General features: G+C 37.6%; 1 long non-coding RNA gene across 1 annotated transcript; it reads right to left on the reverse strand.

Moving 5' to 3' along the window:
• Window positions 1-11663: 11663 nt before the first annotated feature.
• LOC110295082 (uncharacterized) lies at window positions 11664-110303 on the reverse strand. Its single transcript, XR_002378004.3, has 3 exons — window positions 110166-110303; window positions 21718-21798; window positions 11664-12745 (listed from the first exon to the last, which is right to left on the reverse strand). It is a non-coding gene; the product is annotated as an uncharacterized LOC110295082 (long non-coding RNA).
• Between the last annotated feature and the right edge of the window lie 33876 nt (window positions 110304-144179).

A 144179-nucleotide genomic window follows, 5' to 3' on the forward strand; every position in this document is an offset into this window, starting at 1 on the left:
AATACCACCTCCATAGTGACACATTCCTCCAACAAGGCCACACCTACTATAATAGGGCCATACTTACTAATAGTGCCACTCCCTATGGGCCTAGTATTCAAATACATTAACCTATAGGGGTCATTCCTATTCAAACAACCATCGAACCTATACTTGACACTTCTTGAGTTATCAAGAATCCAACTATACAACCCAGGTAAAACTCAATACTACTTTTCTACTAAAAGAACACATCAATAAAAGTATTCCTAATGACATTATGCGATACTAAAGGATAGTATCTTGTTCAGCCATTATCAATGAAGTTTCCTCTTGCAGTAGATAGGAACAAATACAGAGCTCCACAACTAGACATTATATAGTTAAAGACCTTGGCAAAACAAAGACCTAAGCAAGATGCCTCCATCAAATACCTCCCATCAGAACTCGGGTAACATTGATGAAGAAGAGGAAGAAAGAGAATTAAAGCCACAGGAGATGGTAGACACCAGCAAGACCCTCTAAATGAACATGATTCCTTACTATAATAACTCTCAGAGACGTAGGCAGCATGCACAGGGCCTGCACTAGATGGAGTATTAGAGCTAAGAGAAGGGATCTCATTATCCCATCCCCAATGCAGAAGCAATCTCGAACTGAGAAACACTTGCAAATAAAAATCCAGTTTCCTATAAAGGAGTCTCACTAGGGAAACAGCTACTCCTAAGAGTAGGCTGCATGCCCAGCAGTAGACAGACAACAGAAAACAAACCCAAGGGCGTTGTTGGAGGTTCCTTCCCCCTAATATAGTGTCAGAGATTTTCCCTTCTTTTTTAATCATCTTATTACTTTTATTTTAATTTAATAATATATGTTTATAAACACACACACACACACAAACACAAACACACGTTCTTTATTTTTACCCTATATGCTCTTTGTGTCTATCTTAGTGATTCCTCTTTAGTGCTTTTACAGAATTCCTGAGTGTGGGGGTGAGTGGGACTCTGTTTCTTGTGCCTTTTCTTTGTCTCCTTTGCTTCTGTTTGTTTGTTTTAGTCATGCTAATCTGCCAGCTTTGGTTTTGTTCTTCTATTTTATTAGTATTCCTTGGAAGCCTGTGAATTTTCTAATGAGAGACAGCAAAGGGGTGGATCCAGATGAGAAGGGAGATGAGGAGGAACTGGGAGGAGCACAGGAAGGAAAAATTGAAATTATGATATTTTACATAGAAAAAAGATTTAAAAAATGTGAAAGTATTTTTAGAAATCGAACAAATGGAAGATAAAGTATAATTAAAGTATACTATATTTAAGGACAAAGAAGAAAATAAATAAATTAGAAAGTTTATTTCTATTAATTCTTGGCAAATATGTTTGGGCCCCAGGATTCACATGGTGTAAAGAGAGAACAAACTTCCAAAAAGTTTTGCTGTGGTCTTTATATATATGCTGAGTCAAGTGCATGTGTGTATGCACACACACAAATTAAAAAAAAAAAAACTAGGCTTTAAATAAGTCATCACTGGAAAATGGAATGTTACTGTAGAATACTGAACTTGATGTTATTCTATCTTAGACTAGTATTGTGCACTGGTTATGAAATTGTGAGAAAGAAATTGAATTTGTCTCTACTAACTCTGTACTGAGCAGACAGTACAAGAAAGGACCAAGAAAGGACTAGTTTCTCCTAAGCCCTGCATATGCTCTTTCAAACTCATAGTTAATGCCTGGAGAGGTTCAAATTCCTTTGGAAGCAATATTTCTAGGTTTGAAATGGTTCTAAAGTTCATCTGGAACTTCTTAGTGGTGATATAAGACTGATAACACCCTACCAAAATCATTTAAATAGGGGTTATTATGTCAGAATTTAACTAATAGCTTAACGGAGTTTTGTTTATACATTTTAGAGTGAAAACTTTGGGAGCTCCTAATACATTCCAAAACCCAACATTTAGCCTTATTGATACAAATGAGTTAGGATAACCATAGGCAACTCTACATCCCCTACTTGATGTATAAATCTGATTATTACTATTTACTTACCACTCCAAATTCTTGCTCATCTAACCCTTGGCCACTATATAATCATGATAGATGGTGACACAGAGTTGCTTGTGGTGAAGGCAATGATCTCCTTTGATTTCTCTGAAAAATTATTATGATGAATCACACTTGTCAATGGTTTTAGAATAAGACAAATCCAAAACTAATTTAGTATCTGCAATCCAGATGTAATTGGCTATGTACCATAAATCTTCCATGAAAATATTCTCCAGTTCTGTTTCTGTCAATAAACAAAAGCGTTCTTCATAGTTCACTCCCCAAGAAAAACAATGAGATATAATTAGAAGAGAACAGAAAGCACATTGCTGATGTGAATCTAAAAACACCAGAAAATTCCTGGATCAAATTGGCTGCACAAATGAATCTTTGCTACCTTAAGATGTGTAAATTGCAAGTCTTTGCTTTTGATTTAGGGGCTCAATACTTTAGGATAGCCATAAAATATTTTACCTTCACGCTCAATTTGGCAATTAAACAATGCAGTGAAGTGCTGTAGAAACTGAAAATTACTTACATCTTATTTGTTTCAAAGTTTCTGGAAATTCACTCAGAAAATATTGAAGGGGAGAGTGATAATCGTTATCACTGTGCAATAAATATATGATTTTGATGTCTTTTGTTTTATTGACTGCTGAGATATTTGGCCATGCATAAGCTACAGTGCAAATAAAATGCAGACATTGGTTTAAAATCATATGTGAAGTAGATAGCTTTTCCCTAGAATAAACTAATTTCAACTCTGATACTAGAGAGGATATGTGAAAATACATAAGAAGTGTGTGTGTGTGTGTGTGTGTGTGTGTGTGTGTGTGTGTGTGTGTGTGTGATGTCTGTAAAATGAGTTTCCTTTTTTGAAAATGACAGTTAGCTAAGGAATTCTACTACTTCTATTTGGAATTATGTTTCTTTTGTCTGTGGTGTATCAGTGATATTTTCTTTTACATACAAATACAGCACTATCCATCATGTGAAATTTCTGCATATTCATAGTATATCCTAAGTACAAATTAAGACACCTAGGCCAATTAAATTACAGGAAGCATGATATGCCTCTTCTCAGAAGAAAAGCATACATGTCTGGAATGAAATGTGTCAAGTCAAAAATCTTACTCCGTTCTCCCATAGTAATTAGCTTGTGCTGTTCTTCATCTACTCCATGACTCTAAATGAAGCGCACACAAAAACATCATTAATAACGCTTAGCACTTATATAGTGAATTTCATCTTCATGGTTCTGCAAAAGCATGTTAAATAATTAATGCATATTTAAAGAAGCCAGCAGATGTATATAGCTCAAATCTATATGAGGATCAAATATTTTATTATTATATTTTTGATGATGCAGTTTAATTTGTTCCTAAAGAATATTTTTTTACCTTGTCATATAAGAGAAATAATGTTCATGGCGGGCAAGTATATGAGGCTATAACTTGTTTTTACAGATGATTAAATGCTCGGTTGAAGCTGAGGCTTTGATGACTGTTGGAGCCATTTATGACCTCATATACTAGTCTGCTGAGGGACATTAGACCTTAAATAACACCAACCATGTGGTTTTACTCAAAGGAGAAGAAAGAAAATAAAATGTCCTTTCAGATGTAAAACACACATATAACAAACCCTATGGAAATGTTATAAATACACACGGATGAAATTATATTTAGTAAAGTTCTGCAATAGATTTGGGAGATAGGTTATCTCTTGACGGCTGTCTGGGTAGCCCTTGGACAGAAATGTTATGAAGAAATTCTTTTATCTATAGTCATAAAGGGAGAATAGATTTTGTAACAGGCCCTGGCATCAGTCACTGCTGTATGGAGCACTCAAGATTCATACACAGAGACTGTGTGTTTACATTGCTTATCTGAGTACACTGAACATGAACATAGATTCTTTAGCTTGACAACCTGACAAAACATATCTTAAGAATGCCATTGGATGGCCAGTTTTGTGCAAGGATCTAAACAAAGGGTGGTAAAATGTGGCCAGGGAGCTCTGCAGAAACCAAAGGAAACTGCACACATCACATTCCAATGCATCTCACAGAACACATATATTATTGATTCTCAGGTTGTCATTTAAACATATTGCATAGGACTCTCTTTTATTCTATGATATTACTGACTTTTATGTATACACCTGAATTCAAATTTCTCTGATAAAAAACGAAGAGGAGATGGCTAGGGGGAACGGATTTTGCAAAAGAATGTGAAAGATGAACTTAAAATAATAGGTGTAGGGAAAAGTATAAGAAATAAATGAAAAGGCTGTATTGGCTAAAGTATATTCTGTGCATATAATGGAATGCCATGGTGAAAAATTCTGGCTTCATGAAATAATATATGATGATAAAATCATCATAAATAACAATACATTTTGGGATTAAGTATCTTTATAATAAGAAGATAGTGAATTATATGCCGTGCCTTATATGTTCATAGCAGTCCTATCAAGGACATTTGATTATTATTAATTTATAGATTAAGAAACTGAGATGTTAAATTTCTGGTTTGGATAGGAAAATTCCTCACAGGTGTTAGTTGGTTCTCTTTTGGGAGGCTCTGTAGACCTTAGAACCTGAGTCACGCTGGAAGAAGAAACCCATTGCTGTGTACCTTTGAAAGTTATAGATGGGCAGTTATCTCCTTCTTGCTCTCTGTTTCCTGGTCACTGTGATGCCAGTTGCTTTCTTCTGCCACACCCTTTGCTATGATGGACAGAAGCCTCTGGAAGTTTGACTTAATAAAACTTGTCCACTTTGTTTCTGTCAGGTATTTGGTGATGGAGGAGAGGGGTTCTCCATGTAAACACACTAGGTCTAATTCCTGTGACTTGGCTGTTAATAAAATGATAAGTTACATAAATTAGAGTCTGGTTGTCTGTCTTTTACTAAGTCGAGGATACTTTACATGGACCAGTCATTATGAAATATTTTGTGTGAGAAGAAGCAGAGTACTGGAGAAAAAAAGATTGAACCAAGACTCCACACTCATATTTCTCTGATTAGAGTTGCTGTAAGCAGTTTGATCATTTTGTCTTCCGGAGAGATTCCTGAAGTTACTGATGTGGACCTTTGTGCATTGAAGAGATTTAAATATCCTGCCAATAGCCCTATAGTGAGGTGTCAGAAATTAGATGTGAATACCTTTATTTTGCAATTTAATGGCACTCTATGGCAGTCTAGTGAGAGAAGGTGACACTTCTCAATCCCCTGCATCAGAACAAGGTTCCTAAAGAGAAGTCAATAACTGAACCAATGGTCCTATTACTAATTGCTACCCCAGTAAGACCCATTTGAGTGACTAGCATTGCTTCTATCGGTATTTACTAGCCGCACAGGAAAGCCTGGTCATCTGCATGATTCAGTTAACAGTGGGGTAACTCATTTAACCTTCATGACAACCGTGTCACACAGATATAGCTACTTACTTATGAGAAAAGGAAGGACCAGAGCTTACAGACTTCATTCAAGGTTATTCCCCAAGTTATTATGGAGATCCACTAATTTTTCACATCCAATTCAGAGCTCACTCAAATATCAATGTGTCAGATACTGTTTCTTTAGTGCATTACTAGTGATTTTAAATAATAATGTTTAATGTTAATTGATATTTTCTGGTCCCGGTAGTATATGTACATTTTAAAGCACACACGGTATAAGAATGGCCTCAAAACACTTTAGATGTAATGTCATAGTTAACTCCTTATGCCTAATTTCATTGGAATTATTTGAAATGACTGAATGCTTTATTAACTAAAAATAATGTGCCTGCGTTAAATAATACTGATTTATTCCATTAGTTCTTTGTATAGAAGAATAAACACCTGGGAAATGATTTTCCCCTTATTCAATTTTTTCTGATACCATAAAGGACACTAATTTGGCTTCTGTAATGTATCTATTATAAGGGACAATTTTGGATCATTATTAGTTATTAACATATACATAGGCATTTTAGAGACTTATATAGCCAAACTTACATATAAAATTGACACCATGTAGAGCAAGTATGTTAGCAATCATTTTTATTTATATAGATCCTTTTATCAGTGTTTCATTGGCCTTTTTTTCCTGTAATTATTATTATCTTTTGGTTATCATATAAAGGGTTGGGCTTCTTCTCTGTGATGTTTTCCATATCCATATTATTATCCTTTGACCTTATTTAATGCGTTCCTACTGTTCCTCCCATTTCTCTAGTTTCCATGTTTCCCACAGCGTCTCTTGTTCTCAAAAAGGGCATCCAGGCAGCAAAATGTTAAAGATGCAAATTTGACTCCACAGACAGATGTGTAAACCCCACTGGCATTCCAGTTAACATTAACTGCACTCTACAGATAATTTGTTGCGTGGCTCTGCTTAGCAGTGCAAATGGAAGTCTCATACATATGTTCGTTACTTTTCTTTGGCTCAATAGGAGGGGTGAGTGTGTGTGTGTGTGTGGTGTGTTTTATGTGCATATCTAAGTATTTCACTAAGAATAAAACTTGAAGCTCCTTTCAAACAGGTGCTCAATGAATACAGTGTAAATTCAGCATAATTTAAGGGAAAAGTTTAATTAACCCTTGATATACATCACTAACACAATAGTAGAAGTTGCACTTTGAGGAACTCAAACCTACTGGGTATAAACTTGTATACACTGACAGTAGTGATCACCTTGGTTATTGATTTACTTTGTAGAGGTCTTGTGCAGGTGTCTTAGCTTGGGTTTTACTGCTGTGAAGAGACACTGTGACCAAAGCAACTCTTGTAAAGGACAACATCTACTTGGGGCTGGCTTACAGGTTCAGAAGTTCAGTCCATTATGATCAAGGCAGGAGGATGGCAGCTTGCAGGCAGGCATGGTGCAGAAGAAGTTGACAGTTCTACATCTTTTTCTAGTGGCAAACAGAAGACTGGCTTCCAGGAAGCTAGGATGAGGATCTTAAACCTACACCCACAGTGACAAACTTCCCCCAACAAAGCCATAACTCCTAATAGTGCCACTCCCTGGGCCAACTATATTCAAATCATCACAGCAAGTAATAACAGAAACATAAATTCACTGGTCAGGTCATGTCAAGGAGACAACCATCTTTCTTAAATAAAATGTTTTTTCATGTGTAATATGTGGGTATTGGTTTATTTATTTATTTTTACAAGTTCTTATAATAAGGAACACAGAGTCCCTTAAGCAATAAACTGGGTGTTTTTTTTTTAATTAGGTATTTTCTTCATTTACATTTCCAGTGCTATCCCAAAAGTCCCTCATACGCCCCCCAACTCCCCTACCCACCCACTCCCACTTCTTGGCCCTGGTGTTCCCCTGTACTGAGGCATATAAAGTTTGCAAGACCAAGGGGCCTCTCTTCCCAGCTATTGGATGGAACCCAGGGCCCCCAATGGAGGAGCTAGAGAAAGCACCCAAGGAGCTAAAGGGGTCATGAACTAACCTAAACCTTTTAAAACTTACAGTTCTGAGATAGTGACTGGTAGTCACACTCCTTTTCTTGGCTTGATTCCATTATTAGATTATAGTCTGTTAGATAAGTTCCTAGGGCTTCCCTGGGGCAGATTATGTTTTCTTCAGACATTTTGTATCTCCTTTATGGCTATGTTGGTCATGTGGTACTCATAGTGGTGGTACCGAGTGGTACTAAGTGTCAACAAATTTGCATTAGATTCTTTTAAGTGTCTGTAGTTGTTCTGATGAAGCCTAACCAAGGCGTTATGAAGAGCTATGCTGTACTACTATATCGAAGGAATATTCTTGAAATGCCAACAGATGTCTTAGGGAAAAATCCATCAAACCATCAGTTTCAAGTTCTCTAGAAAGCTCAACTTACAGACATGATGGTATAGAGGGAAGCACAGTCACTTTTCTCAGTCCAAATAACTCAAAATCTATGAACATAGTAAATTTTTGTTTTTATGCTACTGATTCAAGAAGAGAATCAGCTTTTTCAAAGTTTGAATGAGGAAAATAGGAGGCAGGCAATCACTAGGGTTTAATAATACTGAAAATGTTATAAAAAGAAAAGGTTGCCAAATACCCATTTTCTGGAATGACTTATTAACTTAGGTTTGGTTTTGTATGTGGGAAATGGCAAAACCAAATAAGGCTATGCCTTTTCTACTTTCTAACTGTCACTATTTAGTTTTGCTTTTGTTTTATTCTTTTCTATATATTTTAATGTTTCTCTTTTTGTAAACAACTCCTGGGTTTTCTGTGAATTAGGTTTAAGTTCATTACACATACATTCTCAAAACAACTTCTTAGTTGTTTAGAAGACATGCTTACCTCTCAGATTAATTACTATATATATATTACTATTGATATTAATAATATATTAATTAATAATATATTAGTATAATATCAACATTACTATTATATATGTATATATATATATATATATGTATATATGTTACAAATTAGAAAGTAGCTTGCTTTCAGCAAAACTCAGGTTTAACATGTCTTTTATTCAGCTAAAGACACCATTGAATTCTTCTATATGCCTTCTAGAAGTACTCAGAAGCTCAGTCCTGAATAAATGTATCAATATGAGATTCATCAATAAGTGAAAACTTGGGAATATTCGCTGTTGTGAAGGTATTTTTTTTTTCTCATTTGTCAGGTTACTCCAGTCACATCCCTTTTAGATGACAGCTAAAGACATGTATGGGAATAAGTCCAATGTCTAGACCCATTTTAGCCTTTCGTAGTGTCACACCTCTTAGTATCTCTGTGGGCAAAGCAATACATGATTATAATGAGGAGGAATTTGTGCTCACTACCCTCAGAAATGCAATTGCTAAAGTTGTGAGATAAAGCACACAGATACAAAGACAGAACCAGGTCCTATAGTTTACCAAGCTTAGATCTTCTGTGTAAACATTTCACTTTAGAGTCTGATGTGCTTGTAACTTATCTTATACACTTAAATACTGATTAAATAAAAACTTCATTTTTATTTTCCTTGTCAATAGACCAGCAAAGGTCAAGACATCACTGAAGACATATGCTAAGTTCCCTGTTTGCAGAAACAGTTACCTATCTTCAGACTGGTTCCATTTGCCAATTGAAATATTGCTTAGTAAAAAAGTTTGGTTTAGTATATTAAAAGATTTCATTATCTTTAACGAGCATAAACTCTTTTCTTATCCTATATGTGCTTGAATGAGATATTCCTGATCAGAACAAATCACAAAGATATTTTCAAACCCATAAAATGTTAAGCACATCTCCTTATAAAGAAGGGATGAGTACATCTCATCAATAAAGATTTTCCTTAAAAATCAACTCAAGGTCATAGATAATTTGTAGAGATAATAAAAATAGACTGGAGTATATTTCTTAGATGTTTCTGAAGATGTCATATGGAAAAACATACCCTTGACATAAAACTCTTCTTTATTTCTTTTAAATACACAATAGTTGAAATTTATGAGACCCTCTTCAGTCTCTGTGGTTTTTTATTTCCCCAAGTGGTCACTAAAGATAAATTAATTAATATTAAAGGACAGAAATATAATACATTCTGTGACTTTCAACCCTGAGAGCAAACCCATTAGTAGCTATAGATTTTTCTTTGTGGCAATGAGCTAGTGTATAATCAATTTGTGTTAGTCTAATAATATATATTAAGATAGTCACCCTCTCTGCGTCTATGTTCCTTTTTCCAATCAGGGTTTCTATCAGACTGCACATTAAGAGATGGAGCATAAACTGAGTTGCAAGTGTTATAAATCAATGCCTTGTGTCTGACCCTTATCACATCACATTCTTAGTAACCTTTAAGCCATAAGCATTTGTTTTAATCAATAGCTTTATTCTAGGTGTAATAATTTGATCATTAAAGCTTTTCCTACTTTAAATGAATTAATATTAATAATGGACAAAAAAATTGCTTACCATTTTTAGTTTTCTATTCTTTTCCCTTGTTATTTTTCTGTGTATATGTTTACATATACTACACATGTGTATTGTGTTGTGTTATGTGTGAATCATAGTGAATGTTCTAACATTCATGTGTAGAAGTCAGAAGAAACTTGGTTGTTAGTAATTGCCTCACATCATGTTTTAACCAGTCTTTTGTTGATTGCCACTGCAAAACCCAAGCTAGCTTGACATGAACTTACAGGAATTTGCCTGCCTCAGTCTCTTATCTTGGTATAGGATTACAGTGATATCTACAACCACATCTTGCTTTTATAAAGTTTCCGGGGATTTCACCTCAACTCCTTATGCTCTCATGACAACCCTTTTCCCCTGAAACCATTTCCACAGTTCTCTTTGGCTCTCTTGATTGCACTTTTATTGGGTGGTAGCTATTGTATTTTCTCCTTTTGTATTGTCAACAATTATTTTTCTTTGTCGTTTTGCATATTGAACAATGTCTAACATAATCTTAACCAAGTGAAATTGTTCTAGTATTTATACAAGATGAAATGCAAGGCACCAAACAGAAATTCCAAGCCTATACCTGCATACTGTGTTCACTGATCAATGTTTTTCTCAGTTTTCCCCCAAAGAGTTCTTATAATAGAGTTTGGGTGGTTACTAATCTAAAATCTTTTTGCTATTATGCAACAAGTCAATTGTCTGTGGTAATAATTTCTATTTCTGGAACCTCTGTGACCTTGAGTTTAGTCCCAAATTCATTATGTCTTAGGATTCAACAACAATAACATTTGGTTTCCCTGATACAAAAAAAGGTTTATGAAGATAAAGTAAATCACTAATCTGGACTATCTTCTGTGCACTCTTTTACAGGTGCTCACACTTCAGCTGTAGAAAACAGGAAATATTTTTCTTTACATATTTTATCTTTTATTGTTTCCTTGGGTTTTTGATTTTTCTTTTTATTTATTCTTCAATCTTTTTTACAGTCCAGACTTTATTCCCCCCTCTGACTGTTGCACATCCCATACCTCCTGCCCCTCCCCAGTCTCTAGGAGGATGTCAACACCCCACTACCCCCACCCCACCAGACCTTCCCACACCCTGGGGCTTCAAGTCTCTTGAGGGTTAGGTGCATCTTCTCTAAGTCCAGACATGACAGTCCTCTGCTGTACATGTGTTGGGGGCCTCATATCAGTTGGTGTATGTTATCTGGTTGGTGGCTCAGTGTCTGAGACATCTTGGGGGTCTAGGTTAGTTGAGACTGCTGGCTTTCCTATAAGGTTGCTCTCCTCCTAGCTTCTTCCAGCTTTTCCCTAGTTCAACCACAGGGATCACCAGCTTCTGTCTTATGCTAATATCTTAGGATTTAGAAATCACTCAGCCTCTCTGATTAGCTGGTGTGTTAATCAGTTTTCTCTTTCTTTATCTGTCCTTGAAGCATCTGGATTTTGTTCATGTATGTGTTCTAATTTCTTTAACCATCATTTATGTAGAAACAGATTCCATTCTTATTATGTCATTTTAACCTATTTATTTAAAAGTTTCATCTTCAAGTATGACATTCTGAGGCAATAGGAGTTAACATTTCATCAAAGAAATCCATTGGTGAGAGGATAGAATGCATTCTCTGAGTGTGTATCTGTGTGTTTGTGTGTGTGTGTGTGTGTGTGAGAGAGAGAGAGAAAGAGAGAGAGAGAGAGAGAGAGAGAGAGAGAGAGAGAGAGAGAGAGAGAGAGAGAGAGAGAGAGAGAGAGAGAGAAGTATGGCATATCCAGACTACACCATGATATTTATTGCTAAATAAATAAGCAATCAATCTATGAGAAGGTAAGCAAGAATTGAAATAGTTTTCTGTAAGTTAACAAAACTATTCTGAAAAACTGTATCATTACAAATACATAACATTCTCGGAAAAGGATAACTAAATGACATGAACCACAACATCCACATCCTGATTGCCAAGGTGGTGGGAAGAAAACGATACTTAGATGGAACAGCTGGGATAGAAGAAAATGCAGGCACGATCTGGCAGTCAGCCTACCTGCACACTGCATTTCTCAGAATAAGCATGGCACACTATGTTCCTGAGTATTCTCAGAAGTCCGTATTCTGAAGTAATGTGAATAGCCTGCAGCTGGCCTACTGATGTGTGGGCATTTTTCAAGTGTCCTTTTTTTTCTGTATTTTTTCCTGAAGAGTTCCTGGTGGTATGAGTACTCACTCTCCAATAGAGGGTATTGTGCTATTCACTCACAATAGGACATGAATAGGCTTCCACTATAATAAGTAGTTGCTCATGTACAATCAAACCGATGCTGTACCCTGAAACCATCTAAGGAGTGGCTTATCTCTGCACTCTTTACTGGCCAATGGCAGTGTAATCTTGTTGAGCAACCCTGGTAATGGATGCAATGCCAAGGCAATTGTTAGAGTAGCAAACCAACTTTGTAAGAGGCTATAATGATGCTACTGTGCATTTGTTAAAATCTGTATAGCCAACTGTGTTGTATATTGCTGGATTTGGGATATAGTTCTTTGTGTAGATTTTAGGCCACATGGAAATATACATTATTATTGTCCTTGTGCAGCTCACAATTATTTTTGTCAGACTTCATGAGTAGAGATTCTGAGATTCTTAGGAGGCACAAAATCAAAGCATAAGAGCTTGCTCCTCTGGCTTTCACCATTCTTCCTTCCCATCTTCCACAGTATTCCCTGAGCCTTCATCCTGGGGATGTTTTGGAAATGGATCCATTGATTCCAGACTCTAAACTTTTCATTTTGATTGGTGTGCTTCTATGTAGTGGTCTCCATCTGTACAAAGAGAAGTCTCATCAATAAAGGGTAAAGACTATACTTATCAGTGTCTACAAGGACAGATATGTAGAATGTAGTTAGGGATGATACTTATTTATTAAAGTGGTGGTTGTAGGTTCTTCAAGATATATGACTTCACTAGCACTGTATTGTTTTCTGTGTTTCCTGTACTTGGCATGATTTTCCTCTTGTTGAATAGGTTTTAAGTCCAATTAGGAAGCTATTGTTTACTGTCAAGGTACAAGTGCCAGTAGGGCATCCCTAGGGTTATTGTGACATCCCTAGGGTTATTGTGACACTCTGGCTATTGTTTGGGTTCATAGGAAATAGAGTTGGGTGAGACTATTGACCGCTTCCCTCCTTCTGAAGCTTGCTTGGTTTGTTGTTTTTGTGGCTGTTTTTTTTTTTTAATAGAAATGTATATATGCATAATAAATTACATACATTATTTTCACAAGTTGTATTAGTTGGAAAAAGATAAGATAATAGAGAAGTTATCAGTTCCAGTTCCTTAGTTTTTCTAATTTTTATTCCTTCTTATAATAAAAAGGAAGCAAACAATTGTTTTGATATCACATGGGGATTGTTACAGCCCATTTTATCAATACTAAATGAACACTCACAAATGATTAAAAAAAGTCTTTGCTTAGTACTATGGCAATCATCTGAACTTAAGGATGCATATTAATTTTAATCATTTGTTCAAGCCTTTCTAAAGCACATGAGAAAATGTTGTAAATTACATTTTTAGTCTTCTAAAGTAACAACCTTGTTTCTTTTACACATTTTCTAAATGTTTTATGTATTTTTTCATAAGAGTTGTGCTTCAAAAAAACCTAAAAGTTAAATTTTAATGTTAAAGGGTGGCCACTTTTAATCTTTTTTGGCAGCAGAGATCATCATAGCATGCTTGACTTGCTCAGTAGTTCCTTTTACATCACTGTGAGCAAAGACTTGGTGTGGTTTATGATGATTCCACAAAGAAACAGAATTTATAGAACATGTTTATGAGTGTGTTTACTATAAGGATTGGTTTAGAAAGTCCAGACCTAGAAAAGAAGATCTGGGGGCTGGTTTGAATATTGATTTTTTTAATTGGATATTTTATTTATTTACAATTTAAATGTTATCTCCTTTCCTGGTTTCCCCTCTGAAAACCCCCTGTCCCATCCCCTCTTACGGAAGATCTTAAAGCTCAAGTCTCTATTTGAGTTCAGAATAAAGAACATATCTGGGCTCAGTTCATCAGGTGCTGTAAAAGTAACTTATAGTCATCTTATATAATTGGCCTCTTAGAAGTATCCTGCAGAATAAGCTCACCCTTTTTAGTCCTCTCTGAACTCTGGCTGCCTGGGTCAGCTCATTTTTTTTTTTTTTTTTCTGGCTCAAACTCTTCTCTAAGCTGAATGATTCAAACTGGCTTCTTTCAGCTTCTCCCTGAATTTTTCTGCTTGGCATCAAACTAATTCTGTCAATCTGTTCTAAACTTCTGGCTCCTTCTGATCTGGCTCATCCTGTCTTCATCTGTGTCTAGCTTGTGACTTAACCATATAACTATTCCAGTAAAACTGCCTCCCTTCTCTATCTCTGTCTCTATCTCCTCCTCACCTCTGTGCTGCTTCTTAAGTTACCTCTTTTTCAGGTTTGTTCTCATGAAAGTTGGCAGTATTTTATCTCTGACTCATTTTGTCAAATCTTTCTCTGACTCATCACTTTTTCTGCCCCTCAATTAGACCTTACTTCAAACATGGCTGCTTCCCTCTCCAAACTAATTTTACTTTTATTGTTAGGGATTAATGATGTGAACTAAGGGAATGTCTGAATTCCAGCTAGATCATTCTATAATGTAGGGGGTATCTGCATTTAACCTATTTTTATTATGGTTAATAGAAAATATTCCCTCACTCACCCTGTTTATTTCATTCATGCCTCTAATTGACTAGATAAACAGCATCTAGGATGGTGATTGAATTTTGTCTTGCTTTTACTCCTAAGAGATAAAACCTCTTACACCCACCTACACACACACACACACACACACACACATTAGCTAAATGTTTGAGTAGCCCAGGACCTGTTTGACATAAAATTAGCTATTAATGACAACATAGTAACAAACTTATTTTGAAACAACCCTAGACTACTATCTTTATCTTTCTTCTTCTTTTTCCTTTCTCTTTCTTTTTTGTTTTTTTCTTTTTTTATATTTCTTTTATTACGTATTTTCCTCAATTACATTTCCAATGCTATCCCAAAAGTCCTCCTTACCCTCCCCCCCCACTCCCCTACCTACCCATTCCCACTTTTTGGCCCTGGTGTTCCCCTGTACTGGGGCATATAAAGTTTGCATGTCCAATGGGCCTCTCTTTCCAGTGATGGTCGACTAGGCCATCTTTTGATACATATGCAGCTAGAGTCAAGAGCTCCGGGGTACTGGTTAGTTCATAATGTTGTTGCACCTACAGGGTTGCAGATCTCTTTAGCTCCTTGGATACTTTCTCTAGCTCCTCCATTGGGGGCCCTCTGATCCATCCAATAGCTGACTGTGAGCATCCACTTCTGTGTTTGCTAGGCCCCCGCCTAGTCTCACAAGAGGCAGCTATATTAGGGTCCTTTCAGCAAATGCTTGCTAGTGTATGCAATGGTGTCATTGTTTGGAGTCTAATTATGGGATGGATCCCTGGATATGGCAGTCTCTTGATGGCCCATCCTTTTGTCTCAGCTCCAAACTTTGTCTATGTAACTCCTTCCATGGGTGATTGTTTTCAATTCTAAGAAGGGGCAAAGTGTCCACACTTTGGTCTTTGCAAGAGACATGGTTTCTCTGTATAGCTGTCGCTGTCCATGATCTCAGTCCATAGACCAGGCTGGCCTTGAACTCAGAAATCTGCCTGCCTCTGCCTCCCAAGTGCTGGGATTAAAGTCATGTGCCACCACTACCCAGCTTTCATCTTTTTCTATTTCTTTCTACTGCAAAGGAAGTATGAATTATGATGAACAGTAGAATGAGGGATACAACCTTTGACTTCTATATATTTTAATATAATTCTCTTCTTTATTCCTGTCAAATATTTTTATTTTTGAGATTATAATAATTACATCATTTCCATTTTCCCTTTTTTCTCTCTAAACCTTCCCATAAATCTCTCCCTTTGTTCTTTTCAGAGTCATAGCACTCTTTTCATTAATTTTCATTAATCTGGTGTGTATGTGTGTGTGTGTGTGTGTATGTGTATGTGTGTCTAACAGATACATCTACAACATAACTCATGTACATAAAGCTCAGGAATAATTGAAGAAGATAGTGAGAAAGATTATAAGAGCCATTGGATCATGGAGTTTGCTGTAACATTGAGTCTTCTAGACATGTCAGAGACTGTACTCATGAAGACTCACCAACAGAGCTGCATATGGATGATTTTTACATTTTAATTCAGGACTATATTTGCTCATTTTCTCACAAATCAATTGTAAAAAATGTCAACAATGATATTTTTGAGGCATTAACTCAGAGATCACTGGGCTACATGTAAGATAAATCTGATGATAATTATAGCTATCTATATATAATTAGAGTAACTAGTGATTAATCTGCTCATCCCTCAGTCAGTATAAAAATAATATCAAAGAAAAAATACATCTCAAAATATATCTCTAATTGGTACCAATATAAAATGTACTTTTCACATAATAAGTTATACATTTTAAAATATTTTTAAAACTTCTCTCTCTCTCTCTCTCTCTCTCTCTCTCTCTCTCTCTCTCTCTCTCTCTCTCTGTGTGTGTGTTACTGAACTGGTGTCAATGTACTACAAAGAAAGGAAACACAAAGATGAATAAATACTTTGTTCTTGGATTTATTGGGGTAGAGGGAAACAAAAATGATTAGAAATAGAATTTAAGTTGAAATGTCCATGTCTTTTATTCAATATGAAGAATGATTTGAAGAGTGATTGTTTTGGATAACTCCTGAAAGTTCAGGAAGAAAGAACTCTAATGATCTCAGAATGACTGTAGGATATTGGCCATAGATTCTGGGAAAATATATCTAATTTCTTACTGAGAGAAAACAAAGCAAAGAACAGGAAATAGATGCATTAATTTCCTTGGAATTCACAAAGGATAGTTCTGAGGGAATAAGAGCACATAATTTCAGAAAAAACAGGATTTGGAATGAGGCTAGAGTCCTAGTATCAGCAATATAACATTGAGTTCAGATACTTGATTGAGATCAGATTATAAAATGAGATAACCTGATGTTTACTTAAAATATAATAAACTCTGTTTAACTCTAGTGTCATATTATTAGTTTCTTTTTCATTAAATTCATCCCAGTAAACTGATTCTGTGTTTGGTTTTAATAATCCCTTCTTACAATTTTGGTGCATTTACCCTCACTTGCTTATCTTAGAAACACCCAAGAAGTATGATTCCATCAGTGGGGTATTCCAAGCATACTGGTTAATAAGTATGTCAATTGTCAAGAGACAATTGTTGTATTTGACAGACAAGAAACCATTTCAAAAACTAGTGACTTGGATTAATTCATAGTTCTATAAGACAGGAAGTTGATTTCATTCAGATGGTTTATTCAGTGGTTATATACTGGTCTGGTTCAAAGTATTTTATGGAGAGGAACTCATTTGATTTGGAAGCTTAGATGTTTAAGAGTTCTCAACCAATGTCTTGAGAGTTTATCCTAGAGTAGGCTGTACAGAAATTTTTCTTTTTCTTTTTTTTTTTAGGTATTTTCTTCATTTACATTTCAAATGCTAGCCCAAAAGTTCCCCATACCCTCCCCACCCACTCCCACTCTTGACCCTGGGATTCCCCTGTACTAAGGTATATAAAGTTTGCAAGACAAGGGGACTCTCTTCCCAATGATGGCCAACTAGGCCATCTTTTGCTACATATGCAGCTAGAGACACGAGCTCCGGGGTACTGGTTGGTTCATATTGTTGGTACACCTATAGGGTTGCAGACACCTTCAGCTCCTTGGGTACTTTCCCTAGCTCCTCCATTGGGGGCCCTGTGTTCCATCCAATAGCTGACTGTGAGCATCCACTTCAGTGTTTGCCAGGCCCCGGCATAGCCTCACAAGAGACAGCTATATCAGGGTCCTTTCAGCAGAAAGTTTTCTTAACCTGACAATGTAAGATTCCAAGAGAATAATCAAGAATAATGAGGCCTTTTGATATACCATATCAATCAAATCATGTCACAGTATTGACAAGATCAAGAATATTTCTACTATCCATTTATCAGTGAATACATATTGTGTGAGTTCCTTTGTGATTGTGTTACCTCACTCAAGATGATGCCCTCCAGGTCCATCCATTTGGCTAGGAATTTCAACTTAGGATATCCAAGATATAAGATACAATTTGCTAAACGCATGAAACTCAAGAAGAATGAAGACCAAAATGTGGACACTGTGCCCCTTCTTAGAATTGGGAACAAAACACCCATGGAAGGAGTTACAGAGACAAAGCTTGGAGCTGTGATGAAAGGATGGACCATCTAGAGACTGCCGTATCCAGGGATCCATCCCATAATCAGCTTCTAAACGCGGACACCATTGCATACACTAGCAAGATTTTGCTGAAAGGACCCAAAGATAGCTGTCTCTTGTGAGACTATGCAGGGGCCTAGCAAACACAGGAGTGGATGCTCACAGTCAGCTATTGGATGTATCACAGGGCTCCCAATCGAGAAGCTAGAGAAAGTACCCAAGGAACTAAAGGGATCTGCAACCCTATAGTTGGAACAACATTATGAACTAACCAGTACCCCGGAGCTCTTGTCTCTAGCTGCATATATATCGAAAGATGGCCTAGTCGGCCATCACTGGAAAGAGAGGCCCATTGGACTTGCAAACTTTATATGCCCCAATACAGGGGAATGCCAGGGCCAAAAGAATGGGAATGGGTGGGTAGGGAAGTGGAGGGGGGGAGTATGGGGGACTTTTGGGATAGCATTGGAAATGTAATTGAGGAAAATACATAATAAAAAAATTGTGATAAAAAAAAGAATATTTCTACATATATGGTTAAGAAGTATTTACAAATCAATCAAAATGCTATTTGTGGGCTTCTTTATAAACAGATGTTTGCAAAGATATAGAACAGGCATTTATATTTTGAATTCAGCACTCCTGTTATTTTGACTTGCTGTGTAGCATTTTCTCCAAATTTTCTGCCAAACAATGAGATATATGGATCACAACTACATCTCCCAACATACTCGATTAGCCACATATATTCTCACCCCCCAGATATCAGTGAGCCCAGCCACAACAAAGTACCTAACACAAAACTGAGAGAATAATATAAATGTAGCTGGTCAATATTTCAAATCAATCATTCAATTCCCCCACTTACCCATCAACATTAATAAGTGTTTCTTTAAAGTCATTAAGGTTTAGGTTACTTAAACAATTCCTACTGCTTGTAATAAGCAACAGTCTCAGAATAGTTCTGTCTCTTATAGGCCTATGTGAATATATATGTCTGCCTGTGCAGGTATCTAGGAAATAGGTGAGAAAGGCTTAGTAGCAGACAACACAGTAGAAAATTCTACATGATAGACTGAGAGAGATACTAATGAGAGGTATCAGATAACTTTAAATACTTTTGAAGAATCTATAGAAGTGGGACATCCTGTAAATCTTAATCCTGGATAGTCACAGATGAGTTAAACTGTAAAGTAATGAACTCAGTTTCACAGATTAACCATGGATTTGAGGTAAAATTGATAACCAAGTGACTTTACAATGTGCTAAATGACTTTTTGTGGAGAAACCAGAAAAGCTTTGCCCTTTTTAAGTGTGCTGTGAAATGTGTCATCAACTGACCTACTCAATGTTGGTAAAGCATGATTTTACATGATCAGAAGGTTATGGATCAAAAGGAAATGTGCTTAGTTCAATCATGGTCATGAATTTTGTTGGTACATATTATGATAAGTTGTTTTACATTTTAAAGCTTTGTCAAGGATGCTTGGATTTTACAATATAACAAGATTCTACCAAACACTTTTAAATAACTGTTACCAAGAGATACATGAATGGATAATATTTTTGTCTGGGTGGATTGAATTCTAGGTATGTGTTCCATGTAAAATTTGATTAAAAGGCAGTTTTCATGCCCAGGTAAGCATGAATAGTCATGTTTTGATTATTGTATACTTATAGCATTGCTCTTTGAATATTTTTATACTTTTGAAGATATAGAAATAAAATAAAAGCTATATAAGTACAAATCAAAATCCACAGTAATTGTAAGGCTCTTTTGAAGCCTCTTGATGATTCTGATTCTAACATATGATGCAGGGTATTTGCTTTTGAACTTTGGTCAATTTTCCAAAGAAACAAAGACTAAGCAAAGAAGGGAAGAGAGGATAGGGTGAAGTAAAGGGGATCGGGAATAAAAAGTGCTCCAGAAAAGAAAATGCCATCTCCCTTTCGTCACAGACATGTAATCACTAGCATGTATAGTAACAATGGGATAGAAGTATTAGTGTGGTATTATTATGAGAGGTAAATCATTAAGTAGAATAAAGAAAGTAAATCATTAAACCCATGAAATAAAAGAATGAATACGGTTTAGTGACTACATTTCAGCAATTTCTAATGTCAAGTTCTTCTGTAAAATGATGGAAGATTATTCATGTTGTCAGGATCAGTAACCAAATAGGAGAGTTGTAGTTGATGATGTTTGAGACAGATATTTGGAGCATTGAAATGGAATTTATTTCTGGCATGTCCTGCATAACAAATAGATAGGACTATTGCTACCAGCATCATTACTAATGAGGTGACATAAAGAGAAAGCATGCCTTCAAATAATCAGTCCCAAGCAGAGCAGCACACTCAGGGTTTAGCATGAGTTTTGTATTTGCAACATATGATTGGTTAAGAACAAAGGCAGGGATTGGTGGGATTCACTTCCCAGCCCATTCCTATGAGAACTGAGCTAGGGTTTGTTCTTGGACAAGGTTCTTAAACTTTCTGAATATTAGTTCTTACCATCTAACCAACTTCCTTAAAACATATTAAAAATAAAGCAATAAACAAACATTTGGATTTTAAAAAGCCCTATGAAAAAATAGTTTGTATGTTAAGTTTTAATTTTTGTTGTTATTCTGAAATAATCCTTTAGACTTTTGAAACAAGTTATATAGGAAGCACGCCCTATGAGGACCCTACCTAAACATCATAAAATATTTTATTGACACTCTTAAGTTTTTCGCATTGTGACTTTCATACGGTTATCAATTTTATGTTTCATTATGGTTATTTGCATTCTGTTCTTGATATTAAAAGTTTTCTTAAACATGTCCAACCTTTCTTTGATATTTATCTCTACTTTTCTGAAAAACTGACCTTAAGAGAATTTGAGTGGCTTGTCCAAAGCTGCAGGAGAGCCAGTCATGTATTCCCATTAGGCCACCCTTGAGCTGTATGTAACACTCGCTGGCAAAGAGCACAGCCCGAGCAGGAGAAAAAAGTACATGGATCTGTTATTGAAGTTTAGGAGTGAGAGTAATAAATGCCATAAGAGCCAACAGAAAAAATGTGAGAGGGTATTGGTGATAATAGAGATGACTTCTACTCCCGGGAATCACAGAGAAGCTAATATTTGAGAAGGGTTTTGAAAGGGGTTTGGGATATAAAAATACAGAGGCAGAAAGAAACCAATTTTGACTAGCAGGACTTTAATAATAAATTGTGAAAGATGGAGATAAGAGGTGATATCTGGGAAATTCAGAATATACACCTTTCCTTTGTCTTTTTACACTATTATCCTAGTGGTTGCTGGCTACTCGCATCCCTGGATTGACAGTGAGAGGACAGAACTCTAGCAACATTTAATTTTTAATGTACTGAAAATAAATGACTCTCAGGGAAAGTCTGTGTTGTTTGAAAGCAAACCAGTTTTCAATTCATTTGTCATCTTCAGGCTGCTTACAGGATCTTTCATCCTTGGAGCTGTTTCTTCCCTTGAAAGATGCCCATTTTTTCCTAGTGTAGCCAAGCTGCCAGAGTTTTTCTGTAAAGGAAGAAATGAGCATTGGTTATATAGAAGGAAGAGAAAACATTTTCTTCTGATTGAGTAAGTCTTCAGAGGTGGGAGAGGTCTCTTTTGTATGGTTAGCTAGGGATAGTCTCCTATCCCAGGAAAGTTACTGTGATGTTTCACAAGGATTGACATTTATAGCCCACCCCAGGAAGAGGCTGTGTAGTAAGATTTAGTCACTCAAGGTACTTTTCTTTAGTGGTTGTTTCATGTCCTTAAGGCTCACAATCCTATAGATTAGAAGTAGCTGGCAATCCTGAATCAAACCTGTTATATAATGATATTTTTTAAGGTTCTCATTTCCTTCCATAAAACCAGAAAATCCTGAGAAAGAACCCAGATGATCATGCATTACAGATATTAAAGTAACAGGTAAAATGCACAGAGTCTTTCATTGGCTAAACAGTAAGGTGTCCTTGTTATAGTTATGACAACCAGACACTAAGCTTGAAGCACAGACAAAATTTAAGTTTTTATTTAAGTGCAGGAGCAGAACATAAGATTTGTATAGTCATGGAAATCTTGTCAAATTTCATATGATTAACAGTTGAATACTCAAAGATATGAAGATAGTCTGTCTTTTCCTGGTATCACAACATTTACCTAGTAATACCCAGGGTAATACATATGATATGAGTATATCAGTCCCTCTATTAAAAAATACATATAGACCCAGCTAGGGTAAGGTTTCAGAACTGTTTTGTTGTTTGTTTGTTTGTTTTAATATATTAATTATGAGATTCTTCTAAAGCCCCCTTTTTCAGTCAAATAGAACAAGAAAGGTAAGTTGAGGATCAAGATGGCAAAAAGTACAGTGGACGCCTTCCCTTTGTCTGAGCAGCTACATGCCACTGTAGATGGGGCATAGGGTCATATGTATATAAATGTTTCATATATCATTGTAAATGACAATATTTCTTTTTTATATTACAAAATTTTTCTTTTATTGAAAAATATTTTTTCATGTAATATATTCTCATTACGGTTTTCCTTCTCTACTGCTCATAGTCCAGCCCTATCTCTCCTTCCTGTAATGAACCACACCCTTACTCTCTCTCCTTGGAAAACAAAACAAAGAGGCATCTAAGGAATAATAATAAAAAAATAAAATAAAACAGAAACAAAGAGGCCAGAATAGAACAAAATCAACAAGAAAAAGAAAAAACATTAACAAAAAGAAAAACAAAGAAAAAAACACAAGATGCACAAATAAACACAGGGGCAGCCAAGCTCACACCCTCAGGAATCCCATAAAAACTGAAAATGAGAGATCATAATAAATATGCAAAGGTTTTCAAGGTAAATACTAAAAAATGCCCTGACACATGATTATGAAACAAAGAACCTTCAAAGATGTGTTTGATTAGTTTTTTGTTGGCAATCTATTGCTGGGCATGCACCTCTCCTCAATAGTGGTGTAGGTCCAGGACACAAAGCTCTCAAAACCAGCAGAACCCTTGCTCATATGAACACAAGAGATGGGGGCAGCTTGCACAGGGCCTGGATGGGCCTGTGCCAAACAGTGTTCCAGCCCCAAGAAGTGACATAGACACATGTCCCACAACCCATAAACTATCTGTAATGGATAACCACCAACAAATAAAAAATCCATTCTTTCCTATGGAGAATAGGTTTTTTTTTAACATTAAATTTTGTGTATATATTTCAATATTCTCAAAAACCTCTAGTGATCACAGTAATACTGATTTTATTCATAAAAATCAAAATTAATTGAGATTCTTTGGTGGGGGGAGGGTGTAAAATTGTGGGATTGCTTTACCTTTTATGAAGTTTTGTTTAGATGTCAAAGAATGGCCAATGGGATTGTTTCAATGCCCAATACCATGGTCAGGCTATGAAAGAGTCCAACTTTAGATTTTATCACAGTTTCCCAAATGATATGCTCTCCCTGGTCAGTTGATTGTCTGCTTTCAGAGGGTTCATCTTCCATCTCTTTAGATTGAGTCTTGCTGCCTTGCCTAGATGGATCCCAGCGCCTTTCACAGCAGCCTGGTGAACAGTGGTGGCTCTGGGTACTTGGCATGATGCACAGCAAATGTTGGAATTGAAATACTGAGGAATACATTTTCTTAATTTCAAGTCAAGTGGAGGCAATAGAGGGATGGGTCTGGTAATTCTAGTAGCTCTTACATGCAAAACAGATGAAAAAGGTGAGATATTCTGACATGAGCCTGAGGATATTTCTAGGTGGGGAGAGAATTGATTTGAGGGTAAGGCTGAATTGTAGGAAAGTAGTATCTTTGAATATGGGAAAGTAGTTGGAAAAGAGAGTGAAATAATGGTTCTGGTATGCTGTTTATTGTTGTTGAAATGTTTGATAAGCCTACTAAAAGCCAATCCATTTGGCTATTTCCTCTGACCTTGTGTTGTAGATGAGCACTATGAAAGTGAAATCAGATAAGGGACTAATATCCAATATATATAAAGAACTCAAGAAGGTGGACTCCAGAAAGTCAAATAACCCCATTAAAAAATGGGGTTCAGAACTGAACAAAGAATTCTCACCTGAGGAATACCGAATGGCAGAGAAGCACCTGAAAAAATGTTCAACATCCTTAATCATCAGGGAAATGCAAATCAAAACAACCCTGAGATTCCACCTCACACCAGTCAGAATGGCTAAGATCAAAAATTCAGGTGACAGCAGATGCTGGCGAGGATGTGGAGAAAGAGGAACACTCCTCCATTGTTGGTGGGATTGCAAGCTTGTAAAACCACTCTGGAAATCAGTCTGGCGGTTCCTCAGAAAATTGGACATAGTACTACCGGAGGATCCAGCAATACCTCTCCTGGGCATATATCCAGAAGATGTCCCAACCGGTAAAAAGGACACATGCTCCACTATGTTCATAGCAGCCCTATTTATAATAGCCAGAAGCTGGAAAGAACCCAGATGTCCCTCAACAGAGGAATGGATACAGAAATTATGGTACATTTACACAATGGAGTACTACTCAGCTATTAAAAAGAATGAATTTATGAAATTCCTAGCCAAATGGATGGACCTGGAGGGCATCATCTTGAGTGAAGTAACACAATCACAAAAGAACTCACACAATATGTATTCATTGATAAGTGGATATTAGCCCAAAACTTAGGATACCCAAGATATGAGATACAATTTGCTAAACGCATGAAACTCAAGAAGAATGAAGACCAAAGTGTGGACACTGTGCACCTTCTTAGAATTGGGAACAAAACACCCAGGGAAGGAGTTACAGAGACAAAGTTCGTAGCTGTGATGAAAGGATGGGCCATTTAGAGACTGCTGTATCCAGGGATCCGTCCCATAATCAGCTTCTAAACGCTGACACCATTGCATACACTAGCAAGATTTTGCTGAAAGGACCCAAATATAGCTGTCTCTTGTGAGACGATGCCGGGGCCTAGCAAACACAGGAGTGGATGTTCACAGTCAGCTATTGGATGTATCACAGGGCTCCCAATGGAGAAGCTAGAGAAAGTACCCAAGGAGCTAAAGGGATCTGCAACCCTATTGTTGGAACAACAGGATGTACTAACCAGAACCCTGGAGCTCTTGTCTCTAGCTGCATATGTATCGAAAGATGGCCTAGTCGGCCATCAATGGAAAGAGAGGCCCATTGGACTTGCAAACTTTATATGCCCCAATATAGGGGAATGCCAGGGCCAAAAGAATGGGAATGGGTGGGTAGGGAAGTGGGGGGCGCTATGGGGGACTTTTGGGATAGTATTGGAAATGTAATTGAGGAAAGTATGTAATAAAAATATAAAAAAAAAATAAAAATAAAAAAATAAAAAAAAATAAAACTTAAAAAAAAAAAAGAAAGTGAACTAATCAGCATGAATATGTATTAAAATTTTAATTAGTCTGAGTGCCTAGATTTGTGATTGAATATTTTAGTTTTCATGGAGTTACTCTAGGTAGGTTTCAGGCTACTATATCTTATCCACAACAGTTTCCTGCATATTCTTGGAGCTACCTAGAAGACTGGGAAAGTAGCTTAGTAAGAATTTCTTGTATTTATTTCCTCAAAGAAACAGTGACTGAATAACTACTATGGTTGAAAACGAATAGAACTAAGACTGGATGAGAGCTCCTAGCAACTAAGTAGAATATAAAAATAAGAAATGAGTCTTGAATAAACAGCATATAAGCTATATCATAGCAGAACTCATTTATGTATATAGTTGTGATAGTTTGTCTATTCTTGGGCCAGGGAATGGCACCATTTGGAGGAGTGGCCTTGTTCAAATAGGTGTGACCTGGTTGGAGTAGGTGTGTCACTGTGGGTGTGGGCTTAAGATCCTCACCCTACTTGCCTGGAAGTCAGTCTTCCACTAGCAGCTTTGGATGGACACATAGAACTCTCAGCTCTGCCTGTGCCATGCCTGCCTGGATACTGCCATGCTCCCACCTTGATGATAATGGACTGAACCTCTAAACCTGTAAGCCAGCCCCAATTAAATGTTGTTTTTTATAAGACTTGCCTTGGTCATGGTGTCTGTTCACAGCAGTAAAACCCTAACTAAGACAATAGAAAATATTCATTAATACCATCCTAATAAAAATATATTATGAAAACATATTTAATATACCTAGCCTACCACACATGATAGCTTTGGAATACAGGGTACTGTAGAATATTTCTTATTTAGCCATTTGGTTTTCCTGATGTTTGGAAGCTGTGGATTCAGCCACTACAGTGTCACAAAAGACCATTCCACATAGAAAACTAATCCAGGAACAGAACAAAGTTCAAAATCAAAAGGCATATTTTTACTACATGTCAATTATTATAAAGTGAAATAAGCATAAATATTGCCATTTTAATAGGGTTATCTATAAGTAAAGACAATAATCAATAAACATAGCAGATGAGAAACTAGGTAAAGGTTTGGCAGTCATCTGTTGGAGAACTTGCTTCTCTGAAGAGGAAGAGAGGTGGGTGAATCTAGGGTAGAGAGGAGGTGGGGTGTTTTAGGAGGAGTGGAGGGAGGGGAGACTGGTTGGGATGTATTATTTGAGAGAAGAATTTATTTAAATAAAAATAGTTATTAAACAAAAGAAACTATACAAAAGAATCACATAATTTCTGAATAGGCAAACATAAGGACTGACCTAAAAATATGTCAGAGTATTTCAATAGTGACTTCAAGCAGCTTGAAGAGTCAGTGAGCTCAAAGTCAGGTTGTTTGAAATTTTCTAGAAGGGGGGGATAAAGAAGAGAAAAAGAACAAAAGAAAGAAAGAAAGAAAGAAAGAAAGAAAGAAAGAAAGAAAGAAAGAAAGGAAGGAAGGAAGGAAAAGAAAGAGAGAGAGAGAATGAATAATGTGTCTGGTGTTTATAGTACACCATCAAATAAATGATTACATGCAATTAAGTCTCAAATAGACCAAGAAAGGGGAGATAAAGAATCACAAAACTTCCAAAATCTGGAGAAATGAAAACAGACATTTGGATTCATACAACAGAAACCCCAAACGGATGAAACACAAAGACATATGAAGGCATATTCACCAAGACTCAAGACCAAATGTTAAAGACGAGGTGAATGTTGAAATCAGGAGAAAAAGAATTACCTACAACATGACTAGTGGATTTAGACGCAGAACTCTTGCCAGGGTGGGAAACAATTGGATGTTATACTCAAATGGTAAAAGAAAAGAAATGAGTGAACAAACGAACCAAAGAGATATTCTTAAAATAATCTATGAAGAATAAGAATAAGAATAAGAATAAGAATAAGAATAAGAATAAGAATAAGAATAAGAATAAGAATAAGAATAAGAATAAGAATAAGAATAAGAATACTGTGATTGGTAAAGGTCTCTCTCTCTCTCTCTCTCTGTGTGTGTGTGTGTGTGTGTGTGCATGTGTATGTGTGTGTCTTATCCCTGTCCCTGTATATGTATGAGAGGGAGGAAGGGAGAGAGCAAGAGCGAGCAAGAGAGAGAGAGAAATAGAGGCAGACAGACAGACAGACAAAGACAGAGAGAAGTAGAGGAGAGGTGTGGGGCGGCTTCTGAGAAATTTCGACATCAGTAAAATCATAAACTGTTGTTCTAACACAGCCACATTCACTGTGTAAGATAGAGAAAAGGCTAATGGCTGAGATCTGTGACCTGTAACATAGAGAAAACAATGTTTTCATTGTGAGTAATTCCTGGTAGTGGGAATACTGAGAGCTAATGTCTATGAATTTTAATTAATTATTTATTTATTTTTGTTATGTTTTTTGTTTGTTTTGTTTGTTCCTTAAAAAAAGACCCCTTGAGAAACACTGCTTGACTGTGATGCTGTTTTTGTTGTTGTTGTTGTTGCTATGATTTTAGTTTCTTTCTGAAAAAAAAAAAAAAAAAAAAACCCTTGATAACACTGCCTGAATTTGCTCTCATGTGGTCCCATTCAAATTCAATTTGCAGACACCTATTACATAAATGGAAGATTGTTCTTTTAGAACATGTCTGACTCTCATATTCCCATAGGAGAAATAGCAAAGCTACTCAAAACACTATTAAAAATGTACTGCAAATAACAGTTCATTTTCATTCCCACTTTCTAGACGAAAATGCATGTTATTTGATGATAGATTCCATTTTTTTAGTAGCCTTTTATCACAGGTTTCAGAGATTTCTTTGAATCACCTCTTCACTGAGACATAAAAACAGAGGCTGGCTAAAGCTGACAAGTTTGTTACAGTGAGGAATGAAACAATAAGGAATGAAACATGAGGATTTCTCACTTACAAGGAACAGTGACCAACGCCTTTGCACACCTTTCTTCTGAGCGACCATGAACTGAGGCTTTGGCCTCAAACTTGATCATTATTTTATTTCGTGCACAGACTGTATTTCAAAAGGGTTATGCTGAGACCTCAGAAAGTAGAAAGGGAGCTAAGTATTAGTGGTGAAGCCTTGCTTCTCAGTGGATGTCTTGGGTTTATGGCAAAGGCCAGGGCCATCAAATAATAACCAGCGGTCATTAATTTGGCTTACTACTCTGAAAGTTTCTCCTTTTTCGTATTTTCCTCTCCTTAAAGGAAAATGAAATGTAGAGAAAGAAAGAGCAGGATTTTATCCAATGTTGTGTTCTAGCTAAACCATTTGTACTGCCTCTTCAGGAGTTATTCTTGACTTCAGCAAGACTTTTGAACTCATACAATGGATCGCTATCAACCTGCATCTCCTTAGGAGTAAAGGGAATTAAAAGGGAATCAATTAACTAAAATTTGTCTTACTAGATACTTTCCTATGGAGGTGTTAAAACAACAGGCATCAGGCAAGCATGGGGCCTAGAGCAGCTACTGGAGAGCTTAAGACCAGAACATATACACACAAAAGAGACAATTGGAAACTGCCCCAGTCTTTAGATACTCACAGCCCATTTCCTGTGACACAAGTCCAACAAGACCACAACCCTACATCCCTCCCCCAAACAGTGCCACTGACTGGATGCTCAGTGTTCAAAAGGTGTGAGCCTAAAAGTGACAATTGTATTCAAATTAGCATAGATGTTTTCCTGAGTTTAAAAGTCTCTGGTGAGGCTTTGCCAGTGCCTGGCAAACACAGAAGTGGATGCTCACAGTCAGCTATTGGATGGAACACAGGGTCCCCAATGGAGGAGCTAGAGAAAGTACCCAAGGAGCTAAAGGGGTCTGCATTCCTATAGGCAGAACAACAATATGAACTAACCAGTATCCCCAGAGCTCATGTCTCTAGCTGCATATGTAGCAGAAGATGGCCTTGTTGGCCATCATTGGGAAGAGAGGCCACTGGTCTTGCAAACTTTATATGTCCCAGTACAGGGGAACACCAGGGCCAAGAAGTGGGAGTGGGTGGGTAGGAGATCTGTGCCGGGGAGGGTATGGGGGACTTTTGGGATAGCATTTAAAATGTAAATGAAGAAAATACCTAATAAAAATTGGAAAAAATGAAAATCTCAAGATATATGTCATTCCCTGTTATCATTCCAATGTAATTTATTTTGTCACATTTATTTATGTTATTTTTACCAATGCACTTGCTCAAGTATATTGATAGAATTTTTTTTGTACAAATACAGAAACTTTGTACAAGTTTACTGATTTGGCTATGAAACATAATATTTATTATACTATTACCCTGCATCCATCTGTTCTTGAGAAATGTTACCTGTCCTTCAGATCCCTCATGCTCTTAATTAACACTGCTGGTTAAAAAAAGAACACATTTCACAGCAGTATCAGATGCAACCTGACTTTAAAAACTAGATAATTAAAATAATTTTTATTGCTACACCAATGCTTGCCTCATTAGGGAATCACAAATGATATTTACCAAGCACAATATTTGCCAATTAATATATTCCCAGAATGCATAATGGTTAACTGGTAAGAGTTAAAAGACTATAGAGATACAAGCAGAATTATCAGGGGCCATCGTGATAAAAAGCAAATACTACTTCACTATCGTTTGAAAAGGGTAGAGATGGGTCACCTCAGAGCCAAGTGGTAGCTATGAGTGTGTCTGAATAGGTTTTTAGTGGTTGCTATGGTTATGGACACACACAGATACCATTAGAAGGATGCTTTAGGAGGATGGGGATAAACTCTGGTGAAATACAGAGTGTTTGATAACTTTTGTACTCTTACTCTGATTTCCTGGTGGTGGAATCTATCAAGATGCCAACCCATATGGAGGGGGCATCTCTGAGATGAACTAGAAACTTAGAAACCTAGATTGATGAGGGTGACCCCAGATAAGACTTCTAGCAATGGGGGACATAGAGCCTGAACTAACCAACTCCTATAACCAGGCAAGATATCCAGTAGAGGGATTGAGACACCAATCCAGATACAAAACTGTTGACCTACAATTTGTCCTGCTTACAAGATATGCTGGGGACAAGCCTGAGACCCATGTCATGAGAGGGAGCTTACCCCTGACACTGCCAGAAGAGCCAAGAACCAGAAGCTGGATAGCTCAGAGACACATGATAGAACCAAACACAAATAGAGAAAAAAAAATCAATGGAATGATATTCTGCTATAGTCATAGATTGGTATCTAGCTCAGTTGTCATCAGAGAGGTTTCACTTAGCAAAAAAAGATGAAAAGAACACATCCAAACATTAGGTGGAATTGGGGAATCTTGCAGAAGAAGGAGAGGAAGGATTATAGGAGACAGAGGAGTTCAAAGGGGTCGAAGACACTACTAGAAAACACACAAAGCCAAGCAGTGGTGGCACACACCTTTAATCCCAGCACTTGGGAGGCAGAGGCTGGCAGATTTCTGAGTTCGAGGACAGCCTGGTCTACAGAGTGAGTTCCAGGACAGCCAGGGCTACACAGAGAAACCTTGTCTTAAAAAACAAACAAACAAAAAAACAAAACAAACAAACAAAAAAGAAAATACACAAAATCAACTAACTAACTTGAGCCTATAGTGGTTCACAGATACTTAACTGCTATCCAAGAAGCCTGCAGTGCCACTAACTTAGGCCCTCTGCACATATGTTACAGGGTGTAGCTTTATTATAGGACTCATAACAGCAGAAGCAGGAGCTGTCTCTGACTCTGTTGATTGGCTTTGGGACCCTTTTCCAATACTGGGTTGCCTTGTCTAACATTAGGAGAGAAAGAGGTGCCTGGCCAGGCCTGCCTTTTTCTGAAGAGAAATGGAGGAGGAGTAGATGGGGCAGGGCAAGGTGGGGAAGAAGGACTGGGAGGAGAGGGATGCAGTTTGGATGTAAAATAAATAATACAAAAAAAAAAGGATGCTAAAGGAAAAGACATTATAGGACAAAGATCTGCAAATGTCCTTCACATAGGCCATCAAGAATTAAGCCTTTACAGAATGGAGAAGGATGTAAATTACTATAATATTTTATAAATAGGCTCATCAAATTAGATGTTTAGTGAGCAAGAATAGAAGCAAACCTATACCTCATGCTAATATATTTTGTGAGAGTCTTCACTTAAATCGAGAGAATATAGGTGGTCTGTGAATATGAAGTCTGAGCATTCTGGGATGTGCTCTCACTTAGATATGCTAATCGTTCATCTGGCAAGTGTGTTCCTTCTAATACCATGAGAGTATCTAATCCCTTGTTTTGTGAGTTTGAATTAGTAAAGCTGCCATATCAAATCATTTTGCTATTGTTTTAAGTACCTATATATATTTAAGCAAGATTCCCAATCCCAAGTTAAATAATTCTATTTAATTTTGATCACATACTTTGAGTACCTTAAACCATATGTGTGTGTGTCTGTGTGTGTGTGTGTGTGTGTGCATACGTGTGAGTCAGGATGAGTAAAGTATTTTAGCAACTCTGAACCATAACAAATTGATTTTCTATAACTGTCTTCCACTGAAGTTCATTCTAAGCGACCAGTGACGATTGCAGTGATATTGGGGCCACTAAAGCCATGGATAGCAGTGTCCTATTGCCCCTAGTGAAGAGGTCACTGCCACCTTTGTGTTTGTCAGATATGTGAAATATCATGCCTGAAAATCAAGTGTGATAACCTATGTAATGGGGAGCATTCTAGTTGATCTTTAGTGAGGCTGTAATAAAGCGTCACACACTGAATAGCAGAAGCCATGGGAATTTATTGTTTTACCATTCTGCAGGCCAGGAGACAGGGACCTATGTGTTAGCATAGTTGGTTCCGTGTTTACCTTTCCTCAGGTTCTAATGATTCCATGAAACTCTTTAATGGCCTTTAGGTGTAAAATTTTTTCATCCCCCACTCTCCTTATCTTTCCCTCACTCCTCTCTCCATCTTATCTATCCCCCTGTATATCTTTGTGTGTGTACAATTTTTTCTTCTTATAAAGACACAGGTCTCACTGTACTTCAGTATGACTTCAAAAATTAACTAATGTAACAAATTATACACGTAAAAACCTGTTTCTAAATAAAGTCAAATTTTGTTGTTCTGGGATTTGAAATGAAGCATAGCATGTGAGCTTTTCAAGAAAATAAATTAACCTTCAAATTGTCTTACTGCTTAATATAATTTATGGCTTAAAGAAGAATGAAGACCAAAGTGTGGACACTTCACCCCTTCTTAGAATTGGGAAGAAAACACCCATGGAAGGAGTTATAGAGACAAAGTTTGGAGCTGTGATGAAAGGATGGACCATCTAAAGACTGCCATATCCAGGGATCCATCCCATAATCAGCCTCCAAATGCAGACACCATTTCACACACCAGCAAGATTTTGCTGAAAGGACCCTGATATAGCTGTCTTTTCTGAGGCTATGGTGCCTGGCAAACACAAAAGTGGATGCTCATAGTCAGCTATTAGATGGAACACAGGCCCCCCAATGGAGGAGCTAGAGAAAGTAAAGTACCCAAGGAGCTAAAGGGGTCTGCAACCCTATAGGTGAAACAACAATATGAACTAAGCAGTACAGCCAGAGCTTGTGTCTCTAGCTGCATATATATCAGAAGATGGCCTAGTCAGCCATCATTGGGAAGAGAGGCCCCTTGGTCTTGCAAACTATATGCTCCAGTACAGGGGAACACCAAGGCCAAGAAGTGGGAGTGGGTGGGTAGGAGAGCCAGGGGGTGGGTAATGGGGGACTTTCTGGATAGCATTTGAAATGTAAATGAAGAAAATACCTAATAAAAATTGGAGGGAAAAAAATGAGTTACATAACAAGTGTCCACACATACATGAAATAGTAATGAGAATGCATTCCCTCATTCAGTATTGGGATGCTTGACTATAACGTATCAATTAATATCCACCAGATTCTTCTGAAAACTATTACATTAAGAAATTATCTAATGCCAGAGGGAACATTCTATTGGTCCCCAATGATTAATTAGTTACATAAGAACTGTTCCTCATTGGGTGATAAATCCTTTGACTCAAGTTCTATCTCTAGTGGTACATGCATTGGCCTCTTTCAGACACAGGAATTTCTCAAGCCTGTAAAGTGTCATTCTGACCTCTGACATATCAGTTTTCTTCCTGCATCATGAGCTTTGATTAAAAAAAAAAAAAACAGTTATTACCTGAGCTGGTTACCTGTAAGTGCTTTTGGAGCTCATAAAATAATCTAATCATTTTGGAATCTAATTTTGATATTTATCCCAATGATAAACTGTTCATAAAAGGAATTAAGCCAATCTTTTTGCCAATATCCTCTGAGACACTTACTCAAATTACTTGGTTTTGGCATCCTGCAACCTGTATGCTACCTTCTTCATTTAAATCTAACTTTGTTTTCCAAAATTGGTTAGCATATTTTATTTCCCAATAAACACAGTTCAACATTTTTGAATGTGAATGAAAATAATTCAGAGAAATTTTAGTTTTCTCATGTATTTTTTGTGCCAAATCTAGAAAAGCATAAACATGTTTATAAACTTTGCTGCAGGTGCCCTGTATCAGACACAATTTGTTGCTTAGAGAAGTAACTGGAAAACTAGCTTACAAGAGGAAAGATCTACTTGGACTTCCAGTTTCAGAATTCTCATATTGAGCTCACTAGGGCCTCTTGCTTCTGGGATTATGTGTTTTAAAGCAGACCATCATGGCAGAATGGATGTAGTGGAAGTTTATGGTAGAAAAGAAGCATAGTGAATGAGAACAGGTCCTAAATATGCTCTCAGCCAACCATTGGCCTAAGCAGAGCGTCCCCAATGGAGGAGTTAGAGAAAGGACTGAAGGAGTTGAAGGGGTTCACAACCCATAGGAAGAACAACAATACCAATGAACCAGACCACCCAGAGCTCCCAGGGACTAAACCACCAACCAAATAGTTCACATGGAGGGACCCATGGCTTCAGCTGCATATGAAGCAGAGGATGGTCTTGTTGGGCCACAAGGGAGAGGCCCTGGTTATGTGAAGGCTAGATGCTTCAGTGTAGGAAAATGCCAGGGTGGGGAGGTAGGAGTGGGTGGGTGGTTGGGGGAACACCCTCATAGAATCCAGAGGAGGGGGGATAGGATAGAGGGTTGCCGGGGAGAAAATCCAAAAAGGGGATAACATTTGAAATGTAAATGAAGAAAATATCCAACTAAAAATAGAGTAACTATTTTAGAGATTAAAAAATACTATTGCTTTAAATTTATAATGAACTTGTGGAGCTAGAAAATAGATAAGGAATATTTAGTCAGGTACTAGTATCAATGGAAAGACATGTAAACAATTCTGCAGTAACTCCTTAAACCATATTGATCTATGCCATGAATTATTACTTTGAACTTATGAAATGTAAAAGTGCTTAGAAAAACCATGTAATTAATTATCCTGCTGTAACAATTCTACCTGATAATTATACGAGTTAATTTTTTGTTTGAGAAAGTATAAAAACTAAGAACAACAACAAAATAGCACCCAGTGACTTAAGTCCTCCAACTACTGTCCAACTCAAAGTTTCCACACCTCCTATATCATCTTATTATAAACTGATTTACACATTAATTCATGGATAATACTAGAACCCTAATGGTCCAGTCATTTCCTCAGAGCCCAACACTTGAAGTCAAGCCTTAATGTATGAGTTTTAAATCATATTTTAAACCTGATTTTTAGGATGGAGTGACTTTTACAAGAGCTGTAATGAACTGATAACACGTTAAATATAGGTTTATATAGAAATCACTGGAATTGGCAATCAGTTCACCAGTCAGAAACTTGAGTTAAGAATTTGCAATTGAATAACATACAATTGTATATTACTATATACAATCAGTATTGGGCAATATTTTCTTTAATTGGATGGCTGTCACCTGATACTTTTACCCCCATCCCACAACACTAGAAACATGTGTATACATCTCCAAAGTACTTCCCTCTGTATTTCCAGGAAATCCCAAAGAATTCTCTGGAAAGTTGGCTATGTACAAATCTAAATAATATAGGCTTTAAAGTGTATCACAGTATTGTGTAAGTCAGTGATATCTATTCATACTTCTCTAGGATCTAGAATTATTGTATCATTTCCAGTTAGCAAAAATCTGATCTAATTAAGGAACCATTCATTTTTTATGTAATTTTAAACTTTGTGTAAACTTTGTGACATCTTCCAGAATTGCACTGAGAAAGTTAATCAAATCCTAAAGGTATCCAACTTTTTTTTTATTTTTTAGCATTCTCTATCACAATGAGAAATCTTAATCCTATACACCTCTCCACAAATCTAGTGTTACGATCTGGGAAAAAGCTAGAGGTCACCTTTTCTTCCAAAGCCATTTCAGAAGTCACCTGATCCTTTCCTACACTACAACCCTATTAGAAACTTTATTTACTGATGGGGGAATTTTAAAAGATTATTTTACCCCCCAGACAAGTCTAGGCCATGGTGTGGATGTCTGTAGGAATACAGATCAATAACTGTCTGCTTCCAGATTCCATTACATGTCACACCACCACCTAATATGAAGGAGAAATTCAACCAAATGGGTAGGATATATTGTCTTTGGGTTATGTTTGCCTTGCATGTTTTCTGGACAGGTAACTAGATGAAGAAACCCACGTTTTAGGATTCTATGTTGGCATGAAATATACAGATGTATCACTTTGGTTACCTTTAAACATTTTTCCTTGATGGAATTTTTTTTTTTTTTTTTTTTTTTGGTCAACATTGATCTTCCCAATAAGAGGGAGGTTATCCCAGTTGAGGGAGGTTATCTTTGGCAGGCTTGCTGTCCTCAATCCAGGAAACTGTCCAGCTCCTGAGTGTGATCTGCACTTGTCCCTTGAAAGAAGCTAGAACTCACATATCACCTCTTAGTGTAGAGCTCAGGAGACAAAAATCCTGACGAATCTTGTTTTCTATTAGTTCCCCCAAATAATTCTACATGATAGCTAAAGTTTATAATTGACCCTTCTTCCTCTTCTCTTCAAAAACGCTGAGAATTTATAAGACATGATAACATACTTCCTGATTTGGAGGTCATTTGGCCTCTGTGAAATGTTTCCAATACACCTACACATAATGTAATACATAATAGCCTATCCTACAATGATACATTTGATTACAATAAGAATTAGGACTCCAAAGGCATGGGTTTAGGGTAATGTTTCTCGTTTTAATTGAGATTCTTATTGCTCAAAGCAGATGGTCTTAGACAAGTTGTAGCTATCCTCCGAATCTTCCACTCCAGAGAGCCTGGTTTCCGTATTTTATCAGAACTATTTAATGCTCACCTTAATAAGCTTCCACGGCAAGTGTGAATCAGAAATAAGGAGGAAAATGGTTTTTACTTAAGTATGTAGAATTTGTTCATATTAGGGTGATTAGCAAAGTGCATTAAAGCTGAATGCCTTTCGCTATTAAAAAAACATACACAGTAGCTCTGCAAATTTCGGTGCAACAACTTCTGATCAAGTGGTTTTAAAATCTTGTTGCACATTGAGGTCATTTCAGGAAGTTTTTCTACATAATGTAATAATAATCCTCCTGAGACCAGCACTTTTTGAAGATTTTCTTAATGGTTTAAACTTTTGTATGTTTTTGGAAATGTAAAAGCTCTCACTGATAAGAGCAGAACCTTTGCTATTCTTCATATATTAAGTTAATTCTGTTTTACTTATTTATTTTTTATTTTAATTTAATAAATTATATAGCCCACTCCAGTCACCACTGCCCACCCCCACCCCCTGGTTCACACTCCGAACACTCCTCATCCCACTCCCCCTCCCTTTTCTCCAAGAGGACATTTTCATCCCCCATCCCCACCTCACCAGACCTCCCCACTCTCTGGGGCCACAATTCTCTCAAGGGTTAGGTGCATCTTTGCTCACTGAGGCCAAACCAGGCAGTCCTATGCTGTATTTGTATTTTGGGGCCTCATATCAGATAGTGTAAGCTTCCTGGTTCATGGATCAGTGTCTGAAAGGACTCAGGGGTCCAGGTTAGTTGAGACTGGTGGTTCTCCTATGGGGTTACCCTCTTCCTCAGCTTCTTTCAGCTTTTTCCCAATTCAACCACAGGGGTCAGCAGCTTCTGTCCATTGGTTGGGTGTAAATATCTGCATCTGATCCTTTCAGATGCTTGTTGGTTCTTTCAGAGGGCAATCATGATAGGCAGCTATTTGTAAGCACACCATGGCATCAGTAATAATGTCAGGTCTTAGGGCATTCACCTGAGCTGGATCCCAATTTGGGCCTGTCATTGGACCTCCCTTTCCTCTTTAGGCTCTTCTCCAGTTTTGTCCCTGCAGTTCTTTCAGACAAGAACAATTCAGGGTCAGAGTTTTTGACTGTGGGATGGCAACTCCATCTCTCCACTTGATGCTCTGTATTTCTACGGGAGGTGAGCTCTACAAGTTCCCTCTCTCGATTGCTGGGCATTTCATCTAAGGTCCCTCTCTTTGAGTTCTGAGTATCTCTCAGTTTCCAGGTCCCCGGTACATTCTGGAAGCTCTCCCTACCTCCCACCTCCAGAGGTTGCTGTGCTTCCATTCATTTGCTGGCCCTTTCTGCTTGTTCACCCCCCAACCCTCACAATACCTGATTGTGTTCCCCTTTTCTTCTGTTTTAAATACTGATATACCGTTTTTAATGTATATATTATTTGTCTGAGTCCCATGGACATTAGAAGAGGATTCCTTGGTATTGGAGTAACAGGTGTTCACAAGTCACCATGAGGATGTGAAAAATGTTTCAAACTAGGAACAAGCAAACTGCTGAGGTGTCTATTTAACATATCAAAGCAAATCTGGCCTCCAAGTTATCCCAGAATCCTTTAGTCTCTACCTGTTGCAGGGCTCTCCTGAGAAGGGTACCACACTCTCCACTTTGAACTCTGGCTAAACTTCCCCCAAAGGCTCTCCTTTATATAATCCAGATATTTTGATTAACCTTGTACATTTTGATTGTTCTTTGGACCTTTGGCTTCCTGGCTGCTGTACCTTGTTCCATCTCTAACCTTTCCCTTTCTCTCCCCCTCTCTCTACATGATCCAGCTTCCTCTGGTCATGCCCACTCTAGAGTCTCCCAGAGGCCAATACTTCTGGCTACAATCTCCCACATATCTATAATAAACTTTCTCCTCTACAATACCTAGAAACACTCATGTCCTTTCCTATTTATTTATTTATTTATTTATTTATTTATTTATTCATTCAGGAAACAAACTTGCATCTTCTGTGATAGCAACAAATGTCCTTAACTGGTGAGCCCTCTCTCCAAGCTCCCAGAGGCAGGTTTTTTTTTTTGTTGTTGTTGTTTGTTTGTTTGTTTTTTTAACTCTTTTCTGAGATTTTATTTCTTTAAAAAACATGAATACTATAGGATTATTTTAAGAGTTATTTATTTATTTTATGTATCTGAGTATACGGTAGCTGTCTTCAGACACACCAAGAGGGTATTGAATCCCATTACAGATGACTATGAGCCACCACATGGTTTCTGGAAGTGAACTCTGGATCTCTGAATGAGCAGTTGGTTCTCTTAACTGCTGAGCCATTTCTCCAGCATCCTGAGGTTGTATTTTAATTCATCTCTTTCTTCCCCTTTCTGCCACCAAATACTCCCATATACCTTTCTCCAATTTCCTTCAAATTAATGGCATAATTTTTCATCACTTATTATTGCTTGTATATATGTATTTGTATGTACACATGTAATCACCTCTTAAAGACACGGTGCTAACTCAGCGATGTTTCATGTACCCATTACTATAACTTTCACTATTTCATTTTATTTTTTTCTCAAACTGCAGGAGCAAAACCTATTTCAGTCATTTTCTATTTAAATGAAATGGGGTATTTCATTATAATGGGTTATAATTCTGAGGTTGAAATGAAAGATTGGGTGTTATTAATGCATATTAAAATATGCATAAATTTTTGTACTTGACTCTATTTCAATGTATAGTTGGAGTCCTTATCAAAGCTTTTTCTTATGTTTATATCTTTCTTACATGTATTTTCTTTTTAAGCAGAATAAAGACTCATGACCAGAAAATTGAGCTAAAATGTATATTAAGAATGTGTAATTTTTGAAATCTCAATTTTACTGTTTCTTAATGTAAATCTTATATTACTTTCAAAACCTCCTTTACTCGTATGCTGTGCAGAGCTTCATTTAACACGCTAACTTTTGGAAAAATGTGTAGGAGTATTATACTTAGAGCTATTATTGCAAAAATATCAGGACTTTCACAGGCTTGAATCACCAAGAGAAGGGGGTGTGGTGAGGGAGAACTTTGATTTGGTGTGAATGCATTTTTTCCTTCCTTGCACAGCTATATTTAACCTTGGAACCATTTGCTACATCCCAGCTATATTTATACAAGTTAGAAGCTCAGGGAATGTTCCTTTTTATAGAAACATAAAAAGTGTTTGATAGACATATTAACAGTGACAGAAATACAGCTCAATGTGATGTTTGCAGTGCTATGACATTACAGACATAGCCTGCATGCATGCCACAGGTCACAAACAATTCATATGGTATAGATGGGTTGAGAATAGAAGCTTCTTCTCTGTTGAAAATAATCACAAAATCTATCATTTCTTTGAAATGATAAATTGAATTGGTATAATGCCTTATGACAATGATCCCAGGCATAGGCTTGTGAGTTGCTTGAGCATAAATTGCTGAAGAGAGAGTAGAAAGGATGTAACAGTAGAAGAATGGGGTAGGGCTGTGGCATGCTGTCTTCTGGATATGACAAGGCCTATCAGGAACTCCCAAGAGCTGCTCAATATCTACACAAGACCACATAAATCAGGTCCATCAACATCCCAGTGTGGGCTGTACTGGACGTTTTCCCTCTGGGTCCCAAGCTCCAGGAATAATTAGTCTGATTCAAAATATATTTACAAATATGTAGGCTATGTAGCTAGGCTTATTTACCAGCTATATTTAACCTTGGAACCATTTGCTATATCTGAGCTATGTTTATACAAGTTATAAGACTAGATAATAACTTGTAATAACCCATTTATACTAACCTACATTCTGCCACATGGCTGTTACCTCTGCTCAGGTTCCATGTATCTGTCCTCTTTACATCTTCCCTGGTGTCTCCTCCTGTGCGTGGCTCTGCCACAGAATTCCTCTTGCTTACCCGATTTCCTACTTTTTACTCTACTCATTCCTATAGGCCATAGGTTTATTGAATTGACAGGAGATCTATCCGTCCAATACACAAGATATTCTCCCTACAGTGGGTAGAGCTGATGTTCCCAAGAGTCTCCAGTCCTAGCTGAGTTTTGGCAATTGAAGGCTTCTGGGTAAGTCAAGCCATTTCTCTCTATAAATGTGGCTGTGGGTAGGTTGTCTGTGGCCCAGTAGATAGCCTTTAAATTTATCAAAATAAGTTGGGGCCATATACAAAATCAAGACAGCCAGGCCCAAGAGCTGATGATCAAACACATCAGATTGAGAGAAGGGTGTGATACTTTCATTTGAACTCCATAAACAAGATAATTAGTGCTGTGATTGCAACAGTCTCCACCAACTTGTTGCCTCACCATCTAGTGTACACAGCAAGGGACCAGCAGAGAGAGAACTCCAGATGATCCCAGGGGCCTCAGCTTGACTCTGTCATCCATTCGGGCCTGCTCTTTCCCTTTACAAAATACCTGGTCCTGCATCTTCCTTCTGAAGCTCAACTCAGCCCTGGATCTCAGCTAAATTCTGGACGATGGCTTAACCTGAAGCATAGACCTCCAGCAGAATTTGATATCTTATTTTCATGGAGATACTTTCTGCATCCCTATCAGACACCTGCTTCTAGTTAGTACTCCTTGAAACTTCTTGAACCCTGCTGTGGCCTCTTTAACTCTTTAAAGCTATTCCTAAAGCTTATATCTGCACAATTACTGTGTTATGTGTAGTATGTGACCTGGGAGTCAATATTTGTAATTAAAATAGAAATAAAAAATCCTTATGTTTGTTTTGACCTTATGTCAAAGGAAGTCAAGACTAGTTTGCAAATTGCTGTCAGTGAATCTCATGTAGTTGATGAATTCATTGTTATTCCATAAATTCAAACACTGTAGAAAGACCCAAGCATAATGATCTATTTCTTTCTGAAAACATACTTATAAAATTAATTTATATTTTATACTTATATTTAATTAAATTATTTAATTTATTATTTCTATTTTATAATTTCTACCTTAATTCAACATGCAGTTTTTCTCCCTTAGTTCCGAAACATTTCTCATGGGGTAGATATGCCATATAATTGCAACATGAAGCACACAACGTAGGAGGTTGGCTTCCTATTCTGAGGGTTCCTTTAATAGCCGTGAGTTAAATGTTTAAACTTTCAGAGACTTCCCAGTGTCTATGAACATTTATGTTATACAAATCTATATTATTGGGACAAGGCACCAGCTCAAATGACAATGTTCAGTTAGACACAGATATGTGTGTCCTGACAAACTTTCAGACAGCTGCATCACAAGTCATCTTTGAGTTTCCATTCATGGTCCTCTCTAAAGTCAATATTCTGAAGTATCAAACAACTCATGTTTCATAAAAAAACTAGCTTAATAACAAATATGTACAAGTTAAATCAATATAGAGATATACAAGCATATATCTGTACATATATAAACAGAATGCATATGTGTTTATAACGTTGTTTGGAATTGGGAGTGAGCTGACACTAGAGACTGTAGACATATTTTCACATTTGTGAAGGAATCGAGATTTATTATGTCTTGAATGTCAAGATTGATCTCTCAAATGTCAAATGTCTCAGGAAGGAGTTGCGGCTTTGATAGGATCAAATATATCATTTCTTCTCATGAAGCTGTCATTAAATTTTACAGCTCTCCCAGTTCTAATATCAAAGGATGTTAACTTAACCCTGAGTCTCCTTAATTCTTCACTAGTACTGTACTAGTGTAGAGTGCAGATCTTCTCAGTAGCATCACCCCATCAAACTCTTTAGACAAAAGTCTCTTCTTTCCTTTCCTTAGTGATTAGAAATTTAGCCATGGAGAGGTTAAAGACACATGCATGCGCACACACATAATCACATATACATATGCATATATATATATACACACACACACACACACACATACATATACACACATGGACACACATACATGCATATACATATATATATATATATATATATATATACACATATGTACACAAATACACACACCTATGCATACACATATACACACATGCACATACACATACACAAATGTACACAAATACACATGTCCGTACATTGACATGCACACACATACACACATATACATATGCATAAATGCACATACAGATACACACATGCTCACATATGCTTTTTGAAACCTTAGAAAATTTGTGCATCTTGTGTGAATAACTTTGAAAAATGATAGAGGATGTATTGAAATATGCATTTACTTTGCTCTCCCTAGAAGGAAGTGAAGATGAGAATTTATGTTCATGACAAAAATCATAGAAAAAAAATCCTAAAAGTTTGTATGAAGAGAAACAACTGTGGGAGGAAGCTAGAATCATGCAAAGGAGAAGGTATCTAAGTTTTGCAGTCACAGCCTAGACAGGTAGAGGAATAATGTTTATAGGAATGTATCACAAACAAACATAATCAGTCTTAATGAAGGAAACTTGTGGAATTTCATGTACTGTCAAATATAAAGTAAGTACATGTATGGGTCTTGTAAGGTCCAGGCTGGTAGATAACTTCAAGGAAAACTTCCTGCTTTCCAGAGAGGACAGGGCAGATGCGCATATGAACTCCAGACTACCAGACTACAACAATATGCATAACACCTGGACAGACTCAAACCATACAAAAAATCCCGCCTATGGCTATTACTGTCATTTGATAGCTTCTGGGAGAAAGAGAGTCAGAATTTCAATGAAGTGATACCTGACATACTGACCACATCTAGGGCAGGTCCCACACCCAGGACTAAGCAGGTAACACAAACTAATGAGGTGTTTTACTTCTAATTTTTGACCTAGAGCAAAAGCACTGAGGGTATAAGCAAGGCAATAAAGCTCTGAAGCTGGGTGGGTATTGAGGTTTAGGAGGGTCTGAGATGAGTCAGGGGAAGGAGATGAATATGACCAAAACATATGCTATCTGCAATACTCAAAGAATAAACAAAATGTAATTTTTTTAACTACATGTATGAGTTGGAAAGGCTAGTTGAGTTGGAAATCTTACCGTGTTGTTTGTATAAAATCCATTTGTTTTATACAAAATGTTTGCATATAACACATTATCTTCTCAAATACCTGGGGCTGGTTCCCTCTTCCCTCATTCCTTTGGTGTGTTGACAATTCTTGTGTGGCATATCTCTGAAGTTAATATGAACCATTAAAAAGTGTTTTATGTTTGAGATAATTAGGCTTTCAAAGTAGAAAATGAAACATTTTAGTAAATTATTGGCAGATGAAAAGAAAGGAAATCACAAAAGAGTGTCAGAATTTCTTTGTAAAGAGTCATAATGAGATAAAATAATGATCATAATAATTAACAACAAAACAATAATAATGTAGAAAATTATTGAAGAACAAGACCAGGGCAGAACAAAATGATTCAAATTCAATAAGCGTGCACGATTCTTTGAAGGGTTGTTATTTTTGTGTGTGTAGCTTTCAGAAAAGATATTGAGTAGTTAAGAAAATTCACCACACCATTTCAATTACTGAGAAGAGATGCCAAAGGTGAAATCTCGAAATGAAGAAAGAATCATTTGAAAGGCTTTAGAGTGAACTGAAGAAGACAAAGAGATAATAATGCAGTAACAATCAAGAAACAGCTAAATAAATTTGTACATATTTTAAAAGGAAACATTAGAAAGTGGCAAGCATCTCGTTAAGCATGATTGAATAAATGTTTCTTCCCCCCCAGGACTGCACAGCAAGGTATTTATAGATCCAAAGCTCAAACAAAGATGCAGAAAAGTTTACAGAAATTATCAATAGTAGGAACAAGAAGCTGAAATGAGTTTATGCAAAGGAGCCTAATAAATTGCACCAGTGGATGAAAGGAATGATTTAGCACACTTGGGACGCAAATCAGGACAAATGACCTTGGATCTTAAACAGTTCTGACCAGCAAGGCAGCTTGAGACGGAAAAAATTAGGTAAACAACTTTATTGTTTCAGATGGGATCACGGATATTAGATGCAAGCAATTGCCTAATTGTCCAGTTGTTTTATGGAACTCAGTAACCTGAAATGCTTGTTTTATATTCAAATTTGACTTCTTTTCCTCACCACTTCATCTAGGAATGTTTGATTCAAAATGAAAACTCGTGTTTTTTATTCAGAACAAATTACTTTTGTTGTTTCGTTTTGATGTTTAAGAGTGCTAACAGTCTAATATTTTGTCTTGGGCATAAATATGTAGACTTGTTTTTCTTGTGTTTCATCATTATTGTGAATTGACCAAAACACCGAGAATATGCAGAAATATACACAACCTATTACAAAGAAGCCATATCCTTATATGTAAATGTTAAGAATTTGGTTGAATAGTTAACTGGGGAAAACCAGATTGAACCCTATTGTCTATCATATTATTAAAATCCTTGGCAATGATAGCAACTTGATAATAAAATGTCAGGGAATAATTAACAGTAGCCAAGGTAACCAGGATTTAAAAAGTAAACTGGAAGATCCCACTGATATAATGAGGATAACTAAGATGAAAACGATTAGCATTAAATTGGTGTGAGAGTGAGGAACAACTGGAATCTTTATGCATTGCTAATGAAATTCAAATTGCCATAAACATCTATGCAATGCCCAGATAGTCTAGATTTTTTTTTCCTCTGAGAAATAATTAACCATGTAAGGCCACACAAAATTTTCAGATTACTATAAGCCCTTATACTACAATCCTTCTCGTTTACTAACCAACTAATGAATGAAAGAGAAGTTAGTTTCACTGTATAACAAAACACCACTTAGCAATATAAAAAAAATTATTACCAATATCTACAGTACTAGTAAATCTCTAAAATATAAGAAAAGAAGCCAGATATCACTTGTATATATTATGTTTTCTACAAATTTAAAATGTTTCTGTTTTTTTATTGTGCTTTTTAAAAATCATCAATTATTTACCTAGGTCTAAAAGTAATTTTTATTCTCCTGTAGTAATTGTTGTCTCTGAGCCTTATTGCCTCAGTCTCCTAACCTAGGCCTGGAAGCTTCTAGGCTCCATACAATCTAATCATGGCCTAGAATGTTTTCAGCCTCTGAGATTTACTGCTGAATAACCTCACCCTTTCTAGTTCTTTCTGAACTCTAGATGTCTAGTTCAAAGTAGCTGTTCTGGCTCCAAATTCTCTCCAAGGTGACTGATTCAATCTGGCTTCTCTCTTTTTGTTCTGCTTGGTCTCAAACTGACCACATCAATCTGTTCTAATCTTCTGGATCCTTCACATTCTCGGGATCATTTTACCTTTGCCTGTGTCTAGCTTGTTCTCACTTCAATTTGTCTTTGTAAAGCTCTCGCAGTAAAATTGCCAAACTGTCTTCTTCTTTCTCTTGCTGAACTGCTCTCCTAAGTAGCTTCTCTTTCCTTTCTCTTCTCATGAGAGCTTGGTATATCCTATTCTGTCAAATCTTTCTCTGATTCATCACTTCATCTGCCCCTCAATTAGTAATCACTGCCAAATATGGGTGCTTCTTTCTACAAACTAACTTTATCTTTATTGTTTGGGATTAAAACTGTGTATTAGGGGCACATCTGCATTCCAGTCTAATGGATTGAAGCCGTGTGCTAAGGCTGAGGGACACCACAACTAGAAAGAGATTTTTTTCACCAAATAATAGAATCTTGGGGTTCACAGTGTGATCAAATATCCTGCATCACATATATTTTACTTGTTTTTACACACTTGAAGATTTCCTTCTTAGGTTTCTCCTTTGTTGTCAGTTATGTGATTTCATTTTTTTTCAAGTGTTCAGAAACTTGTTTCTATGGAGGTTAATGGGAACATTTCATGGTTGATTGAAAATAAATCATGCTTTATATTTAGCTGTTGTTGTACAAAATATTCTGCAGGTGCAAATGAGATAAAATACAGTAGTGTTATTAAAGTTTCCCTGTGCTGACTCATTCTTGGCATGGTACATAGAGGTGTGTTGAAATCAGTAGTTCTAATTATGTGTCCATTTTATACTGCTTTAACTTTCATCAGTATTTGTTGCATTCTGTCGCTAGAGGGAATCATGCACAGGACTGCATGACTTCTCTGCCAACTGTACATATGAATCTTCAATCATACTTTGCCCCAGATCCTATAGGTTGATGTTAGTGTCCCTACTTCAGTTTTTTTCTACTCTTTTTTTGTCAGACAGGCATACATATGTGTGTGGGAACATGCACACATGAACACAAGCACCCATAATTTTCACTTTAAGTCTGTTTCCCCACACACACTATACTTAGTTTTTGCTAAGTAGCACACATCTGGGTCTTGATCTTTTATTTCTATTTATTATGACACTCCTTTGCCTTTTAATTTATATGCATGGCCCTTAACATTTGTTGTACTTTTATGCACAATTTTAATCATAATATCTATATTCTAGTTTTCTGTTTCTGCTTGTTCTCTTATTATTTGTACTACAGTTTTTCTAGATTCCATTTTGTCACTATTTCAGTTATCAGTTATTTGTTGGTCGATGGGTTATTATTTAACTGTTTCCCAGTCTTTAACTTTTGCAGTCCGTGGGTACATGATATGAAGCCTGTTCACACAGTCTGAGAACCTCTCTGACCTCTGGACTGATTTTCTGGACTGTTTTGTTCTGGCTCACTTTATAGTCTTGCTAAGCATTATTTTTGCTACACCATCAATGTCAGATGAACAATTGTGAAGAATAATATCATATGCTTATCCTTTTAGTTACCACTGTGGCTCTTATCAACCATCTTTCTCTCTAATGTTACTTATCTTTTATGAATTCCAATACCGCAGTTGTATTAGTGATGATTTCTCTCCACTCATTTAGGTTGTTAAAGCCATTATTTTGTTTCCTCTTTTAAGAACATAATTAATATGTGAATAAAATTGTCATTTAACATTTTTCTTTTAACAATTTATATAAACATATCAATATATTGTACTTTTGGCAAAATAAAACAACATAGGGAAAGAGAGAGAGAGAGAGAGAATGTTGTCACTTCTCTGTTCTTGATTTAAAGTTTTCCTCTTTCTCCTCAGGCTTTGTTTCAGCCTCTTCAATCTCTAGGATTACAGTTTTCATTGGATTTGATATTGCAAAAGTTATTTCTTCAACAATTTTTTTCTTTACTCAAACTTTTCTTTTCTAGGACTCTATCCACTCCCATGTTACATTAATACTGTTCACACAAGACAGGTATAGTGATGAGGTGAAGGTTTTTGGTCCTTTTCTCTGTGACCCTGATTTTTAATAGTTTTATTGATCTTTTTTTTTTTTTTACTTTTATAAACCTCTGTTTATTTGTCTGTTATTCTAGCAATGTGATCTGATTATTATCTTGATGTTATTTCATTAAGTTTTCACTTGAATCATTTTCAATAGCAAGCCTTTTTTCTCTTTTTTCTTTTGTTTCTTACCCTGTTCATGTTTTCTTTCACATCTTTATGCATATATAGAAGGTTTGTAATCTATGGTTTATTGTCCTTATTCTACTACTTCTTGTTCTAATCCTATTAATTAACTGTCTTCCTGCTCATAGGTCATGGTTTCCTAATTCTTTATTTTACTTTTGCTGGGTTACAGTGTATTAAATGGAAAATTTGATTCTGTCTTTTAGTTTGTAGCTAGATCTAACTTATGCATATGTTCTAGTCAGTATCTTTCAGAAGATATGATAGTTGCCAAAAAATTTGATTTCTCCTCCTTGTAGATAATGAAAGTGGTAGCAATTTCAGTTGTTGAGCAACAGGGGTGTCTTAGTAAGGGTTTTACTGCTGTGAACAGACACCATGACCAAGGCAAGTCTTACAAAAAACAACATTTAATTGGGGCTGGCTTACAGGTTCAGAGGTTCAGTCCATTATCATCAAGGTGGGAGCATGGCAGTACCCAGGCAGGCATGGCGCAGGAGGAGCTGAGAGTTCTATGTGTCCATCCAAAGGCTGCTAGTGGAAGACTGACTTCCAGGCAACTAGGGTGAGGATCTTATACCCACACCCACAGTGACACACCCATTCCAACCAGGTCACATCTATTCCAACAAGGCCACACCTTCAGATGGTGCCACTCCCTGGTCCAAGGATATACAAACCATCACAAGGGGTTATGTGAATTGATTGCTATTTACATTTAACTACCTAGTCCATAGAAACTAAACCTTTGAGTTCATTGATACTCTACGTAAATCCTCTTCTCTGATACTCTACCTCAGAAATTCTGATTGCTTTCATATCCAGGAAGGTTTTGCAGTTTTTTTTTTTTTGTTTTGTTTTTTTTGTTTTTGTTTTGAGCTATCCTGCATTATGTCCATTTTGGAGAGGCCTCTGGGTTCCATTCATGCCATTATAGACCAATAGGGAGGAAAGAACAGCTGGTGACTCAGCTTCCACAATCACAAGTGGTGCCTGATTGTTGGTCCTTTATCAAGAGTTAGACAGCTACTGTCTTTTGTTCCTATAAGATAAAGAATATAGATCCAATGTTGTAGTTTTATTTTATGATGGGGAAGTGTCTCTATGGAAGTTAATTTTCCTTCATAGAAGCAGTGTTCCTTCTAAGCATGTCATAAGTATCTGACATATATTATTCTTATTGCTATGACAAAAGAAAATTATTCCCAACCGAGTAGGTTGGAAAACCATATTTCTGTGCTGAATAATTTTATATGTCAGATATTTGGGAGGGTATGAGCATCTAGTTTCTGCCTGGAGTCTCTTGTATGGTTCCAGTGAGATGTCATGAAGGAAGAAATAGGCTAGATTTCCTTTGTGGCTCACTTATGTGGTCAGCAATTGAGTTGCTTGCCTGCTACCTCCTCTAGTATGGCACTTTTTGGCAAGATTAGTCACTTTACATTACATCTGGTTTCCCTAATGGGAAAATTCTCAAATAAAATGCATGTAAGCATGAATTTCTGTGATCTGGATTTGGGAGTCATAAAAGATCCAGTGTAATGTGTTCCACTATTGAGGGAGATGCAAAAGAATCCAGCTCACCAACAGGGGAAACTGATCCCGCTCATCTCATTGCTATTAAATTGATTCTTCCTCAGCACATACAAAGTGTTTGTCTGCTAGGCTAATACTCTAAGTCAGAAAGTGCTGTTACCACTGGAGGCTTCTGTCACAGCAGAACTAAGATAATGGTGCTGACTTAGATAATGGGTGCAGGTAACAGCATAAACTAGTGTAGCCAGAACAGTGCAGAGAGCATTTATAAGATGGTAATATTGCTACTTCATGTCTTGGCAGGAAAATTCTTCTAAGAAATGTTTATCAGTGACAGTGTGGTTGCTTCTATGGCTACAGGACAGATTGTCTCAGCCAAGAATTGACTGTTTTTTCAGGCAAAGATCACAAGCACTAAAGAAAGTCTGATGCTGAAGTGGATTATAGAACTGGAAAAGCAGCATACCTCAGAATGAAGTATTAAGTTGTAGAAACCCTTAAGTAACTCAGTGTCTAGTAAGATTGTGAAAGAAAGAAAGTCAACTATGAGGATAGGAGATTTTTTTTTTCTACCCATTTTTAACACTGTAAGAAGCCTGGATATCATTACTACTTATAAAAAGGGAGATAGATAGATAGATAGATAGATAGATAGATAGATAGAGATAGAGATCAATTTTGAATGATGATTGATAGATAGATGAAGAGAGAAATACACAGAGACAGAGAGAGGCAGAGACAGAAATAGGCTAATGAATCAATGATATAGACTGAGGAACTAACAAGATAGACACACCTTACAATTTAGTGTTGCAAACATTTTTAAATGCCATTATCAAGGACTGAGAATAACTAGAGAAAAATATTGGCAAACCCCATAAGGACAAAAGGACAAAAATTTTCAGGAACCATTAAAAACAATCAATCTCCTTGCTTCTCTGGAGGGTATTATGTCTCAACGTTGCCTAGATGCTGGAAAAGGATGGGCTTCAGATAAACAGAAATGGGGTTCACAGGGAACAATCATTACTATAAATATTTGGGATAAGCTTAATAATATTCCCTCATCTTCAGAATATGCGTGGGGTCTTCTTTTGTATCAGCAGGAGGCTTACTTTTTTCTGTGGACTGGTACCTGCTTAGTGGCTTTCATTACCTAATTTGTTTTTTAACAGGAGACAACTGGGTGTTTTAGGAGTGGGGAAGAGGTAACACATCTTATTTCTTCCCATGATCCAGGAATAAATGATGATCTGAACCCAAGGGCAAACATGTATTTTCCATGCTTTTTGTATACAGAGCAGGATGTAGCGGGAGTGCATTAAGTGGCATTTTGTTGTTTATCTGAAATCCAAACTGATTTGAATTTCCTGATATTATATAATGAGCCTGGCTACTTCACTGTGAATAAGGCATGTATTTTCATAATGGAGGAAATGCCTAATACTATTGGTTTTTGATTTGTTTCCCGCTCTAATAATTTTAGTTCATATATTTTTCATGATACAAACAATTGCTAAATCCATGATAGATAATGCTTGTTTTGGTTTTATCTCTGAAGTCAAGTCAAATACTGAGAACAGGAAAGTCTACCTGGAATATCCAGGATACTGTGCATGCCTCTGCTCAGAAAGCATCCCACATTATTCTTGCTCTCAGAGGTTCTTTGCCAACCCTTAAGCTCAGAATTCAAAGCAGTCTTTCATGCTTCATGCTCTTTTCCTTTAGCACAGTTAAGTGAACCACCTTAGCCAGCTAGAAATGTTTCTTCACTGTTGCATGTATCAGCCGACTCTGATCCCAGCCAGCTCTGAAGCTCAAAGGCCTTTCTTGTCTGTTAGTTTTCTCATCATTCAAACAGTTGAAAATAATGCTCTCTGAAATAGTACAATTAGGCAATACATGTGTGTGTGTGTGTGTGTGTGTGTGTGTGTGTGTGTGTATGTAATCACTTTCGTTCTTATTTTCCCCAATGGACAATAATCTCTCTTCTTGAAATCACAATGGAGTTTTTAAACACTTTAAAATATACATGAGAAGTAGCAGGTACTAGGGTTGATGTCAAAACTTGAAAGTTTCACATATAAGCATGCACATATAAGCTCTTAGTTAACTATCAAATATAGTCAAAACAATGCATAAGCAATTTCAAGCTGTATATTCATATTACAGATAAAAATCTGAGAACAAAGAAACCATGCAGCTTTTCCAAGTCACCCATGCATAAACCAGGCAGTATGTCTCTAGAGTCTATTCTGTTACACTCTCTCATGTTGTCTATATAAAGATTCAGTGTCTCGATCTAAGAAGTGGAAACAATGAGGTAACAATCTGCTTTAATTTGGTGATTTTCAAATTTACTTACTCACCTGAGATAGCTATTATAATTAAAGTAGGTGGGGTATGTTTTTTCTATATATTTATCTGTTTATTTTGTGTCTGTACATGTCTTTACAGATATTAGTTCTTTTTGATGGATATGTTTTCTATGAATACAAATACATTTGTATATGTATATTTACATATTACTTTATTAAATGTCCTTGTGCATATATATCTTTGGGAACATAACTATCCAATAGTGTAGGTATATAGGAAGTGATTTTAAATATTAAATATATTGTAGAATTTCTAAGTTTAATTCTAAATTATTTAATCTTAGTCATAGGTCCAATAGCAGTCAGTGTGTGCTTTCATCTATTTCAGTTATTAATAATGAATATTGTCAAACTTTTAAAACTTGATGCATGAAAGATTTCCCAGTCTTTTAAACCCCTAAGGCTTAGTAAAATTGTATGTCCTGATGTCAGCTATATCCACAAGTCATCCATGAATTGTTTGCTCATATTCCTTTCTTATTTTCTTTAGGCTAGTTAGTTTTTCTAGTGAATTCAGAACTATTATGGTAGTGGTTGTAACTCTTTTATACAGGTTTTAACTTTGTCCACTCTTCATTTTCAATTTTAACTTTGATTACCATGTTTCTTTTGATTTTTTGACTATTATTTTTTGATTATTCTTTTGAATTTCAAGATTTTCCTTGATTTATGTACAAATTTATAGGCTCCACCGCTTATAAGCTATACCAAAAAGATTGACGCCAAAGCAGCCTTCTAAAAATAGAGATCAGATACTGGTGCTTGTCATCTTGAGGAAATTGGTTGTCTTTTCATTACCAGCATTTTTCTGTGACTCATTTTCCTACTTTCTCTCTCTTTGGGCACCTGACACTGTCTGATATTTTCTCTCTTTATTTTAGCCATATAAAGAGCACATTTATTGGTCCTGCAATAATGCTTCTTTCTCAGAATAAAGTGCTCCATGATGGTTACTCCCTCTGTAGGAGATACCCTTTTCATCCCTCCAATTGGCTGGTGCTATTGTTTGATTAGCCCTCCCAAGTCTGTTAAAAACTTACCTCCCAGTAACATAGAGTATGATCTCATTTTGAAGTAAGATCTTTGCAAAGGTCATTAGGATGGGTTCTATTCCATTATACTCTTATTAAAGAAATGATACAGATACAGGCATAAGCTTCTGACTTTGTGAATGGCATGCAGATAGAAGACTGTTAGGCAACTGGCTTGGTGGGTCTATATGCCAGTGATTACCAGGGACCAATGGCAAACTGTATGCTAAAAGGAAGAAGTCCTCTTACCAGGAGTGTCTCGGTAGCTTTGTCAGCACCTAGAGCTCAGGTTCAGTCTCTGCAACAAATATTATACATCTTTGCTTCTGTGCCACTCCCATTTTGGTAATTTTTTTTCTGGCAGCCTGAACCCTTTAGCAAAACTGATTTCTCCTCACACTTAAATCTTGGTAGAGCAGCTCCTCTTCTCTGTATCCCCACTTCTCAACAAACTGTTTTGTGTTTGGGGAAGACACAGCCATGCTGAATCAGAGAACTCTCTTTCATAGTCCTTACCATTTAAAATTAGGTCAGGAAGGTAGAAATCATCAAATATATGTGAAGATGAATATAATTTAATAGAGACTTATGCACAAAGATTGCGAATGAAGAGGCATAAAGATCAGAAAGTGGTATTGTTTGTCTGAGTAGTCAGGGACTTTTGGGCATCACTGTTAATTGTTCTACTTACCCTTAGTGAGAGGATTACTGTTTTGATCTAAACAAACAAACAAGCAAGCAAACTGCACATCTGTGCAAGACAAAAAATACTTGCCTGTAAGGGAGTGGGGAGGGTTTTTCCATTTTCACTCTGAAGGTTTGATTCTATTTAATAGAGTGGTAATAGAAAAAAAGAGCATACAAGTCATTAATGCACATTAGCAAAAGAGACTCAGTAGAACAAATGTCCATCATCCAGTGGGCCAAAAAATCATGCTACACTACTTTTTAGGGGAGAGGAAGCACAGGCCTTTCAAAGGGTGGGATACTGTACCACTGCACCAGCCACAGTCGTGACTGCCTTCCCTGGGCTCTGGAACACGTAGGGGTAGAATTGCACTCTGAAAAAAGGATAGCTAAGGTAGATTGTTTCCTAATTAATTTCCATAGTTTCTTTGGGGGAATAGATAAAAAGTACTTCTGAATCAGTGATAACTCTCAGTGTCAGCTCCAGTGATTAGCATTCCTTGGCTATTTTGATGAGATTTGTAGAGATGTGATTTAACCCCATTACATTGGGGGTAGAATTTCTTTATTAGGTAAGAAAGTTTTAGAGAAAGTCTATTTTGTGTTTTATTAGACAAATGATACCACGGATGTTCAGAGGCAAGGCGGTGATGAGAAGGTCAGATGGACCTCAGTCATGATCTGTTTTTCTAACCCCAACTTGATAAACAGCCTGGTCTTTTTATAAAGGAGACAACACTGAGTGAAAAGAAAAATGAGTTGAAACAGTCAACAAGACTTGTGCAGAGAATCTTTTATAAGCATCACTTGTCAATAAAAAAAGCTGATCATCAATGATAGCCAATGAGCAGGAAATAGGAGGTGAGACACTGGCAGGAAGAGAGGGGATTTTGGTAAGTAGTAAGAGATAAAAGAGAGACAGGGGAGAGATTGAAGACAGACCAGATGGAAGATAGATGACAATCAGTCATAAATCAGCAGGTAGATGAACACCAGGAGAGAGACCATGACTAAAGAGAGGTAAATATACAAGTTGTAGATAGAGACTAGTTTAAATGGGTTAAATAAGTTACAAGATGGTCAGGGAATGAACCAAAGCTTATGGCCTACGTATTTATTAATAAATAATTAATCTCAGAGTCATCATTCCAGGAGCCAGGGCTGGGAAAGGAAAACAGAGTTATCATTAATTTATTTGAGCAAAAAAGAGTTAATATTTAGATTCTGTTCCTCTGTAAGATAATTTCCACTACTGTTTAATTTTTAAGCATTGATGGTAATAACAGTGTGCTTCAATGCAATGGAAAACTATGCCTAGTAGAAAGTTGTATTGGAATATACACATTTTCTGCACATTATGTTAGATGTTGCTGCTGTGAAACCATTCCTTTTTTTTTTTTTAGATTTAGTCTCATTCTACCAAATATTTCAAAGAGAGCTTGAGTATTAGTAGTTCAGTTGTATGTTTAAGTTATATATATATATATATATATATATATATATGTATATATATATATATATGTATGTATAAGCAAAAGATAAGACAGGAAATGTCAAGTAATTAAGTATTCTCATAACAAAGCAAAGCAATCTCTGACCAGCTATTGAGATCCCCATTGCTGTGGGTGAGCAGAAATATTTTACTGACCATTATGTCTTTTAATTATTATTCTCCCATTCCATTTTCTCTTTACTTTTAGCTGTTTGCATTTCATTACTTGGTAAGGCATGACAATTACTAATCATGTACCACCTAGATATGACTACCCATGTACATATATAATTGTCTTCCTTCTGTAACTTTTTGGACCATAAGTATGACAAAGACTGCAATCTTGTGAGAGATTAGCATGAAGGAGGGAAGGCTTTGATGTCCATGCTTACGGATGCACACTTTATATTTCTGTATCACAGAATGGACTTTGATGTTTTCCGAGTCAGGAATCTGGTATATTTCTCACTTAGCTTGACTTTTACATTCCGAGTTTATAATACTGGCTTAAAGGTAAAACTCGAAGCAAGGAGATGAGTTAAAGCTATAATCATATTCTATAGCAGGTGATGAGAACACAAAGCAGGAAATTGAGACTTGAACCAGTTCTGGCACTTGAGGTTTGAGTCAACTTGCAATCTACAGGTAGGGATAAACTTGTTTTGTAATGAATTTTAGCAGATGTACAGTGCACAGGAATCAGCCCTGATGCAGACACACAATGGCACTTTACATATAATTGTAGAAAACAGGGGCAGTGATCAATTATCATTTGGCATTTAAGGATTATCGGAATGTCTTTTTTGGCATTTTTATTAGATATTTTCTTCATTTACATTTCAAATGCTATAATAATAATATATAAGCCTCCTATACCCTTCCCCTGCCCTGCTCCCCAACCCACCCACACCTGCTACCTGGCCCTGGCATTCCCCTATACTGGGGCATATGATATTCACAATACCAAGGGCCTCTCCTCCCATTGATGGCTGACTAGGCCATCCTCTGCTTCATATGCAACTAGAGACACAGCTCTGGGGGGTACTGGTTAGTTCATATTGTTGTTCCTATTATAGGGTTTCAGACCCCTTTAGCTCCTTGGGAATTTTCTCTAGCTCCTCCATTGGTGGCCTTGTGTTCTATCCTAGAGATGACTGTAAGCATCCACTTATGTATTTGCTAGGCATTGGCATTGTCTCACAAGAGAGAGCTATATCAGGGTCCTGTCAGCAAAATCTTGTCGGCATATGCAATAGTGTCTGGGTTTGTCTTAATGGTAATGACTTAATTGGAGAACTTATTTTCAGGAAAAGAAGAGAAATTATTTACTAAAGAGAAAAAGAATTCTTTACTGCCACTCAGTCCTTTACTATTCCTATGGGGTAGTTCTTAAGTTGGTAAAAAATAATATAGAAAAGAATTGTAGAAATAGTTGAAAATCTTTTGTACAATTTGTCTATAGCCAGTTTATTCTCTGTGTTTTAACATCTATGCTATAAAAAGCCATTTTCCTATGACAGATTGATTGAAGACATTCAAAATTTATTATTTAAGATACTAGAAATGGCCGGGCAGTGGTGGCACACGCCTGTAATCCCAGCACTTGGGAGGCAGAGGCAGGGTGATTTCTGAGTTCAAGACCAGCCTGGTCTACAGAGCAAATTCCAGGACAGCCAGGGCTACACAGAGAAACCCTGTCTCAGAAACCAACAACAACAAAAATGATATTAGAAATGAAGTTTTGTCAGTTAAGGTCTCATGGTAGATGCCAGTCACAGACCCAGGGCAACTCTGGTTCTGTGATTGTGTTGTCATTAATCCTTCACAGTGACAGGAGCTGGTGGACACTTTTCTGTCCTTTATTCCTGATAGTGGCCTGAGATACTGTGCAGGGGATACAATTCTGATCAGCAGAACTGACTACAAAGCTGGAGCAAAGGAAGAAAGATCCACAAGTAAAAGCTACAGCCATACTCTTCTGACATGGCTTCCGGGCTTCTAATATTTCCTTCTAGGGAAACCTGCAGTCCTTGGCCCAGAGCTGTTGGGAGGCCTGGCACATGACTCAGAAATGTAGAGAAGGCCCAACAGGAGATGAGAGAGGGTGGGTGAAGGAAAAACATGTAGATTTAGTAAGGATGATGTTTGGAGCTGGCTTTACAGTGATGAAGAATCCTCAACTTTTGCTTTTCTTCTTCCACTTCAGACAGGTTTTTTTTTTCATAACTGTGACTTGACCTCTCAATTCTTAGAATGTTTACATTAGACTATTGAGATGTATACATTCTTTACCTTCTTCTTTAAAACATATGGCAACTTTGTAACTTACAGAAGTTACAGCATTTCAGAAATCTCAAGCACCTTAGAATCATCTCTTTGAAATGTAAACCTGGAAGGAGAAAGTCCCCTTTTTCTTCTATGTAGGAGTATGGGAACATAATTTCCAGGAATAAGTTAGCAAAAAGAGAGTTACTAATCACAAAGAAACATTACACTCAGGAATAACTTAGTGATGGACACATATTCACTAGAACATCTCCAAGCTACCCTTTCACTTCTGATTGGGTTGAATAAAGCTTGTTCCCTCCTACACTATAGTAGAATTGGATAATGTCTTCCTTTTTTCCCACAGTAAATATTTTTTATTCAAACAAATCTCACAAAATATGTATAGTTCTCACCATTTGACAAACTTATGGAGCTTTCATGTGAAAGAAAAATGAAATGGATTCACTCAATTTGCATAATATAGTTTAAAGTTCTAGATTATGCTTAAAATTCAACCATTTCTTACTCTTAATTTTCATTTTTTATTAGATATTTTCTTTATTTACATTTCAAATGTTATCCCCTTTCCTGGTTTCCCCTCCAAAGACACCCTATCCTCTCTTCATCCCCCTGCTCCCTAGCCCACTCCTTCCCAATTCCTAGCCCTGGCATTCCCCTATACTGGGGCATAGAACCTTCACAGGACCAAGGGCCTCTACTCCCAATGATGACTGACTAGGCTATCCTCTGCTACATATGCAGCTAGAGCCATGAGTCCCACTATGTGTTTTCTTTTCTTAATGGTTTAGTCTCAGGGAGCTCTGGGGGTACTGGTTAGTTCATATTGTTGTTTCTCCTAAGGTGCTACAAACCCCTTCAGCTTCTTGGGTACTTTCTCTAGCTCCTTCATTTAGGGACCCTGTACTCCCTAATGGCTGTGAGCACCTACTTTTGTATTTGTCCGGCACCAGCAGAGCCTCTCAGGAGACAGCTATATCAGGCTCCTCTCAGTAAGCTCTTGTTGGCTTCCACAATAGTGTCTGGGTTTGTTAGTTGTATATAGGATGGACCTCCATGAGGAACAATCTCTGGATGGTCATTCCTTCAGTCTCTGCTCCACACTTTGTCTCTGTAACTTCTTTTTTTTTAATATTTTTTTTATTACATCTTTTCCTCATTTACATTTCCAATGCTATCCCAAAAGTCCCCCATACCCCCCCCACTTCCCTACCCACCCATTCCCAGTTTTTTTTTTTTTTTTTTTGGCCCTGGCATTCCCCTGTACTGGGGCATATAAAGTTTGCATGTCCAATGGGCCTCTCTTTCCAGTGATGGCCGACTAGACCATCTTTTGATACATATGCAGCTAGAGTCAAGAGCTCTGGGGTACTGGTTAGTTCATAATGTTGTTCCACCCATAGGGTTGCGGATCCCTTCAGCTCCTTGGGTACTTTCTCCAGCTCCTCCATCGGGGGCCCGGATACAGAAAATCTGTAACTTCTTCAATGGGTATTTTGTTCCCCCTTCTAAGAAGGACCAAAGTATCCACACTTTGGTCTTCCATCTTCTTGAGTTTCATGTGTTTTGCAAATTGTATCTTGGGTATTCTGAGGTTCTGGGGTAATATCCACTTATCAATAAGTGCATATCGTGTGTTTTGTGATTGGATTACCTCACTCAGGATGATCCATCCATTTGCCTAAGAATCTCATAAATTCATTGTTTTTAATAGCTGTGTAGTACTCCACTCCACTGTATAAATGTACTATATTTTCTGTACCCATTCCTCTGTTGAGGGACATCTGGGTTCTTTCCAGCTTCTGGTTATTATAAATAAGGGTGCATGGTACTCGTACAGTGACAGACAGGTAGATCAATCGAATAGAATTGAAGACCTAGACACAAACCCATATACCTATGGTCACTTGATCTTTGACAAAGGAGCTAAAACAATCCAGTGGGGAAAAAAAGCCAGCATTTTCAACAAATGGTGCTGGCTCAACTGGTGGTCAGCAGCATGTAGAAGAATTTGAATAGATCCATTCTTTTCTTCTTGTACAAAGCTCAAGTTCAAGTGGATCAAGGACCTCCACATAAAGCCAGAGACACTAAAACTTATAGAGGAGAAAATGGGGAAGATCCTCGAACATATGGGCACAGGAGAAAAATTCCTGAGCAGAACACCAATGGCTTGTGTTGCATGATCAAGAATTGACAAATGAGATCTCATAAAATTGCAAAGCTTCTTCTGTAAGGCAAAGGACACTGTCAATAAGGTAAAACAGCAACCAACAGATTGGGAAAAGATCTTTACCAATCCTAAATCTCATAGAGGACTAGTATCCAATATATACAAAGAACTCAATAAGTTAGATTCCAGGAAACCAAATAACCCTATTAAAAATGGGGTACAGAGCTAAACAAAAAATTCTCAACTGAGAACTACCAAATGGCTGTGAAGCACCTTAAAAATGTCCAACATCCTGAGTCATCAGGAAAATGCAGATCAAAACAACTCAGAGTTTCCACCTCATTCCAGTCAGAATGACTAAGATAAAAAACTCAGGTGACAGTAGATGCTGGTGAGGAAATGGAGAAAGAGGAACACTTCTCCATTGGTGGTGGGATTGCAAGCTGGTACAACCACTCTGGAAATCAGTTTTGTGGTTCCTCAGAAATTTGGACATAGTTCTACCGGAAGATCCAGCAATACCACTCTTGGGCATATACCCAAAAGATGCTCCAACATGTAATAAGGGTAATATCTTCCTTGCCTGTATAGCTTTGCATTTACTTTGACAAAATGATTAGTGGAAAGGGAGACAGAAGGGTGGTTTGGATCAGAAAGAATCTGTGCCCTTGAGGGCCTATGTATTTCAAGAGTTCCATTTATAGAGAGGAGAATGTAGACTAGAAAAAAAGGGGATATTGGAGGAGTCAAATGAAATAGGGTATGGGATAGACCTAAGAATAGACCTGAAGGAGCCTTTAGAATGCAGTTGGATGTTTGTTGTATCAGTAAAGGACCTTGGGAAAAGGAATCATAAAGTTTTGTTAGCTAGTATTCTGTTTCTATTCCCAATTCACCTATTTACCATAAAATGAGGAGTATGAATATGAAGCTCTTGTCTCTGGCCTTGTCATGGGTAGACAAGGGATATATCTATGAATCCTAACTAGGTCATTGGTCAGATGTAGAAGAATGTTTGTTTTGCATAAATTGCTTTCTAGAATGCCAGAGGCAGTGTATGCATCAGGGAAGGAATACTCTTAACCCTGTGCTTATTGAAAACTCAGGACACAAATAAGATTTGAGGCTGACAGGTGCTACAGGGATCTTGCTGATCTACCTGCAGAGAAATCAACAGCTAAGTAGCAAGGTGGAAGGGCTGTGGTGACCTCTGATGTTCTCCAATGAACTTCATTTGATAATGGCTGCCGTCTCCTTTTCACCCTGCAAACCTTGATTCAATTTTTCTTATGGTAAACCCTAATTGGACCATATCTCCAATGAGAAGATTTATGGAAAGCACTTTTAGCTTGCATATGTTGATGCTGTGCAAAATCAACCCATGGATGGAATGAAAAGGAAAGTGAAGCACTGTGATTCTGGAGCGCTTGAGCCATGACAATAATTCCAGCACAATGAAGACACCCCAATCTATGAGGATAGAAGCAGTTATGGTGAGAGTGACAGGACCTTATATGGATGAACGTATTGATTAGATGAGCAGCTCTGCCTTCAGTCACATGATATATCTGTAGTCCTCCATGCAATCTCAGGAAGACTGCTGCTTTCTATTTTAATCATTTATTTTTCCTGTGTAGGGATTGCAGAGAAGGAGGTCAGGAAGTCTTTAAACATCTTGTGATTGCTACTCTATATTTTGGTGTCTGGCTGATAGAAAAGTCTCATTACAGACTTGCTAAAAAAGAAAGGTTGAAGGAGGCAGTGATTTCTCTTGAATGCTGGATGTGAATCCAAGACTCTAAGAGAACAAAGACACATAGTCTATGTGTACATACATATGTATTTGTAAAGCGTTTTATCAGATAGTTCCTTTTACACAAAACATTCACATAAACAAATGTAAAGTAAACAGCAGCAGCAGCAACAACAGTTTATATTGACACCTTGAGTCTGGCAGTAAGCAGTTCTAACTTTATGGGTTAACAGAGAGTATTTTGAGGGAGATTAGAGAAGTCAAAGATTTATTGCCAAGACGAAATTCTTTTAAAATGTGTTCTTTGGTCGTCTTTTAATTTTTATAAACTACCTCTATGCATGAATGTTTTTCCCACACATATTCTATTTGGAGATATTGTAAAAACACAGTATTATGTATACATGGCAAAACAACCACTGTTTTTTTGTTGTTTTGTTTTGCTTTGCTTTGTTTTTTTTTCCCCTGCTGTAGACTGCTCCTGCCTCTCTTTCACTAAATATTCTTGTTAACAAGATTCTATCCTGGGCATCTTGCAACCCAGATTTCACTCATACTTCTTAGCCCTAATCTAGAAACCTTGTCTAAAGTGTCTGAATTTCTTCCTTCCCATCCACTTCCTCTCCTCTCCTCTTTAAATGTTTCCTGAATCTGTCCCACATCTTATAATGGCATCAGCTATGCTTGCTCTTATCGTAATTTTAAATTTCCTTTTAACGGATACATAAATATTAATGGGGTGTCAAGTGATGTTTTGATATGCTTATATATTGTACAATGTTTAAATCGGGTTAAGCATCTCTGTTTTCACAAACATTTGTCATTTATGGTTAAAAAAAACTTCAAGATAAATGTTTTGAGTGTTTTGTCATAAACAACTCTTACATTATTGTTCTCTACAAGGACTTTAGTGTGCAGTGTGCTGTTTTCCTCCTTACTGTACAGACAGATCTGTGTGCTTCTCACTCTGAAATATCTTAACTGAAAATAACTGTAAGGCCCAGGGAGGCCTTGAATATACATATATAACTTTTATATAGACATATACATATATAATACTTGCATAGTTTTTGTCTCATGACACTTGTCTGAGTATTTATTTTACTTTAACTTTTGCCCATAATTTATGCTTTCAGATTTTGTGTTTTTCTAGGAGTTTTCTTTGTGCAACTGTGTGTGTGTGTGGTGTGTGTCTCTGTGTGTGTGTGTGTGCATGTGTGTGTGTTTGTGTCTCTCTCTCTCTCTGTGTTTTCATCTCATGTGTTTCTTGTGCTTTTACAATAGCTTCTTTGTTTGTTTTTCCGTTCTGGTTTGTGTGTTTGTTTTAGTTGTCTCTTTGGTTTCTAATGATTGGAGAGGGAGAGAGAGAGAGAGAGAGAGAGAGAGGAGAGAGAGAGAGAATGAAAGGGTGTAGATTTGGTGTGATGTTGGAGTGGAAAGCATCTAGAAGGACTTGGGAGGGAAACCATGATCAGAATGTATTATAACAAAAAATATTTTCAATAAAAATTAAAATAGTTTTACAGAACCTGTCCATTATCATGTGGTCTCATTTATCATTTATTGATCACTGGCATGAGCCATTGGAGTTCTGTTTAGGAAATCTCCCCCTGTGCCAATGAGTCCAAGGCTCTTTTCCATTTTCTCTTCTATTAGATTCAGTGTATCAGGTTTTATGTTGAGGTCCTTGATCCATGTGGATTTGAGCTTTGTGCAAGATAACAAATATGGGTCTATTTTCATTTTTCTACATACAAATTGCCAGTTAGACCAGCACCATTTATTGAAGATGCTTTATTCAATTGTGTATTTTTGGCTTCTTTGTCAAAGATCAAGTGTCCATAAGTGTGTGGTTTTATTTCTGGGTCTTCAATTCTATTCCATTGATCAATTGTCTGTCTCTGTACCAATACAAAGCAGTTTTTATCCCTATTGCTCTGTAGTAGAGCTTGATGTCAGGGATGGTGATTTCCACATCCGTTTCTTTGGTATTAAGAATTGTTTGCATTATTCTGGGATTTTTGCCTTTCCAGATAAATTTGAGAATTTCTCTTTCCATGTCATTGAAGAATTGTGTTGGGATTTTGATTGGGATTGCACTAAATCTGTAGATTGCATTTGGTAGGATGGCCATTTTTACAATATTAATTCTGCCAATCCAAAAGCATGGGAGATTGCTGCATTTTCTGAGATCTTCTTTGATTTCTTTCTTGAGAGACTTGAATTTATTGCCATACAGGTGTTTCACTTGTTATATTAGAGTTAGCCCAAGATATTTTCTAGTTTTTGTGGCTAGTATGAAGAGAGTGGTTTCTCTAATTTCTTTCTCAGCCTGTTTATAATTTTTATAAAACAAGGCTACTGATTCTTTTTTTTTTGTTTTGTTTTGTTTTTTTCGAGACAGGGTTTCTCTGTGTAGCCCTGGCTGTCCTGGAACTCACTTTGTAGACCAGACTGGCCTCGAACTCAGAAATCCGCCTGCCTCTGCCTCCCGAGTGCTGGGATTAAAGGCGTGCGCCACCACGCCCGGCTTTACTGATTCTTTAGAGTTAATTTTATATCTGGCCACTTTGCTGGAGTTGTTTATTAGCTGGAGAAGTTCTCTGGTAGAATTTTTTTGGGTCACTTACATTTCTTCTTTGCCAATTTGTGTCCCCTTGATGTCCTTTTTTGAGTATATATTGAATTGATATAGGGAGAGTAGGCATCCTTGTTTTGTCCCCGAATTTAGTGGGATTGCTTCAAGTATGTGTCCATTTAATTTGATATTGACTGTTAGTAAACCATAAATTGCTTTTATTATTTTTAGGTACGGGCCTTGAATTCCTGATCTCTCCGATGCTTTTAACATGAAGGGGTATTTTGTCACATGCTTTTTCTGCATCTAAGGAGATGATCATGTGATTTCTTTCTTTGAGTTTGTTTATATAGTAAATTATATTAATGGATTTACATTTATTGAACCAAGCTTTCATCCCTGGGATGAAGCCTATTTGAGCTTCTGTTAGGCAAAATACACAGTCAATAAAACAAATTGGAAAACCTATAGATTGGGAAAAAAATCTTCACTAACTCCAAATCTAATAGAAGGCTAATATCTAAAATATATAAAGAACACAAAAAGCTAACCAACAAAAAACCCAAACAACCCAATCAAAAAAATGGAGTATAGAACTAAACCGAGAACTTACAATAGAGGAATCTTGAATGGCTTAGAAGCACCTAACAAAATATTCTAAGTCCTTAATCATCAGATAAATGCAAATCAAAATGACCCTGAGATTCCACCTTATGCCAATCAGAATGGCTAGGATCAAAACCTCAGACCACAGCACATATTGGAGAGGATGTGGAGAAAGAGGAGCATTCGTCCATTGTTGGTGGGATTGCACACTGGTGCAACCACTCTGGAACTCAATCTGGAGGTTCCTCAGAGAATTGGAAATAGAACCACCTGAACACTCAGCAATAACATTCCTGGGAATACACAAAAGATGCCCCACCATGCAACAGGGGCATATGTTCCACTATGTTCTTAGCGGCTTTGTTTGTGATAACCAGAAGATGGAAACAAACCAGGTGACCCCGACAGAAGAATGGATACAGAAAATGTGGTTCATTTACACAATGAAATACTACTCAGCTATTAAGAGCAAGAACATCCTAAGTTTTTCAGGCAAATGAATGGAACTAGAAAATATCATCCTGAGTGAGGTAACTCAGACTCAAAAGAATGTGTATGGTATGTACTCATTAATAAGTGGATGTTAGCTAAAAAAAATAAAATAAAAAATATAAAAAGTACAGAATACCCAAGATACAGTCCACAGAACTCAAAATGGCCAACAAGCTGAAGTGCCTAAGTGAGGATGCCTCAGACCCACTTCAGAGAGAAAAAAAAAGCAATCACAAGTGAGAGGGAGGGAGGGACCTGGGAGGGAAATTGTATGGGGGTTGGGAGGAAAAGAGTAACCTGATCTGGTATTGGGTGAGGAAAAAGGACTGAGGCCCTGGGGGCTAGCAAAGGGAGTGGAAACCAGCAACTTCCGGAAATAGGAGGTTGGGGGGACCCTCCAGAATGTACCAGAGACCTCGGAGTTGAAAGACTCTCAGGAATCAAAGGAAGGGACCTTTGATGAAATGCTGGACAGTAGTGAGAGGTAACTTGTGTACCCCACCTCCAGGAGGTAGACAGGACATCAAGTGATGGAGGGGGTTGCCATCCACAGCCACATCTCTTACCCATAATTCATCCTGTCTGAAAGAATCACAGGGATGGAAATGGAGAGGAGCCTAAGGAAAAGAAGGTCCAGTGACAGGCCCAAAGTGGGTTCCAGCTCAAGGGGAGGCCCCAAGGCCTGACACTATTACTGAGGCTATGGAGTGCTCACAAAAATGGTCCTATCATGATTGCCCTCTGAAAGACCCAACAAGCAGCTGAAAAAGTCAAATGCAGATATTTGCACCCAAACAATAGACAGAACCAGCTGACCCCTTTGGTTGAATTGGGGAGAAGCTGGAAGAAACTGAGGAGGGCAAACCTGTAGGAGGACCAGCAGTCTCAATTAACCTGGACCCCAGAAATCTCTCAAACACCGGACCACCAAACGGGCAGCATACACCAGCTGATATGAGGCCCCCAACACACATACAGTAGAGGACTGCCTGGTCTGTGTTCATTCAGAGATGATGCACCTAACCCTCAGAGACTGGAGGCCCCAGGGAGTTTAGAGGTCTGGTTGGGTAGGTGGTTGGGACAACCTTGTGGAGACAGTGGGATATGGTACAGCAGAGGGTGGATGGGGGCAGGGATAAAATCTGGAATGTAAATAAATAAATAAATAAATAAATAAATAAATAAATAAATAAATAAATGATTAAATAAAAAATTAAAATTGTTTAAAAATACCTTTACTTTCAGGTTCCTCCTGACACTGCTCTGTGTCAAACCTGTTTCTGTTCCTTTTCTTTTCATCTTTTTCAGATGTATTTCCATTTAACTCAATGTTGCCTAGTCACTGTGCCATCATGAGAGTTCTAAATAATGATAGATTCTTTTTTTTGTTTGTTTGTTTTTTGTTTTGTTTTTTGTTTTTTCGAGACAGGGTTTCTCTGTATAGCCCTGGCTGTCCTGGAACTCACTTTGTAGATCAGACTGGCCTCGAACTCAGAAATCCACCTGCCACTGCCTCTTGAGTGCTGGGATTAAAGTCGTGTGCCACCTAGCCCGCATGTGAAAGATTCTTGCCATTTAATTTACTTAATAAATTTCAATAGTGGCCACTGAATATAAGCATTTTTGGACCTGATTTTTAAAAGGATCAGTCACATAAAGACAAGTTTATGAAAGATGCTGTTTTATCCCTATTTTACAGATGAGAAGATGAAAACCCAAGACAATATAGTTAATCTCTTCAAATTATTAAATAAATGGCAAAACCAATGACCTGATGCTAGAAGTCTGACTCCTGAGACCAAACCCTTCATATCTATACTAATGTCTCTCTCCAAGGCATAATGAGTAGGAGAATGTACTTTTTAAAAAAGATGAAGCTGAGGTGCTCAAAGCTAAAAGACAGATTAAGAACTCACCCTGCACAGATGAGCAATGGCAAGGTATCACTGGAAGAGTAAAATCAAGAAAGGAATCATGGGAGATACATTGACTCAGGGAAACAGAAGCAAAGAAATGGCCAGAGAGGACAGTAATACAGGAGTCAGACATTTTTAAGTTTACAAAAACAGTACTTACTGTATCATGCAATATGGATTTCTCTGCCTTTTTTGGTGTGTGTTTATTTTATAATTCATTAGGAGCTAAGGTTAAAATGTTTCAAAGATAGATGAAGGCATTTGCATTCAGTCAGAGCTGATCTGTGAGTGGGAATGGCAAAGGATAATTGAGCAGAGAGTATAGGAGAAGCAGGTTACAATGAGTGGCTTTGCCACAGAGGAGTTGGGTGACACATTTAGCAAGTAATTGGCAGCATTAGTGGTTTGCAGGGAGACCCTGGAATTTAGAGTGCTGGAAAAATACACATTTTTTAAAGTTTTGTAGGTGCTTGTATGCTAACAAGAGTGGTAACAGCTACAGTATGGGATCCTGTGAGCTGTAGTCTCTAAATTGCCTGTAGTCATTCTGATGACACCCTCAATGTGCTCATGTTATCCTAGAGAGAGCCAGGGGGTCATAGTGTTTGTAGAAACAGGAAGGGGTGGGCTTGTAAAAAGCCTTATGGCAAAGCAACAGCAGAGAAATCCTCTTCCCTCGTTGCACTTATAAACATGTTGGGAGACAGGCTCCATGTGTTAGAGAGTCATTCACGGTTTCCCCACAGGCCCTATTCCTGATGGGTGAACTTTATAGTACAGACTTGATTTGGCTGGTGCTTCTGCTGTTTGTTTTCCTGATGGCACAGGAGCAATTTCTAGAGAAGACTGTCTTGTCTCCCAGAGAGCTCTAGAACAGCTGTAGAAGTGAGGCTCCCTTTGACAGAGGTTGCACATGCATTCATTTATTCCTGTGCAGAGAGAGAGTGATGATTTTCTTGACAACTGTAGTGAAGTACGTGCTCACAGTCAATTTATTTACTGCCCCATGTCTGTGACTGTTCTCGCTTGCTACTGCTTTTGCACCCATTTGAAGAAACGTGCAGAAGAGGCAAAAATAAATAAATAAATAAAAACATAAATAAATACATAAATAAATAAATAGTTTTAGTCCTTTGTCTTATTCTGATATTGGAAAGAACTGCTCTTTAATGCCATGTTTCCCACAACTTTGTGCTTTTTATTGATTGTTCAGTATTAGAATCTGATCTTTGAAATCTGATGCTGAATATGATGTCTCACATTCATAAGCATGATGTAGTTATGGTCTGTAGAGCAAATGTGGTTTAGGGACGTTCCACTCAGGCACGAGCTCTATGTAATATGTAAGCTGGGAGTTTGGCTCTAATGAATCAATAACATGTTCACGGAGAAAGGAAGAGGAAACCTTTTTATTTGTATATGACACAGTTTTAGGATGTGTTTTAGTAACATACAAGTGAAACTTGGAAAAAAATATGGAACAGTAATTATATTCATAGATTCATGGAAGGGCGACTCATTTGGAAGTAAAGGCATATTGAGAAGCCTTGTTTTGAAATAGAAATGTAAGAAATGCAGATGAATCAGTCAAAGTTAAGATGTCCAGCCTCCCTTGGCCTGTAATATCTAAGTTGTCTACTTCAGGGAATAGCATCATGTGATCAGTGTGGTGTTACATCTACTAAGACATTCCAGATCAGGATGTTGTAGCAGAAATTTCAAAATACCTACCAGCCTTGCAGGGAAAAGGTGAGTTGGAAGAGCAGGCTTTTACTAATGAGAACTGGCTTATTTTTAAGGTCATTGACAAATTACATAAAGGACATTTTACTGAGAGAAACTGTGACAGAGTTTCATGGGAAGTTATTTATTTACCAGGAAAAATAGTTGACTATTCTCTAGTCTGGTGTTTAAAAAATATATAGGTGGTAGCTATTGTGTATAAAGAAAGTTAATTGTAGTATTTTAGTCTGCAAGTTCATGGTATACATTTTTCTTCAAGAAATCCACTTCCCCAAGATGAGCTGTTTCATTGTGAGCAATGTGTTCTTTTTTTTTTTTGATTTTTAATATTTTTATTACATATTTTCCTCAATTACATTTCCAATGCTATCCCAAAAGTCCCCCATAGCGCCCCCCACTTCCCTACCCACCCATTCCCATTCTTTTGGCCCTGGCATTCCCCTATATTGGGGCAATATATATAAAGTTTGCAAGTCCAATGGGCCTCTCTTTCCATTGATGGCCATCTTTCGATACATATGCAGCTAGAGACAAGAGCTCCGGGGTTCTGGTTAGTACATCATGTTGTTCCAACAATAGGGTTGCAGATCCCTTTAGCTCCTTGGGTACTTTCTCTAGCTCCTCCATTGGGAGCCCTGTGATACATCCAATAGCTGACTGTGAACATCCACTCCTGTGTTTGCTAGGCCCCTGCATAGTCTCACAAGAGACAGCTATATTTGGGTCCTTTCAGCAAAATCTTGCTAGTGTATGCAATGGTGTCAGCGTTTAGAAGCTGATTATGGGATGGATCCCTGGATACGGCAGTCTCTAGATGGTCCATCCTTTCATCACAGCTCCAAACTTTGTCTCTGTAACTCCTTCCATGGGTGTTTTGTTCCCAATTCTAAGAAGGGGCACAGTGTCCACACTTTGGTCTTCATTCGTCTTGAGTTTCAATCGTTTAGCAAATTGTATCTTATATCTTGGGTATCCTAAGTTTTGGGCTAATATCCACTTATCAGTGAATACATATTGTGTGAGTTCCTTTGTGATTGTTACCTCACTCAAGATAATGCCCTCCAGGTCCATCCATTTGGCTAGGAATTTCATAAATTCATTCTTTTTAATAGCTGAGTAGTACTCCATTGTGTAAATGTACCATAATTTCTGTATCCATTCCTCTGTTGAGGGACATCTGGGTTCTTTCCAGCTTCTGGCTATTATAAATAGGGCTGCTATGAACATAGTGGAGCATGTGTCCTTTTTACCGGTTGGGACATCTTCTGGATATATGCCCAGGAGAGGTATTGCTGGATCCTCCGGTAGTACTATGTCCAATTTTCTGAGGAACCGCCAGACTGATTTCCAGAGTGGTTGTACAAGCTTGCAATCCCACCAACAATGGAGGAGTGTTCCTCTTTCTCCACATCCTTGCCAGCATCTGCTGTCACCTGAATTTTTGATCTTAGCCATTCTGACTGGTGTGAGGTGGAATCTCAGGGTTGTTTTGATTTGCATTTCCCTGATGATTAAGGATGTTGAACATTTTTTCAGGTGTTTCTCTGCCATTCGGTATTCCTCAGGTGAGAATTCTTTGTTCAGTTCTGAGCCCCATTTTTTAATGGGGTTATTTGACTTTCTGGAGTCCACCTTCTTGAGTTCTTTATATATATTGGATATTAGTCCCTTATCTGATTTAGGATAGGTGAAGATCCTTTCCCAATCTGTTGGTGGTTTTTTTGTCTTATTGATGGTGTCTTTAGCCTTGCAGAAGCTTTGTAGTTTCATGAGGTCCCACTTGTCAATTCTCGATCTTACAGCACAAGCCATTACTGTTCTATTCAGGAATTTTTCCCCTGTGCCCATATCTTCAAGGCTTTTCCCCACTTTCTCCTCTATAAGTTTCAGTGTCTCTGGTTTTATGTGAAGTTCCTTGATCCACTTAGACTTGACCTTAGTACAAGGAGATAGGAATGGATCGATTCGCATTCTTCTACATGTTAACAACCAGTTGTGCCAGCACCATTTGTTGAAAATGCTGTCTTTCTTCCACTGGATGTTTTTAGCTCCCTTGTCGAAGATCAAGTGACCATAGGTGTGTGGGTTCATTTCTGGGTCTTCAATTCTATTCCATTGGTCTATTTGTCTGTCACTATACCAGTACCATGCAGTTTTTATCACAATTGCTCTGTAGTAGAGCTTTAGGTCCGGAATGGTGATTCCACCAGAGGTTCTTTTATCCTTGAGAAGAGTTTTTGCTATCCTAGGTTTTTTGTTATTCCAGATGAATTTGCAGATTGCACTTTCTAATTCGTTGAAGAATTGAGTTGGAATTTTGATGGGGATTGCATTGAATCTGTAGATTGCTTTTGGCAAGATAGCCATTTTTACAATGTTGATCCTGCCAATCCATGAGCATGGGAGATCTTTCCATCTTCTGAGATCTTCTATAATTTCTTTCTTCAGAGACTTGAAGTTTTTATTATACAGATCTTTCACTTCCTTAGTTAGAGTCACGCCAAGATATTTTATATTATTTGTGACTATTGAGAAGGGTGTTGTTTCCCTAATTTCTTTCTCAGCCTGTTTATTCTTTGTGTAGAGAAAGGCCATTGATTTGTTTGAGTTAATTTTATATCCAGCTACTTCACCGAAGCTGTTTATCAGGCTTAGGAGTTCTCTGGTGGAATTTTTAGGGTCACTTATATATACTATCATATCATCTGCAAAAAGTGATATTTTGACTTCATCTTTTCCAATTTGTATCCCTTTGATCTCCTTTTGTTGTCGAATTGCTCTGGCTAGGACTTCAAGTACAATGTTGAATAGGTATGGAGAAAGTGGACAGCCTTGTCTAGTCCCTGATTTTAGAGGGATTGCTTCAAGCTTCTCACCATTTACTTTGATGTTGGCTACTGGTTTGCTGTAGATTGCTTTTATCATGTTTAGGTATGGGCCTTGAATTCCTGATCTTTCCAAGACTTTTATCATGAATGGGTGTTGGATCTTGTCAAATGCTTTTTCCGCATCTAACGAGATGACCATGTGGTTTTTGTCTTTGAGTTTGTTTATATACTAGATTACGTTGATGGATTTCCGTATATTGAACCATCCCTGCATCCCTGGGATGAAGCCTACTTGGTCAGGATGGATGATTGTTTTGATGTGTTCTTGGATTCGGTTAGCAAGAACTTTATTGAGGATTTTTGCATCAATATTCATAAGGGATATTGGTCTGAAGTTTTCTATCTTTGTTGGGTCTTTTTGTGGTTTAGGTATCAGAGTAATTGTGGCTTCATAGAATGAGTTGGGTAGAGTACCTTCTGTTTCTATTTTGTGGAATAGTTTGTGAAGAACTGGGATTAGATCTTCTTTGAAGGTCTGATAGAACTCTGCACTAAACCCATCTGGTCCTGGGCTTTTTTTGTTGGGAGACTATTAATGACTGCTTCTATTTCTTTGGGGGATATAGGGCTGTTTAGATCATTAACCTGATCTTGATTCAACTTTGGTACCTGGTATCTGTCTAGGAACTTCTCCATTTCATCCAGGTTCTCCAGTTTTGTTGAGTATAGCCTTTGGTAGAACGATCTGATGGTGTTTTGGATGTCTTCAGGATCTGTTGTTATGTCTCCTTTTTCATTTCTGATTTTGTTAATTAGGATGCTTTCCCTGTGCCCTCTAGTGAGTCTGGCTAAGGGTTTATCTATCTTGTTGATTTTCTCAAAGAACCAGCTCCTTGATTGGTTGATTCTTTGAATAGTTTTTCTTGTTTCCACTTGGTTGATTTCACCCCTGAGTTTGATTATTTCCTGCCGTCTACTCCTCTTGGGTGAATTTGCTTCCTTTTGTTCTAGTGCTTTTAGGTGTGTTTTCAAGCTGCTAATGTGTGCTCTCTCTAGTTTCCTTTTGGAGGCACTCAGAGCTATGAGTTTTCCTCTTAGAAATGCTTTCATTGCGTCACATAAGTTTGGGTATGTTGTGGCTTCCTTTTCATTGAACTCTAAAAAGTCCTTAATTTCTTTCTTTATTCCTTCCTTGACCAAGGTATCATTGAGAAGAGTGTTGTTCAGTTTCCACGTGAAGGTTGGCTTTCTATTATTTATTTTGTTATTGAAGATCAGCCTTAGTCCATGGTGATCTGATAGGATGCATGGGACAATTTCAATATTTTTGTATCTGTTGAGGCCTGCTTTGTGACCAATTATGTGGTCAATTTTGGAGAAGGTACCATGAGGTGCTGAGAAGAAGGTATATCCTTTTGTTTTAGGATAGAATGTTCTGTAGATATCTGCCAGATCCATTTGATTCATAATTTCTCTTAGTTTCACTGTGTCCCTGTTTAGTTTCTGTTTCCATGATCTGTCCATTGGTGAAAGTGGTGTGTTGAAGTCTCCCACTATTATTGTATGAGGTGCAATGTGTGCTTTGAGATTTACTAAAGTTTCTTTAATGAATGTGGCTGCCTTTGTATTTGGAGCATAGATATTCAGGATTGATAGTTCCTCTTGGAGGATTTTACCTTTGATGAGTATGAAGTGTCCCTCCCTGTCTTTTTTAATGACTTTGGGTTGGAAGTCAATCTTATCAGATATTAGAATGGCTACTCCAGCTTGTTTCTTCATGCCATTTGCTTGGAAAATTGTTTTCCAGCCTTTCATTCTGAGGTAGTGTCTATCCTTTTCTCTGAGATGAGTTTCCTGTAAGCAGCAAAATGTTGGGTCTTGTTTGTGTAGCCAGTTTGTTAGTCTATGTCTTTTTATCGGGGAGTTGAGTCCATTGATATTAAGAGATATTAAGGAAAAGTAATTGTTGTTTCCTGTTATTATTGTTGTTAAAGTTGGCATTTTGTTCTTGTGGCTGTCTTCTTTTAGGTTTGTTGAGGGATTACCTTCTTGTTGTTTCTAGGACTTGGTTCCTGTCCTTGTATTGGTTTTTTTCTGTTATTATCTTTTGAAGGGCTGGATTCATGGAGAGATAATGTGTGAATTTGGTTTTGTCGTGGAATACTTTGGTTTCTCCATCTATGTTAATTGAGAGTTTGGCTGGGTATAGTAGCCTGGGCTGGAATTTGTGTTCTTTTAGTGTCTGTATAACATCCGTCCAGGATCTTCTGGTTTTCATAGTCTCTGGTGAAAAATCTGGTGTAATTCTGATAGGCTTGCCTTTATATGTTACTTGGCCTTTTTCTCTTACTGCTTTTAGTATTCTATCTTTATTTAGAGCATTTGTTGTTCTGATTATAATGTGTCGGGAGGTATTTCTTTTCTGGTCCAGTCTATTTGGAGTTCTGTAGGCTTCTTGTATGTTCATGGGCATCTCTTTCTTTAGATTTGGGAAGTTTTCTTCTATAATTTTGTTGAAGATGTTTGCTGGTCCTTTGAGTTGAAAATCTTCATTCTCATCCACTCCTATTATCCGTAGGTTTGGTCTTCTCATTGTGTCCTGTATTTCTTGGATGTTTTGAGTTAGGATCTTTTTGCATTTTACATTTTCCTTGATTGTTGTGCCGATGTTCTCTATGGAATCTTCTGCACCTGAGATTCTCTCTTCCATCTCTTGTATTCTGTTGCTGATGCTCGTATCTATGGTTCCAGATTTCTTTCCTAGGGTTTCTATCTCCAGTGTTGCCTCATTTTGGGTTTTCTTTATTGTGTCTACTTCCCTTTTTAGGTCTAGTATGGTTTTATTCATTTCCATCATCTGTTTGGATGTGTTTTCCTGTTTTTCTGTAAGGACTTCTACCTGTTTGATTATGTTATCCTGTTTTTCTTTAAGGATTTGTAACTCTTTAGCAGTGTTCTCCTGCAATTCTTTAAGGGATTTTTGTGCTTCCTCTTTATTGTCTTCTGCCTGTTTATCAGTGTTCTTCTGCATTTCTTTAAGTGTGTTATTAAAGTCCTTCTTGAAGTCCTCTATCATCATCAGGAGATATGCTTTTAAATCCGTGTCTAGCTTATCCGGTGTGTTGGGGTGCCCTGGACTGGGCGAAGTGGGGGTGCTGGGTTCTGATGATGGTGAGTGGTCTTGGTTTCTGTTAGTAAGATTATTACGTTTACCTTTCGCCATCTGGTAATCTCTGGGGTTAGTTGTTATCGTTGTCACTGTTTAAAGATTGGAGCAGAAGCTGTGTTCCACTCACCAGCAGTCCCAAAATCCTGCGGCGGGGGTCGTGGGTAGCTGGTGGGTGTCAGGCAACCCTGCTCTCCCGCTACCCCGGTGCTGATCCGGCCGGATGAGGCCTGTGGCCCTACTCAGGCTGGTTTCTGCTTCCCTAACTAATGCAGTCTCAGGTCCAGCGCAATTGGATTGGAGCAGAAGCTGTGCTCCACTACCCGAAGTCTTAAGATCCTGTGGCGGGTGTTGTGGGTAGCTGGTGAGTGTCAGCGGACCCTGCGCCCCAGCTGCCCCGGTGCTTTTCTGACCGGAAGAGGGTTGTGGCCCTATGTAGGCCGGATTTCTCTCTCCCCAACCAGAGCAGTCTCAGGTCCCGCGTGATTGGACTGGAGCAGAAGCTGTGTTCCACTCACCAGCAGTCCCAAAATCCTGCGGCGGGGGTCGTGGGTAGCTGGCGGGTGTCAGGCAACCCTGCTCTCCTGCTACCCCGGCGCTGATCCGGCCGGATGAGGCCTGTGGCCCTACTCAGGCCGGTTTCTGCTTCCCTAACTAATGCAGTCTCCGAGCAATGTGTTCTTATACCCATAGCAACCCATATTTACATTTAACTCTATCATCAGACAATTATTCAAGATGTTCTACTTATCATTTCTATGAGTTGCCCCACTTGGAATCATTGTTTCTGGCTCCATCCATTTTCCTGTGGATCTCATAATTTTATTTTCTTATCATTTGAATGAGATTATATAAATTATATAAATGTTCATGTTTACATGTACAAAAATATAAATATGTTTTTCTTGAGCTTTCACTGGTTGGTGAACATCTATGCTGATTCAATTTAACATAGGTATCTCTATATTTGGATATACAGTCTTGTGGTTATATGGTCAAAAATGGTATAACTGGTTCAAGTGGATATAGTCTCTACTTTGTAAAATCATGTCGTAAGAGGTAATGACATGCCTCAGTATCCAGTAAGGACAATATGACTGAGTAATGTTAATTACTGCCATTCAAAATGCAACTCATATTTTCTTCAAAATCTTAAGTAGGACTTGCTAGACAAATGAGTTTTGCTAGTGTTCAATAATATATAATACATCATTGATACCATTTCTTTTACCATTTGCATTTAAATATTTTGAGATATTAAATATTTTTATAGATACAAAAGTCTAGAAGATAAATGTTTAAACTAAACAAGAATAGATAATGACGAAGGTATTATTTTCACACTAAAACATTAAGTGAACATTTTCTGAGGTCTTTGTTAGTGCAGAATTTATCATTAGCTGTAAAGAGACCAGTATTTGCCAAAATGAAACAGCTGTGTGGTGCCTCTAACTTGGGCTCACTATGGTATCAGCTGTGAGGTTCTTGGTCTCGACACAACATGGAGATTGAAATGTTTCTTTGCTGGGACAAATAACCACACTAATGGCACATGCCTCAGCTAGCAGCTTCAGGTATTAAAGCAAGTCTTCCACTTGGAAACAGAAACACTATCTCAGAATTGACATTAACTGTTCATCACATTCCTACCACTGTGTGGCTTTTCATACCAGTGCATTTGGCAGGAAGGTTTGTAAAATCTCACATGCAAAGCACATTCAGAGGGTCTGCACTTTGTCACATAGCTGTACTCCTTTCTTCACAGTGCACATTTTTCTATTAACAGGCAGACTTCATAGATCCTTTTTGTCAAGAGCTTATTGGAAACAGAAGTCTCCTCTACCTGCTAAGTGTGAGGACCTGAGAATCAAGTTCTGGCAGAGGGAGACTGTCAACACAGTCTAATGATTGGGCTGATGTTCAATTTTCTAATATTGACCTGGTTCTTAAGAATCCCAATAAAGTAAAGTAGCAATGGCAGTCACAGCAAAATAAATGCACAGCTTAAGAAAGCTTCATATTTTGTGGAGAGCTATTTCTGTTTCCCATGGCAACGGGGAGTATCTGCTTTATTACCTGTGATGTATTAGCATCAAATTCCCGACAAGTAGCAGACCCTCGGACCTGAGGCACTGCCTAGCTATGGGAAAACAGGCACCCACATGCCAACACTCAGAGCTGATATTTTCCAATTTAACGAAAGGCCAAATGTTTATGGAGCCTGTGAAAGATCATGTTTCAAATGATAATTTTCATACAGCCATTCTGATTCCAGTTGAATTTTTTCTTAGAAGTCTGTTGATAGAAAAGGAAAGCAAATAGTTTCTTTATGGTCAACTCTTTCCCTCAGGCAACAGCAACTTTACAGGAAAGGCAAAAGCTTCAAATCATCTGACCAAACCTCTTTAGATTTACATTCTCAGTGTTTAAAAAGCAGTTCCTCTAAAGCTCCCCCCACTTTTGGAGATGCAAGCTGAATTCATTGAGTAGGTTTAGGCTCAAATGAAAATATTTACAAGATACATATTGGTGCAGTAATATGATATTTTATTATTTGTATGTGCAATGTTCAGATGAGGTTAAACATGTCTATTTTCTCAGACACTTACCATTTCCTAGGGAGAAAACTTTAAAAATGTTTTTCGTTTTTTAGTTTTTTTTTTCGGTGTTGTACTATTTTATATGCCCTCAAATGTCCTGCTTCTACTGACTGCTAAATTGGTGCTCACTGATCAACTTTTAAAAATAACCCTGTCTTCAATTTTTCCTAGTTGCTAACAACCAAATTTTTGCTTTCACCTTCAAAGGGGTAGCTGAGTGAGTAAGATCATGTGATTACAAACTCTGTACATAGCATGCAAAGTGTCCCTAAATTTACTCAGGTTCCTCTGGAGTGTCTCTATCTTGCTTCTCCCTTTAAGATAGCTTTTATTTCCACCTCTCATCTGTTTTAAATTCACCATACTGAAGTAGACCTGTTGCAGGATTTTCCCTGTCCAATCATATTAGGGCAGTGGGAGGCTTGTGATTGGACAGAAGAAGGACAAAGTGAGGAGTTGAGGAGAGAGAGAGAGAGAGAGAGACAGAGAGAGAGAGAGAGAGACAGAGAGAGAGAGACAGAGAGAGAGAGACAGAGAGAGAGAGAGACAGAGAGAGAGAGAGACAGAGAGAGAGAGAGACAGAGAGACAGACAGAGAGACAGAGAGAGAGAGAGGTCTGAAAAGGAGAACCAGAAGAATGGATACAGAAAATGTGGTACATTTACACAATGGAGTACTACCCAGCTATTAAAAACAATGAATTTATGAAATTCTTGGACAAATGGATGTATCTGGAGGATATCATCCTTAGTGAGGTAACCCAATCACAAAAGAAGTCACTAGATATGCACTCACTGATAAGTGGATATTAGCCCAGAAACATAGAAAACCCAAGATACAATTTGCAAAACACAAGAAAATGAAGAAAATTGAAGACCAATGGGTGGATACTTCATTCCTCCTTAGAATAAGGAACAAAATACCCATGAAAGGAGTTACAGAGACAAAGTTTGGAGCTAAGACGAAATGATGGACTATCCAGAGTCTACCCCACCTGGGGATCCATCCCATAATCAGCCACCGAACCCAGACACTATTGCATATGCCAGCAATATTTTGATGAAGGGGCCCTGGTATAGCTGTCTCATATGAGGCTATGCCAGTGCCTGGCAAATACAGAAGTGGATGCTCACAGTCATCTATAAAATGGAACACAGGGCCCCCAATGGAGAAGCTAGAGAAAGCACCCAGGAGCTGAAGGGGTCTGCAACACTATAGGTGGAACAACAATATGAACTAACCAGTACCTCCAGAGCTCGTGTCTCTAGCTGCATATGTAGCAGAAGATGGCCTAGTCTGCCATCACTGGGAAGAGAAGCCCCTTGGTATTTCAGACTTTATATGCCTTAGTACAGGGGAATACCAGGGCCAAGAAGTGGGAGTGGGTGGGTAGGGGAGCAGGGCAGGGGGAGTGTATAGGAAACTTTTGGGATAACAGTTGAAATTTGAAATGTATATAAAGAAAATATCTAATTAAAAAAAGGTTAGAATAATTGTGTTAAAGCTTTATCATTATCATTTGGCACCAAAATTATTGTATTGGCATCTTTTAAATTGTGTTATTATTGATACTTAAATCTGATTGGCTAATTAAGCATTAAGAGTCTTGATTCTACCAGGTCATTAGGTGTAGAGATGACTAAACAGGTGGGCGTGAGACATTGAATGAAAGTGAGTGGAACTCAGGGGCCCATTTGAGAGATGGCCTGGTTGGAGTCATGTGGCCTAGCAGGGCTCTTGAGTTGGTGGGCTGAGAGACTGAGCTAGTGAGATCACCTGGAGCAGGGGCTAGCCCTAGATATTTCCTGCACCAATACATGATTCCATTTTTTTCTATATTTTTAAAAATTTCATCCAAAGAGCCATTCACATATGTAATGTGCTTTTCTGGAATTTTAGGATGATGGTAGGAATTCCATGTTGTATCTGCAAAAAGAGACTATTCTATAGTCTCTTCTACTTTATTATTAGGACTGGTCAACTGAACCATGTTGCTGGGCTCCAGTCTTTTTGCTTGACAAGTTTCCCCTTCTGCCTTTCCTCATGAGGCATTTTACATTTTTGTTTTGAAAAATTGCTCAAAACTGTGTCTCTTCTTCTCTCTATCCCTCATCTTACTGAGCTTAGTTCACCCTCTTTTTTTTTTTTCTGGAAAATATATTCCCGTACTCCAAGAACATCTAATGCAACTGCAAATGAATGAATATGGGCACAAGAGTTGAACAATATACCATGTGGTCTGAGACTCTTTTAACATGTATACTTCAAAGGTAATGAGATACAGCCAGGTGTGGCATCTTGTGACTTTGTTCACATAGGGATTCGGTCATCAAGTGGTGACTTAATAGTAACTATATACTCACATTTTTTTGATTATTATATCAGGGTCACTTTTACATTAGCAAGCAAAGATTCTTTTGGTAGCAGCATACAGAAAGTAAGACATAAGCGTGGAAGAGAAAGCAGGCTCCATGTTTTCAACTTTCTGGAGTGTTCTCAATGTCTTCATGTTTATCATCAGAAAACAACAAGAACAGGATGGCACATGGAGAAAGTCTGAGCAGTTTAAAGTCTGTATGAACTCTCTGAAATTTACTGACTTATGGGTAATAATAGAAATTGAATAGTATGACAATTTACTCCCCCGCTCCGGAGTTCATTATTATCTCAATAATGAGGTTTCTCTTCTTTCTCCACTAAGTTTCATTTAGATGATTTTAGTAAAAGAAAAACTCCCACTCAAATTAAAGGGGCAAAAATGTAACACAAAAAAATAAACATTTTAAGTAATGGATTTGGATGATTACTGTAGAATCGAATGTCTATCAAAGCTCAGGTAGATTTTCTTATACCCATGTGTCATGTCTTATACCATGTGTCAGTAAGTAAAGTCAGTGAGTTTAAAAATAAGTACATAAACTTAGAAAAGAAAATTGGTATTGGGGGGGTAGGGGAAGAAGAAGAGATTTGACTAAAATACATTATATTTATGTATAGCATTCTCAAAAATTAAATAGTATCATTAGAAACCGGAACTTGCATTGTACAGGTCAAAATCTGGCTTTTCTCATTGCTCATATTCTAAGCTTGGCTATTTAATGGTAAGCCTTTCAACAATGGCATAAATGACATAGGGAATAACAAGTCTTATTTTTTATTATTGCACTTAAGCCCTGCTTCATGAGGTGGAACCTTATACTTCTAACATGACCGAGAGCCTGAAACTTCATAGGTCAGAGGACCTCCTGGACAATCCAGTATTATTATTCTGCTCAATAAAAAGAGCAACAAAACAACTCTCAGTGATATATTATTGCTATACCCGTAGGTTAGTACACTGTTCATGCTTCGTCACAGGAATCTCTTGCAGTAGTAGGTGGTAATCAACGTACAGATCTACAACTGAGAAATGTGCAGAAATTGGACACTGTGGAGCACTCCATTCCAAATGGAGTTATATTTATCACACCCTTCCTCTTGGTTCTTAGCTCTATGAAAATGAGGAGCTAAAAGTAAGAGGTAGTAGTGGTGAATAAATTCAAGGAAACAGCTTTTGCAGACACATAGGGCTGATGCACATGTCGATCCACAGACACTGTGACAGCAATGTCCAACTTTAAGCCAGATGATATCCTAGAACTGAAGTGGCACAAAGTCACGCACTTAATATCGAATAAGAATTAATATCTTCTTGGGGAGAAAATTCAGTTTTCTTCAATGGAATAAACAACCTCAATCCAGGGCAGGTCTCATATTCAGTAGTGCTTGACCAACACAAATCAGACTTCATTTGTGTGTGTATGCATGTCATGCATGCTTTTTTGTTTGTTTGGTTGGTTTGGCTTGCTTTTAGTTCCAAGAGAGAGAAAGAACATGGAATTTGGATGAGTAGGAAAGGAGGGTGGAATTCTGGGATGAATTGTGGAAGGTGAAATATGAAAAAAGTATATTATAAGAAAAAAAATTCTTGCTTTGATAAATCTAAAAAAAAAAACAATATAGATGAAAATGGTACCTTCCTGGTGAGTTGATGGTTGGGATTAAATAAACTAGCACATTTGTATCTAGCGAGCACCACATGCATACATGACAGGTATTGCCAAAACTTTGTTTCTTAAATACATAATGAGGATGATGTGATAGCTTAGAAACTTTCTTGGGACATATCTTATGAGAATCCAGTTGTCCTCTTTGTGTACAAGACTTCTGTTGTGTGGATTTTCTCCTCTGAATTGAAATATTCTCCTAAAGGGAGGACAGTGACTCCCCTGTAACTCTCAGGAGGCTAATGCAAGTCTCACAAAGGTCTATAAGTTACAAGAATTCCAAAGCCCCTTTACAAGGCTCTATTTATAAATCAGTTGCTGGGAGACTGGAGACTCTGGAGTGGAACTGCCAGTCAGTTGTGCAGGTATCTCTAGGGATGCAGTACTTATGAAATGTCATCTCTTTATGATGGGGTTGTTGTTGTTGATGTTGTTGTTGTTGTTTTCATGAATAAGCTGCCTTTGGTCACAAATAATCATGAAACGATCCTCTCACACTTCCTTCTAAATATATCATCAACAAAATAATTGGTTCTTCAAGATAGAAAAGTGTAAACTATTTTCTTCAGCCTGTTGATAGTGTCTTATTTATAGTGAATAGAAGCTTACTTGTTGGTCTCTGGAAAATGTCACAAAAATAGCTGAAAACTATGACAGGCACACTATAACCCAGGCTAGAGAAAATGGTCATGGTGTTAGTCTGATGTATAGTGTAAGAATGCACAGTGTTTGGAATCCATTTCTTAGCCACTAAAGATTTCTATTTGAAATCTATCAATATTGCTGGTTTTAATTTGTACCCTTTGTTAGAAACATGCATAAGGAAGGAAAAATATTCCTTCTATGTAATGCAACCCTAAGAGAAACCATTAACCCTATCTATTAATGCTTTAAATATTTTTTCTCTGCAATCTCTTCTTTCACCTTGACTTGAAGATGCACATTGTATTATATATACACATTTCTTCTCCATTCACTTGTCTCTACATGGGTATCTGACTTAATATTTTTTAGTATGTACAATTCATCAAACTTCAATTGAGTATTTAAAATAATTGAAATATTTTTTTCCTTTAGGCTTCATATATATTTATAGGCATCTCTTTCCTTTTTCTTTATTGGATATTTTATTTATTTACATTTCAAATGTTATCCCCACCCCATACTACCCCACGCATCCACCCACCCCTACCTCCCCCCCCCCCGGCATTCTCCTACACTGGGGCATTGAGCCTTAAAAGGACCAAGGGCCTCTCCTACCACTGAGCCATGGGTCTCTGTATGTGTACTATTTGGTTAGTGATTTAGTCCCTGGGAGCTCTTGGAGGGGGGGGCATGTCTGGTTGGTTGATATTGTTACTCTTCCTATGGGGTTGCAAACCCTGTCAGCTCCTTCATGGCTGTGAGCATCCACCTCTATATTTGTCAGGTTCTGGAAGAGCTTTTCAGGAGACAGCTATATCAGGCTCTTCTCAGAAAGCACTTCTTGGCATCTGCTGTAGTGTCTGGGTTTGGTGTCTGTACGTGGGATGCCCCAGGTGGGGCAGTCTCTGGATAGCCTTTCCTTCAGTCTCATCTCCACAATTTGTCTCCATATTTCCTCTCTTGAGTATTTTGTTCCTCCTTTATAATAGCCAAAAGGTGGAAAGAATCCAGATGTCCTTCAACAGAGGAATGGATACAGAAAATGTGGTACATTTATACAATGGAGTACTACTCAGCTATTAAAAACAATGACTTCATGAAATTCTTATGCAAATGGTTGGAATTAGAAAATATCATCCGGAGTGAGGTAACCCAGTTACAAAGAACCTATATGGTATACACTCACTGATAAGTGGATATTAGTCCAAACCCCAGAATACCCAAAATACAGTTCATAGAACACATGAAGCTCAAGAAGGAATACCAAAATAATTGAAATCTTAAACATTATATAAGTTCATGTGCTTTGTACTACAGAGTAAGGATTATGTAAGAAGCAAGGAGTCAGAAAGAGTAAATGCGGATTCTCTTTTATCTAATGGCATAGCACCTTTTGGAAAGCCCACGGAAGAAACAAGAATAACAACCTTCAAAATTTCATAAACTGTAGCTCAAATACACTTTTGATAATTTGCAGTGAAGTTGTCTTAAATCATCGTTTATGTGTTTGTTTAATTTTGCTTAGGCATTAAAAAACCCACTTTAACCATGTACTATTAAAAATATAGACCCAAACTAAAGATCAATGAAAATCATAAACCACTCCATGAATTACTTAATGGTCTGGAGAAATTTTATAGCCAATAATAGATAAGCTATTCCTCTTAGAGTAATAAATCATCCTTTAATATCCTATTTCAATAGGAAAGATAATTTTGTCATTCACAGAAACTGCAATTAGAATTTTCTAGATTATTATGCCTATTTGCACATATTCAAGAATTGCACTTACTTTGTATTATCTGAATAAAAATGAGATAAATTGGAATAATGTTTTGTTAGAAAAAGAATTCTAAGCAATTGTCTAGTTTTGTTGCTGAGGTAGACAAAGTTTCACAAATTTATTCTCTAAAACAAACAACCTCATAAGTAGGTCATTTAGATATTTGCTTTTACAATCACTTATCAAAACACAGAAATGAAGGTTTTTTCACTGGACATCTTTTTAATAGGTTCTACCATCAGCAAATGACCAGTCTTGTACCTCTCTATGAACTTGAAGAAGGAACTGTGGCTTTGAGAAACACATCCATGTGGCAGTTAAGACAACATTGGGGGGACATTTTAATGAGTTTTTAGAGGAATATTAACAGATTCCATTTTTTTACTGTAGTTTTCAAGAGGGACAAAATAAAAACAATCTGTGTAAAATTTGCACATGATTTAATAGTGTATCATAAGTACTATTGGAAAATAGTGAGAATTTGTCTGATTTCTAAAGATGATTTAATATGGTTTGGGGTTTTGGCTGAAGAAAGCTTTACACACACACACACACACACACATACACACACCCATGTGTGCCTATATACATACACACACAGACACACATATATGCAGTTGCATACGCACTCACATACATAGATACATACATAATACATATATACATACATTCACACACATTTATAAACTTGCAAACTCATGTATACAAATGCACACCCATGCACACACACACACACACACACACACACACTCCCATTGCTTCTACAACTGTTGTTGGAGTGACTCTATTCTTGGATCTGTCTAACTCTTTTATTATTTTACCTGTGGTTGACCTGAGCTGTATATGGGGTATTGTCCTTTCTAGACCTCTAACTCTGATCCCGTGATTCCATTTCTGTGTTGCATGAATCCACTATAATTATGCTGCTCTGACAGAGACAAATGTATGGTTAACTTAGCTTTCATTTCTAGTTAGTGTCCTGGCTTCCTAGTTTTTGAGATGATATAGGACAAATGAAAAAGGTTTGATGAGGAAAATAACACAAAATAGCATATCTATTCAATTATTAATTCACTCATACATTCACCTTAAATGTTTCCTTTTTATATACCAAGAATTACAATAAGAAAGACTAGGTTTCATTTAGTTTCACTTCATATGAGTTCAGCTGAATTTTAATTAGGTTCTGGAGCTCGCAGTGAAGTAGGAGAGGAAAGAGACAGGAACATCTATAAACATGATGCAGTGTTACTGTCCTGGATATAAAAATCAGTCACAGAAATAGGACTGGTCAGTTTCCTTGTAACCCGACTGCTAGGAAGGTAATACATAATCTCGGCACTCAAATTGGAAGAGATTTTTGACAAGAGAGGGGTAGGTCATTCAGGAGGAGGGAGAAGTGAGATAAACAGACCTCTGTGTTTAGAACCGCAATATGAATGAACAGAAAGCCTTCTCCTTAGAAAAGTTTGAACCTGATTGGGTGAATGCAGCAGGGCTTGCCTACTTATATCATGATAATATTCAAGAATGCAAGATTTCTCTTTATGTTAATTTTCACTAATCTTCAGTTTTCTTTCATTACTTGTATGCTTCAGGAGATAGGAATTCAACTAATAATATGTAAGTGCTCAACCACACTTTTGGTTTATAATCAAACACTTATACTATTTGGGGAGTATCAATGAACAGTTGTAATCCTAACGATTGCTGCCTTTTTTTTTTTTTTATATAATTTCTTATAATATTATTCTTTTTTTTTATTTTTTTTATTATTTTTTTTTATTTTATATTTTTATTACATATTTTCCTCAATTACATTTCCAATACTATCCCAAAAGTCCCCCATAGCGCCCCCCACTTCCCTACCCACCCATTCCCATTCTTTTGGCCCTGGCATTCCCCTATATTGGGGCATATAAAGTTTGCAAGTCCAATGGGCCTCTCTTTCCAGTGATGGCCGACTAGGCCATCTTTCGATACATATGCAGCTAGAGACAAGAGCTCCAGGGTTCTGGTTAGTACATCATGTTGTTCCAACAATAGGGTTGCAGATCCCTTTAGCTCCTTAGGTACTTTCTCTAGCTTGTCCATTGGGAGCCCTGTGATACATCCAATAGCTGACTGTGAACATCCACTCCTGTGTTTGCTAGGCCCCGGCATCGTCTCACAAGAGACAGCTATATTTGGGTCCTTTCAGCAAAATCTTGCTAGTGTATGCAATGGTGTCAGCGTTTAGAAGCTGATTATGGGATGGATCCCTGGATACAGCAGTCTCTAAATGGTCCATCATTTCATCACAGCTACGAACTTTGTCTCTGTAACTCCTTCCCTGGGTGTTTTGTTCCCAATTCTAAGAAGGTGCACAGTGTCCACACTTTGGTCTTCATTCTTCTTGAGTTTCATGCGTTTATCAAATTGTATCTTATATCTTGGGTATCCTAAGTTTTGGGCTAATATCCACTTATCAATGAATACATATTGTGTGAGTTCTTTTGTGATTGTGTTACTTCACTCAAGATGATGCCCTCCAGGTCCTTCCATTTGGCTAGGAATTTCATAAATTCATTCTTTTTAATAGCTGAGTAGTACTCCATTGTGTAAATGTACCATAATTTCTGTATCCATTCCTCTGTTGAGGGACATCTGGGTTCTTTCCAGCTTCTGGCTATTATAAATAGGGCTGCTATGAACATAGTGGAGCATGTGTCCTTTTTACCGGTTGGGACATCTTCTGGATATATGCCCAGGAGAGGTATTGCTGGATCCTCCGGTAGTACTATGTCCAGTTTTCTGAGGAACCGCCAAACTGATTTCCAGAGTGGTTGTACAAGCTTGCAATCCCACCAACAATGGAGGAGTGTTCCTCTTTCTCCACATCCTCGCCAGCATCTGCTGTCACCTGAATTTTTGATCTTAGCCATTCTGACTGGTGTGAGGTGGAATCTCAGGGTTGTTTTGATTTGCATTTCCCTGATGATTAAGGATGTTGAACATTTTTTCAGGTGCTTCTCTGCCATTCGGTATTCCTCAGGTGAGAATTCTTTGTTCAGTTCTGAGCCCCATTTTTTAATGGGGTTATTTGACTTTCTGGAGTCCACCTTCTTGAGTTCTTTATATATATTGGATATTAGTCCCTTATCTGATTTAGGATAGGTGAAGATCCTTTCCCAATCTGTTGGTGGTTTTTTTGTCTTATTGATGGTGTCTTTAGCCTTGCAGAAGCTTTGTAGTTTCATGAGGTCCCACTTGTCAATTCTCGATCTTACAGCACAAGCCATTACTGTTCTATTCAGGAATTTTTCCCCTGTGCCCATATCTTCAAGGCTTTTCCCCACTTTCTCCTCTATAAGTTTCAGTGTCTCTGGTTTTATGTGAAGTTCCTTGATCCACTTAGACTTGACCTTAGTACAAGGAGATAGGAATGGATCGATTCACATTCTTCTACATGTTAACAACCAGTTGTGCCAGCACCATTTGTTGAAAATGCTGTCTTTCTTCCACTGGATGTTTTTAGCTCCCTTGTCGAAGATCAAGTGACCATAGGTGTGTGGGTTCATTTCTGGGTCTTCAATTCTATTCCATTGGTCTATTTGTCTGTCACTATACCAGTACCATGCAGTTTTTATCACAATTGCTCTGTAGTAGAGCTTTAGGTCCGGAATGGTGATTCCACCAGAGGTTCTTTTATCCTTGAGAAGAGTTTTTGCTATCCTAGGTTTTTTGTTATTCCAGATGAATTTGCAGATTGCACTTTCTAATTCGTTGAAGAATTGAGTTGGAATTTTGATGGGGATTGCATTGAATCTGTAGATTGCTTTTGGCAAGATAGCCATTTTTACAATGTTGATCCTGCCAATCCATGAGCATGGGAGATCTTTCCATCTTCTGAGATCTTCTATAATTTCTTTCTTCAGAGACTTGAAGTTTTTATTATACAGATCTTTCACTTCCTTAGTTAGAGTCACGCCAAGATATTTTATATTATTTGTGACTATTGAGAAGGGTGTTGTTTCCCTAATTTCTTTCTCAGCCTGTTTATTCTTTGTGTAGAGAAAGGCCATTGATTTGTTTGAGTTAATTTTATATCCAGCTACTTCACCGAAGCTGTTTATCAGGCTTAGGAGTTCTCTGGTGGAATTTTTAGGGTCACTTATATATACTATCATATCATCTGCAAAAAGTGATATTTTGACTTCATCTTTTCCAATTTGTATCCCTTTGATCTCCTTTTGTTGTCGAATTGCTCTGGCTAGGACTTCAAGTACAATGTTGAATAGGTATGGAGAAAGTGGACAGCCTTGTCTAGTCCCTGATTTTAGAGGGATTGCTTCAAGCTTCTCACCATTTACTTTGATGTTGGCTACTGGTTTGCTGTAGATTGCTTTTATCATGTTTAGGTATGGGCCTTGAATTCCTGATCTTTCCAAGACTTTTATCATGAATGGGTGTTGGATCTTGTCAAATGCTTTTTCCGCATCTAACGAGATGACCATGTGGTTTTTGTCTTTGAGTTTGTTTATATACTGGATTACGTTGATGGATTTCCGTATATTGAACCATCCCTGCATCCCTGGGATGAAACCTACTTGGTCAGGATGGATGATTGTTTTGATGTGTTCTTGGATTCGGTTAGCAAGAACTTTATTGAGGATTTTTGCATCAATATTCATAAGGGATATTGGTCTGAAGTTTTCTATCTTTGTTGGGTCTTTTTGTGGTTTAGGTATCAGAGTAATTGTGGCTTCATAGAATGAGTTGGGTAGAGTACCTTCTGTTTCTATTTTGTGGAATAGTTTGTGAAGAACTGGGATTAGATCTTCTTTGAAGGTCTGATAGAACTCTGCACTAAACCCATCTGGTCCTGGGCTTTTTTTAGTTGGGAGACTATTAATGACTACTTCTATTTCTTTGGGGGATATAGGGCTGTTTAGATCATTAACCTGATCTTGATTCAACTTTGGTACCTGGTATCTGTCTAGGAACTTCTCCATTTCATCCAGGTTCTCCAGTTTTGTTGAGTATAGCCTTTGGTAGAACGATCTGATGGTGTTTTGGATGTCTTCAGGATCTGTTGTTATGTCTCCTTTTTCATTTCTGATTTTGTTAATTAGGATGCTTTCCCTGTGCCCTCTAGTGAGTCTGGCTAAGGGTTTATCTATCTTGTTGATTTTCACAAAGAACCAGCTCCTTGATTGGTTGATTCTTTGAATAGTTTTTCTTGTTTCCACTTGGTTGATTTCACCCCTGAGTTTGATTATTTCCTGCTGTCTACTCCTCTTGGGTGAATTTGCTTCCTTTTGTTCTAGTGCTTTTAGGTGTGTTGTCAAGCTGCTAATGTGTGCTCTCTCTAGTTTCCTTTTGGAGGCACTCATAGCTATGAGTTTTCCTCTTAGAAATGCTTTCATTGCGTCCCATAAGTTTGGGTATGTTGTGGCTTCCTTTTCATTGAACTCTAAAAAGTCCTTAATTTCTTTCTTTATTCCTTCCTTGACCAAGGTATCATTGAGAAGAGTGTTGTTCAGTTTCCACGTGAAGGTTGGCTTTCTATTATTTATTTTGTTATTGAAGATCAGCCTTAGTCCATGGTGATCTGATAGGATGCATGGGACAATTTCAATATTTTTGTATCTGTTGAGGCCTGCTTTGTGACCAATTATGTGGTCAATTTTGGAGAAGGTACCATGAGGTGCTGAGAAAAAGGTATATCCTTTTGTTTTAGGATAGAATGTTCTGTAGATATCTGCCAGATCCATTTGGTTCATAATTTGTCTTAGTTTCACTGTGTCCCTGTTTAGTTTCTGTTTCCATGATCTGTCCATTGGTGAAAGTGGTGTGTTGAAGTCTCCCACTATTATTGTATGAGGTGCAATGTGTGCTTTGAGCTTTACTAAAGTTTCTTTAATGAATGTGGCTGCCTTTGTATTTGGAGCATAGATATTCAGGATTGATAGTTCCTCTTGGAGGATTTTACCTTTGATGAGTATGAAGTGTCCCTCCCTGTCTTTTTTGATGACTTTGGGTTGGAAGTCAATCTTATCAGATATTAGAATGGCTACTCCAGCTTGTTTCTTCATGCCATTTGCTTGGAAAATTGTTTTCCAGCCTTTCATTCTGAGGTAGTGTCTATCCTTTTCTCTGAGATGAGTTTCCTGTAAGCAGCAAAATGTTGGGTCTTGTTTGTGTAGCCAGTTTGTTAGTCTATGTCTTTTTATCGGGGAGTTGAGTCCATTGATATTAAGAGATATTAAGGAAAAGTAATTGTTGTTTCCTGTTATTTTTGTTGTTAAAGTTGGCATTTTGTTCTTGTGGCTGTCTTCTTTTAGGTTTGTTGAGGGATTACCTTCTTGTTGTTTCTAGGGCGTGGTTCCTGTCCTTGTATTGGTATTTTTCTGTTATTATCCTTTGAAGGGCTGGATTCATGGAGAGATAATGTGTGAATTTGGTTTTGTCGTGGAATACTTTGGTTTCTCCATCTATGTTAATTGAGAGTTTGGCTGGGTATAGTAGCCTGGGCTGGAATTTGTGTTCTTTTAGTGTCTGTATAACATCCGTCCAGGATCTTCTGGCTTTCATAGTCTCTGGTGAAAAATCTGGTGTAATTCTGATAGGCTTGCCTTTATATGTTACTTGGCCTTTTTCTCTTACTGCTTTTAGTATTCTATCTTTATTTAGAGCATTTGTTGCTCTGATTATTATGTGTCGGGAGGTGTTTCTTTTCTGGTCCAGTCTATTTGGAGTTCTGTAGGCTTCTTGTATGTTCATGGGCATCTCTTTCTTTAGATTTGGGAAGTTTTCTTCTATAATTTTGTTGAAGATGTTTGCTGGTCCTTTGAGTTGAAAATCTTCATTCTCATCCACTCCTATTATCCGTAGGTTTGGTCTTCTCATTGCGTCCTGTATTTCTTGGATGTTTTGAGTTAGGATCTTTTTGCATTTTACATTTTCCTTGATTGTTGTGCCGATGTTCTCTATGGAATCTTCTGCACCTGAGATTCTCTCTTCCATCTCTTGTATTCTGTTGCTGATGCTCGTATCTATGGTTCCAGATTTCTTTCCTAGGGTTTCTATCTCCAGTGTTGCCTCATTTTGGGTTTTCTTTATTGTGTCTACTTCCCTTTTTATGTCTAGTATGGTTTTGTTCATTTCCATCATCTGTTTGGATGTGTTTTCCTGTTTTTCTGTAAGGACTTCTACCTGTTTGATTATGTTATCGTGTTTTTCTTTAAGGATTTGTAACTCTTTAGCAGTGTTCTCCTGCAATTCTTTAAGGGATTTTTGTGCTTTCTCTTCATTGTCTTCTGCCTGTTTAGCAGTGTTCTCCTGCATTTCTTTAAGTGTGTTATTAAAGTCCTTCTTGAAGTTCTCTATCATCATCAGGAGATATGCTTTTAAATCCGTGTCTAGCTTTTCCGGTGTGTTGGGGTGCCCTGGACTGGGCGAAGTGGGGGTGCTGGGTTCTGATGATGGTGAGTGGTCTTGGTTTCTGTTAGTAAGATTATTACGTTTACCTTTCGCCATCTGGTAATCTCTGGGGTTAGTTGTTATCGTTGTCACTGTTTAAAGATTGGAGCAGAAGCTGTGTTCCACTCACCAGCAGTCTCTAAATCCTGTGGCGGGGGTCGTGGGTAGCTGACGTTACCCTGGTGCTGGTCCAGCCGGAAGAGGCCTGTGGTTGTACACTGGCCGTTTTTCTGCTTCCCTAACTAATGCAGTCTCTGGTCCCGCGTGCAATTGGATTGGAGCAGAAGCTGTGTTCCACTCTCCAGAAGTCTTAAGATCCTGTGGTGGGTGTTGTGGGTAGCTGGTGAGTGTTAGCCGACCCTGCGCCCCAGCTGCCCCGGTGCTTTTCTGACCGGAAGAGGGTTGTGGCCCTATGTAGGCCGGATTTCTCTCTCCCCAACCAGAGCAGTCTCAGGTCCCGCGTGATTGGACTGGAACAGAAGCTGTGTTCCACTCACCAAAAGTCCCAAAATCCTGCAGCGGGGGTCGTGGGTAGCTGGCGGGTGTCAGGCAACCCTGTGCTCCCGCTACCCCAGCACTGATCTGGCCGGATGAGGCCTGTGGCCCTACTCAGGCCGGTTTCTGCTTCCCTAACTAATGCAGTCTCAGGTCCCGCGCAATTGGATTGGAGCAGAAGCTGTGTTCCACTCACCAGCAGTCCCAAAATCCTGCGGCGGGGGTCGTGGGTAGCTGGCGGGTGTCAGGCAACCCTGCGCTTCCGCTACCCCGGTGCTGATCTGGCTGGATGAGGCCTGTGGCCCTACTCAGGCCGGTTTCTGCTTCCCTAACTAATGCAGTCTCAGGTCCCGCGCAATTGGATTGGAGCAGAAGCTGTGTTCCACTCACCAGCAGTCCCAAAATCCTGCGGCGGGGGTCGTGGGTAGCTGGCGGGTGTCAGGCAACCCTGCGCTCCTGCTATCCTGGAGGTGATCCGGCCGGATGAGGCCTGTGGCCCTACTCAGGCCGGTTTCTGCTTCCCTAACTAATGCAGTCTCAGGTCCCGCGCAATTGGATTGGAGCAGAAGCTGTGTTCCACTCACCAGCAGTCCCAAAATCCTGCGGCGGGGGTCATGGGTAGCTGGCGGGTGTCAGGCAACCCTGCGCTCCTGCTACCCTGGAGCTGATCCAGCCGGATGAGGCCTGTGGCCCTACTCAGGCCGGTTTCTGCTTCCCTAACTAATGCAGTCTCAGGTCCCGCGCAATTGGATTGGAGCAGAAGCTGTGTTCCACTCACCAGCAGTCCCAAAATCCTGCGGCGGGGGTCGTGGGTAGCTGGCGGGTGTCAGGCAACCCTGCGCTTCCGCTACCCCGGCTCTGATCCGGCTGGATGAGGCCTGTGGCCCTACTCAGGCCGGTTTCTGCTTCCCTAACTAATGCAGTCTCAGTTCCCGCGCAATTGGGATTGCTGCCTTAATATTCAGAAAACCTTACTGTTAGTTTTCCTTTCTTCTTTTATTATTTATTTGCATTTAAGCATTTCCATGGCTCTTTTATAACCAGAACTTTTTCAGATACAAGTATGAACAGAATCTTGCTGTTGTTATTCTTCTAAAACAAATACTTTGGGATTGCCTGATATTCATTTGTAACAATATTCAAAATGTTCCTTCATGTATAGTATTTTGAGTGAAATGGAGAGATTTTAAAAAAAATGATCTAATTTGTTGTCTTTGTTAACAGTCTCAAGCAAATGTTTCCATAACATAGTCTTGGGGGATTAGCAGGGCTTTGGTCCTGGGCAACAATCAGTCTTTTCTAAATTGCAATAGTGACAGAAAGGTCATCACAGCAATGTCTGGTCAGAATTGTGGTTGCTAACAAGGACTGTGACAGACCAAGTAGCTTTAGAACACAAAGCCTTTTGGGGGGTTTTGTTTGTTTGTTTGGTTGGTTGGTTTTTTTTTTTTTAATTTTGTCTTTTTACTTATATATATCCTTGTCATTTATATAAATACTTTGAGGCCGTATTTCTCATTGGGGTAATTTGCACACATGAACCATAGTAGAAAACAGAAAGATTTTGCTGAAGGGACCCTGGTATAGCTGTCTTGTATGAGGCTATGCCAGTGCCTGGCAAATACAGAAGTGGATGCTCACAGTCATCTATAAGATGGAACACAGGGTCCCCAATGGAGGAGCTAGAGAAAGTACCCAAGGAGCTGAGGGGGTCTGCAACCCTATAGGTGGAACAACAATATGAACTAATCAGTACCCCCAGACCTTGTGTCTCTAGCTGCATATGTAGCAGAGGATGGCCTAGTTGGCCATCACTGGGAAGAGAGGCCCCTTGGTATTTCAAACTTTATATGCCCCAGTACAGGGGAACGCCAGGGCCAAGAAGTGGGAGTGGGTGGGTATGGGAGCAGGGTGGAGGGAGGGTATAGGGAACTTTCGGGATAGCATTTGAAATGTATATATAGAAAATATCTAATAAAAAAAGAAAACAGAATTATGATTTGGGAAGGATATTATGGAATAATTTTTCATTCTGCTTAAACACTATAAGGAAGAAGTGATGAAAAAAGAAATGTTAAAGATCATTTACCTATTAAAATTGAAATAATCATTTATGGCTTACCTAAAAAACAATTTAATTATTGCATATACTATAACTCCGCAATGGATTTTTAACTTGTTTAACCATATAAATGCACAGTTGAAAATCATGTATATTGGCTGGGTCATTAGTTCAGGGAAAAACATAAAACAAATGTGTTTATTTTACATTTCATTTTTATTAGATATTTTCTTCATTTACATTTCAAATCCTATCTCGAAAATCCCCTCTACCCTCCCCCTTAAAAAATATAATTTTACAAAGATTTTAAGATTATATTCTGATTATACTCTCCTCTCCCCCAAATCCTCTCCATTCCTCACTCACCCAAATGTACACCTTTCTCTCTCTTTCTCATTAGAATTCAAACCATTAAACCAAGATAAAACAAAAATAAAAAAATTATAGAAAAGAAGAAACACAATAAAAAGTGGAAATTAAAAGCTCTAAAAGCACATACAGATATAGAGATACACATATTCACTCACATAGAAACCTCATAAAAACAAAACAGGAAACCATAATGTGTTCCCAAAACCAAACAAAACGGTCCTGGCAAATCACTTTTGAGACAAGAAACTTCCTAAAACACCTTTAAGATAACTTTGGTGTTGTCTTTCTACTGCTGGGCATAGGATATGACCTTAAGAGTGGCTTGTTGTTCCAGCGAGAGTCTTTGAGAGAAAACCAGTTTTGCTTTGGCAAGCATTTATCAATGGAGATAAGGTTAGATAAAGTTAGATACAGGGGCTCCTCTCCACTTCTGCTCTCGGCACTGTGACCACATCTGCCCCAGACCTGTGCAGGCCCTGTTTATTGTGCCTCAGTCTCTATGAGTTCATATGTGAATTAATCCTTCTGTATTTTGGTTTTATTTCCTTCATCCCCTCTGACTTCTATCATTTCTTCTCCTCTCATACAGGGTTTGCTGAGCACTGGAGATAGAGAGTAGGTAGAGACATCCTAATTAGCACTGAGTGTTCTACAGTCTTACATTCTCTGCATATTATCTGTATGAGACTCTGAATTTCTTCCCATCTATTGTAGGAGGAAGTTTCTCTGATGAAAGTGAGCAAGCCACTTAACTCTGAGTAGAAAAGAATGTCACTAAAAGTCATTTTATTGCTGGCTTCCTTTAGTAGGACAGTAGGATTTGGGTCCCGCCCCTCAGCTACCTGGCATATCTAGTTCTAAGTTCTTTGTCACCTGAGCAGGGACGGGATCTATCTTATGGAATGGATCTTAAATCTAATCAAATATTGCTTGGTTAGTCTTGCAAGTTTTGCTCCACTATTGTACTCTGGTATCTTCAAGCAAGCCAACACTGCAGTTTGTAGTAGGCTTAGTATTTTTCTTTTTCTTTCTGTAGTGGGCAGAGTTCTTTCGAAAAGCATGAACACTAGTCAGTAGAGGTGAAGGCTCTAGGTGGGAAAGAGTATGACTCCTCAACTTTCAATGAATTTTGTTGGTGTTGTCTTCAGCAATAGGGACAACCAGGTAAGATCACCCCCCACAAAGTCTTTACCAGCCATGTCCCCTTAAAGCACACCCAGCAGTGGTAAACTATACCCTGGCCCTGCACCTCATTTGTTAGCCCACAAATCTGATTTCCTTCCTGAATGTTAGGACCCCAAGCAACACTGGCACTAGGGACCCCAGAGTCACCCAAAATCATAGAGAGCACACACTCCACAAGACCCCTAGGGGAGACAGCCTATTTGACCTGAAGGCTCACTTGTCAAGAGAATTCCAGACCACTCAGGCTAGAAGAGAAAGGAAACAGAAACCAAGGGCAGGGGTGGTGTGGTATGGGGGACATCCAAACCCTTCCCACCCAAAAGAAAATAAACTCAGAAATCAGGATCTGAACCTATAAACATCCCAAAACATAGATAGCTAAAGGTGAGTATTAGAACCCAATCAATCAGTAAGATCAAGGATAATTTGAAAACAGCTATCTTATTTCAGCAAGCCCTGAATAGCCTAACAGAACTGAATCACAAGAAAATGACCTTAAATCAAAACTTATGAATATGATAGAGGATTTTAAATAGGAAATGAATAAATCCCTTAAAGAAATGTGGGAAAATTCAAACAGGTTAAAGAGATGAATAAAAAATGTTTAAAACTTCGAAATGGAAATAGATAAACACCTTCACAAAGTGGCTGAATATAAAATTAACTCAAAAAATCAGTAATTCTACTTTATACAAATAATAAATGGGCTGAGAAAGAAATTACAGAACAGCACCCTTCACAATAGCCACAAATAATATAAAATATCTTGATGGGATTCTATCTAAGGAAGTGAAGAACTTCAAGTTTTTAAAAAAGAAATTAAGTAAGATATATCACAATATGGACAGATTTCCTATGTTCATGAATCTGTAGGATTTCAGAGTCTGACAAATACAGAGGCAGATGCTCGCAGCTAAATATTGGACTGAGCATGGGGACCCCAATGGGCGAGTTAGAGAAAGGACTGAAGGAGCTGAAGAGGTTTGCAACCACACAGAAAGAGCAAAAATATCAACCAATCAGACCCTGCAGAGCTCTCAGGGACTAAACCACCAACCAAGGAGTACACATGGAGAGATCCATGGCTCCAGCTGCATATGTAGCAGAGGATGGCCTTGTTGGGCATCAATGGGAGAAACAGCTCTTGATCCTGTGACAGCAGGATGTCCCAGTGTAAGGGAATTCGAGGGAGGGGAGGTAGGAGTGGATGAGTGGGGAAAACACACACATAGAAGCAAGGGGAGGGAAGGATTAGGGGTTTTTTTTGGGGGGGAACCAGGAAAAGGGATAACGTGAAATGTAAACAAAGAAAATATCCCAAAAACTATAGTAAAATTGATCATCTTGGCAAAAGCAATCTACAAATTCAATACAATTCCCACCAAAATTCCCACACAATTCTTCACAGACCTTGTAACAACATTTTTCACCTTTAAAATTCAAAATTTAAAGATAGCTAAAACAATCATGTACAATTAAAGTACTTCTGGAGGTATCTCTATCCCTGATTTCAAGCTATACTAAAAGCAATAGTAATAAAAACCTCATGATATTGGTATAAAAACAAACAGGTTGAACAATGGCCCTGAACTGAAGATCCAGAAATAAACCATAACCTATTGACACTTCATTTTGACAAAGAAACCAAAACTATACAATGGAAAAAAATAGTATGTTCAACAAATGTTGCTGGTCCAACTGGAGGGCTTCATGTAGAAGAATGCAAATAGATCCATATACATTACCTGGGTTTTCAATTCAATTGCATTCATCAATGTTTCTGTTTTTATGCCGACAATACCATGTTGCTTTTATTACTATTGTTCAGTAATACAATTTGAAGTCTGGGATCATGATACCCCAGCAGTTCTTTTATTATTCAGGATTGTTTTAGCTAGCCTGAATTTTTTCTTGTTTCCATATGAAGCTGAAATTTGTTCTTTCAAGTTCTGTGAAGAATTGTGTTGGATTTCGATGGAGAGTACATCGAATCTGTAAATTGTTTTGATATGATGACCAATTTTACTATATTAATCCTACCAATCTATTGAGAATAGCAGATCTTTCCATCTCCTGATATGTTCAATTTTTTCTTCCATGTCTTAAAGTTTTTATCATACAAGTGTTTCACTAGCTTGTTTATTTACCCCAACTAATTTTATCCTTTTTGAAACATTTTGTTGAAAGTTACTATTTTTCTGATTTCTTTCTCAGCTCATTTTTTATTTGTATATAGGAAGTCTCTTTACTGTTATGTATTAATTTTGTATCTTGACACTTTGTTGAAAATGGTTAGCAGATATAGGATATTTTTGTACAATATTTAGAGTCACTTATAAATGCAATCCTATTATCTATAATAGAAGACACTTTGATTTCTCCCCTTCTTACTTATATCCCATTGTTCATCTTTAGTTGTCCTATTGCTCTAGCTAAGACTTCCAGCACTATATTGAATAGATATATAGAAAGTGGACAACCTTGTCTTGCTCCTGATTTTAGTTGAAATGCGTTGACCATATCTCTAGGTGGATATTGTCTCTACTATTTTGAGGTATGTACTTCCATCCATAGTTTCTCCAAGACTTTTAACATGATGCGATGTTGGATTTTGTCAAAGGCTGATTGTGCATCAAATGAGGTTATCATATGTTTTTGTCTTTCCATTATTTTATACTATGTATTACATTAAGTATGTTGAACCATTACTGCATCTCTGAGATAAAACCTACTTGATCATGGAGGATGATCTTTGATCTTTATTATGTGTTCTTGGACCCAGTTTGCAAGTATTTTTATTGTGACCGTTTGGATCTATGTTCATATGAGAAATTCATCTGTAAGTCTTTTCATGGTTTAGGTATCAGGGAAGTAGTAGCACCATGAAAAGAACTGGTTAATGATCCTTCTGTTTCTATTTTTGTCTAAGAATTTCAGGAGTATTAGAACTACTTCTTTTGGAAAGCTGGTATACTTCTGTGCTAAAAACAAAAACAAAAACAAAAATCTAGCCCCAGGCTTGATTTTGTTGGATGCCTTTTAATTACTGCTTCTATTTCACTAGGGATTATAGGTCGTTTTAAACTGCTTACATGATTTTGAATCAACTTTGGTAGCTGTTATATATCAAGAAAATTATACATTTGTTTTAAATTATTTGATGGAGTATAAGCTTTTGCTTGTCTTTGTTTCTTTATGATATCAGTTAGCTCTGGCATTTCTCTCTTTGGTGTTTGCCCTGAGGTGATATCTATCCTTGATCTTAAGGTTTATTTATTTATTTATTTATTTATTTATTTATTTATTATTCGATATAGCAAAGGGATGAATACTGGTTTTTTTTTTAATCCAATCTTTTTGTCTGTGTCTTTTTGGGCATGGGGTAGAGACAGAGACCATTGATGTTGAGAGTTACCAATGAGCAGTGTTTGTTGCTTCCATTCTGTTGTTGTTGTGGTGGTGGTGGTTGTGGTGGGGATGGTGGTGGTGATGGTAGTGGTGGTGATGGTAGTGTAGGGCTTCACACATCTGACTCACTTTAATTTGTGTGTCAGAGATCTTTTATTTCTTGTAATTTCCTGGGTGTGTTCAACCTCTTCAGGTTGAGGTTTTCCTTCTAGTGCCTTCTGTAGAGCTATATTGTAGACACCTCATATATGTGGTTTTTAATCTTGGAATGTCTTTATTTCTATATCTATTGTACTTGAAAGTTTTGCTGGATTTAGTAGTCTGGGATACTCTCTAAATTTCTTCAAATTTGTAGAACATTGATCCAGGCTTTTAGAGTCTCCATCAAGAAGTTCAGTGAAATTCTCTCTCTCTCTCTCTCTCTCTCTCTCTCTCTCTCTCTCTCTCTCTCTCTCTCTCTCTCTCTCTCTCTCTCAATTAATTATTTTATTTCTTTACATCCCAAATGTTGCCCCACTTCCCAGTACTTCCTCCTAGAGTTCTTCATCCCATCCCCTTCCCTTTAGACTCTGAGAGGGTGCTCCTCTGCTACATATGTGCCCAAGGACTTGGATCAGCCCATGTGTGCTCTTTGATTGATGGCTTAGTTTCTGAGAGCTCCCAGACATTCAGGTTAGTTGATCCAGTCTTCCTATGGGGTTTCCATCCCCTTCATCTTCTTCAATCCTTCTCCTAACTCTTCCATAGAGGTCTTGAGTCTCTGTGTCAAGGAACTGGGAGTTGACATGAAAAGAGTGAGGATGTGCAGAAATTTAAAAAGCTGGATTTATCATGAGGATGGGTGTGATTTACAGGGAATGGAAAAAAGAAGAGAGACAGAGCTGTGCAGTGGTCTGTTACTGGGCTGGGGTTGAGATTGGAGAACTGGAATATGTGGATGGGAAGGAAAGTGACAATTGCCTATCTTAATCCTGGGCCTGTATTGCCACTGCCTTCCCAGGAAAAGAGTGTCTAGGGTATAGCCAGATAATACCACAGTTCACTCTCATAACTCTCATATTCAAAATGTACCCAAGGTTAAGGAAATTCTTAAAGAATTGTGATTTTTCCAAGAATCATTATTCTGTTTGGAGTTTGATTTGGGTCAAACTTTGTCTTATGTCTGCTGAGATGGTTTTGCGTTTCTTTTCTTCTCCCCTCCTCCACCTTTTCAGTACATAAAATTGACTGTAGACAGGCGTTTTCATACCCAAAGATGGATTCTCTCTTGGTTTTCTTCTTTTGTTTATTGATGAAGAACTATAGATATATTAACTCGGCTTTGTTTAGTGAAGTGGCCTTCTAGTTCCACATACTTGTGTACAGAATGCATGATCAAGTTAGTTTTTTTTTAATCAGTGGTCTAATATGTTCTTAAGGACTCATCTGTTTATATTTTGCAAAATTTTTCCCTTTCCTTTCATTTTAAGTGTATTCTCTAAAGTTTTGTTAGACTCATCATTTGCCCAAATTTATTATGATAATTTTGTTTAAAACAGGTTAAACATTTCCCTGACATTTTTACTTCCTGGAACATCTTATGTAGACCAGCTATATTTTTCTTACTTAAATATTTGATATAATTTGTCAATGAAGGTATCTCTGTCTATTTTGTTACAAGAACAATAACTGTAAAATTAAGTAATAGTCACAGGCCAATTCATATATAAAAATTCTTGAGTGAGCAATAGTAAATTCTGTTTTTTATGAAATGTTTATTTCATCTATACTGAAATTATGGTCACAGAACTACTTATATACCTTGATAAGGCCTTTAATATAGAGAGCATCTAAAATGATACTATTTCATTCAGTACTGATATTGATAATTTCAGTCATTTCTCTTTATATTCCTTGTATGCTTAGTCAGGATTTCTGTTGACCAAAACAACTTGGGTAAGAAAAACATATTTCTACTTACTGCTCTATTTCACAGTTTGTCATTAAGGAAGACAAGGAAGTAACTCAAAGTAGGAACCTGAAGTCAGTAGCTGAAGGAGGTAAGCATGAATGAGTGCTACCTACTGGCTTGTTTCTTATGGTTTCACCATTTTTCTTCCTCATAAACACTCGGACCACATATAAAGAGATGGCATTGACTCCAGAGGTTTTGGGTCTTACAAAAATTCTTACTGAAGAATTTTTGGATGTGAATGGGTCTGTTTTTATTAAATTAACTAATTTTATAGTTAGAGCTCTTAAAACAAGCATTGATTTATAGATGTCAAACATTCAAAAACAAGTTCTCCAGGCTTGCCTATACCAGGCCATGCTCATTGAGGAATTTATTCAACCGAAAAACCATCTTTTCAGATGACCTGAAATTGTACAAAATTGCCAAAACAAGTGAAGAGAGCAAACAAGCCCAACTGGGGCATCAGTGCATTAGTTACCTTTCTTGCTGTTGTGATAAGAAGGATCTTGCAGTAGGAAAAATTGATTGGACTCATGGCTTAAACGACAGAGCTCATCATAACAAAGAAAGTCAGTGTCAGCAGCAGGATTATATAAATGTGGATCAAGAAGCAGAGGGAAAACACCCTCACTCAGTGGTTTTTTCTTTTCCCCCTTATTATTTAGTCTGGGATCACTGCATATATGGATCTTTTCCCTCTTTAGTTAAACCTCTCTGGACATACTCTTACAGACACACCAAAAATGTGCCTCACTAATCCCATCCATCTTTCTTTTTTTTTTTAAGAAGCTTTTGTTTATTTTTTTTTTAGTATATGCATTACAGGAAACAAAACACAAGAAAGCAAGAACAAAGTCACCCAGTCACAAGCAGCTCAGCTTGATGTGTCCTTCTAGATCCTGCAAGCGTACACACACTTGGGTAATTGAGATTATAAGTATGTACCATGCTTTCCCCACATTGTGAATATTCACCAATTAAAAAACCCACACTACACAAGGATTTTGATAACCAAGAATACACCATGCCATCTCAATCTGTCAGACAAAATTGTAATCCTGTCTTCCTTGGCAACAGAAATTTCATAGAAGACAAAAATGGCAGCAGGCCTCTAGATAGATGTACTGGCAAAGTTACAATTAAATTCTGCATTAGCTCAGTCTCAGCTTACAAGGAAAACACAAAGCAACAGATCACACTAAGTATAGCATTCCTAAGTTTATCACCAGATCGATATACTAGCATATGTAGAAGGGATCTTCCCACTTAACAAATGTATTCCACACCGGGCAGCTGGGAGACATACCTATGGCAGGGGCTCTTAGGATGTCAGTCTCAACACACCTGCAGACCTTGCCCTGTGAACCTGTGTCCCTCCAGTTAGCCTAGCAACATGAATTTCCCCACACTGTCCAGACATGGCTTAGCAGTTCCATGTTCAAGAAGAACCCTTTTGTCAATTCCACCATAGCCACTAGCTCTACTCTTAACCATGTGTTCTCCTTTAGGATGTAACATTCAGATGACAACTATGCATAATGAACACAAGATTTTACCAAGATGCACATAGGGCCCCTGGGTACAGCTGTCCTCTGGACAGAGGCACTAGCAGCCTTTCCCTCAGCCATCCTCTTCCCTGCACAACTCCTAAGTGAAGATGAAGCTAGTGAGAGGATTAACTAAGGCCACACCCAGAAGACAGCCCTCCCCAAAGATTAGCCTGGCCTTTAGTGACTCTTGCTACTTCTAACATCCTTTAGGCACTGGGACTTACCAAGTTGGCAACCCAAACTAACCATTGGGATCTATATGGGTAGAGATTTATGAATTTTTCTCCAGTAACATGTAGAATAGCTTTGGTTTTATCAATTTTTTTTTTTTTTTTTTTGGAATGTATCAAAGCCCCGATCTATTGAAAAAGGTCTAAGGCTTAAATGCACAAGCAAAAGGGGAAGTACAGATACTTATCAGTGGGAGGGGTAGGGTAATACAAGCAAAAGGAGAAGTACTTATGGGAGGGGGGCAATAGAAATTCTTTCTTTTGGCAGGTACACGGGGAAGCAGGAACTTGGTATCAGGGTGTGGTCAGGACATCGGCAATGGCTTAGGGCTGGAACATTCTCGGAATCGGTGTGTCGGTGGCCCGCTTTTGACCCCCTTTTCTTCTCTGGGGGAGAGGCCCAATTCAGAGATCAAGAGTTGTCTTAATAGCTCCCAACATCTCCCCCGTTTTAATATTTTTATAAAGGCATAATGTATAATAAATTTGTAGCCACGTTTTTAATGATCGCCTAAACGTCTGTTTGCTCACCGGGTGATTCTCTTAAAACCACGAAGGACACAAGGACAAGTCATCTATGAGGCTTGAATTAATGGTCCCAGTCTGTTGGGTATAACCTGGGCCAGCCAAGGGATTTAGGAACGAAGCAAGCTCCGTGGGTAGAGGTAGAGGTCTGATCCCCAGTGTGCAATGTTAGGGGCCATGTACAGGATTGACTCTTAGGCCCACAGACTTCTACCCAGAGTAACCCTGACCTGCTCCCGTGCCGTTTTTCCTGGGGGAAGGACCCTAGGGCACTCAACCTTCATGCAATCAGACATGCCTCTCAGAGACTGTCTAACAGCTTCCAGACTAATCTCTGTGCAGTACTTAGTCTTACAACTCTCACGGGTGACGGCTTCAAGTTCCAATTTTTCGATGTGTCTAGCCTGGGATGACTGTTCAGTTTCCAATGTGGTGAGAATGTATATTACCATGTCAGAAGCACAGACTACGGCAATCTATAAATGATTCGTGGCATGAGACTGATGGTTGAATTTCGGGGGAGGGGAATGATCTTACTTAAGCATCTTATGGAAATTGAGTCTCTCTCCCCGAGGAGAAGAGGGTGATGAAGCGGCATCCACATCTGACTCTTCTTCAGTAACCTGCTTGTTATCACCAATGTCCAGCCGATGGTAATGAACTGAAACAAATGCGCTTGAAAGAGATGAATCAATTTGAGATTTAACAAATTGGGTCAATTTTTTTTTTTTTTTCGAGACAGGGTTTCTCTGTGTAGCCCTGGCTGTCCTGGAACTCACTTTGTAGACCAGGCTGGCCTCGAACTCAGAAATCTGCCTGCCTCTGCCTCCCAAGTGCTGGGATTAAAGGCGTGCGCCACCATGAACGGAGAGGGTCAATTTTTGAAATGCCCAAGGACTGAAGGAGAACAATAGAAGTCCCAATAGGGGCCCTAAAAGGGAGGGCAACAAGGTCGAAAGCCAGGGGGAGGTTGAAAACCAGTTTTAGTAGTCCACCTTTCCCCTAGGCCATTGTAAATACGTGTGTATGGGTGTAACTTAGCTATCTATAGTTCTAAGTATCTACTCTGGTTTCTTTTTAGGTCTTAAACTTCCTTCCTCCTAGATGATGATAAATTCCTGTGTAAGGCAGTGACCTAGCTTTTATTCAAAGTGATAGTGTAATGTCAGAAGCAATTTTGAATGTCACTGAATAGGCAACGGTCTTCCTGAATTTCAAGCCCATGGTCAGCTCAAGGACTTTCTAGGATGCTATATCCTGTCCTAAGACTACTACACTTCTAAGACCTCTTTTGTCTCCAAATTTTTATGTATATAATATGTTGCTCTGACAAAGCTATGGAAATATTCCTATGCTTATTATTAACAAAATGGGCAGTACGTAGCTGCTGATCTAAAGCTGTGGTAGATACCTTTTTAAAGTTTGCATTCTCGAATTCTCGAACCAAGACACATTTCCTAACTATACAGGCAGCAAAACATAAGCAGGTCTTTTTAACCAAATCATAACAGCAGATTCCTTATCTAATTTGGGATCTACACAATTAGTTAAATGACAAGAATTACAATGAATATGAAAAGACTTGCCAAGATTGGCGACCTTAACTCTTAAAATTATTTAACAATAAGCATATAGGTAAGGTACACAAACTTTCATAGCTATAGGGGAGTTGGCCTGAATGGCCAAAAACAGTGTCTCTGACAAAAGCATCTTGTACATTCTCTGTACCAGTCTTTTTGCCTCACGAGTCAGCTTTTTTAGTTGTTTTGAAAGTGGAAAATTACTGGCCACCTGAACTCTTCACCCCAGAGTCTACCTGAACTCTTCAACCCAGAGTCCAACCCCTCCCAACTGAGGACTGTGCCAGGAACATTTTTGAGATAAGGGTTTCCTGGAACAAACCTCAGAATGTTCCAATAGATCGGGTACATTGCCAAATATAGGACACGACCCCATGGTTACGTAAAACTCCCTTGGCAAAAACCCTCAGTTACGCAAACTTGTACTTTCCCTGCCCCGCTTCCCCCCTTGGTATTTTCCTATATAAGCCTGTAAAAATTTTGAGCCGTAGTCGATCCTCCTCTACACCATGCTTGGTGTATGAGTTTCGACCCCAGAGCTCTGGTCCATGTGCTTTCTTGTTGTGGCTTTATTAAATCTTCCTTCCTATATTCTGAGTTTGGTCTCGGTGTCTTCTTGGGTTCTCGGCTGTCCCGAGGCTTGAGTGAGGGTCTCCCTCCGGGGGTCTTTCAGTTTTTATTTTAAGTTGGCGCCAGGTTGGTACTCCTTGCTGCAGCCCATGGTGGAGATAGGAAGTTCCTTTATCTGTTTGTAAGTGGCTGCTCTCCGATTTTTCCTCTTTTGTGCACTCAACACAGCTTTCTGGTCACCACTGTCAGGGCACTCACAGGTCACAGGTCAGCCTGTCACATTGGAAGCTAGCATGCTCTTGTAGCATTCTGTGGAAGAAACAGAAACATTCCCTCTTTCCCCCATATTAAGTATCTGAACAGGATCATGGCATGTGCCAATAAGTGGATCCTTTTTATCTGCCCTAGACACTATTATATCCAGTTTTTCCAAAAACAAAATGTGATCCAAATAATGTGCACAGGGATATAATTCCCCTCTTTCTTTGTTTTTAAAGAAGGTATAGTTTTTAAAGTTTTACAATATCTTGCCTTTGAGAATTATAAAATATCTCAGTAACATGTGTAACATTAAATTGTTGACAAAACATTTCTTGGAGGTTTTGAAAATAAAAATTTTGAAGCAAATTTGTACCACAATTTTCCAGTATAACTAAAACTTTAAATATTAAAAATATTGTCTCTGAATCTTATGGAGCAACAATTATTCCCCAGAACTTTAAACTTTCCTTTAGAGGCATTGGCTAATAGAATACTTTTTACTTAGGAAACAATATATACTGAAAGATTTAAACTTTGTTTTTTGTATTGAAGCAGACAATAAAAAATTTTACATATTGTAAAGCTATGTTAGCCATACCTACAGGCAAAATTATCTAGTGATCACCAGTTCATTAAAAGCAAAACTCTTCGAATTTAAGCATTATTTTAAACATCTGAATAGATCTGTAACAAAGCTAAAAAGAAATTCTTTTGAACACAGGGGAAACTTTCTTAGGCTCTGTTTGCAAGATTAAAGAAGGTTACAAGCTTTTTGGGGGCTGCCTTGAGCCCTGCATTAACTCAAACGTAAAATATTTTTTAATCTGAGCATTTTGGCCTTCCTGTAATAAGGACCTATTTTAGAGGAACAATTTAACTGTCTATGCCTCTAATTTTTGATACTCTTTCTTAAAGATGATTACTCTTATAATTATCTTAATTACAATATACAGGTGAATTAAAGATCTTAAATTTGAAATCAAACTGCAAGCTGCAGTCAATGGAACACTGGCAATTTTAACCATAATTTTTAAGCTTCCATTGTAATATTAGAATATATCTATAACTTTTGGAAAGTAAGACCCAATTTTAAACAATTTATTCTCCTTAAAATCAATACTAGAAACATCACTATCACGCTACAAAGTTTGGCTGTTAATTCATGAATGTATGACAGTGCAAATTTTAATGTTCCATTAAAGACACATTGTTTTAAAATCTTATCTCTATAAGTCTACTTTTTAGGATAAGAATTACATAAAATTCTATCTCAATTTAGAAGTATCTTTAGGGGACTAGTTTTCTGGGCTGGTTTATGCCATGTGCTTTTGTTTGAAAATGACTCTAGCCCTGAGTTACTACTTAAGCTAACTTTGTAACCAGTGTTATACCTTTTTAATCATACCCAAATAACTTATAAGCCAATTCTCTATGACCAAGATATATAGATCATATTTATACCTTTAAGATCAGTCAAGAACCAAATGAAGTGGCTATATGAATCTTTTAAATTTAGATCAATCAAAGAATTTTACTTTTTATAGCTATACTTATAAGATAAAAACACACTTTGTCATTTGCTAAACACAATAATCACAGAATTGTAGATAATTTTTTAGGAAAAAAAAACAACTATCAGCTTATTTGCCTTAGAACTAAGAGGTTGCAGATTCTTTTTCTTTAAAAACAGTTTTTCAGCAGGACCTCTCCTGCTGTGCTTGATTTTTGGCTAAAGGGAGGGGCCTCTGAGCCTCAGTTGTACAAACTGAGAGTGATTTAGCAGGTAAAGTTTTAACCATTTTTTTTTTTAACATGAAACATAAAACAGTCAGTCATTCAGACAACGAAACAATCATTTAGACAACGAAACAAGACATACATGAATTGACACGTGATTGGTGCACCAAACATAGACAATAGAAAGAGGGTAGAGAGCTTCTCCTGTAGGGGCCAGAGAGAATAAAACAGGGCGTCCCCTGATTTCTCTCTGTCCCTGGGAGAGTTCTAAAATCCATTTCTCTATCTCTTTCTTTTTTCTCCTGTTTGTAGGAGGCAACTTGTCAAACCAAGATTAAAGTCCAAAAATTTTTAACAATTTCTGGCAAGCATCCAAAACTTCTAATTTATTTAATCTGAGGGCAAATTTTTGAGAAAACACACAATCTCTATACACTGAATGTCTCAAATAGCCTAGAAGTTTACCATGTTAAATCTTTTTTGAAGCCATTATCAGTCCACACTTAGTCAAATATTTTATAGCCATCTGCAAGAACGCTCTCTATTTTTTGCAAACAACAAAAACACCATTGACAAAATGAATTATATACGTTTTAGGAAATGATTTTTTAACTTATAAACCTATTCTATGAATTTTTTGACAATGTAGGATTGGGGAGTTGTAAATAAGATAACAGTAAGAATTGAGCTATATTTTGACCTTTATGAAGTCTCTTTAAAACCCATTTTTATTTACTCCTAAACGTGTTATTGTAAATCTCTAGCAAGGGCCTTGGCGGAAGCATGTCTGGCCCCAACACACAACTTCTTACCCCAGAGTTCTGTCAAGGTAAGCTGAACTGACTTGAAGGGAAGCTGCCTAGTATCTGAAATCGGGGTAAAATTTTCAAATAAGGCTATGCCCTCATAAAAGGGTGGGGAAGCAGAAAATCACATCCAACAATCTTCAAATTCTGACGCATTATCTCTTTGTATCTCATCCAACAAGGCTAAAGCAGAAGCATTCAATGTAGACCACAGTAAATCAGTGGAAGAGGGGAGCCTCCCTGCAGGGAGAGTGGGCTGAAACAGAGTCATAGCACGCCCTAGGGCAGGAACAGGGGGGCGGGTACCTGGAAGTCCTATGGATGCTTTATGATTGTTAGGGATGGTTTTAAGAAGCTGAACCTTAAAGGTCAGGCCATTGTCATAGTTATCTTGATACAATCTTAGGCCCCAGGTGAGAGGGCGAGAACTTTCCTAAGCCTCTAAGTTCCTCCCTTTAGCAGTAAATTTTATGATCAGTGCATTACACCATCCCTTAGTGGGCTGTAAGGGCCAGGCTGCAGGCCAATGTGTTGAGGAAATTACTGTCGCATCTGTCCTGGTATCCAGGAGCTCTTGAAACTGTTTGTCCTCTAGAAACAAAGTCAGCATGGGCCGTGAATCAGTTATTTTCTGTGCCCAGTAGACTTCTGAGGATCCCGGGGAGGATGGTCCTCGCTCCTCTTTCATATAAGGGAAATGGCCGAATAGTGGGAGTGGTAAGGCTTGGGCTATGTGCTCTCCAGCCCTAAGGGTAAGTGGTCCCTGTGTGGCAGTGACTAACCACTGTAGGAATCACCGTTAGGCCTTGTAAAAGTCTGGACACTCATCCGATGATGAGAAAAAAGTCTTTTGGGGAGGGGGTCCAAATTTACCTGTGTTAACTGCTGTTAATTGAGGCATATAATGATCAGGTGTGCCCCAGGCGGCATCTGCACCCAATGTGAGGACACAGATGTCTACTTCTAACTCGGGCCAATGGGGCTCGGCACCAATCTTGGAGCTAGAGTTAGAGCAGCCCCAATGGCCAGGTTAATAGGCTTAGAAACTTGTTGAGAAAACACATCTACCTCATTACAAAGCTTGATCATACCATTCATATCTAAACTCTTGGTTTTACCTCTCAGGGCAGCCCTACATGTCGAATTGGCGTTTTCAAGAGCAAGTTGTCAGACTAACAGACCCTCACTTTCCTCAGGTCCTAAAATTCTCTCAGCTGCTTCCTGTAATCTGGCAATGAACTGCGCATAGGACTCTTGGGGCCCTTGTATAATCTTGGTGCTGCAGGGACAGCGCGCCAAGCTCTTAGGGCCGCTTGTACCGTCTGGGCGAGGACACCAGGGGAGAGCCCTAATTGTTTTATGTCTGCAGCGAAATTGCCTTTACCACAGATTTTATCAGCAGTCCAGGAGGCTGTCTTTCACAAACTCTGACTTTCAAGTTAAATATTGGCCTCTAGTGAGGACAGACTGAACAACTTTATTCCATTCATTGAGTGTCAAGTAGCCTTCTCTTGCTAACCCTTCTAATATAGATACTGTGCACCAGCAGCTTAGTTTCGCTTTTGTGAGATGGCGATCGGGAGTTTTTTAAAAAAATCTTCAGTAAGGGCTAGGAAGCGAGCACCTTCTCCACCCTCTTCTACCTGTTTAAGGAGACCTCTGATGATTCCCCAATTGCTAAAAAGGACTCAGGGACATCTCCTTGTTTTATCAAAGCATTAATATCTTTGCCTACTTTATTTTAAGAACCATTCAATACCATCTATGGACATCTCTCATCCACAAAACAAAAATATTTTATTAAATACTTTTTTTTAAACTCTTATCCCTCTCTCCTTAAGAGAACCCTTCATCTCTTGACCTAAATTCCCCATGGTTGATGGGACAACAACTGAATGCCTAGGCTTACCTCCCGACGTCCATCCGCGACACTCGAGCGAAGTGGCAGGGGACTGTCCCACTGTCTCACTGTCTGCGCGGTACCTCTTTAATCCGTTGTCCGAAGGGTGGTTGTACCTCGTGCTCCACGTCGGGCGCCACTTGACCCGTCCAGTAGGTCCAGTTATTCGAGGGTCACGAGGGGACCTCCTCCTAAGAACCAAATGGGGGGTAGAGAGAGACGGAGAGAGACAAGGGCCTTGTACGAATAACGACACGGAAACCGTTCTGGAATGTATCAAAGCCCCCGGTTTTACAATTTATCTGCTGTTTTTTTTTCCTTCTCACTCCTCTTTTATGTGTATTATTTTCCTCTTCAGTTTGCTTAACTCATTGCTAGATTGGAATAGTTAGATTTTTTTTTTAATTTTCCAACCATTTCTCCATAATACTGCTGTTCCACATTCTTAAAAGTGGTAATTAAATTATAACTTTAAAGTGTTGGTATGCTTTACGTTCTATTTTCTCAGTGAGAAAGAAGATTTAAAGAATATCATTTTAATCAATTTCTTTTAATTTAATTCTGCCCTTTAAAAGAATGAGACATTGCATTTGTGGCAGAACTCATGACTGAAAGACATTGTAGAGAGTGAAATATGGTGAAACACAAATATAGCATGGTATCATTCATAAGTGAAGAGCAAACAAAAAATGACAATTTAGGAAGCAAAGAAATGAACAAACTAAACTCATAAACAACTAAACTTGACAAACAAGTAAACTAAACTCATGAAAAAGTTACCCCATAAAAACAGAAAATAGGAATGTTGCCAGGGGTCAGGGTGGTGGTAACTAGGGAGATATTGGTAAAGAACAAACAGTTGCAGTACTGTAGTGTAAAAGGGTCTAAATGTTCAGTGTACAGTATAAAGACTATCATGAATAGTAATTTATTGTTCCTGAGAAAATTTGCTGAGAGACTATAATTTATTGTACATGCATGCATGGTAGCTGTAGACAATTCCAAATGGTGTGACTGTAATCATTATTTATTTTTACCAAAACAATTATGTTGTTCTGAGAAACATTTATAAGAATAATTTATAAGCATTTATAAATGTTTATAAGTGTAATTATTTAATACAATGAGCCCTTTGCCATACACACTATGTATAATGCTCTTCTTTTATTTTGGAGATTATAATGTAATTGTATAATTTTCTTCTTCTCTTTCCTTCCTTTAAGCCTTCCTATATATCCTTCATTTTTCTCAAATTTATGCCCCCTCTTAAGTAATTGTTATTATATGCAGCATATATGTATGTATGTGCATATATATACATACATGTATATGTACATATATATGTATATATGTATATATATATATATATATATATATATATATATATATATATATTTCCTAAATATAATTTGCTCAGTCTGTATAATGCTACCTGTTTGTATATTTTCTGGGCTGAATGGCATTGGGCAATCAGTTGGTGTGTTATTCCTTGGGGAATTTATTTCTCCCCCAGAGAATCTCACCTCAACTTTCCTTAGTTTCCCATAGTTCTTTGGGTAGGGTTTCAGCCTTGTGAACCTTCCCAAACACATCTCAAAAAGTCTACTGTTGTTGTCCTTGTTCAGCTCATGTTAGGCACTTAACTTTAATGCTTTTATGGATAGCACACCTCCTGAGAGGCTACCTAGATGTGGGATCAGCTACATTTTCTGAATATCTTTGTTACTTGAGTTACTTGAACCATTTAACTGCAGTATGGATGTCATATAACAACTGGATGAGTTCATATAAAGGGCTGATCCTACCAACCATGAAAGGCCCAGAGCGATTAGCTTTGTTCTGGTCAGTCTTCTCAATTTGTCCCCAGGGCTGATACATCTAAATGGAAATGGCATATATGAAATACATCTACTTCTACATAGATATCAAGAATAGCTCTGAGCTATCACATTTCCTACATTGTACTAGGTGAAAACAGTTTTCAATATGTAAAACTTTATACAAATATTTCCTAAAATATATTTGATTTTGACACTTTTATAGATAATAACCATATCAAATCCTGCTACTTGTAGTCCCTTTTTAAAATCTCTTAACATTAGTTTTTATTATCCAGGGAAAATTATAGTATATCAGTATGCCTCACTGATAGTGAATAGAAAATGTCTTTTAACTTTCACATATTTGTAACTTTCAACCTGATTATATAAAATTGAATTGCTTACCACTTGCCAGGTTTCCACAAATGTTGATATCAATTGCTGTTTTGTACAAGTGTAGACTAGTGTGTCATTTTAAAATCATATGCTCTGATATCATAATTATAAGCCACTGAATACATTTCTTTATTGGAAATGTAAAAGTTCAACACTGAGTAATAAATGTGAGCTTGAAAGTAAGCCATTCATCTAAGAATCATTACTTCTTAACTCCCAAAGAAAAAAAGCTATTATAAACTGCTTAAATATTTATTTGATATTATTACCTGAGATATGTAGCCGCATAGTGTTAACTATGTGTTTGTAAAGTCTTACAGAACAGCATGCTAGAGAAAACTTTTAACAGATCTAGAAACTCAAATCAGCATTGTTGTAGAAATTTTAAGTAATATTTGCCTGATATTTTAGAGGTCTGGTTGAGATCCAAAAATCTTACAAAATCTAATTAAGATGCTTAATACATCATTAAAGATTAGAAGAATATAATTTCATGTTTTGTTACAAATCCTTCCAAGATACTCCTTGGTAGGTGGTAAGTGGTTCAAATATAGATGATCATTATTATAACTAATTATTTTGTAATTTAAATTCACATTATTCACAATATTAGAAAGTATATTTTATTTAATGATTTAGATAGTTTGATTTGGTTTTACATACAAAGAAATCAAAATGAAATTTCTTGGGCCAATCTAGGTTTTTCTATGTCTTTTTATGGAATGAATTAGCCCAAACTTTCAGATTCTAAAGTGGGCAACACTCCTCATATGATTTGTCTGTGGATTAGAATCTGGATTCCACCTATCAGATGTCTATTGATTTGAGTCTGAGACTTTCAGAAGTCAGTGATCCAAGTATTGGTTAAAGTAACAAGGTGTGGAAGGAGAATGTGATTTAAACTTGATCTCTGTGGTTGTTGGCAGGATTTGGTTTCCCCGTGGAAACCAGAGATGCTGGTGGTTAATGGTATGATGAGAACTTAGATTCTCACCACTACTGTGCTATGAACTTTGGGCTATGTATTCTACCTTCTGACAACATTCTGACCTTATACTTTACTTTTATATTTGAGTTGACATCCTACTAGGTTGTCTAGAAAGACTTTGAACTTGCTTTGGCACCTATATTAGCCTTGAACATTTGTGTCTGTCTCCTCATCCTACCACTGGAATTACATGCCTTCACCAACAGACACAATTTGTATTACCTCTTGTTTTGCTTATTTTGCTTCCTCTTCTTTAATTACTTATTTGCTGATCATCTTATCTATCTATCTATCTATCTATCTATCTATCTATCTATCTATCTACCTACCTACCTATTTATATATTTATTTGCTGTGACCAAATACCTGAAAGAAACCACTTTAAGGAGAGGAGGTTTAAACTGGCTTATGGTTTAGGCAATAGTGATCTTCATTGTAACAAAGCCTGTAAGCAGTAGTGGGTTGCAGCGGTGTAGACTCACTCATGTGTAGGTTGATCAGGAAGTAGAGGGGAAATTGTTCATGTGCAGCTGCCTATTCTCTTTCTCCTCCTTCATTTCTTCTGTAACTCTTGATCCTGGGACAATGCTGAAACATTCAACATGAGTATTCCATTCTCAGGAAGTACCCTCAAAGACATGTGCAGCATTGTGTCTAGGTATTTTCAAATCAAGAAGATTTAAAAAGGAAGGTTAACCATAATGAGGATGGAAATGTGTATTTTCTTCTCTAAAGCAAATGCATTTGAAAGTTTTTATTACTTTTAAACTGTTTTAGATATATGATATGATGATATTTTTGGTGTGATTTTTTTTTTAGAGAAATATTTACTTGTTGAGCCTTTTGAATTCTGTGGACTATATCTTGTGTGTTCTGTATGGGTTTTTTCTTGTCTTTTTTTTTTTTGGCTAATATCCACTTATTTTTTAAATATTTTTTATTACGTATTTTCCTCAATTACATTTCCAATGCTATCCCAAAAGTCCCCCATACCCTCCCCCCACTCCCCTACCCACCCATTTCCACTTTTTGGCCCTGGCATTCCCCTGTACTGGGGCATATAAAGTTTGCATGTCCAATGGGCCTCTCTTTCCAGTGATGGCCGACTAGGCCATCTTTTGATACATATGCAGCTAGAGTCAAGAGCTCCGGGGTACTGGTTGGTTCATAATATTGTTGCACCTACAGGGTTGCAGATCTTTTTAGCTCCTTGGATACTTCTCTAGCTCCTCCACTGGGGGCCCTGTGATCCATCCAATAGCTGACTGTGAGCATCCACTTCTGTGTTTTCTAGGCCCCGGCCTAGTCTCACAAGACACAGCTATATTAGGGTCCTTTCAGCAAACTCTTGCTGGTGTATGCAATGGTATCATCGTTTGGAGGCTGATTATGGGATGGATCCCTGGATATGGCAGTCTCTAGATGGTCCATCCTTTTGTCTCAGCTCCAAACTTTGTCTCTGTAACTCCTTTCATGGGTGTTTTGTTCCCAATTCTAAGAAGGGGCAAAGTGTCCACACTTTGGTCTTCGTTCTTCTTCAGTTTCATGTGTTTTGCAAATTGTACTGAGTACATACCATGTATGTCCTTTTTGGGTCTGGGTTACCTTACTTAGGATGATATTTTCTAATTCCATCCATTTGCCTGCAAAACTCAGGAAGTCCATATTCTTAATAGCTGAATAGTATTCCATTGTGTAAATGAACCACATTTTCTATATACATTCTTCTTTCGGAGACATCTGGCTTATTTCCAGCTTCCGACTATCACAAACAAGGCTGTTATGAACATAGTGGAACACATGCCCCTGTGGCATGATGGGACATCTTTTGGGCATCTTCCCACAGGTGGTATAGCTGTGTCTTCAGGTAGATCTATTTTCAATTTTCTGAAAAACTTCCAGATCGATTTCCAGAGTGGTGGGGTTGTTGCAATCCCACCAGCAACAAAGGAGTTTTCCTCTTTCTCCACATCCTCTCTGCTTTTCTCCACATCCGCATCTGCTGTCACCTGATGTTTTGATCTTAGCCATCCTGACCAGTGTAAGGTAGAATCTCAGGGTTGTTTTGACTTGCATTTCTCTGATCACTAAGGACTTTGAACATTTCTTTAGGTGTTTTCAGCCATTCGATTCCTCAATTGTAAATTCTTGATTTAGCTCTATACCCCATTTTTTGATTGGGTTGTTTGGTTTCTTGATGATTAACTACTTAAGTTCTTTATATATTCTGGATATTAGCCCTCTATTGGGTGTAGGATTAGTGAAGGTTCTTTTCCCATTGAGTATGTTGCCGATTTGTCTTATTGACTAGGTCCTTTGCCTTACAGAAGCTTTCCAGTTTTATGAGGTCCCATTTATAAATTATTGATCTTAGAGCATGTTCCATCACAGTTCTTTTTAGGAAATTTCCCTCTGTGCCAATGACCTCAAAGCTCTTTTCCACTTTCTCTTCTATTAGATCCACTGTACCTGGTTTTATGTTGAGGTCTTTGATTCACTTGGACTTGAGCTTTATACAAGGTGACAAATTTGGGTCTATTTTCATTCTTCTACATACAGACAGCCAGTTAGACCAGCATCATTTATTGAAGATGCTTTCTTTTTTCCAATGTATATTTTTGGCTTCTTTTTCAAAGATCAAGTGACAGTAAGTGTTTGGTTTTATTTCTGGGTCTTCAATTTTATTGCATTGATCAACATGTTTGTCTCTGTACCAATACCATGCAGTTTTTATTTTACTATTTTATTATTGCTCTGTAGTAGAGCTTGAGACCCTCAACTGTTCTTTTATTGTTAAGAATTGTTTTTGCTATTCTCATTTTTTTGCCTTTCCAGATGAATTTGAGAATTGCTCTTTCCATGTATTTGAAGAAATATGTTGGAATTTTGATGGGGATTGCATTGTATCTATAGATTGCCTTTGATAGGATGGCCATTTTTATTATGTTAATTCTGCCAATCCATGGGCATAGGAGATCTCTCGATTTTCTGAGATATTCAGTTTCTTTCTTGAGAGACTTTATTAAGTTATTGTCATACAGGTGTTTCACTTGTTTGGTTAGAGTTACCCCAAGATATTTTTGTACTATTTGTGCCTATTTTGAAGGGAATTGTGTCCCTAATTTCTTTCTCAGCCTTTCTATCTTTTGTATAAAGAAAGTCTACTGATTAATTTATTTGAGTTAATTCTATATCTGACCATTTTGCTGAAGTTGTTTATCAGCTAGAGAGGTTGGGGGACACTCCCCCCACCAGAATGCACCAGAGACCTAGGAGATGAGAGACTCCCAGGACTCAAAGGGAGGGACCTTTCATGAAATGCCCAATAGTAGGGAGAGGGAACTTATAGAGCCTAACTCCAGCAAGATGACAGGACATCAAGTGAGGGATGGGAACCCCATCCCACAGTCACATTTCTGACCCATAATTCTTCCTGTCTGAATGAATCACAGGGATGGAAATGGAGAGGAGCCTAAAGAAAAGAAGGTCCAGTGACAGGCCCAAAGTAGGATCCAGCATAAGGGGAGGTCCCAAGGCCTGACACTATTACTGAGGCTATGGAGAGCTCACAAAAAGGGTCCTATCATGACTGCTCTCTGAAAGACTCAACAAGCAGCTGAAAAAGTCAAATGCAGATATTTGCACCCAAACAATGGACAGAAACAGCTAATCCCTGTTGTTGAATGAGGGAAAGCTGAAAGAAGCTGAGGAGAAGGGTGATCCTGTAGGGGTGATCCTGTAGGAGGACCAGCAGTCTCAATTAATCTGGACCCCAGAGATCTTTCAAACACTGGGCCACCAAACAGACAGCATACACCAGCTGATATGAGGCCCCAAAGATACATACAGTAGAGGATTTCCATGTCTATGTTCATTCAGAGATGATGCACCTAACCCTCAAGAGACTAGAGGCCCCAGGGAGTTTAGAGGTCAAGTGGAGTAGGGTGTGGGTACATCCACGTGGTGACAGGGTGGGTTATGGAGGAGGTGTGGTATGTGAAACAGTCAGAGGGTAGATGCGTAGGGGTGGGGGATGGAATATGGAGTGTAAAAAATGAATTACAAATAAAATTTTAAAAAGAAAATATTTACTTATTTTTATGGTATGTTTGTGGGTCTGTGTATCACATGCACATGCAGTGAGCGCAGAGGCCAGAAGTAGTTACTGGATCACTGGAATTGGAGTAAGAGACTGTTGTTAGTGGTTTCCTGAGTTCTTGAGTTCAAACAAGGGTCCTTTGTAAGAGCAGCCAGGCTTCTACACCGCTGAGCCATTTTCTCAATACAGAAAATTTACTAAATCTCACCTGAATTAGTCAGAGGTGATTATCAAAGAAAATGAATACTAAAAAGTGGGAATTATTAGAAGAATGTTAATATCCCCTGTAGTTTTGAAGACATCCCTTTGACTTATGGTGACAAAGAGAAAGAAAAGTTAATCTAGATCCGCTTGTGGTGAAGCCAATAAGTGGTGTAATAAAGAGATACCTTTTTGTTTCTGTTTTCAGAACATATATTTGTTAAATTTGCTTAAAGAAAACTTACCCATTTCTGTAAATCTCTCAGATATTTTTGATTTTTAAATTATTTTGGAGCATAGATACCCACAGGGCAGGTTAGACTTTAATGTCTGTACCATGTTCTTTAAGTATGTTTCTTGATCTTCTTAAATTAAATTAAACATCATTTATTCATAAGTCAGAAAGCCCCAGGGGAGTCTATTCTACTGCAAGTTGAATAAAGGTCCATGATCTAATGACCAAACTGTGCTGGAACTTCTCAGTGAAAAACCTGAACATTCTTTAGCTTTCTTAGGTTCAGAAGGTTGTGTTAAATAGTCTTTGTTTCAAATCCTAGGAATATCTTTAGATATATTTTGGTCCAGTTTTAGTCCTACACATCTTATAGGCAAGACAAATTTTAGATTGAAGGTTTTGTGTGTGAGTTGATGTCTCTCTCCTCCAGTGGAAGTCCTTCCTGGCTCCAGGAGGTGGCCACTTAAGTCACCATATTTGCCTGCTGAGTGAGATTTATCTTTCCTTGGCCCTTTTTATTATTCAGCTTCTTTGGGTCTCTGCATTGTAGCATAGTTCTCCTGTAATTTATGGTTCATGTCCATTTATAAGTGAATGCATACCTTCCATATCTTTCTGGGTTTGGATTAACTCATTCAAGATGGTATTTTCTAGTTCTACTCATTTGCCTGCAAATTTCATGATGTCTTTGTTTTTAATAGCTAAATAGCATTCCATGGTGTGGATGCAGCACATTTTCTTGATCCATTCTTCGGTTGAGGGACATCTAGGTTGTTTCCACATTCTGACTATTATGAATAAAGCTGCTATGGAGATATACTTTGGATATGTTTTCTTTGATATATGGTAGGAAAAAATATTATATTTGTCTATATTGGCTCAAATTAATTGCAGCCTTCTGGATGGGTATTTATAAACTGCATATACACAGACTACACACAAGCAAGAAACACAACGTAAATACAGCTAGAAACCAACTAATTTTATTTAAAAGATCATTATAATTTTCCCATTAATTTATGTGATTTCTATTAAGCAACCAATATTATTTTCTCTTACAGTAGCCATGGATTTACCACTTTGCCAAGAAACCCTATGACTAAGCGAGTTAACTATAAGATAAGCTTCATTTGATTTAGTATCTGTCACAAGACACAATAATTTGACCACAGAAGATCTCAACTACTGCATTCTGTGAACTCATTCTTCTTAGTGCTCATCAGTGTACTTTATCTGGTTAAAATATTTGTAATAGACTATATTGATGTCTCTAGGGATAAAGACTTAGGAAGGCCAATAACTTATTTAATTGTTCACCATTTCTTTATTCTCATTAGCACACTTAACAACTGTTTCACCCCAAATGATAAGGGTAGTTTCTGACTATTTTGGTAAACTAAATGAAAAATATGATTGCTTTCCTTTGATCTAGAGTTAAAGACTCTTGTACTTTATTATAAAGACTATTATATTTTAAGACTATTATATTTTAAGTGGTAATTTAAAAATTAGATGTAAGTAACCATAATTGAAAACAACTGGGCTCTTTTTATTTTTATTTTATTATATTTTCTACAAATCAGAGCAGATTGTGGGAAAGTTTTGACATAGTCAAGTTACATTTTTTGTTTGTTTGTTTGTTTGTTTGAGACGGTATTTCTCTGTGTAGCCTTGGCTGTCCTGGAACTCACTTTGTAGACCAGGCTGGCCTCGAACTCAGAAATCTGCCTGCCTCTGCCTCTCAAGTGCTGGGATTAAAGGCATGAGCCACCATGCCAGGCAAGTTACACATTATTATGCTGAATTGTTCTACTGGTATTTTATTTCTCTGAATGCTCTACTAGTACTAAGGTCTTTCAGGACAGTAAGATGCTAAATGCCACCTGTAACATCATGTAAATCTGTAGAGACCAACAACATTGCCCCTGTTCTGCCTCTTCCTCCTCATCAATAAAATACCTGTCATGGATCCTGACACAGCTCTGTCTTGTGAGGCTATTCCAGTGCCTGGCAAATACAGAAGCGAATGTTCACAGTCATCTATAGGATGGAACACAGGGCCCCCAATGGAGGAGCTAGAGAAAGTACCCAAGGAGCTGAAGGGGTCTGCAACCCTATAGATGGAACAACAATATCAACTAGCCAGTACTCCCAGAGCTCGTGTCTCTAGTTGCATATGTAGCAGAGGATGGCCTAATCAGCCATCAATGGGAGGAGAGGTCTTTGGTCTTGAGAAGATCATATGCCCCAGTACAGGGGAATACCATGGTCAGGAAGCAGGAGTGGGTGGGTTGGGGAGCAGGGCAGGGGAAGGGTATAGGGGGGTTTGGTGATAGCATTTGAAATGTAAATGAAGAAAATATCTAATAAAAAAAAAAACAACCAGCCAACAAAACAAACAAACAAAACACCTGTCATTACCTTTGTGGTTTATATTGTTTGTTTGTTTTTGTTGTTTCTTTAAAGACTGCTGATCCTTACAAATGTGTTATCTGGTATCTATACCTGTTAAATGTATATTGTAGATCCCAGAAACCTGAACATACCTTTCTGGCTTCTTTTATATTGCCATATAATGTGTGTTGTAGCTTGTTTTGTGTGTATGGACAAATAAATTGAAATTGTTATGAGATGCTGCTTGAAACTTCCAGAAACCTCATTTACCAAGGAATTTACCCAAAATCAAAGCATTGCAAGGCTTATGGAAAGGGGCAAACAACAGGATCCTATAATAAAGGCCACTAAGTTTATTGCATTTGCAAGTTTCAAGGTAATTAATATTACATGATTACAACCCATGATGAGCTGAATTGGACCAGTGAGTCTGCGGCATTTAGTGGAAAGGTATGAGAAGATGTGAGCATTTAGGGGTCTAAAGGCTAATTAGATATGAAAACCACTGTAATTAAAGAATTTAATTTGTTAGTAAATTAACAATGCCTACTAGAATTTATTGTTATGAATGATTCTTCCAATATTCTTTTCTTTTTTTAAATCCCTGATATGGCCTCACATGATATGTGACTGAAAAAGTCAAAATTAAAATCTGGTGCTATAAAACAATGAAGAAAAAAACCCTCCAAGTACAATAAGGAAATAATAAAAATGATTATTTCTGTCCTCTGATTTCAGAGGAAAATAACCTATATGATCTTGTCCTGTTCCACCAAACAATACTGATTTTTTTTTCCTGTGGCATGGTTCACCTCTGATAAGTAGCTGGTACTTGGGACTTGAATTCAGAATGGTGCAGGGTTGGTTGCAAAAAGGGCTACTTTACTGTGGATGTGAATACTTGAGTTGCCAATGAAGATAGGCAGAAAATAGGGAAATCAGGGATACTGTATATATCAACATAGAAGTGATTCATAGGCGACTAGAAACGCAAGGGGAAAACGTTGAAATAGCTATGACAGACATGAATATGAATGCATGTGATTACCAGCACACCAGCAAACACACACACACACACACACACACAATCTAAAAATTTCAAAACTTAAAAAAAAATTTAAAAATGCCTGAGAATTGAAACCAAAATTTCAAATGATCAGAGTAATAAGTACATGAGATAAGGCATTTATGCCAACAGATAAACTTTGACAGAAATAAAGTCTTGACTGTTTAACACTATTTTGGTGTTGTTTTCAACACCAAATTAGAATTGTTTTCAATTCTTAGAATTGTTTTCAACACCAAAATGCATAAATGGTAATGTTCAGACCGATCATGGAGGTGTCTTTTGCTAAGTCTAAATGAAATGTAACAAATCACTCAGTTGTATACCATAAACCTTATCTCAAATCACAACACAATACATACTATGTAGTAGCTATTATTTTAAAATAGTTTATTATTCACGGATTCCTTAGTATTTATCAGAAGAAACAATGTCAACATTTGTTTTTTAAAAACAGGAATAAAAGTCATTAGTCTGATACTAAACTTCTGGAGCTTTTCTTTCTTCCTTTTTAAACAAATTTTACAAATTCTGCTTAATTAACACACGAAGGTGATTATTATAGAAACTAAAACACGTATCTCCCTAACTTGTTCCTGTACAACAAAAGCCAAATTTTCTTCTGTTTGATGAACAAACTTATATGAGTACTTAATTTAAAAATAATGCTACTCTTTTAATATTTTACTAGTTTTTAATATTTAATTAAAAATATTTAATAAAATAATTTGATTTGTCATAAATTTCTGGAAAAGTATGACATATACAGACAGGATTGATAATAGAAAGGTTTAACAAAAAGAAGGCCACAAGATGGTAATCTACAAAAATTTAAGACTTTCATAGAGGGAATAGGTATAACTTGTTTTATATTTTAGTATTTAATTTTAAGATCTGTAAGTTGTCAATTAATCTAGGTATAATTGTTCTATTTTTCGGTCCTTCACACTCATTTCAATCTGGGTGGATTGAGTTTGAGCTGACTGCAGCTATCTGGAATATTAACCAACATTGTTTCTCTGGAGTAATTTTTACATGTAACCAGATTGACCCTGCTAACACATAGGGCAATGCTTTGGCCAGTTAGTTCCTCTAAAAAAATGCATTTTTAACACCTCTGAGTAGATCTCATCTTTATTTATTTATTTATTTATTTATTTATTTATTTATTTATCTTAAGAAACCTGACGTACCCAGGGATCCATCCTGTAATCAGCCTCCAAACGCTGACACCATTGCATACACTAGCAAGATTTTGCTGAAAGGACCCTGATATAGATGTCTCTTGTGAGACTATGCCGGTGCCTAGCAAACACAGAAGTGGATGCTCACAGTCAGCTATTGGATGGATCACAGGGCCCCCAATGGAGGAGCTAGAGAAAGTACCCAAGGAGCTAAAGGGATCTGCAACCCTATAGGTGGAACAACAATATGAACTAACCATTACCTCCCCCCACCCTTCCCCGGAGCTCGTGTCTCTAGCTGCATTATGTATCAGAAGATGGCCTAGTTGGCCATCAGTGGAAAGAGAGGCCCATTGGTCTTGTATAGTTTATATGCCTCAGTACAGGGGAACGCCAGGGCCAAGAAGTGAGAGTGGGTGGGTAGGGGAGTGGGAGGGGGTATGGGGAACTTTTGGGATAGCATTGGAAATGTAAATGAAGAATATACCTAATTTAAAAAAAAGAAACCTGAGTCCACAAACTGTGGACACTTTGCCCCTTCTTAGAATTGGGAACAAAACACCCATGGAAGGAGTTACAGAGAAAAGTTTGGAGATGAGACAAAAAGATGGACCATCCAGAGGCTGCCTCACCTGGGGATCCATCTCATAATCAGTCACCAAATGCAGACACTATTGCATACACCAGCATGATTTTGCTGAAAGGACCCTGATATAGCTGTCTCTTGTGAGGCTATGCCAGTGCATGGCAAACACAGAAGTGGATGTTCACAGTCAGCTATTGGATGGAACACAGGGCCCCAGTGGACGAGCTAGAGAAAGTACCCAAGGAGCTAAAGGGGTCTAAAACCCTATAGGTGGAACAACAATATGAACTAACCAGTACCCCCCGGAGCTAGTGTCTCTAACTGCATATGTATCAGAAGATGGCCTAGTCAGCCATCATTGGGAAGAGAGGCCCCTTGGTCTTGCTAACTTTATATGCCCCAGAACAGGGGAATACCAGAGCCAAGAAGTGGGAGTGGGTGGGTATAGGAGTGAGTTGGGGGATATAGGGAATTTTCTGGATAACATTTGAAATGTAAATGAAGAAAATACCTAATAAAAATTGAAAAAAAAGAAACCTGGGTCCAATTCTCACACATACATGAATACTTTCACAATGGTATAAGTGTCTTTAATAAACCAAAAGAGAAGGCAGAAATTCTGATGACATGATAGGACATCAAGTTCTCATATAGAATTAAGTATCCTTAATTCACTATGTACCATTTAAGTTATTATAGAATATATTTGGCATAATATTAAAAAAAGACACAAGATCATGAAATAAATTGCTTCTGTTCTCCCTGTTCTTTCTGGAGAGAGACATGATAGATATACAAGTTCCTCACCCCAAGTCTTATAGCACTAGAGCTCCAGATCTGAACTATCATTCTTTCTGAGATAAGTCCATAAATACAGATTATGTGTGTGTTTATAAATATATAAATATGTGCATATATCCCATAAAAATATAAATGTATAAAATAAATATATTTATTATATATCTATATAGACAATATTTACATATAAGTTATATTATATAAGTTATATATATATGTATATGTACATATTTCAAAATAACAATAAGTCATATACCATAGTAAATATATAAACTGTTGACAGCCATTCATGAACATTATTCAGGGTGTGCCGTCTGTTTATGATTGTTTCTGCCATGTTTTTATCCATCTGGCAAGCCAGTAGACATGTTACCCCAGCACCTCCACCAATGTAAGTAATGTGTTGCTCTATATCATTACGCAGTAGGTGCTTTGGCTACATTATTTATGGCTTGAATAGACCATCAGTGTATATGTTGCACAGTTGACATAAACATTAGTCTGAGTGCTTGGTTGTACATGAAAACTGGTTGGAACTTAGAAAGAGAAGAAAGACAGAGAAAGAGGAATAGATTTGCATGCAGTGTAGGAGGAAGAGTTTATCAGAGGGGCAGTGTTAGTTAACTCTTCTGCTTTGAATTTTCAAAGTAATGTTAATGAACCAAACCGAGCTGCAATTACAGGATTCAGCTAATTTCTGCACATTTTTGCAAGTAAAATGAGAATTTTTACATTTGCATGTTGACAGTTTTTTAACAGATTTTTTTTTTTCATTAACCTGAAGCTCAGAATCCAGATGCTTTATTTTAAATAGACAAGAAGGTGCTATCTGAGCAAAACCTTTGCGCTCTAATCTTTTTGATGAGGCAAGGTAAGCCAGAGTTTATGTTTAGGGCCAAAGCCATTCTCTCTGAGGGTGAGGGTGCCATTCTCAATCTGTACAATTTTCTGGATGTGGCTGAATTGGGATGAAGCAAGAATGTACTTTACTGAGCAGAGTCAATATGCTGAATAAAATCAATGCTTCGCAGTCACTATTAGATGAAGATTTATTCTCAACCCTGGATATTGATTTAGAACCTTTAATATTTATCCATGGTATTACACTGTCAAATGGTTATTCCTCATTAACATAAGTTTAAAATCAGTAAGCATTTTCTATGAGTATTTGAGTTATTTATTATTGTAATGCTTTTAGAATTAAAATGTCATTAAAAACAAGCTGAGTTGTTGTTTCAGGAGTTAATGTCAAGAAGGAAGTTAGCACATTGGAAGCACCTTTTCGAGGTACAAAGGCATGACTGTCTTAACAATGTTCTCTGAAATAGTTTGAAGTTGTGATATACTCTGTAGGTCAGAAGTGAAACAAAATGTCATGAATATGTGTAAGAGATTTGGAGGGAAGAAAGATGTCTGGCAGAGGTAGGAGGGAATATCATAGTGGATAGAAATGTAAAAAACATGTGTAAACTTGTTAATTTTATTAATAAAATGGATTTGTTGGAATACCAGAAAGATATCTTATAAAACCTTTCACTACAGACCATTTAAGTTATTATAGAACCCATTGGGCATAATATCAGAAAAAAATACAATATCATGAATGAAGTTACTGTACCCTCTCCATTGATTCTGGTGAGAGAGTTTGCAGATAAGCATAGTCCCATGACAAGGACAAAGAGGCTCTCCATTCTGAAATATGTCTCAAATTCTATTTTGATCTCAGATCATACCATTAAACACATTAAATAACATTTAGTTTTAACTTCCTGTTTTTAATTGCACTGAATTCATGCAATTGATTATTAACTTCTTGATAGTATCCTATTACAATATTTATCTTCAAAGTTCTGTAAGGTGCATGAGTAGGTTCGGGATAAATTGTAAACATAGTTATTAAAATTTTGATCCTTGTAATATGGTATAATTTCTTCTCATTTTCTTTTACAAAATTTTATCAGTCCAGTCATTATTCTCCTCCAGTCTGCCCTCCAGCAGTTCTTCTTTCCATTCCTCCTTTCCCCTGTCTCAAAGACGATGACCTCCCCCCATGCCTCTTTCTTCTTAATTATTTCTCAACCGTAAACCCTGTCCCGATGCATACTAACTAGTTCTGCTACCTTGTAATGTCAATCTAGCCATGTGCCAGAATAGAGAGCAGACATAGTCAAGAGCAGACATATAACTCATAGAGCTAAGTGCAAAAATAACACATATGGCCTATATTTTGAAAATTATTTCAAGACAATAATAAAGAGGCATTAAAATAAATGTAAGGGTACTGGTTAGTTCCTCCTGTGGGGCTGCAAACACCATCAGCTCCTTTAGTTCTTTCTCTAGATCTTTCATTAGGGAACTTGTGTTCTGTCCAATGGATGACTGTGAGCATGTACTTCAGTATTTGCCAGGCACTGGCATACCCTCACAGGAGATAGCTATATCTTCTGATAGCTATATCAGGGTCCTGTCAGCATCTTGTTGACATATGCAATAGTGTCTGGGTTTGATGGTTGTTTATGGGATGGATCCCCGGGTGGGGCAGTATGGCCTAGTCGGCCATCAATGGGAGGAGAGGCCCTTGATCTTGCGAAAATTCTATGCCCCAGTATAGGGGAATGCCAGGGCCAGGAAGCAGGAGTGGGTATGTTGGGGAGCAGGGGAAGGAGGGAGGGTATAGGGGTTTTTCGGAGAAGAAACTAGGAAAGGGGATAGCATTTGAAATGTAAATGAAGAAAATATCTAACAAAAAAAAAAAAATGTAAGGCCCTTCTGAAGCCAGACTCTGTGAACTAGTTGCATTTGAAGCAATTCTCCTACAAAGTAGAATTCAGTATTCTAAAGAAATACTTAATGCTTTTGTCATCTGTCCCTTTTTCTTCCTTCCTAACCTGAGGCCTGATGTACCCTAATGATATAAATTGTGGCTCTGTAGAATGTGAGGATGAAAAATTGATTCGCCTTTATTAGAGGCCTCCAGAAAAGCTAGATTGTATTTAAGCTTCCCAATGCTGTCATTATACTGCACCTCTACTTTGCAAAAGTAAAGTGAATCCTGAATTTTTTCCTGTAGTTCCCATATGTAAGAACAATCCAATGGATTTTTTTTTTATGTTTGATATTTTAGATGCAGGAGTAGCAGTCATGGTCAGAAACTTTTGTCTTGAGTTCATTTTAAAGAACTGAAGAAAATGTACCCATAACTCTGTATTCTTGTGACTAAAGGATCCATGTAGCCATTCCTGTTTTCTTCAAAAGCTAATATATGAATTGCTTAGATGACATCATTGGATCTTTATGAGAATTTAAATAGGGTTATACAAATTTAGGTAATAATGAGAATGGGTAGGTGACTACCCATAGTAGGAACAGTAATGAATTCAGCAAGAGCAATCTGCTATGCAGAGATGGCTAGAAGGAGCCAGAAGAAACATTGTTCTTATTTGCAAAATGACCTTGAAAGTTCATCATTTGACCTCACTGTATACATCAATAAATCCTGTTGCATTAAGAAAGAGTGCAAGGGAAACGAAGCATTACCAGAAGGCATGCAATGTTTACAGGGTCTGCAACAATAAAACGGGTGTTTTCATTGTGTAGCGTCTGTGTTGTGCCATGGTGTAATTAGGTTCAGTGTGATTTCATTTTCAATTAAAGTTATCAGGCTTAATTCACTTTTCTTCTAGTTACTAACAAGGTAACTTTGAAAATGTTTCAGGCTTATTACGAGTGTGCTCTTGTTCCTTTTAAGTCTTTAAGAGGTCATTTTATTTCTCCTAGGTATCCAGTGGGAATAAAGTTCTTGCATTATTGGAAGTAAGCATCCAATTGCAAGAAGGCCAACTTTTACTAAGGGTGTAACACTCATCAGGGGAAGAGAAAAAGACAAGTGAAGATATACGGAATAAAGTGTTGGGTTGGGACTCAGAAGTTCGTAGTGACCATATCATAATGTGCTTCAGTTATACAGAAACTGAGGTTAATCAGAGCTATTAACAAAGTATGGGGTTGAGTTTGATTTTACCTTGGATAATAAATATCTATGTGAGGGTTAAACTGTACTATATACTTTTATCACTGCCATTACAAAATATTTGATAGAGGAACAAGAGAAGAATTAATTTAAGATTATAGTTTGAAGGCATACATTCCATCAGAGTGGGGAAGGCATGGTAGAATTGATGACATTGGGAATATACATTTGGGACTTCTCAGATCTCCATGTGCCAGAAGGTAAAGTGGTCAGCCTAGAGGCAGGGCTGGTCTATCAATCTCAAAGTCTTTGCTTGGTGTCTGACTTCTTCCAGTTAGGACGTGACTCATAAAACTCTCACAATCTAATTAAATAAAATTACTATCAGCCAGGGATCAAGTATTCACTCATATGAGCCTGGTGGGAAGTTTCACTCAAAACCGTAACAATAAGCTCTCCCGAAAAATGTTTTTTAAAGAGCTATTTTACTTTGAATTATGTGTATAAGTATTTTGGGGGTGATATATACTTCTGTGTAGGTGCTGGTGGAGGTATCAGATGATTAGGAGCTGAAGTTACAGGCAATTGTTTAGGTCTTGGGAGCTAAAACCCATCATATGCAAGAGCAGGAAGTACTCTTAAACACTCAGGGATCTGTGCCTAGAAACACAATTATTACAATGCATTCTATTGGTAATATATGGGAGAAAAATTACCCATCCTCAAGTAACCTTTATAGTTTGGAAGAGAATGATTTAAACATAAATCTATAATGTTATTTCCACACTTTGGCAAGTGGGGAATGGATGTCCGTGTACTTTGGAAGGGTAGGATGGGAACAGGGGGGAAAACCAATTAGATGCGATCTTCATATTTCAAAGAACTTAATGATATAGCTGACCAAATGGTTTTTGCTATCAGGAGTGCCATCTAGAACGTATTTAATGAATGTACCTAATTATCTAGAATCGCTTAGGGCAAACATGCCTGAAATCTGTAGATTAATGGGGAAGGATGTCTAGTTGGTGTCTCAAGCAGTGATACTTCATAACCTAAATGATTTCCCCCCTGTGTGAGTAACATGACTTCATACTTGAGGTTGCAACTGTTCTGTTAACTCAAACTACCACATGCTTAGTGCTAGGGTGAGTAGCTATGGTAGAGGCTGTTTCATCTATACCCAGTGGTCGCTTGCATTTTTGAAAGTATTAGTAAGTTTGTGACAAGTAAAGTCTCAAACGCTTGTGAGTCTATCCTATATTATGAGCCCTTGCAAAAATTACTTAAGCAACATGAATCTTTCTTTTTACTATACTTCTAATGTTAAAGAAAGCTATGAGGACAAATAAATATATCATTAAGATTCTCCAACAGAATCCCTTAGTTCTTTTCATTTTATCTGTCCATGAGAGCATATAAAGGTAGAGGTGAGCTCAGTAGAAATTGTATTTTAAGATGTGCCATCAGCCTAGAGAAATCACTGTCTGTGGCAATGGGAGAGCAGTACAGCAGAGGTAGAAGGATTGGTATTAGAATTTTAGAGAGAAAAAAAGATAGTGTTCAAGCTGACCAGTGAAACCATACCCAGTTCTCTGGTGAATTTAGAGAATTTGATTGTTAGGGCTTAAATACATCCCACTAGCCAACGAAACTACCTTCAGTGGATACCTGCAGGAAACAAAATTGAGCTCTCCCAGGTCTAAAGCTGAAAGGAAAAAAAATCCATTATCTTAAAAGTCCAAGATGAAAGCAAACCACACATACTTTGAAAAAAAAAGTTCGAGTCTGGGTAGAATTCTTTTTTAAAAATTAGTAAAGAAAAGGTAAAATGAAGAAGTACTGTATGCAATACAGAAGAATATTTTATGAGTTAAAGCGTCTAAGTCTTTTCCAGAAAAACACATTTAAGTTTCCTTAACATATTATTCACTGAAGGAATAATTACTCTTTGCTCTAAGTAAAATTCAACAGGACAGGACCCACAGGAACTAGCAAAGGGGTACTTAGTATATCACTTATAACTGTAATGTCTACATAAATCATGTGAAGCAGAGGAAGAGAAGACCTGGTTGGAAGAGGGGAGGGGGAAAGAGGGAAGGGTCAGGAATGGGGAGAGACAGGAGAGAAGCCCAGAGGGCCAGGAGAATGAATTGGAACATGCTGGGGTTGGGGGGCATGGAGGAATTTCTAGAAAGTCCTAGACACCTGGGATGTGAGAGGCTCCCAGGACCCAATGGGTATGACCTTAGCCAAAATGCCTAATAGTGGGGAGATGGAACCTGAAGGAACCACTTCCAGTAGATAGACAGGGCCCCGAGTGGAGGGGTGTGGTCACCAACCCACCCTCAAAAAGTTTGACACAGAATTGTTCCTGTCCAAATGAAATACAGGGACAAAAATAAAACAGAAACCCAAGGAAAGGCCATCCAGTGACTGGCTCAACTTGGAATCCAGCCCATACTTGGGCATCAAACTCCTGACACTATTGCTGACACCATGTTGTGCTTGCAGACAGGAGCTTAGCATGGCTGAGAGGCTCTGCCAGCAGCTGACTGAGACAAATACAGGTACAACCAAGCATTGTATCTAGGGTCCTTGTGGAAGAGTTAGGGCAAGGATTGAAAACACTGAAGGAGATGGCAACCCCATGGGAAGACCAACAGTTTCATCTAACCTGAATCTTTGGGCGATCCCAGAGTCTAAGCCACCAACCAAAGAGCATACATGGGCTACTTCATGGCCTGTAGCACATATGTTGTAGAGGACTGCCTTGTCTGGCCTCAGTGGGAGACAATGCACATAATACTGTAGAGAGACTAGATTCCCAGGGAAAAAGTTTAACACAGTATTGTTCCTGTCTAAAAAAATACAGGGACAAAATGGAGCAGAAACAGAAGGAAAAGCCATCCATTGACTGGACAGGGGTGGGTGAAGTGAGGTGGGGGTTGAGTAGGTACACCCTCTTAGAGACAGAGGAGAGGGGGATGGGGTAGAGAACTCTGGGAGGGAGTACTGAGATAGGGAACAACATTAGGAATATAAATAAATATAATAATTTTAAAAATGAATAGCTTACAGCAACTTTCATGGAAAGGATTTCACAGATGAAAATTTTAAATAACTGACTCGATAAAAGCACTAAAGTGGTAATCAAATAACTGTACCAAAATACCTAGGGTTGAGAAAGTCCTCAGATGCATGTCAATGAATGTAAAGGAGAAAGATAATGGTTTGAAAGAGTAATAAATGTGCCTTATGTAGGTACATGTATTAGATCTGCATCCCATTGGATGAAAAGAGACACTTCCACCTGAAAAAGCATCCAATAGAGATGACTGCACATCAATATCAGTATGATGGCATCTCTTCCCAACAGTCAAGCCATGTAATCATCCCAAGTGGCTGTCAATGGTTGAATTGGTAAAGAAAATATTTATTTAGCCATTAAGGATGAGTCCATGCTGTTTTTAAGGAAATTTAGTGTGGAGCTCATCATGATAAGCAAAACATATGAGTTTGAAATCTTGATATCATATGTTTTCTTTCTTATGTAAAGTCATACAGAAAACCATGAAGAGCTAGGGATGATAGAGAGATGGTTGAAGACTTTCTGCTCTTGGATAAATCATAACACCCATATAGCTATGCATAACTATCTGTAGTTCCAGCTTAGGGTGTTCTAATGATCTCTAACAGCCACTGTGAACATTGCATGCATACACTATACATACATGCGGGCAAGTCTTTATCCAGCTAAAACCCCACAAACCTTTAAAACAAGTAGACAATGACAGTTAGAGGATGAGTGTAGTGTGACTAATGGCAGGGAAAGCAAGTTTGGACAGTAGGGAATTAAAAACAAATGTAAGTAACTGTGTCAGTTTGTATATGCTTGGCCCAGGGAGTGGCACTATTGGGAGGTGTGGCCTTGTTGGAGTAGGTGTGTCACTGTGGGCATGGGCTTAAAACCCTCATCCTAGCTGCCTGGAAGTTAGTAATCTGCTAGCAGCCTTTAGATGAAGATGTAGAACTCTCAGCTCATCCTGCACCATGCCTGTCTGGATGCTGCCATGTTCCTGCCTTGATGATAATGGCCTAAACCTCTGAACCTGTAAGCAACCCCAATTAAATGTTATTTTTATAAGAGTTGTCTGGGTCATGGTGCCCATTTACAGTAGTAAACCCCTAACTAATACAGTAAATTGCATACATATATTAAAATGTTATAATGAGACCCTGCATTTTGTATAATTACTATATGTTAATAAAAATTAAAATTTTCCCTCATAGAAGCAGGAGGAAGGCATGGGATAGGAGGCTTCTGGGGGTAGAAAACTGGGAAAAGGGATAACATTTGAAATGTAAAAAAGAAAACATCCTATAAAAATATTAAATTTTTTGGCCAATTGATATTGAAGAAATTGTCTTCTAATTTTTATATTTTAATGAGCTAAGTAAATTTTTATATAATTCATAATTCTGAAGGTATCTTCACCAAAATAAAATGTCTGTAACAAACATACCCATATATAAACATTTAGATTTATATATTTTGTATATTTCTAATTAAAGAATTATTATAATGAATATATAATCTTAGAAATTAGAGACAGACTATGTATGTGTTCAAAGAGATGCACATATTTTTCTACTGTTCTTTTTTATCTGTCAATATCCTTTTTTAATTAGATATTTTCTTTATTTATATTTCAAATGTTATCCCGAAAGTTCCCTATACCTCCCCCCCACTGCCTTGCTCCTCTACCCACCCACTCCCGTTTCTTTGCCCTGGCATTCCCCTATACTGGGACATATAAATTAGGTATTTTCTTCATTTACATTTCAAATGCTATCCTAAAAGTCTCCCATAACCCCCTGCCCTGCTCCCCAACTCAACCACTCCCACTTCCTGGCCCTGGCATTTTTTATACTGGGGCACAGGACCTTCACAGGACCAAGGGGCTCTTCTCCCATTGATGGCCTACTAGGCCAAACTCTGCTACATATGCAGCAAGAGACACAAGCTCCTAGGGTACTGGTTAGTTCACATTGTTGTTTCTCTTATGGGGTTGCAGAGCCTTTTAGCTCCTTGGGTACTGCAACCCTATAGGAGGAACAACAATATGAACTAACCAATACCTCCCTGCTCCCCAAAGCTTGTGTCTCTAGTTGAATAAGTACCCAAGGAGATGCACATATTTTTTAAGAGAAGAAAAATTAACATAAAGCAGAATTCAATGCTAGCTAAAAACTCCTCAACATACTTGTTGAAAAGTTTATTTCATGGTGAAACTGAGGCATGGATTCCTTCCTGTGGAACAGGAATAAAACTGGAGCAGAGTGAAGTGATTACCTCTGTAACTATAATGTTAGCACTGCTCCTGTGGGCACACCTTGCTTAGCAGGCTTCTTTAGCATACAAAGTACAGGAGCAATTAAGTTATTGATTATCTTTTCTTCCCTAGCATCCTGAATAACATTTTTAGGACTAGGATAGCTAGCTATCAGTGGGAGGGAAGGGGTTCCTAATAAGATTTGGAATCCTTTCTCTATATTCTATAACCAATGAGTCTTATACAAAATAGGGTCATATGCATTTATGGTGGGCAATCATGGGCAGTATCAGTAGTGTGTACTCTTTTGGGTGTCTCAGATGCTTTTGTGATCCTTGGCTCACACAAGTTTTCATCAAATAGCGCATGTTTCCTAGAAGTAACATTGTCCACCTAGGCAAAGTGCTATTACTCAAACTATTTTAATGTATTTCGATTAAGAAGCAAATCACTGGATTTTCATTAGCCTCTCTTATACACTTAGTTTTAGTTTATCTACTCCCTATCCATTCTTTGTCCCCACCCCCCCTTTTTTTTTGCTCCTATTGTTTCTTAAACCTTTAACTTCCTGTATTAATATTATACTCACTCGGTCTTTCTGTTTCCAAAAGAACATCTAAAATTTGTTCAATATGTTATGGAAAGGTGAGATATCTAGATAGATATTAGACTGACAAGCCATATACTTGCATTTTAATTTCTCTCACTTTGGAACTATTTTGAAATTACATTATTTTTTATTCCTGTTTAGTTCTTCCTCACTCTGTTACGAAACACAGATTGCATACTGTACTCTTTTACTATTTCAAGATATGAACATTTTTATTTTTCTTAAAATACCTATTTAAGAGCACTTTCTTAATATACTTGAACACATATAATCAAGTTCTTATTGTCAGAAATGCTGTTTTTTTAAACATATGGTATGTTGTCATCCTGTATTAAGACAGAATTGAGAACCACATCATTTTTGAGATGTTGATATTTTGACAAATATAATTACATTTCCCCCTCCCTTTCCTGCCTCCAAACTCTCCCATATACTACTCACCACTGTCCTTCAAATCTATGACCTATTTTTTACTAATTATTATTGAATGTGTATATTAATATGTATATACATATATATCCTTAAATACAAGACTCTCCAGAATGTACCAGAGACTCTCAGGTCTCAAAGGGAAGGACCCTAGATGAAATGCTCTACAGTGGGTATAGGGAATTTGTAGAGCCCACCTCCAGCAGAAAGACAGGGCATCAAGTGAGGGATGGGGTTGCCATCCACACTCAAATACTCTGACCCATAATTGTTCCTATTTGAAAGAACTGCAGGAACAAAAATGGAGAAAAACCTGAGGAAAGGGAGGTCCAGTTTCAGACCCAAAATAAGATCCCCTTCAAGGGGAGGCCCCAAACCTGATACTAATACTGAGGCTATGGAGTGATCACAAAAGGGGGACTATCTTGACTGCCCTATGAAAGACCCAATAAGCAGCTGAAAGAGTCAGATCCAGATATTTACACCCAACCAATGAACAGAAGCAGCTGACCCTGTGGTTGTATTAGGGAAAAGCTGGAAGAAGCTGAGGAGGAGTGTGAACCTATAGGAGGACCAGCAGTCTCAAATAACCTGGACCCCTGAGACCTCTCAGAAGCTGGACCACCCACAAGGCAGCATACACCAGCTGATATGAGACCCCCAATAAATATACAGCAGAGGAAGGTACACCTAACCCTCAAGAGACTAGAGACCCCAGGGATTGGGGAGGTCTAGTAGGTTAGGGGTTGGGGGATTGGGAACATTTTAATTTAAAAAATCAAAAGCACAGAATGTCACTTTTAGTATAATGACAATATTTGACTTCTGCTTCTAATATTTTCCATCTCCAGTAAAAGAATCAACCTTACAGTATTACACTCTCCCAGAATTACAGCCACTCACAATCTACCTTTTACAGTTACTATTCTAGATGAAAGACCTCTACTTTCCAATTCACACTGATCATTCTTGTCTAAAACAATGGGAGATTCTCTGGGTCTAGAATGGCAAGTTTTTATCTTAGGGGTGAATTTTAATGACAAAAGCAAGAGTTCTGAAACAGAAAATGAAGTACCACTGCTATATTGGATGTGTTAATAAATGCACTCAATGACTTTTATGTATGGATAGAAGACATTAAATGATAACACAACTTCTTATGTTGTTGATAGAATTTGGGAATGATAACAATTATTTGACAATAAAAACACAGGCTAGCCTTCTTTGGCAGAGGAAGTTTATGTCCAATATCTTTGTCTTATCTTTTCTTCCTGATCTTGGTGATTTGTATAATCCTCTATTTTTTGTGTATATACAATTACTCACCACCTGAAAGTTCCTTTTGTTTACTATTCATTGAAATATAGACATCAGTTTGAAGAAATTTTGGTAATTTGGAACCAACCTAGAGTACTTAGTATGTATTCTAATGAGCCAATATTTGGGTTCTGATCATTGGGTGACTGAAAGTTGATTCATAAATGCAGAGAGTCACTATGCACAGACACATATGCTGACATCCAAAGGTAGGAGATTGAGTAGAATTATCTTTTTGACACTAAGTATAAGAAAAAATGTATTTAACAAAAAGAATATCTAACTTCATCTTTGTTATCCATCAATACTAAATTCATGACTATCTACAGTTTTTAGCATATTTTGCATTATAAGTCTATCTTTTCAACTTCTACTCATGCCTCCCATGTTTTGGCTCAATTGTGTAATTCTTAAATTAACTGCCCGCTTTAGTTTTCCAACTTTTATTTTTGTTTTTGCAACTTTCCTGAAAACTAGAATAAAACCAAAACCAAAAATGTACCTTGCCTTATCTCTGCATCTCCAAATGTCCCTTCTTTCCTAGAGGAATGGCAGGTTGGATCTACAATTCAGTACAATGCAGAGAGCAGTTAGGTATAATGATAACCCAACATTTGTAAATGAATATATTTCAAATTTTGAAGAATAAGTGATCTCTCCCAATTCTATTGCTGTAGAAGTTGGTAACAGGGAGGTGCCATGAGGTTGCATTTATTTGGATTAATAGCAAGTGCTTGATAAGGAGACATTACTTTGGTGATGCAGAATTGGGGTCTTAATTGATAGGATTATGAACTGAGTTTCTTCAGGCAACATGGAGATAATTAGATGCTGTTTAAATTCACTGGAGACAGGTATACACTCCAGAATGCAAAATGACTCTTTTATGATAAAATATTTCTCTCTGGTACAAGATGATTGCCTGTCTATGATTTTCTTTATCTTTCTGTGATGTGAATTGAACCTATGGCCTCACACACTGGTCATTATATAAATAGACATTTAAATTTAGCAATTGTAATATTGTTTGATGACAGTTGAGTGAAGGACATGATTAGTCTAGGGTAATATTTCTAAGCTAAAATTGAGTCTGAAAACTATTTTTCACCAAAGCACAAGATTTCTCTGGTGGCTTGGTTATTAATGTCTACCAGAGTGTGAATTTCCAGGATGTTCCTGGATGTTGATGAATATGGAATATCAAAATATATTTTAGGTTCATCTTTTCCATATTCTATTTCTGAATATTACCCTTGATGATAATTTACTATTTTCTTAGTGATATTAATAGGTCTCCTTGCTTTTTCACTTTGTCTTGAATCAATTAGTGTGTTCTTCTATCCCCTTCTCTGTGTTTCTGTTTGCACATGTGTGTGTGTGTGTGTGTGTGTGTGTATGTGTGTGTGTGTGTGTGATATCCGTGGTGTTAAAGATAAAGCTGGCTTCAAGTGTTAACATTATAGCATACTGTTAAGCTATACTCTCAGTCAGATGAATATAATTTTCAGTTTGGTGATTTTTGCTTTATGTCTATGTGCTCATTTGTTAATTTACTTTAATCCTCACACACCTTATAATCGAAAAATAAGGTGTAAGAATAATTTAGAGATAATATTTAAAATAAAGGAAAGATCACAGAAAAAGAGAACTGTGGTGTGACAAGTGAGGATTGTCAGAAAAAATAAGGACCAAGCAACTAATATGTTTCCACAGAGGAAAAAAGGATAAGGTTAGTTATGAGCAAGGCCATTTAAAGTGAGAGGCAATTGTGAGTAAGAAAAACTATAGGCAACTTGGGATAGGTCAGGGAAAGCAACAGCAGATTGTACAGCCATAATTGAAGGCTTTTAAAAGCAGCATGGAGAGAATTTAAATCATGTATGTGTGTACTTTTTTGCTCTTGGAACGAAGTTTAGATACAATGATAAAAGACAGAGGAAGAGACAGGCCATTATATTCTAATACATTTTATTATTAAGTTACAATTAAATATGCTATATACATCCTGGTCCTTGTCATATATTTGGTAAAATCACCTCTTACTCCAGTGGTAAAAATAAGACAATATTATGAAAATTATTGTTTATGGTTAAAAAAAAAGCCTCAGTAGACATAGGAGTTAACAAAGGATGCATAGATACATTTGGGTACTTGTATTCAGTTTATTTTGCTTATGTCCTTGCTTCTCCAACTTGCTTAATGAAAAGACATGCAACTGCTATCATTACACTCTGGGCTTCAGATAGCATCTACAGAACTGTGGGTTTCAGGAGATACAGCTTTCTGAGCCTCTGGTACCCACAGCCCTGTCAGATAAAGGCCCGATGATACTACTCAGATCTAGCACTTGAGTCCCAAGCTGAATCTAGTACAACACAACCATGCCATGATGGTTTTCCCCTGGCCTATATAATATTCACCAGTTTTCACACTAGATATGGCAACACATAAAAGTTAATAGTTCAAGGAACAGTATTTTCCATCTTGTGTAAAAAATACTAGATGCAGAAGGGCCTTCTGGGGGGACCCAGTTATGCAGAGCTCTCACTGAATTCAAGCACTTAATTAGTCACCATTTCTAGACACGTTAAGAAACTTAGATAGGAATCAATACAAATGGCACTTAAAAGAACAAGTCAGCCAAATGTGGTAAAAATGATGTCAAGCTTTGGTAGATTTCAGGCATCAAAAAGGAAGACATTATTGGGAAACAGATTAAGAGCCAGGAACCTGGACAGACCTGACCCTGTAGTCCTGTTTTCTTGTTGGTTGCAGCACCTGTTTTAAAGTAGGTAGCTTTGCTCTGGGTTATCTTTTTCATGTTCTGACTTAATGATCTAGTCCTCTTCTTACCTCAACACAAGGAAAGAAGAATGAAATGTCTACTCTTTTATTTTAAATTGCCTTTGACTCTTACAGTGAGCGTCTGTGGAGGGAGCTCACAAAGAAAACACAGCTACAGAGCTAATTATTGATTCCTTCTTACATATTTTATCTTAGACAATGATCCTTCCTAGTGCATCTAGCTTTAGAGATATTTCTAGTTTAAAGAGAACAGTAAAGAGTACCAGAGAAAGAGGGAACTGCATAAGGTCATTGCTTTGCAAGTTAAGAGCATATATCTAGAACCAGTCTTATTTGATTATAAAATCTGCATCTTGCTATACAAATTTTATTCAAATATGTTCACTAGAGTCAATGATTTTAGAATTGTAACTTATTTACACAGATATATTATTTAAAGAAGCTGTAAAAATACTAGGAAAAGCTTCATACAGCAGAAATACAAGGATTCAGACATTTTGACATGACAAAAATGGAGCCACCTCCAATGCATATACACTCAGCATGCAGCCATTCATGATGAAGCCTGCTGGTCCCAGACCTACTGTGTGTCAGGGTAGCTCCACTTTCAAATCTGAGAAGTTAAGAAATATTCTGAAACATATTCTGAAAACATTTACATGCTTGATCTAAACACAAAAATATCCACAGAGGAGGAATCTTGATCTTAAAACATGCATTATGTAAACACACACACACACACACACACACCAAGCACTTTGTATGTTTTATGAATCAGTTTTCCACATAAATAAACACTTTCATATTAAGCATGATACAAATGAAGAAAATACAGTGTCCACTTAACAAAGATGGTGAGGAATCAAGAGACATAACACATCTGTTAAACTGTCATATCACATAAAGGATATGTTACCTAAAAGCTGATCAGCACTACAAAATAAAAACGAAAGCTTTGATGATAAAAGGAGCCTATAAATACAGCCAAGTTTTTTGACTGCAGCTCATCACACTCAATGCTCTGACCACTGTTACCTAATTTTACTGTACAGTCCTTAATCTCGAGTATCCATTGTGTACAAGTAATTTACATTTCTGTATAAAACACTATATTCAAAATAGAAAGCGATCAATCTTATCTGGTTCTTATACTATCATTAATTCTCAGGACAAACAAACGAACAAACAAAAGAGATGGCTTACTAAAATGGAGAAGCAGTTATTATATGATTTTTATTTGCTTCTTATAGCATAGTAATAATGGGTTTCATGTTTTGAATTGAAAAACAAAGAGTTCAGATATAAAAATTAGGCAGTGTGCTTACAAGTTCTTTAATATATCATTTAAGAACATAAAATTATGTACTTGAATATGTTTTCAGCGAAGGTGAGATTTTTCTGATTGTTCTCTCTTGAAAGCCCGCTAAGCGTAGATGAATCTGCATTTTAAGATGCTTCTCTGCCTAGAAATCTGAAACCGTAGCATATGCTAAGGAATGAATTTCCCTGGACACCAGAGTCATTATGCCATTTCTCTAATGACTTTATTTTTCTAATTCAGTTATAATGCCTTAGTCTGGGAAATTATAAAACGAATCCCCTTGTTATGTCAAACTAATACTCCCATATTTATTAATGTCATAATTAATTCTTACAAGTCTAAGAGATTTTTATGAGAATTTGTACTAGATTGTCTTACATCCATGTTTACCGGGACAGTCCAGTAAGGAATAAAGCTACCATTTGACAAACAAGGTACTGTGAGATGATTATCTTCAGCCACTATTTAAATTCCTGAAACCTGTAGTTTTATGAATCTACAAGCGATATCTCACAAACATTAAAAACTGCCCCAAACCCACCACAGTTAGCAGGTACCTACTGTCAGTAAGCCGCCTGAGGATCAGTCATCCATAGCAACATGGATGGCTCTCTCACCTTTCCTAGTCTTGTGAGAATGTGATTTATTCATGGGGGAAGCAAAATAAACAGTTTTGATCATAAAAATTGTTTAGTATTTGTGCTTCTGGCTTTCAAATATAGAATTTCTTTTAATGTTTGAGTGTTCCTAAGGCACACTGGAGATGCCATTGTAAATTAGTTAGGAAAATAATTTGCATGCTTCCTTGGGTCCCAAAGCACTTGGGGACCTCTTAAATCTGAGACACTTCAGGCACTTATTACAATATTGATTCTGACACCGTTACAGATTTCCTGGATGGGTTTGTAATCTGCACATAAAAAAAAATCTTACCAAACAATTATTTTTGTTTAAAGAGTCATTATATTTTAAATTGCATGTATGTGTGTATCTTTGTGTAGGTTTCCCCACATGCATTCAGGGCCTGTAGTTGTAACTGAAGATGTAGGTGGCTGTGCGTAAACAGAAGGGTGTTGAGACTTGAATTCTAGTTCTCTAGAACAACAGTGGGCACTGACCACTAAGCCATCTCTCCAGCTCTGCCTAGCAGACTGCCTTTGACATAACTGGTAATGACAGTATACATTATAGTGGTTTACCAGTAGAGTTTCTGTGTTTTAAGGGCCTTGTATTTTGTTAGAAATACGACTAGGGGTAGTAATGAGTGAAAAACACTGTAGAAGTGGGGACAAGCATTGTGCTTTAGTGAACAAAGGAAACAATTGAAGATCAAGGTCTCGGAGATGTTTAACTTCAGGGTTTTAAAGAAAGATTTTATAACTACACACATAGCTATGTGAAGTCATTTCGCTTAATGGATATTGTAGGGGGACTTTTTTCTTATTCTTAAGCTTCTGTACCCATGAATTATCTATCTACTAGCTTTATAAAAAAACCAAATATAACACAACTATTAGATTGATATTTTGGACTTTTAAAAATTGTTATCAAAAATAGATTCTTCTCTCATAAAATATATCTCAACCAGTGTCCCCTCCCTCCACCTCTCCCAGCACAACCCCAATGTTCCTTCCTCCCCCATCCATTGCCCTCCATTTACCCTTCAGAAAGGATCTGACTTTCAAAAGACATCATCCAAACCAGCACTCTCTTGTATATTAGAAATATTGTGTGACATTTTATTTAGTAGTCACATATAAAAGAGATACTTATTCTCATTTTATAGACAAATGAACATAGTTTCAAAGAGGTTGATTAATTTGACCAAAATCACACAGCATATAAATGGTGACGTCAGTACACATGACAGGCTACCTGGCTCTGTGTCCAAGGAACTTTCTATATTCTCAAGCTATTCATATAGAAATTGCATTTTCTTTGTTCTCTTTGAAAAACACATTCTTGTTTTGTCATCTTAAATCTAGGCATCGTTAAAACTTCTTTAAAACTGTTGGACCAGGTATTTTTCATGACAATATACATTTCCATAGAAATTTGGAAAAGCCATAAAGTGAAATGGAATGTGTGTGTGTGTGTGTGTGTGAATGAACAAGCCAGAGAGAGACACAGATTCTATGTAATGAAGTGAATCTGCAATAGTCATTTTATAAACAATATTCATCTAAATAATTGTCCATCATGTCCCTCAATTACCCCTCCATAGTGATGCCTGTGTCTTGTACTGTGTAATTTTCCAAATGAAAATGTGTGATGTGAGGTCAATTCTAAACGCAAATATTTTTTATTTAAAAGGCATATATAAAACTTTACACGTAATCTGACACAAACTACTGAAATGTTCTCAGGTTTGGGCCTTCTCTCCTAGCCCAATTAAGGTGGATTTTTTTTTCCACTTAGGGAATTGCAATGTATAACTGATTACCAAGCACATCATGTAAACGGCTCTTAGAAACTGCAAACAGCCCATTATGGAGAATGCACCTTATTAACAAAGGTCATTTTAGAATCTCACCCTGGTAACTAATCGCGTCCAACGTACAGTACATCAATAGGTGCGTAGACTAGGAAGCAGCGTTTTCCAATTAAGTGAATCAGCTTGACCTTCTGAACTATAAATAAACTGCAGCAGCAGCTCCTGATTAGGTTTAAGGATTCTGACTTCCATCGCAAACAAATGCCTCAGAATTAACGCATACTTAGAAAGTTAATCCTGTAAAGAGTCAATGAACAGATTTAGTTTCGGCATTAATGCCCTGGACCTGAGTTTCCTCAAATTTTGCAGTAGAGGCAGAATGGGAATGCACCACTTTGAATACATAAACAAGCTCTGAATTAGGTTTCATCCTCCCTTAGGATAACTCATTTAGCAAGAACAAACCCACTTTCAAAACAGAGTGAAATATTTGCTCCTTTGAGTACTTAGAGGGTTTGGTTGGTTTATAGCCCCCATACAAATATATGCAATTAACTATACTCACCGGAAGCGCGGACCACTAGTTAAGAAGAGATTTTTGACTCTTGTTTGCTTTGATTTGATTTCTATCCTAGAATTATTGCAAACCTCATTCACTTACTTTAGATTTGAAATGAAAATCCATCCAGCCCTTAAATCTAGGTGCTTCATATACATATCTGATACCCCTGATGCATCTTCTAGGAAGATACAGGTAGGCAGTTTTCTAGTCTTGATTATGTCTTTTCATAGGTCCCAGGTTTCTCATGTACAAGATAATGTGCCTAAACTGAATGACGTTAAAACAGTTTTGCAGCTCTAAAATTTCCCAGTGTCTATAAAGCTGTAGGAATTGTTTAATCAGACCAGGCAGAAATGGGCTCATTTTTAGCAGTATCCAAGGCTACTCCTTTCAGAGCTCGCAGAGAGATGGGATGAATAGTAAACCTAAATGACCCATAGAAGACAGTATTTTTTCCATTAATGGTAAACATAATTATTAAATAGAGAAACAGGCCCACGTGGAAGCCATTTTAGAACCTTTGTACGGATGTTTCAGAAAATATTTAATAGTGTTGTAGACTTGTTTTTAAATGAAAATGCTTGCCTTGTCCACAAGGGGACTGGAAAGGACCTGGTTCCTTCAAACGCACATAGGAATGAACACTGGAAGTCACACACTGTGCTCAGAAATTTCTCATAGGAAATCTCATTATGTGACCTCAGGAGCAATAGCTCTGCAGCCACATGAAAGCAGCAGGGAGGGAGGGAATGAGCTATCTCCTCAGACCTCGGGTAACAGTGGCATGTGTGTTTTTATTTGCAGAAGAAGTAATATGAATCTGAGACTGTAAAATAGTGAGTCTTCAGGATAATTAAAAATGTTCCACACAATATTAATATAGAGACTGACTACTTGACCAGGTCAGCAGCAGCAAAGTTCAGTGTGGACCACTCTGGGCAAAATTGTGGCATCTCATGCAATGGTTTCTTCAACCTGTATAAATAAGAATGAAAAAACTATTTGATAGAACATTCATAGAATCTTGAAGTGAAATTATTCTGCAGGAATCACCTTTTGTTCACCTTTTATTTCCTCCTCTCTGCCCCTGGTGCCCATTTAGTCTCTGTTACGTTCAAGTTTCCCATCTCAAAAAGGGCACACATTGGTGGTAGATCTACACAGAATTGCTTGCAACTTAATAACTGTTTTTTGGAAGAATTATCATTTAAAGTGTGGATGAGGATTTAATTCGAGTCACCTGAGTCTGTGTACTATTTTTACTCAGAAGAAATTCCCAGGCACGTTTCTCATTCTCTAACCCACAAAGATGGCTTTATTCTCTTCACAGCTGAGAAGGTGCTGAGTTAATGCCTGAGAAGATGCTGAGTTAACTCAGTCAATGCTGAGTTAAGCTTTGTCAAGGGTTGTTTCTTTACTTTGCCATATATACAGCTCTCCCTCAGCACCCAGAACAGTTCCAGACAGAGAGTTAG

The sequence above is a fragment of the Mus caroli genome, unplaced genomic scaffold (genome assembly GCF_978045245.1).
Source record: "Mus caroli unplaced genomic scaffold, Mus_caroli_1 scaffold_4, whole genome shotgun sequence".
Classification (NCBI taxonomy): domain Eukaryota; kingdom Metazoa; phylum Chordata; class Mammalia; order Rodentia; family Muridae; genus Mus; species Mus caroli.